The sequence below is a fragment of the Carica papaya genome, chromosome 1 (assembly GCF_054855325.1).
Source record: "Carica papaya isolate Zhongbai chromosome 1, ASM5485532v1, whole genome shotgun sequence".
In the NCBI taxonomy this organism is placed as follows: domain Eukaryota; kingdom Viridiplantae; phylum Streptophyta; class Magnoliopsida; order Brassicales; family Caricaceae; genus Carica; species Carica papaya.
The window spans coordinates 7020449-7163174 of record NC_142309.1 but is presented as its reverse complement, the minus strand read 5'-3'; the positions used below and the strand labels follow the sequence as shown (position 1 = coordinate 7163174).

Genomic DNA, 142726 nt, shown 5'->3' with positions numbered 1-142726 from the left:
TTAAATATATAAATATATATAGATACAATAAAATCGATATAATTAAATAAATTATATACATGTATATATAATTAAAAATATAAATACATGAATTTAATTAAATATATAAATGCATGTTATATATAATATATATAATTAAAAATATAAATATATATATATATGTATACAATAAAATTGAACAAGAGAAGCCAGAGATGAAGATGGTTTGCGGTGCGCGGCTCTGGGTCGGGTTTAGAAGAAAAAGAAGAATAAACCCTAAATATGTTAAAGAAGAAGAATGATAAAATGAAAAAAATTTAAACCGTATAATGAAAAAAATAATTAAACCGTCATAAAATTAAAGGTATAATAAAAATAAATAATCAAACCATCATAGTGGTTTGCAAAAATGAAAAAAATCATAGTTTTGATAACCAAGACTCAACCACCAAAAACCTATACCATGTGTTTGAAAATACAAACAAACACAAAAAAATCATGAAAAAATTATATTATCATTATTGAACCATCATCCAAACAAAACCTAAGAATTTCTAGATTTATTTTGTTGATGGATAAGTATTGGTTATGATAATTTTTTTTTATGATAGATTTGTATATATAAAAAAAAGTTGAAAAAATTATTTTTTATAATCTCTAATCATTATTATTTTTGATAACTATTGATGAAAAAAGTATGTGAAAATATTTTACGAAAAGGGTTATAATTGTTCTTTCGTTCTATGAGAAAACTACTCTAATATGATGATCCTAACTCAGATGATTTCAGTAAGTTTCAACATATTAAATTAGGACAGTGTTAGTGAAGAGATTATTAATTTGAGTAGCATAATTAGGAGTAGAGATATTCATGGCTTCTCCAGTTCAACTTTAAGTACCCAATCTCCGTAGCACTGAAAGGAAGCCAGAGTAAGATGCTACCAACAGCAATAGGTACTTTTGTTTACATCAATATCAAAATTTTAACACCTATATGTGCTAAGTTTATATATGTTTCAAAGAATATATTTACCATTGACCTTCTCTAATAGATTTGAACTTAAAATTTGTATCTCTCTCTCTCTTTAGTTTCTTCTAATTTAAGGTTAAATGAGAGCTTTTATATGCATATTCTATTTATAACTGTAAAATATTTTTACGTGTTCAATTTTCTACAAACACTTTAAGCTTATGTCTTTCTTTCGCCCATATAATCTCAAAACAAATAACTTATAATCTTTTTAGAAAATCTCATTAATTAATAAGTATGCTTAATTAATAAGTAACTAGGTCTTTAGCAACTTTCAATAAGCTTTAATATTGCAGGTAGGTAGGGAAGCTTTCTTACTTGTTGAGAAATTTTTTTCTTTCATGTGGGAGAGCTCCCCGAGTGGTAGTATTACTGAGTTTTGGTACCGAGTTACTGATAAAGTTTTTGTTTTTTCAATCATGGGTATGACATGAAAATGAATTTGGTCCAGTTGTTACTGGTTTCATCCTGTTAAATAAGAGGAGAACAGGGGAAATACTTCCTAATATAAAGCAGTTGCAGGAGGTATGGGAGGTGCGAGCGCTTCTGCTGCTCAGTCTCACACTCCAAATAGTATTGATCATTCTGGGAAACCGTAGGAAATACAAACAGGGATCTTTTATTATGATTGTTGTTTGGTTTACATATTTAGTGGCAGATTCTATTGCCACTTTTGCTCTTGGAGTAGTGTCACAAAACATTGGAGATATGATTAAAGATGTCAACCATGTCAAGTCCAAAGTTGAGGTTACATCATTCTGGGCACCTTTTCTTTTGTTGCACTTGGGTGGTCCTGATACCATCACTGCTTATTCCTTAGAAGACAATGAGTTGTGGCTCAGACGCTTGCTTGATCTTGTTGTCCAAACAGGAACAGCACTTTATGTCTTCTTCATGGTTTGGACAACGGGCTCTCACCTTACCCTTGTCACCGCACTTGTGATTTTGGCAGCAGCAGTCAAGTATGGTGAGAGGATTTGGGTTCTCAGGAAAGCTAGCAATGAGAAACTCAAGGAATTTGTGCCTCCTCGACACCTTGATGAAGAATTTACAGAGAAGTTCACAACTGGGTTTTATAAAGCTAAAGAAAAATTAGGATTTAACAATGATGTGGAAGGACCTGAACAAATAACCATTTCAAAAGAAAATGAATTATTCCTGGCCTTTGAGGTTTTTAAGACAAGCATGCGTCTTGTTACAGAGGGTGTACACAGCATGTGTGATCAGGCTATAAATGGAGGCTTGTTTTTGCACATTCCATTTGAAAATACATTCAGGGTGATTGAAATTGAGCTTGGTTTCATGTATGATATTCTTTACACCAAGGCAATTTTGCTTCGTTCTCCCTGGGGTATTTTCCTGCGTATTCTCAGCTTCTCACTCATGTGCATTTCCTTAGTATTGTTCTCTGTCTTTCGTCACCATAATTACTCTAAGATTGATCTTTCCATCACTTATATCCTTCTCGCTGCTGCAATTTTTCTGGAAATATATGCTGCAGTGCTGCAAGTTTGCTCAGACCAGGCAATCACTTGGTTGATTAAACATAGCCGAAGTTCATCAGCTAGAGTCATAAGCTCCTTTTTACTTTCCACAACTCCTGAATGCAGATGGTCAAATGCAATGCCTCAGTACAATCTATTAAGTTTTCTCCTAAGAGAAAAACCAATTAAGTTCCAAAGAATCATGAAGCTTTTAAGGGTTGAAAATATGCTTGAAAATTCCAAGTATACCATTGAGAAACCTGTTACTGATGATTTCAAGAAGTGGATCTTCCAACATTTGAGAGACATGTATTATGATCAAACAAAAAGATCCATTAGTCTGAGCAGTAGTAGAGGATCATTTGCTCTGAAAAAGCTCCTTCCTGATGCAATAGTAAGATGGAGTACTACTGATTTACTTTTTGAGCAAAGTGTTATCAGCTGGCACATTGCTACAGAATTCTCCTATGCTTTGGATCGCAGTTTCTTTACCAACCCTGCATCGAATAACATCCCTGAAGATATTCTTCATAGATGGAAAGTTGGCAAGCGTATATCAAGATACATGATGTATCTCCTTAGAGTGAAGCCACAAATGTTTCCTGCATCTACTTCCATCAACTTGCAAGAAACATGTGATATTGCCTCACAGTTTCTTGAAAAGTACTTCAACGCCCAGAAGGGAGAAATTGACCCAACCAAGAGAGGAAAGAGAAGACAGTTCAGCAAACAGTTGTTAACAGAAGAACTGGGGTTTACTCACACACCAAAATCTCTGTTAAACCATTCCGTTCTACTCACACAACAATTAAGAGGCTCAAGTATGAAATATATCGAAAGAAGTAGGAATTCAGGTGAAGAGGTTGCCCATGAACAGGTGATGACCATCTTCTTTTTTCATTTTGCCTTTTCTAAGTTAAGCCAAAGTGGTTTTAGTAACCAGTACTTCTCAAACTTGGATTTTGCAGTTTACCAATGCAACTAAATTGACGGATGGAGAGGTAATTAATTTTATGTTTAGCATTCTGTTAAGTGGTATCTCTGTTTACTTGCATTAAGGTTGTATTTGACAGTTTGCAGAGTCTTTGCTGGTGAAGTGGGAAACAATTTGCCAAGTATGGGCGGAAATACTAGCATACGCGGCAATCAATTGCAGAGGAACCCAGCACTTGCAGCAACTGACTAAAGGTGGAGAACTTCTCACACATGTCTGGCTTCTTCTAGGACATTATCATTTCATTGAGACTTTCATTGCCCCAGAACCTCCCCAACCCCGTTTTTACAATGATGAGAATGACCCAAATGGTATATATTATTAAGTGAAAACTGCATATATATATATATATATATATGTACTTCACTTAATAAATGATTACTCATATCCTCTCATATATACACTACTTTTAGTTGGGGATTTTCAGCTGGAGAAATGAATATTGGACTATCGAAGGTTGTGGGAGCTATATGGTTAACCATTTAATCTGAATAATTTACTAAGTTGTTCTCTTTCAGTTGTCCCTCTTTAACATTTCTTCTTATGCTTGGGCGGATGAATCGGAGTTCTAATAATTTGATCGGCAGTACTAGATGTATTCATCAGTTCATTAGTATGCTCAAAGCAAAAAGTTCGTAAGTTAAAATTTCGAGATCTAACAAAGATAATGGGAAATGGGCAGGCATGAACAAAGTGATATAAGCTTGTTAGTTTCCCGCTCGAGCCTAATTTATTTAGTTCAAAGCTAAGGCTTTAGTAGCTTATCTCGAATTCAAAATTGAAATGGATGAACAATTTATTTAGTTCAGTGCCATATGTGCATCGCAAAGCACCTCATTGTTTTAGGATCAAGCTCCTCGTGCTAAACTAGAAGTAATGTTGCATATAAGAAAACAAATCTCTTAACACGATCATCATGCATAAATAACTCCATGCAATAATATTCTAATTAGCTTCTAATATGACAAGCAGTAAAAACTCCATGCATATGAGATCGAATTAGTACAGTGAATTTTTTCTACTAATGAGCATTTACACATGTCTAATGAGATCAAACGCTCACCATCAATAATATAAACTAAACTAGCCTTCGCAAATTAAATAGTGCCAATTCACATTGTTTCCTATGACTAGAGATACTAATTAGCTTTGTCCTAGGTTAGTATATCATATTATTTTGATTTTATCACGTCACACTGTCAAAATATAATATTTATCATTTTTAAATAATTTGTGACAAGAAACTTAACATTATCATGACATATTTAATAAAAATATTTTTGTAATAGATTATTGCAATAGCAATTCATCATCATTTGCTTGTGAAACATATTATTAGTCGTGTTGAATTTGGAGAAAAAATATAATTTTTATTCTTACCTTTTAGATTATTATACCTGATTATTTATAAAATACTTATTTTGCAAATAGAAAAATTTATATTTTAATAAACTTTTAATTATATTAAATTACTTAATTAAATAATAAAATAATTTAAATAATAAAATAGAAAAATATCTTATTTCATACCCACCCAAGTTAGTGCGAGGATATCTTTTATACCCAACTTGTAAACTAAGTTGCAAACTAGAATTAGATATGTTAGGTAGCAGCACGCTCGGCTCGGCCCAAAAAGGCTTAAGTTTGACTCTAAACAACTCAGATTTGACTCAAAAAAGACTCGAACTTGGCTAAAAAAGGCTTGAACACGGCTAAAAAAGGCTCGAACTTAGCTCAAAAAATAGCTTGAACTCAGCTCAACTCAAGTCCCATCTTTGCTCAAGCAGGCCTGTGTCAAGTAGAGATTGCGCCTAGAAAAGCTTCCTGTCGAGTGGCTCTGCATGCGGCAAAGAAGAAGCTGGTTGCTCGGCACTTTGCACAGCTCTTCGTGTGGCTCTGCGCACGGCGGAAGAAGAAGCTGGGTTTATTGGTTTTTTTTGCACGTCTCTGCACTTAATTGAAGAAGAATAGACCTGGGGTTAACGCATCTCTATGCGCAACTGGAGAAGAGCTTACTTGAGGCGAATGCGGCTCTGCGCGAGGCTAAAGAAGATGGCTCTCCCTCTCTTCTTATTTAAGTCTTTGTACTCAACCTATTTTGTTATTTTAGGATTTTGAAAAAAACTCTAAAATAGTCTTACTTTGGCTCTAATACCATGTTGAATTTGGCGAAAAAATATAATTTTTATTCTTACTCTTTAAGTTGTTACACTTGGGTATTTATAGAATACCTATTCTATTAATAAAGAAATTTCTATTCTAACAAATTTCTTATTACATTAAATTACCTAATTAAATAATAAAGTAATTTAAATAATAAAATAGAAAGATATCTTATTCAACAAGTAGCAATTAATAAACCAAAGTCATCCCCATCTGGCCACTATGATTTTTTTCCACAGCTCCCCCCCCTCCTCCTTTAGATAGCACCAAAGTCATTTCCCTTGAAGAGCAACATTCGTCTCAAGAAGAGACCTAATACCTAAACCACCCTAATTAATCGATTTCTTGATATCATCCCATTTAACTAGATGGTATCTCCTTTTATCTTTTTCATCACCCCATAGAAATCGGCATTAATTGACTTCAATTCTCCTTACCACCTTTAGATAGCGCCAAAGTCATTTCTCTTGAAGAGCAACATTCATCTCAACAAAAGACCTAATACCTAAACCACCCTAATTAATCGATTTCTTGATATCATCCCATTTAACTAGATAGTATCTCCTTTTGTCTTCCTCATCACCCCATAGAAATCAGCATTAATTGACTTCAATTCTCCTTACCACCTTAACCGGAATAGTTAAAGTGGAGTGATAGTAGATGGCAAGGTTGGCGAGTGTGCTCTTGATAAGTGTGAGTCTCTCACATTTAGATAAAAATTTCGTTTTCCATCTTGCAAGTCTTCTCTCAAATGTGTCAATAACTGGTTCCCAAATGTTAGAATCTTTGTATTTAACTCCCAAATAGGTGCACAAATATAAAATAAGTAACTTGACAGCTTTGCGTCCTATAATATTGGCAAGGTAGTTCTCATCACTTATATCTCAGATCCTCACCAATTTTGACTTGCTTAGATTATTTATTTATTTCTTGAAATAAAAGAGAGAAATTTTATTCATAAAAGTATCAAGGGGATACCACCCGTATACAAAATAGTTACATATCTATCAAGTGGTCCATATCTAATCTAATGTCTTCCCAATCATGCACATCGTGACCTAACAAAATAGACCCAAAAGTATGAAACCATTTATCTCTAATGTGTACAATATTAGTTTCAATGCCCTCAAACGCCCTCGCATTTCTTTCCTTCCACACAACCCAAAAAATGGTAAGTGGTATAAGGAATGCCTATTTTTTTTTACAATATTCTGCCCAAGCCCAAAGTTCCCCCACTTACATTACCAGCTCTAACCCAAAACAAACCCAGCAGCCCAAAAACCATTGCCAAAATGCTGTTAATTACTGGACAGCCAACAATAAATGATAACAAGATTCCTCATCAGCTTTACAAAAGTACCATCTATTCACCATAATGTTTCATTTCCTTTTTAACATGTCAATAGTTAAAATGCTATCTCTCGCCGCCTCCCAAGTAAAAAATGCCACTCTAGGGGGCACCTTAGCTTTCCAAATTAGCTTGAGAGGTGCAGTCACGTTCTGATCACCAACTCTTTTGCACAAACTGTAAAAAAATGACTTAAACCGAAAAACCCCTATTAATATCCAGCTTCCAAATTCTCTCATCATTTTTTCCAGTCAGTTTAATTTTGTCTAAACAGAGCAGAAGGTTGTTGTATTCCGCAATCTCCCAATCATGCAGATTCCTCAAAACTTTTAACACACCATGTTTTATCAACATCCCCTCCACCAAAAACCATCTCCACCCTTGCCTCCTTATCACTTGCAATTGCAAAAAGTACCCTTGCTAATCTACCAATTTATTACCTCTCTATATTAACCATTCCGGCAATTTTTGCTATAAAACTTGAAAAGATCTAGTGTAGATCTTTATGGGGTGATGAGGAGAGAGAGAAAACATCATCTTGTTAGATGGGAGGAGGTTAAGAAAAGTGTGGGGGAAGGGGGTTTGGGATTAAGATCCATTATAGATATGAACAATCCTCTTCATGGGAAGTGGTTATGGAGATTCATCACTCAGAAGGACAGGTTGTGGAGAAGGGTGATTGAGGCGAGATGGGGGGATTGGGAGAAGGAGAGGGGTAGGAGGGAAAGGTTCAAACCACATGGTAAGAGTCTGGACACCATCTGGAAACAAAGGATAATACACCTCAAATGAAGCAAAACCTGAATACACGGTTCACAGAAAATCAGTGCATCATTCGCAAAAAATAGGTGCGACACCTTCACCCTTGAAACCCCACTCCCCACCTCAACACCATTCAATACTCTCAACTCCCCCGCCCTAACCATCATTTTACTAAAAGCTTCCATAACTATAATAAAAAGTAAAAGGCGATAAAGGGTCCCCCTGTCGAAGCCCTCTTGATGCCTTAAAGAATTTTGAAGGCCCACCGTTAACCAAAACAGCAAAAGTGGATTCAACTCATAACCCATTTTCTCCATTTGCTCCCAAACCCCAATCTACTCAACATGTAATTCACAAACCCCCAATTAACATGGTCTTAACCTCTTCCATATCAATTTTATAAATAACACCTTCTTTTTTCTGACCAACTAACTCATCAACAATCTCATTAGCAATCATCACAGCATCTAAGAATTGCCTGCCCTCCACAAAAGCATTCTGATTTTCCCCAATGACCTCCCCAAGCACCTTAGACATCTTTCTTGTTAACACTTTAGATATGAGCTTATAAATGCTACCAATAAGACTAATAGATATGAAATCTTTAATGTTTTTAGCACCAACCACCTTAGGGATAATAACCAAAAATGTTGAATTGATTGAATGAACAAAAGAATCCGTTCTGTGGAAATCATTAAAAATAGTCACCACCTCCTTCTTTATCACCTCCCAAAACACTTAATAAAACTTCAAATTAAAACCATCAGGTCCCGATGCTTTCTCCCCATTACACTCCTCAAGACAACCCCTGATCTCCCCTTCAGTGAAAGGAACCTCCAACCCCATTCTACTCTCTTCCCTTAACTGCTTAAAGTCTAACCCCTCAAGACTTGGTCTAACATCCTCCTCCTCAGTGAACAGCTTCTGGAAATAGGATTTAGCTCCCTCCCTCGTAGCTTTGCTTCCCTTAATTGACACACCATTCATGATAAGTTCCTCCACATAATTATTTTTTCTTCTGAAGTTAGCTAAACTATGAAAATATTTTGCATTCCTATCTCCTTCCTTCAGCCACTTCTCTCTAGTTTTCTGTCTCCATGAAATCTCTTTCATGTTCATAAAGGTTGCAATTTCACCCTTAATAGCCTCCCTCGTAGCCCGATCCTCTTCGTCTAACCCCTCCACAGCATCTTTACTATCTAACTCCGTTAACTCCTTAAAATTATCACTAACTCTCCTTTCTATCTTCCCTTCCTCCTCGCTGGCCCATTTTTTGATTTCCTCCTTCAAAACTTTTACTTTTGCAGCAAAGATGAAACTCCCCGTACCCCTCACACTATTTTGCCCCCACACCCTACCAACCATGCTCCTAAAATCCTCCACCTTCAACCATTTATTCTCAAGCCTAAAAGGACATGGTCCCCAAATAATGCCATCAGGGATAAGGCATATTGGGAAGTGGTCCAAAGTAGGCCTGCACAAAACCTTCTGCCTTAATCCTGCAAGCTGTAACAATAAACTGTTAGATATTAAAAAACAGTCAATTCTTGACCGAGAAGGTATCTCCCTAGAGTTTGACCGCGTCCACTTCCCACCTTCAAGTGGCAAATCCACCAAATCAAGTTTCTTGATCATATCTCTGAACTCTTCAATCTCTCTAAGACTCGTACTTGCCCCCGTTCTTTCCCTCATGTGCAAAATCATATTGAAGTCCCCCCAACCACCCATCTCTCCCCCCATCTTTTACAGCATAATAATTCATCCCATAACTTCTCTTTTCCTTTCTGTTCCCTCTACAATAAATCCCAAAGAGAACTCACTCTTCGCCACTACCACAATTTTTCAATAACAACGACAGAGAAACTCGGCCCACCACGTACCCTTTACAATTGTATTTTTCATTATCCCACATCACCAGAATTCCCCCGGCCACCCCAACCGCAGGCAAAAACTTCCAGTCCACCTTCTTGGCACCCCACAGACTACTGATTACCCCACTGTTAATCTCAGCCATTTTAGTTTCTTGCAAACAGACAATCCCCGGCTCCCATCTACTTTAACACCCCTTAATAATTTCTCTCGTTTTCCTGTCATTTACCTCCCTCACATTCCATGATATTGGTTTTCCAATCATAGGTTAAACTTAATAGACTGACTCCCCTCCCCCCTTCTGCATTTTTTTTCTTCCTCCTTAAGTGACCACTCCAGTCGTTTCAACTCTCTGCTTCCCCCCTCCCCTATTTTCTTTCCCTTCTTCTTTTCACTTTTTCTCTCCCCCTTTGCTATCATATGTCTATTTTCAATTTCCTACAACAAACTAAGCACCCTGTGTTCAAACCCATCAAAAGAAATGCCAAATCATTTACTCACCTTCATGAAGTTTTTTTTTACCCAGGTAGAATACTGCTCCTTTAATTTCTCCTCTACTTCCTCGACCAAACATAGTGGGATTTCAAATCGGATGGAGTTACATCCAACACATCATCATCCTCAAACCCTAAAACGTTCTTCACACCATCATGCGAAACATTCATCAGAGAGATAGATAGCGCTTTGACTAGACGAGTGAACCCATCCACATCACCCGCCTCTCTCGTGTTGAAACTCTCCTAAGAGATAACAGAATCTACATACGTACCTTCGTCCATATCAGCTTCGACATCATCCAACAGGAAGAGTTCCTCTAATTGTATGAATTTTTCTAGAAGACTCTTTTTTTGAATATTATTCAAAAAAGTTTCGGATTTTTTTATTGATGATATCGATATTGATGTTAGTGACGATATTGATGCTAGTAACGATATTGATGATAGTGACGATATCGATCGTGAACTTGATACGGAGCTGGAGCTTCTAACTATGATGAATGCGCTAACTATGGATACCCCCCCCCCCCTAGAAACGTATAAGAGGTTTTCTCCTCATACGGCTCGAGAAAAAAAAAATGACTAGAAATTATGTCTATGTATAAAATTAGAATGTCTACTAGCCACCCTCTCCTTACTCAACTTAAAACTTTCATCACTAGCCACCCTCTCCTTACTCAACTTAAAACTTTCATCACACCGTTCTGCCCCCTTCTCCTTTTCCTTTGTTAAAAATTTGGGCTTGTCGGGTTGAGTCGATTTGGGTTGCCAGAATTTCCGAAACCGCTTCCTTTGACTGGGCCCCGATTGATCAATCCACTTTTCTTTTTCAGCCCATGAAAATTTCTTCCTTTCAATCTTTTTCAACCCATTATAAGTGGGTCGAATAGATGGGTCAGCCTGAAACCGTGCGGTTCGCCCCGAAAACACTACTTGCCCTACCCGATTACCATTCATCTCCTGCTTACTCATCACCTCCGCAAAGGTGCCCTCTTCCTTTCTAGTCGAACTCCCCACTCCGCCGTACAATCTGGACATCTTATCACCCATTTTATCGAAGCCCCTATACACACATCAAGCCCAAGTTTCCTTCCTCACTTCCCTTTCAGCCAAATCGGAGGAATCAACTCGATATTTGCCACCACATGGACTGCTTCCATGAACTGCCACCAGCCATCTGCCTTATCACCCTCCGGAAGAATGATTCTATTTAAATACCTTCTCGACTCCTCCTTATCTTCCGAGAACATAAAAAATTTACCACGCTTGTTACCTCCTAGAGACATCCGAAGCGTCCTTCAGCTGCTTCGGCGGCGTCTCTCCCATATAACTTCATTTTTCTTCCACCTGAATTCCCTAGGGCTCTGAAGCAACCACTCTAGATCTTCCTTATAGAAAAACAATGATTTACGATAACCCCTACCATTCTCATACACTCTCACCCCGCTCTCTTCACTTACCATGTCGAAAGATTTATTTTCCACCACTAGAAAACTTCTTAGTCCCACTGGCATTTCGGCTAGCGAAGCCGTCACCGAAAACCAATCACGAAAACTATTACTGACTTAGGGTCTGAAAAGAGAGAGAGAAGAGAGAGAAGAGAACTTTGGAGTCTTTTAGAAACACAGTAGAACTATTACTGACTTAAACCATACACCACTTAGAAACACAGTAGAACTATTACTGACTTAAACCATATACCACTTAGAAACACAGTAGAATGCATCTCAGATGCAAGAGATTTCTCACTTCTGGCTGATAAAAATCAAACTATTGTCAGCAAAGAAAAAATGTGATACTTGTACAGTGTTCACAGCCTTCCCCACTGTTACACCTTTCAGCAAATGCATGTCAATAGCCTTAACAATTAGGGCATTCAGCGCCTCCATAACTATTAGAAATAGTAACGGTGATAGGGGATCACCCTGGTGCAACCCACGGGAAGTAGTAAAAAGGTTGGACGGTCCCCCATTAACTAAGACAGGAAAAGAGGTGCTGGTGAGATAACTGGGCATCCATATCATCCATTTTTTACCAAAACCTATTCTGTTCATCATGTATTCAAGAAAATCCCAACTAACGTGGTCATATGTCTTCTCTATGTATAGCTTGCATAAAATTCCTTTTTTTTTAACCTGAAATCAACTCATTCGCCAATTTATTCGCAGTCATAACAGCATCCAAAATTTTTCTATCCCCACAAAAGCATGTTGACACTCCCCAATAATCTCTCTTAACACTCTGGATAGGCTATTAGTTACGACCTTTGCAATTAGCTTATAAATGCAACCCACCAAACTAATGGGTGTAAAATCTTTAATTCCCGATACTCATCTCTTCTTAACAATCAAAACAAGAAAGGTAATATTTAGGGACTTCAAAAATTTTCCAGAATCATACAACTCCCTAAACAGTCCCATAACATCATTCTTGATAGTATGCCAAAAGTATTGCAATAACTTCATATTAAAACCATCTGATCCCAGAGCCTTGTCCCCATTACACATATTTAAGCTGTCCAACACCTCATTATAGTGAATTCCTCTTCGAGGATCTGCTTACTTGCTGTGGACAAGGTTTAAAACTGTATCTCATCTAACCTAGGTCTTCTTCCCCATTCCTCTGACTATAAACCAGAAAAATACTCTTTGGCTGCCTCCCTCATATCATTATTTCCTTAAACTCTCCTCTCTCCTATCCATAGCTCTTCCAAGAAATTATATTTTCTTCTATGGCTCGTCAAAGCAGGGAAATATTTGGTGTTGCGGTTTTTTTCTTTCAGCAATTTCTCCCTAAATTTCTGTCTCCACAATACCTCCTCCCTGCCATCAGATTCGCTAGCTTATCTTTTAAGTCGTCCCCCGTTGTCCTCTCCCCATCATCAAGCCCAACATTACCTTCTCTACTGGCCAATTTGCTGTCATGATACAAATGATAAAAAAGAAAATAACAAAATAGATAAATTAGTCTTTTACATATATCAATTAGTTAGGGTTAGGGTTAAGGTTTTGAATGTATTTTCACAGCAGCCGCCACTGCTTCAAGAATGGTCATTGATTCCGGCCATGATAATCGCTGCTTTAATTGCTTATAGTTTATAAAAAACTCAATGTTTATGTTGTAATCATTAAGGAAATAAATAAAATAACTATCTCATATTTTCTTCTCTGTTTCTCCTCTCCTTCCTTCTTCTTTTCTTTTTATGTCTTCATACCAGACCTATGCCAAAGGTGTCTGACATTCACCAAGATCATTGAGCAGGCTATTAAGTTCCTCCCCTTCTCTTTCCTTTTCCTCCTTGGCCCATTTTTTGATCGCTTCTTTAAGAGCTTTCATTTTGCAGACAATTCTGAAACTTGCTTTACCCTAAACAAATATCCCCTTCTGATTGTCTTCGACCAAGACCCTAAACTTCTCCACCCCCAGCTGCTGTTATCCAGCCTAAATGGGATAGGGCCCCATTGGATACCATCGGATATCAGGCATAGTGGGAAGTGATCTGATAATGGTCGTTGAAGAATTTTCTGATATATACGTGTAAGCTGCAGCATAAGTAAATATGAGATAAAAAAACTAGTCAATTCTGAATCAAGAGGGATTGTCCCTTTGATTGGACTAAGTCGAGAAAGTGTTGCTATTTCTCTCCTCCCTTCTCATAACCATGTTGAAGTCCCCTCCCACTATCCAGTTTTCACTCCAATTCTGTTTAACATCCTCCAGCTCCTTCCACAACTTTTCCTTTTCTTCCTTATTCCCTTGGCAATACACCCTAGAGGAGATTCATTATGCCCCGCCCCTACAATTCTAAAACAGACATGATATAGTGATCTCCCCCTTCATCACACCCATACATTTGACTCTCATTTCCCTTCACATGATAATGATTCCACCAGCCAAACCCCTATCTGGAATAGCATACCATCCCACATCTGCTTCCCTCCATAGGCTTTTAATGACCTCATCGGTATATTCATCCATCTTAGTTTCTTGGAAACAGACAATCTTCGGTTTCCATCTAGCAAGACATCCTCGAAGAATCATACATTTTCCCCAATCATTTAGCCCTCTAACATTCCAAGATATTATTTTTCCAAATAATAAAGCAATAGTTTTGCTCCCCCTTCCTTCGTCCCCCATTTCCTCCTACTGTCATAATTTATTGTCGATTTCAATCTTTTAACTTCTCTTACAATATCTACACTCTATTTTTTTTCCTATATGTTTCTTCCCTCTTCTTCTTTCTTTTAACCATAAATTCTTCTTTCAGTTTCAGAGAAGAAAGAAAATACCTATTCTTCCATGCCTTCCAGGAAAATTCCCATCATCCAACTGAACCTTTGGATATTTTCTAGTACTCAGAGTGAGTGATGCGGAACCCCAAGACTCTTAGTTGAACCTTAGAACTCTTCAATCGGTTTAGAACAGAATTTAGATCACAAGTAAAAATGAATTAAATTTGTTCAATCACCCAAATGATAGACGTTAGATAGAACCCAAGAAAAATAAATGATATTTCTTGAACCCAATCCAAACAAGCACCAAGAACAATTGAAATAGGAAATCAAAATTGAAATACAAGTTATAACAATTGTATTACAAATCAACACCTTGTGTATAAAGTGAAAAGAAAGCCAAAATGCTCTCAACTCAATTTTGAAATATTTGATTACAACTCTTAATGTCCACAAAGAAGAGTTTCTTTGGTATTTATAATCAAAGAAATCAATGATAAGTTACAACACAATAACTACGCTAATTATATGATAATTACAATTGTAACTCCAACAATAAGTAGGCTAATTATATGCATGTAATTGTTATGTAACTCATTGTAACTCCAATCTTCTTAAGCAACACTACTAATTGTTTGTAGCACCATATAGTTATGGGCTCATTCTTGTAATAACACTATGACAAGACTTAAGCCCAAAATGAGTTACACTTGACTATATAGACTTAATTAACTCAAATTAAAATAAAATAATCCAAAATACTTAAAATAACTCAACTAATCCAGTCCATACACAAGGCTTATTCACCAATTACCAATAAGATTCAAACAAGCCCAAATTATCTCAAATCACTTAAACCCTATTAAAGTTACGAATTTGAGCTATTCAAAAATCTCATATTTGAACTTTCCACAATTGGCCAGCCCATCATCCATATGTTTTTTAGTGAAAACTTGGAGCAACTCTTTAACCTTCTTTACATTTAATCTTGTTATTGGTCCGCTGAAACTTTTCAGGATTGGAACTTTATTTGTGTTTACGTCATTTAAAATTTATTCCAAGTCACCTTTTGATGCTCTTTGAGTATCTTGAGTGTTTTTAGACTTATTTGCATCAGTGAGCTACCAACTCCATTCTCCTCAGCCAGATCAATGCCATCCAGAGTTAATGACAAAATCTCCTCAATTTCTAAGTTTGGTACCATATTGATCGTCTGGCTTGTATCCTCCACCAAAACCATAGCCAACCCAACTTCCCTATTTTCACTTTCATCATGCTGTCAAGTTCTGCTAACTCATCTCGTTCACCTTCTGAAACATAAGAAATATCATCAATCTACCTGTTTTGTGTGGGTTCTTCTGAAGTGCCTCTTTGCTGATTCCTTCTCATCCGAGCTTCTCCCCTTGGCCTCCTCCTTCTCGACCAGGGAGTCTCTGGCCTCGACTTGTTGCGGGACGAACCCTAGGTTTTTCTGACCTGAGGATTCCTTGCGTGTGTGTATACAACCCAAAGGTCGCCACCCCATTTTATTAACAGGCGGGGTATAGACAAGTTCGAGCTTTTTTTATTTGGGCTCCATGAGCCATTTCTCTTTCTCCTCCTGCATAAATTTTCTTTTATTTTTAGGATCTAATCCAGTGTCCCAGACTGACTCATCCCTTCTCCTTCCATTTGGTTCTCAAATATGAAATCATTGGCCTACCCATAAGTTGTAGGCCTAGTTTTTACATAGCCCTTTCGAGTTAATCTACCCCGAACTTCGACCCAATCCCAAATTGGATTCCGGCTGCCGACCCGCTTCACATCCTTTGCTTCTTCATCATGAGATTTTAGTGTCGCCGCGTAAGACTAAGTGACGGCCACCACCACTAAGACATGGATAGGCACCTTGCAATGCGGTAGCTGAATATAGCCTTCCACGGTGCAGACTGCCCATGAACATTTGCAGTTTCAACATTCTTCTTCGGCTTAACACTCGACTCAGGATTAACCACTAGACGTTCTGCCAAATTGAAAGTTGCGTTCATGAAAAGCCACCATCCCCTTCCCTTCTAGCCTTCCAGAATAAATATTTTCTTCGCATTTCTTCCCCATACCACTGAAAATACTAGATAAAGACCTCTTTGTTGCTTTTGAAGGAGATCCGAAATTTGTGATTCCGACTAACGAAGTGTTTTGCCCATTGGATATTTCCATTCTGCCAATAAAATTCCTCCAGTGCCATTAACAACCAATCAACCTTTGCCTTTCCAAGGAAGATTGTCGTCTTGAAACCCTCCATTTTCACAAAATCTCAGTCTATCCGACTTCCTCCTCTCAAATATCAAATTGAATGATTTATTATCTATGACTAGAAATCTCTATCCATTTTGATTCGTGTTACCCTTCAGTGTGGTCGGCCTATGGGTTGTTGAAGCATGAAGACTCTAATGAGAGAAATTCTAGAGAGAGAAAAAGGGAGAGAAACTTCTTCCTTGATGAATTTTTAAAATTCTTTGATCTTGGTTTCCTTTTTGCCATTTGAGAAAGATATGGAGTGAAAAATGAAACTTTCCTTGAGAAAAAAATATCTCTTGAGTGGGAAAAAATCTCTCATGAGTGGGGAGAGATTTCTCATGGGTTTTTAACTTTTTTAAGGGCCACTTCCTTTCTTGACTTGGTTGGTTGTTTGAATAGTTCAAGCTATCTGCGCTCACATCACTTACCATACTTGGATCAACAAATATAAAAGTATTTAAACTCTAAAAAAACTAGAATCATCATGAATAACCCCTGAAATCCCTCCACAAAAAAAAAAAAAGAAACAGCGACAGGGAGAACCCTCTTACTATGATACACCTTATTTAACCATAATTCCCTTTAAATATCTCTCTTGGATTTGGGCCATGTACCCCCAATGGTCACCGACTAATGACACGCAATCTACTAACTCTCTGCCTCAATAGATTGTCAACACGTGTCTTTTTCTACTCCAGATTACAGCACCTGTTGCCAGTTGTTTTTCGCTTATAAACTAGCACTAGTCTTCTTTTATGAGCTCATTCAAGTTTCCTGCTTTCAGTGCCATTTTCCTCTCTGTGAGCTTGCTTCCTCACAGTGGAATTCTCTATACTTACTTTATCTTACGAGTTCATGTTAAGGAATATCACCTTATGATTATCCGGCAACACTCAAGGATGAATATTTCTTCCGAACATTCCAATCTCATTTGTATTATAACTAACTTGTAGCATAACTCTTTATTACACTTAAACTCTTCATACTCATAACTCTATATTATGCTTAAACTCTTTGTACCATCTATTCTATGGTGGTAAGTTCTTTAAGATGTACAAAATAGTAACTTATATGAGATTTAATAGAATTATTGAACACAATTCTTGGAAGAGATCTAAAAGAGTTTGATTATACCTCTAAGTTTCAAGAGACTAGATTGGCCTGATGATACAATTCTGGCTTAGGTCAGTTGAAGAAAAGTACTCTGTAGCCAATTGTAAACCTTTTTCTATTAAGTTTATTTGTAGAAATTAGACATAAATGCTAATAAATTTGAGATTGATGCTCAACTACATGCCCACAATTTTGCAGTCTTGATAGGCCATAAAATTACCTTTGAGTGATGTTGAATCCTTAAAAGATATGGTTGTAACTAGAATGAAATGAGGCAAGGTCGAGATATTACTTGCAACAAATGGCACAATTCACTACCAAGAAGCAAGATTTGACTCCTCTTAATCGATATGCATAATCATAAAAAAAGTCCTTACTCCGACCTACAAAAGACAGAAAAGAGACTAGAAAAGATCAGAGGTAAGGAAAGGGAAATAATTTGTTTATCAGATAAAGAACAATTTAGAAAATTTACATTCTATTTTGTAGAGGTTGTATGTCTAGATAATCAAATAATTGTATCTTTGTGGTATTAGTTTTCCTAATAATGTTTTCACTATAAAATGTATATTTTTGTAATAGTGACAAATTTAAGTAATATTTTTTCAATTTCCTGAATAAAAATTTTTAATAGAAAAAGAAGTACAATTTTGTCAGTAACTACACATAGTGACAATTATATTAATATATAAGGGGACATTTTCACAAGTCTTCGAACTAAATACTTATGAGTTTGTTGTAAGCACAAATTCGGTTCAATTGGATAAAATGAGCTGTAAAAGAACTCAAATTTAGTTTGAAGTTTGCTTAGATGGAGCTCATACTGAGTTTTAACTTTTTGACATCCAAAGAGGACAATGGTAAACAATTACCAGTTCAACAGATATGGAGAGTAAATGCACCACCGAAGATCGCTTTTTTTTGCTTGGAGAGCGTGCCAGGAATGTATTCTCACCATTGACAAGTTGATGAAAAGGGACCACATTATGGCAAACGGGTGTTATCTTTGCATGAATGCTACGGAATCGTGCAACCATCTTCTTCTTTGGTGTCCGGTCATTTATAGTTTATGGCCTATGGTTTATAATCTATTGGGTATAAATTGGGTGATTGGGGGTTCGGTGAAACATGAATTGTGGGTATGGGGTGGGATTAAAAGTAGTACTAAATTGTTAAAATTATTCTTTTGTCTATTTTTTAGGTTGTATGGAAAGAGAGGTACAATAGAGCTTTCAATAGGTGTGTGAGGGATATTGGTAGAATTAGAGATAGATGGTGATGTGAGCATAGATCATCTTAGGCCACTTAGAAGAGACATCATCATGCCAAGTGGGCCCACAACAAGGAGTTAGACAAAGATTACAACAAATTTTTCAACTCTTCATCTAAGTTTGGATTGATGAGGAAAATGAGTTTCGATATACTAAAAAAGCCCAAAGAAATAAGCTACCAAACCAATTAACCCAAGGGCATAATGGTCTTATCAACTTGTTTCAAGCATATGATGGAAATGGATGAGAAAAAAAAGTAATTGACCAAGAAAATAGGGAAGACCATATCTATCCTAATTAGGAATTTAAATTTAAATTTTAATTAATTTCTTATGTAATTGCACCTAATTAGGAATTTTAATTTTAATTTTAATTAATTTTTTATGTAATTGTACCTAATTAGGGAATTAAACATTAATTTTAATTAATTTCTTATATAATTGTAATTTTAATTAAGAGATTTTTATTATCTTTTTATTCATATGGTTTATCCTCTAAATAAGTCATTAAATTTTCATTATAAGCATTCAAAATTAAAATCAATAATATTGTGAGTCTTATTCAAGAGAGATGTCTTCATCCTTCTTGTTGAGTAAGAAGAAAATCTACTTATCAAGATAATTGCTTGTGAAGTTTTTCTATTTTTCTTTTTATTCTCCGTTCCTATCATTCTTGATAGAGAGTTAAGTAGGGAGGGTTTTCATATGATCAAATTCCTTTGGTGCCTTAAATGAAATTGTATGAATTCCTGATCACGTTGGTTAATCTTGAATTCCGCATCATTTGGTATTAGAGGTTTGACTCCATCTAAACCTACTATCTTTTACTTTTGTACTTTTAAATTCTTGCACCGTTTATTTATTTATTTATTTATTCATCTATTCAAAAAAAAGATTATCTCATATATCGATCCAAATAAGATATAACGTCAATTGATGCTTTATTGGTTTGATAAAATCGTTTTTGAGTACCGTTTTTTTTAATCTACTTTTCTTATAATTTTGCTTCCTGTGCAAAAAAAAAAGAAAAGAAAAGAAAAGGAAAAAAAAAAAAGAAAGAAAAAAGAAAAGAAGAGAGAAAAGTAAGGAAATAAAGGAAAGAAATTCCATCGGAAAAAAACTTAGCTTTTTAGTACTCAACCATCCTTTTTTGAAACGGTATAAGAACCACCTCTTCACAAGGCAAAAAAACCTTTTTATTGTATTTTTTTTTTTACAACCATGTTCATTCATACTTACCTAATTCATTAAAGACTACATTTTTTTATAAAATGCAATGTACATAGAGAATAAATTGGTAGGAATATTTTTTGGATTTCTCCTTGGGGCAATAACGAATCTCTACATCTTTGATAAACCGTCAATTTGTTTCTATTCTCAGTATCTTTTATTGTTCTAAGCTTTAGTTCCCTGATACATCTAAACATCTAAATTGCATCTTATAGTTTAGTATAATTGATAACACACTACCTCTTCCTCTGTGTGTTACACTCTTACTTCTAGTATTTGTGTGTTATTTATTTTATAGAATTTCTTGCGGTATCTTAAAACAATACTTGAGAATACTTTGATTCAAGAGAATCTATATGACACTCAACTTGAGAGTAAGAGATAGAAAGGTAAAAGATAAGAGTGTGTGAGAATATCAGAGGGTAAAAACCAAGTGAGTAAAACACAAGAGAACCAGTGAGGAATCTTTATTTATGATTACTAACTTCTTATGTGGGGAACTTTTTTCTAAAGATGTCAAGCGAGCACTAAAGCCCCGCTAACATAAAACTCTTTCTTGAGGCTATGCAAGCAGAATTGACATGACTCAGTAAAAAAATAGATAATCTAAATGGTGGCTGAAGTGAGGCAAGGCATGGGACCCCAAACACCAGATGGCCTAGGACTCAAAACCATGATGATGAGGCCGGGTCCTGTAATGATGAGGAGGAAGATAGGGTGAAGATGAGAGAAGAAAGAATGAATAGTAATATCAGCTCCATCAACATGAGAACACTACCTTTCAAGGGTAGGAATGATGCTGAAACATACTTGGAGTGAGAGAGGAAGGTAGAACTAGTTTTGATTGTCATAACTACCATGAAGAAAAGAAGATCAAACTAGAAGCAGTAGAGTTCACTGACTATGTCTTAGTGTGGTGGGATCAACTACTCCTCGCTAAACGATGTAATAGAGAGCAACCAATATCCTCTTGGAGAGAGATGAAAGCAATCATGTGAAAAAAGTTCGTACTCTCTTACTAGTATAGAGAAATGCATCAAAAGTTAAAGCGTTTAATGCAAGGGTCCATGTCCGTTGAGGACTACCACAAGGAGATGGAGATAGCTATGATCAGTGTCAATATCAAAGAAAATCCCGAAGCAACCATAACGAGATTCCTCAGAGGTCTCAACAGAGACATCGCCAACATGGTGGAAGTACAACACTATGTGGAGGTGGAGGACATGGTCCACATGGCCATAAAGATTAAAAGACAACTTCAGAGTGAAGGTAAGGGAACATTCTATACCACTCCTACCTTTAACTCAAGATGGCTGAAGAAAGAGGAAAGGAAGAGAGTTGAGCCAAAGAAGGAGAATGCAGCCACACTCGACTATAAAGGTAAAACACCTATCTCATCTCATAAACATAGCACTATCAAATGTTTTAGGTGTTTAGGATCCGAGTACATTACTTTCCAATACCCGAATCAGAGAGTTATGCTGTTAAGAGACAATGGCAAGATCGATAGTGACTCTGAAAGCAATAGCATATCATCACTAGAAGATGAGGATGAGGAGAATGAGCATGCGGCTCAGGGAGTCTTTGGTTATAAGGAGAACCCTCAACATCCAAATAAATGAGGAAGATGATCAGAGAGAGAACATATTCCATATACGGTGTCTTCTGGGTGAAAAAGTATGCAGTATGATCATCGATAGAGATAGTTGCACCAACGTAACCATCACAACACTTGTTGAGAAGTTGGGATTAGCTTGTACCAAGCACCCCAACCCATACCGGCTACAGTGGCTGAATGCGTGTGGAGACATCCAAGTAAACAAGTAGGTAATGATAACTTTCACCATAATAAGGTATCATGATCAAGTTCTTTGTGATGTCGTACCTATACATGCTGTCACATCTTATTAGGGCGACCATGGTAATACGACCAGCGAGTTACTCATGAAGGTTTTAAGGACCACTGCGCTTTTAGCTTCAACGGGCGAAATCATACTCTCATTCCGTTGACACCTAATGAGGTGACACTTAATGAGGTATGTGAAGACCAGCTGAAAACCAAAAAGTCAATGGAATGAATAACATAACAAAAAGAAAAAGAAAAAGAAACAAAAGAGACCCAAAAAAAAGAGGGCCCAATAAGTGAACAAATAGAGGCCCTAAAGAAAATAGAAGGCCCACTGAGTAACAAAGAGGACAGAAAAAAAAGGCCACTAAGAGAGCAAAAGACTCAAAAGAAAAAAGAATGTCCAATGACGGAAGAGAGACGAGAAAAAAGAGTGTCTACTTGGGAGGGAAAGAGAGTTGAGGAGAGCGTATTGTGAGAAACAAAATCTAGTTGTACTTCAATATAAGGAGGCCTATTTGAGTTTAACTGACTTTAACCCCTCTTTACCTAGTGTTCTATTGTCTATTTTGCAGGAATTTGAGGACGTATTCTAGAGGAGATACCAGATGGATTACCACCGATACGAGAGATTGAGCACCGGATCGACTTCGCCCCCGAATCATCGATTCCCAACCGACCCGCCTATCGAAGCAATCTCGAGAAAACAAAGGAGCTTCAGAGACAGGTAGAGGAGTTGTTGGAGAAGGAATATATTTGTGAAAGTCTGAATCCTTGTGCAGTGCCAGTCCTATTGGTACCCAAGAAGGATGGGTCTTCAAGGATGTGTGTGAATTGTCAGGCCGTGAATAAAATCACAGTTAATTATAGACATCCCATTCTCTGACTTGATGATATGCTCGACGAGTTAAGCAGTGCAAGCGTCTTCACCAAGATCGACTTGAAGAGTGGCTACCATCAGATCCGTATGAATCCCGGAGATGAGTGGAAGATTGCCTTCAAAACGAAATACGGTTTGTATGAATGGTTGGTTATGCCCTTTGGGTTGACTAATGCTCCTACCACCTTCATGCGTTTAATGAATCATATTTTACGGCCATATCTTAGTAAATTTGTAATTGTTTACTTTGATGACATTTTAATATATAGCAAATTATTAGAAAATTATATTGAGTATATTAAAAGTGTCCTAGAGATACTACGAAAAGAAAAGTTGTATGTTAACCTTAAAAAGTGTACCTGTTGTAATAAAAAACTAATCTTTTTAGACTTTATTGTTAGCATACAAGGTATTGAAGCAGATGACGAGAAAGTAAAAACCATTAGAGATTGACCTACGCCTAAGACTGCAAGCGAGGTGAGGAGTTTCCATGGACTAACCAATTTCTACCGACGGCTTGTAAGGGATTTCAGTTCTATAGTTGCACCTTTAAATGAACTTGTTAAGAATGATATAAAATTTGTATACACTGACAAACATGAAAATGTTTTTACCTTACTTAAAGAAAAGTTGTGTGCTACATCTATTCTAGTATTGCCAAATTTTAATAACATTTGAATTTGAAGGTAATGCTTCAGGTATCAGTGTAGGAGCAGTACTACTACAGGAAGGGCGCCCCATTACCTATTTTAGTGAAAAGCTCAATGGTGCATCCCTTAATTATTCCACCTATGACAAAGAACTGTATGCACTAGTGCGTCTATTCTAGTATTACCAAATTTTAATAACATTTGAATTTGAATGTAATATTTCAGGTATCGGTGTAGGAGCAGTACTGTTACAGGAAGGGCGCCCCATTACCTATTTTAGTGAAAAGTTCAATGGCGCATCCCTTAATTATTCAACTTATGACAAAGAACTGTATGCACTAGTGAGAGCACTAGAGGTATGGCAGCATTATCTCTTGTCCAAGGAGTTCGTGATCCACACAGATCATGAATCATTAAAACATCTAAAGGGACATGGTAAGCTCAACCGCCGACATGGTAAGTGAGTAGAATTCATTGAAATATTTCCTTATGTTATCAAGTACAAGAAAGGTAAGAACAATATTGTAGCGGATGCATTGTCACGGAAGTATGTATTACTTACAACTCTTAGTTTTAAATTGTTAGACTTTAAGTATATTAAGGAATTATATCCCAATGATAGTGACTTTGCTAATGTTTATGCAGCATGTGAAAAATGTGTCTTCTATAAGTTCTATCGGCACAATGAGTTTATGTTTAAAGATGAAAAATTGTACGTACTTGTATACTCTTAGTGGGAACTGTTAGTACGTGATTCACATAGAGGGGGACTCATGGGATATTTTAGGGTAGCTAAAACTTTAAATATCCTACAGAAACACTTTTACTGATCTAACATGCGCAAGGACGTAGAGCGAGTGTGTGAAAAGTGTATTGCATGTAGGCAGACCAAGTCTAGGTCTTTACCGCACGGACTGTACACTTCGTTACCCATTTCATCAGCAACCATGGATGGATGTATCTATGGATTTTGTGTTAGGATTACCTCGGACTAAACGAGGAAGTGATAGTATATTCGTTGTAGTAGACAGATTCAATAAAATGACACATTTTATACCATGTCATAGAACAGATGATGCACCAAGTATAGCCAATCTGTTTTTTAGTGATGTCGTGCGGCTACATGGTGTCCCTAGGGCCATAGTTAGTAATAGGGATGTCAAGTTCCTAAGTCACTTTTGGAGAGTCTTGTACAACAAATTAGGAACTAAACTGTTATTTTCCACTGCCTGTCACCTCCAGACAGATGGACAGACAGAAGTAGTTAATAGGACTCTAAGAGCCCTATTAAAGGTGGTAGTGAAAAAAAATTTAAAAACATGGGAAGAGTGTTTACCTTTAGTGGAGTTTACTTATAACAAGACTATTCACTCTTCCACCGGTATATCTCATTTTAAGATTGTAAATGAGTTTAACCCATTAACCCCACTTGATTTAACTCCTTTACCTTTATAGGAACTTGTTAATCTGGATGGACAATAAAGAGCAGAGTTAATCGAAACTATACACAAAAAATATGAGAACACTTGGAGAAAAAGAACGAATCATATGCCCGTAAAGACAATAAAAGGAGAAAACAAGTCACATTTCAACCTAAAGAATATGTATAAATCCATATGAGGAAAGAAAGATTTCCTAAAAAAAGAAAGTCAAAACTGGACCCCAGAGGAGGTAACCCATTCTAAATCTTGAAGCGCATCAATGACAATACCTACAAGATAGACCTCCCAAGTAAGTATGGCATTTCCACCACCTTTAATGTTGCTAACATTTCCTTTTTCGATGTAGATCCAGATTCGAGGATGAATCCTCATGAAGATGAAGGAGATGATGTGAGCATGGATCATTTTGAGCCACTTGGAAGAGATATCATCATGTTAAGTGGGCCCATAACAAGGAGCCAGACCCAAGGACTACAACAAGTTTTCCAACTCGTCATCCAAGCTTGGATTAATGAGGAAAATGGGTTTTGATATACTAAAAAAGCCCAAGGAAACGATATACTAAAAAAGCCCAAGGAAATAAGTTATCCAACTAATTAACCCAAAGGCATAATGGTCTTATCAACTTGCTTCAAGCACATGATGGAAATGAGTAAGAAAATGAAGCAATCGGCCAAGAAAAGGAAAAAGACCATATCTATCCTAGTTAAGAATTTAGATTTAATTTTAATTAATTTCCTATGTAATTGCACCTAATTAAGAATTTAAACTTTAATTTTAATTAATTTCCTATATAATTGCAACTTAGGGATTTAGACTTTAATTTTAATTAATTTCCTATATAATTGCAATTTTAATTAGGAAATTTTTATTACCTTTTTATTCACATGGCTTACCCTATAAATAAGCCATCAAGTTTTCATTATAATTATTCAATATTAAAATTAATAATATTGTGAGTTTTATTCAAGAGATGTGGCTTCATACTTCCTATTGAGTAAGAAATAGATCTACTTATCAAGGTTTCTTGTGGTGTTTTTCCATTCTTCTTTTAATTCTTTGTTTTCCAGTGATCTTACTTCCTATCATTCTTGATAGAGGGTTAAATAGGGAGAGTTTTCATAAGATCAAATTCCTTTAGTGCCTTGAATGAAATTGTGTGAGTTTCTGATCACGTTAATTGATCTTGAGTTCTGCATAAAATTGTTTCATACTTTTGGGATTCTGATTCTGGGTCATGACATGTACAAGTGGGATGATTTTGAGAGGGTTATTGATACTTTAACCAATTTGTAAATTCTTTGTATAGGGGCGACACCCCCTTGGTGTCATATACGTAATATACATGTATTTTTATCTCAAAAAAAAAAATACTGAGTTTTGACCAAGTGGGACCTAGCTATTATTGAGATTAGGGGACAAACGTCGGATTTTTTAACTCTTGGAAAGCATACCCACAGAAATTTCCCTAATTCTCTTCTGCCATAAACGTCTTAACTAAACAAGTTTCTTCTTTCTTGAGCTTGCTATGAAATGCCACATCATCAGAATAAGAAACTCAAATAGAAAACTGATATATAAGTACCACAGCAACATTGGATTGGAAGTGTTGACCAGTTCGTCTATTTACTAGCAAACTTCATCTTGCTCACTGTGTAATGTCTTATTCAGAGGTTGAGTATGAAATCTTTTTATGAATTCTGGAGACAAAATGTTTTATATTGCACCAGAATCTGGAAGAAGAAGAAAAAGAATTAAATCAAACTTGGAGCAAGACAGGAAGTAAGAGAGAGAAAAGGGGAAGACAAAGAAAGAGAGTCACCATCACTTTTATTTCTTAAAAAAATAGTATTGAAGTACAATCATTAAAGTAAAAAATAGGCAAAGAATAGGTTGAAGTAAGGGTAGAGAGTACTTACCAACAACTAGATTTTGACATGATCTGAAAGGAATAAACTGCACAGACTTGTCACCTACAAATACAGATTTTATGTAAGAAGGAAAATGAATTACATTTTATTGTATATTTAGAACCAGAAAAATAATTTCTATCACCAGTAATCAGAACAAGAACATGAACCCTCATGGAAGCAATGAAAACGATTGCGGTCTCTAACAACAATTTTCCGGCTGTATATCTTCGAGATAATCTTTATGGCAGAATGACAATCTTGGCATATACGTAAATTCTTGAATATGTAAAGAGGCGTTCCAGGCTTTGTGCTTATGAGGCCTAAACAGACTGCCAATTTCTCACTGTGTGAGAACAAAGCCTGTTCCTTCTCCTCTACCCCCTCAGTGTTATCCCTCTCAATACCAGAGAATACATGGAGTGTAGTATTGGGAACATAACCAGCCGACCTCAACCTCCGAATCACATCATCTAACTTGAGATATATCTCCTGCATTCTCGGGTGTGACCTATCTCCAGCACTGAACTGATGAGCTTGGCCCCCAACATGAATAGAACTCATCCCTGGAACCTTTCTAATTCCCCTGTTCTTAAGAATCTGTCTGAGCAAATTAGCGTTGTCTTGTTTTCCAGCCATTGCATAGATATTAGAAAGCAGAATATGATACTCTGTATTAAAGGGCTCCATTTCAACTAGCTGCCGTAGAAGCCTTTCTCCCAACTGCAGTTTCCCATGGACACTGCAGGAACCCAAAAGAGAGCCTAGAAGAACCTTGTTTGGAGGCATAGGCATGTGCTTTATTAAGATTTCAGCGTCTTCTAAGCGACCAGCCCTGCCCAGAAGATCTACCATGCAGGTATAGTGTTCAACCTTTGGTTTTAAACCATATACAGATTCAAGATTCTTGAAATACTCCCAACCCTTTTCTACCAGACCTGAGTGACTGCAAGCACTTAAGACAGCTATAAAAGTTAGATCATCAGGGTTTACTTCTTTGATCATTTTTGGAAAAATATCCAACACAAGTGTGCCTTTTCCATGCATTGCTAACCCACTAAGCATAGCGTTCCATGTCACCAAATTCCTTTGTGGCATATGCTGAAAAACTTTATATGCACTACTTATCCGCCCAGACTTTGCATACATGTCTACCAAAGCCGTTCCCACCATGATATTCATCCAGTTCCCCATTAACTTTAAAGCATAAACATGAACCCATCGACCCATGATCACATCCCCTGACTGCGCACAAGCTAATAAAATTGAACAAAGAGTAACAAAATTGGAAGAGCCCCATAAACTCAACATATCACCAAGAAGTGCAAAACCCTGACACGTAAACCCATTTCTCACATATCCCACAATCATAATAGTCCAAGACACCTCATTCCTCTCCGGCATCTCATCAAATACTCTTCTTCCACTCTCCGCACCTTCCCATTTCACGGTGTTATCTAAAAGAACAGTCCATGACACAACACTCCTTTGGTCCATTTCCTCAAACAAGCATCTAACCTCCCCCACCAACCCACACTTCCCGTACATATCCATGACCACATTCCCTACCTTCACACTTTCCAGCAAGGCCGTCTTCACTGCGCAGCCATGCCCTTGAATCCCCATTCCTACATCCTCCAAGTGCGCACAAACACCAAATAAACAAACCATCACAACATCATCTATATTCACTCCTCCTCTCCGCATTTCAACAAACAAATGCAGTGCATTTCGTGGAAAAGTATGGCGGGCATAAGAGAACATGAGAGCAGTCCAATCCACATAATCCTTGTAGAAAGAGGGAATTTTGTCGAACAGTTGGCGAGCAGAGAAGGTGTCGCCACAAGCAGCATAAAACTGAAGAAGAGTATTGTTGAGGAAGGAGGTGGGAATGTTGGCAAGGCCTGTGGTAAGGATAATGGCATGGATTTTCCTCCCAGTAGGTAGAGACGAACGCCGAGTGCATTGACGAATAAGGGAACGGAGGTGACTGGTTAAGCATTTCATAAGAGGCTAGCAAGACAGATGGGTGATTCTTGATCGACTAGCTAATTCTAGTTATGGGTGATTTCTCCCGTGGCTGAATTTTCTGGGTGGTGGCAAGAAGAGAACATTTCCAGCAGAAGACTACCGGTTTTTGGCGGCTAACGGCTCAGTTACTACAAAAGTAAAACGCACCGTCTTGTGCGTAAGGACGTCTCCATACAGCATTTTTGTAGTGAATTTTTCGTTGATGTTGCTTTGAATAAAATTTTTAATTCAGTTTCTTTTTTTTTTTTTAATATCATTAAATTAATGTTATTTTTCAAAAACAAATTATTTTCTTTTCTTCTTTTAAAATTAAGATAGGTTATTAGATGGTGTTATTATAAGTTTGAACATACAATATTATTAGTTGTGATAATTAGTATTTTAATCACTAAATAATAATATTTAAAATTTATTTCTTTTTAAATATTAATGTCTATCAATAAAAATTAACAATGTTATAAATTCAAATTTATTATAATGTTCTTTATGAATTAATCTTGTAGTCCGTGAAATATAACTACACTAATTTAATCAAAGTATAATGCTTCCTTTTAGAACGAAATTATAAAAACCGAACAATTCAAATTTCGACCAAATTAGATCAATTCTAAAAATAAACTTCAGAATGCACGTAATCAATCCAGTTATTTATCTTTTTTCTTCGTTGATGACTTCCATGAAATATCTTAAATTTCATAATTTATTTCAAATATCAAAATTCATTTATAAATAAATTAATTGTTAAATTCATCTACAAATATAATGTAAATTTTATTACTTACTAGTTCCAAATAAGCATGACAGACAAAAGAAAGAAGACCACATCAAGAACAGTTCTTGATTCCACCCCATGGGATTAAATGAACCAGAAGAACCAAAGTTAAAGATGCACGAGCGCATTTACGCTACCACCTAAAGCATATATCTCACAGCAAGAACCACAAATGACATAAAAAGATAAAAATAAAAAAGGAAGGCGTGTTACTCCCACATGCAAAAACCAAATAACAGACAGCATAATGTGTTTGCTTATTTCAAAAGTTTGAAGTACAAAACCAGTAAGATAGCCACTACGAGGACTGCAATTATAGAGCCGATAATCCATTTGTTCTTGCTCATCCTCCTTGACATGCCAGTCAAAATTTTCTTGCTCTTCCCGATGTTATCATCCACTCCATGGAGCTGCAAAAGAAGACAATGAGTTATGCTTGTTAAAAGTAACTCTTCACACTCTCAACATTATTGGCTTGCGACAACTAGTAGAAGTGGCATAACTACCATCTATTGCTTGGAAACGGGTCTCACATATACAACCAAATACAAACTCGAAAATGTAACATATATTGCATGGGAAGTATAGAAAGAAGAAATCCGTTACTGGGAAACAGGCATCACATACACAGCCAAATACAAACATGACAATGTAAATATCTATTGCAAGGGAACCAGACAAAAATAAAAAGAGAAGTTATCAATTCCGCAAACGAAGTTTGCATGGTTTGATATAGGAGGAACACGAGAAAGTAAATGTGAGTAATCAAATAATTAGAAATCAAAAACCACCCACATTAGAGAACTTATACCGTGTTGTGAGCATGTAAAAGAGACTGTCTCTGAGAATGCAAGTCCTGAAGAATTGAAACACCAAGTTCTTCTGTTTCTAGCATGGTTCTTCTACCTTCTTTGATTCTGCCACTGGTCTGATTCAATCGCTCTGTAGACATCAATAATCTTGATTTTTGATCGGCTGATGCCTATTACATTTGCATAAATCAAGTAAGTTAAAAATTCATGTACATGAAGGAATATGGACAATATATGAATAGAATTTATAGTGCACAAGATGGTTTACTAGTCAATGAAATGGTTCTTTATACAGAGAATAAATACTCGAACTGCCATTTCCCAAAGATGAAAAACAAAATTTTAAAGCAATTAAAAAGCACCTGAGTTATCATGACATTTTTTATTTTTGAACCACAGATATAACAGAGATGAGAGTTCGAACATACCGTCATTGCATCAGCCATTCCAGATTCGAGTAGCTCATCTCGAGCAGCTGCATTTAAATTTCCAGATGAAATTCTTTTAACTTCATTTTTCAGATTGTTCAGATCAGATTTATACTCTCTTAACTTAGTAAGAAGCACCGCTTTAACATGAGGCTGCAAACTTCTCACCTCGAGATCCATTTTCCGAATCTGGAAAAAAGATAACCACATCAAGGACCAAATTCGGAAAGAGCTAAGAAGTGATCACCAATAAGTTACATACCAAAGCTTCAGCATCTTCGACTCCAGCTTTTACTTCAGAAAGTTTTTGCTTCTTTTGCTCTGCAAATTATAAGCCACGGTAAAATTAAAATGAAGAGACAAACAATAACACAAACTCAACAAAAAAGAAAACATTCTGGTTGCTGATATAAAGGAACTGATCCAGATAAAACTAAATAGAAAAGTGAAAGAGAAGACAATGGTGGATCTGAAATAAAGGAACTGTTTGGCATGTATGGATCTGAATTAGTATAACAATAAATTAATAATATCGCCATTTACCTCATATAGTTAGTATGAGGCAACATAGGCAAGAGATTGTCTCCATAGCCAAGAGGTTTCAGGTTGTAGAAAGGATTTCAACTTCGAACTTGTAGGAAGAGCAGTTGAAAGAATCAAGGTCTGCGAGAATGGATAAGGGTTCTGTGTGCGGATAATACAAGCTCCTGGGTCAGAAGCTTAGTAGTTGCTCGCCACACCCTGTGAGTTTCTCTGGGCATCAAAGCTGGAGGCTGTTTTTTTGGCATTGACGGAGAGAAGGACGGCAGGAGACGAGTGGTTATTCCAGAATGTCCTCAAGCTAGAGGATGGTAGAAAACACTTGTTTACATTGAAACATCACGAGGAAGCCGATTAAACCTCTGGAGATGGGGATTGTGAGGCAAAAGCTCAAACTTTTGGCCATTCCCAAGCTTGAACTGGTTCATTCTCAGACACACACAATCAGCTTTACCTACTACCCTAGCTGTAGCACACAGTTCTTTGTGTTGATGGTGAGTGCAAAGAAGAAATCGTATGCTGGGATAGCAAGAAGGTAGAAGTGAAGAAAGGTGGAAAGACCAGTGGGGCTCCAAGGGCAGAGAGGTGAGTAAAGAAGACAGGATCCATTCAACTTTCAGGTCAGACAAAATTTACATTTAAACTCGACCAACCGAGCCCAGATTTTTAAACCCATTCACTTGGGAGGTCCACAGTACCTGCCTGCAAGCCCACGGGCTAGGGGATGCAAGCCCACGGGCTATCGGATAGCTCATTGAAGGATGAGTTTTGGATTACTAGTACTTGAGAGTGCATCCGTCCTTGCACGATGGAAAAAGTGGAGGTTGTACAAAATGTAGCAGTGGAGGAAGAGGGGTGTAGCAGAGAGGGGCAGAGGAAGGAGCTTTTGTGTGAAAGGAAGGGGGTTTGGAATGAAGTGTTGATGATGGCACATGTGGCAAAAATCAGTCCCTTGTCATTAGCTATCTGCTCGAATACAGTGGAACTGGTTTCGCTGGGTCAGCATTTGAGGAAAAGAAGCAAGAGTGGGCTATGGCAGTGTTGGGAGACAAGGAAGGACGTTTTAATGAGGGAGGAGAAAATGAGGAACAGATACTCACAAAATATTGAGAACATCAGGAAGTTGCTGGGAGTGAGTTTCCAAAATTTCGAAGATCAGGCTTTCAGGTTGTGTCAGGCAATTCTAAGGATTAAGGGAGAGAGGACAACCATGAAAATCCAGAAGTTAGCAGTTAAAAGGAAGAATGAGGTGGTTAGGGAAAAGAGCTAAAAAGATTAAAATGCTTTGTCAACTACTACAAGCCAAATAAGGGGGAGAAGGGAAAGAAAAGAGTTTCTTCGATTGTTTTACCGTGTCATACAAAATCATCTCCTGGAATGCAAGGGGATTGGATAGTGCTAGTAAGAAAATGATTGTTAAAGGTTCTACATCTAAATTGAAGCCATATGTTAACTGCTTCCAATAAACCAAGCTTGATTCATGTTCTGATCAATTGGTGCCATAGTTTATGGAATACTACGGAGGTGAGGTGGAGGGACTTGCCCACAATTATGGACAATGTTCAGGAGTGTTCAATCTCGCGCATCTTCCATTGTAAGGCTATTGGATAGGTCTCGATGTTCACCAGGGTCTATGGCCCGGGAGAGGGGCGGGAGAGGGAGAAGTCACAGGGTGATTTGGAGGATTGCAGGAGTAGATGGGATTTTACTTAGGCGACTGGTGGTGATTTTAATATGGTCCAGTTTCAGTATTGGGAGATCATAGGGGAACTACTCCAGAACCTGTGCTGATGAATTGAATGAGTGTTGAACTAAGTTAATCTTATGAACTCACCCTTTAATGGAAACAAATGGACTTGGTCAAAATTCTAGGGTGAATCCTTCTTTCTCGTGCATTTGTTGAGGGAAGACAAATTCTTAATGCTGCCCTGATTGCTACTGAGGTGGTTGACGATGTTATGAGGAAGGACGGGTGATATGAAAAAAGTAGATGATCATGTCTAATGGAGCTTTTTATTTTACATGCTTGATAGGCTGGTTTCGGGGTCAAGTGGAGTTTGTGGTTAAAAACTTGAATCATCTCTACTTCTTTTGATGTTTGGGTTAATGGCAATTGTTTTGGTTTCTTTAAGCCTTCAAGGGGGCTGAGACAGGAGGATCCCCTATCTTCATTGCTGATTCATAATGGTTATGGAAGTTTGGAGCAAATTACTGCTTAAGGTGAGGGAGCTTCATTTGTTTAGTGAGTTGCAAGTGGGGAATTTCGGAGCTAAAGTAGAAGTGACTCACTTGTTCTTTTGCAGATGATACCCTCTCATTCTGTCAGCCAAAGCCCTAGGATCTATTAAATATAAAATATTTGCTTCTTTGTTTCCAAGCAATCTCAGGTTTAAAAATCAATTTGGAAAAATCAAAATTGGTTTAGCTGGGTAGCTATGGAAATGGTGAGCACTTTATGTCTACTTTAGGCTGTAAACTAGTCAACCTTCCAATCAAGTATTTGGGCCTTCCTTAAGTTCGACGAACTCAGTCCTGGGATCTTGTGATTAATAGATTTGAATCACATCTAGCAGGGCTTGCTGTCTAAGGGTGGCAAATCACTCATCAAGAGGTCTATAGCAATATCCCTATCTATTTTATGGCTCTGACCATTATATCAGTTAGTGTAGCTAAGAGACTCGAAAGGATTTAATACAGATTTTTGTCGGCAGACACTGAGAACAAGAGGAGGAATCATCTTAAGGCTTGGAATTTGGCGAAGCAGGCACCGCAGAGGAACGGGTTGGGCATGAGGCCCTTGATTGAGTTCAATAAAGCTCTCCAAGGAAAGTGGTTCAGGAGATTCATGAGGGAGCAGAACAGCGTTGGAGAAATGTGATAGGAGCTAAAGTTGGTATTTCTGACCTTAGACGGTTTGCTATGTCTCCTTATGCCTCACAGGGTTGATATGTGGAAAATTGTTATGGTGGGGAAGGTGCATCAAATGCATGATTGGCAGTTGGAGAGTTTCGTGTGTCTTCAAAATGCTTTATCTCAGATTACGGTTTCCAGGGACCTGGATTCATGGTTTGATGTCTATTGTCAAAGGGCCCTTTCTCAATTAGCTCTTATTATTAGTACCTATTCAAGAATGAAGATCAACCCATCAAGCTCCCTTCTAATCGGGTATGGATAGTGATGGCCACTCACAGGGTGGGCTTTTTGCTTGCAAAGTGATTTGGGAGTGATTTTGACCATGGATAGGCTAATCAAAAGGGGCATGGTCTTGGTCAATGGTTTTTTTCTGTGCAAGAATGATGCAGAGACTTGCAACCATATTATCATGTGGTGCCCATACGCTCGCCTTTAGTATAGCCTATTGGATGTGAGTTGGGTCGTGACTGTAGTATTAAGGGGAGTTGTGGGCATGGAGAGGACTTCAGAGTAACAAGAAGACTGCCAGGCTTATCCCTCATTTAGATCATCTGAAAGGAAAGGAACAAAAGAGCTTTTGAGATGGTAGAGTTTAATTTTGATAAATTTAAAGAAACATGGTTCCATGTCTCGAGTTTTTTTATTAGAGGCCGACCTCTACACTATAATAAGGATCTTAGGGACCTTATTGATATTTTGCAGTGCAATGTGAAAATATAGCATTTTTTTCTTATAAAAAATCATTTCTTTTTTAAATGAAGCATTTAATCAGCAAAATTATCATAACTTTTCTCAATTTCTTAGTTGTGTGATGCAATCAAATTTAAGATATGATGCTTAGGAACCCACCTTAGTTTGATGCTTAAGTGATCCTAGGTGTAACTTCTAGTTAATTTGCTGTCAATCATCCTAATTCCATGGAGTAATATCAAAGAATCCTTGAATTTATCCCAAATGCTAAGTGGGCAAATTAACTGCAGTATGTCTTATATCACAGATACTTGATTCTCAAGATGTGAATTTATATTTCCAGATTCAAATTCATTAAAAGCTCATGTTAGCACATTCATATAACTAAAATCCCACTGTCTGCATCCCTGGATGTGAAGTAGATCCTTACCCACTCTGATATATAATCCCTTCTCTTCTACAAAATCATGTTTAGATGGAAAACTAAAAGCTTGGTTTTACCTAGAAAAATGACAAAAAGCAAGAGAGGAAAAGCAACAACTGTATGGAACTTAGTGCACTGTCTTTAATTTGACTCAAAATATTCCATGGATCTTCATCTCAAAATCATATAAAAATTTGAAGTTTAATCTTCCTTCAGTTTATCAGTTTCAGCAAAAGCAAACTATCCATATATAACCCAACTCTTATCCCCTGCAGACACCATTGAGTTTGTCAAATTCTGGCTTCATGATTTACGTACAGTACAAGATTGGTATAGTATTTTGGAACCTAATGCTTTGTTCTTAAGTTGCTCACTTATATTTTCAGCTTTGTATTCCTAACCTCATGTTATATCTAAAAAAAATTAGAGTCTGAACTTGCAAAGTAAAACCCACATTATCTCCCTGAATCCCTGCATGTGAAGTAAATCCCAAACCGTTCCGAACTAAAGCTTTTTCTTATACAAAGGCACATCCCAATGAAAACTTAAGCTTGAATTACCTAGGAAAATAATAAATGCAAGAAAGAAAAGCAACAATTTTGTGGTACCGCACACATCTTTAATTTGGCTAAGAATATTCCATATATCTTGAGCTCAAAATCATATAAGATTTAGATCTTCCTCTTTATCGGTATCAAAAAATGCAACTACCCACATCCCCTTTTTCCTTTATAGTAGAATCTTAGAAGGCATGGTAGAGGATGTTCCGATAAAAATAAAAAACAATTAAAACAACTTTCATACACACACAAAAAGAATCATAAAGGCACTAGCTTTTCAGTTGCACAAGAAGTTATCAACCTCAATTCAAAATATTAGATACTATTTCCCATGCGCATACACTTTTATTTGGTCTTAGATTCAGCTAACGAAAAAAGATGGAATTCAGAATAATAATTTATGTTCTTCTAAAGCATGGTAATTAAGTACAGCAGTAAATAGCTCAATCAGAAAACTTAGCACGAGATAGAGGTAAAGAAATAGTTTTTTCTTTGGAAAAAAAAGGTTGAGACCGTAAAAACGAGTTTTTTGGAAGTAAACTTCAAGTAAAAGTTTTAGCCCCAGGGGATGATGGCCGGGGGGAGAGGGAAGGGAGGGGACCGGACGGTAGGGGACAGGGAACTGAAAAACCTAAGGAGATCTTTATTGAAAATCAAACTTATTAACTGTAACATTCACATCTATTATCTCACCTCCACCAAGAGCACCAGCTGAGGTACACTTCCTCGAAAGATTAGCGGAGAGCTCGCAGTACTGGCGCTCGTACCCTTCGAATACTTCACTCATCTTTCCCCCAAAAAGGCAATCTGAGTCAAGAATTCTGATCAACCAATCATGAAGTAATATGAACTTAGACTCATATCAACAGGATTTACGCAAGGTCAATATGTTAACGATTCTACCACTTAGATGCAAACTAAATTTGATTTGCGAGCAAGAAAAAAGAAAACTTAATAATCTCCGATCACGAAAGAAGATCAAACTTCTACACAACCTCTTCATTAAACAATATAAAGGTATCAGCCATTTCTCTTGATGTGGTCAAATCATATTTAAAATTCCACAATTTGATAGAAATTGAAATTGTTAGAAAAAACGAGATCAGCCACGAATCAGGGAAAAGCAAAGGAAAGAAAACCTGACAAGATTAGAGAGTTCTCCGAGCTAAGCAGTGATCGCCGGAGTAGCTGCCGGAGACAGGTTGAGCACGTTCTCGAGCGTGTCCGCTTTCCTCCTCTCTCTCTTTCGAACGGACGGATTAAACGACAACGCTTTTGTGGTCGTTCGCGAGGGGAGTTGTGGGGTTATGATAAAAACATCCCTAGAGGTACAGTTAAATGTCTTCTGGTAATTGACAGCTGTAAGAGTTCCGTGCACTGACTGGTGAGATTAGGCTTTGCTCATATGTGGAAGCGGGGAATATCCGCTCCCCTGCGTTTTCCTGTTATTTTAATTCCCAAGAATACTTTAGGAAAAAAAGAAGGCTAAATTTATTTTTAAAATAGACCAAAGCTAATTAATTTATCATTAACATTGAGGCTTTTACTTAAAAAATTTTAGTATAGCAACTTCCATTAAAGAGACTGCTGACACTATGTAAATCTCTTGAAGAAAAATTAATGGGAAAATTTACCTATAATTTAAGTGCTGGTAATGCTATAATTTATTGGTAGTAAGCTAAAAGTAAATGGCCGAATTATCATTCAACATGTACTTGAAATTAAAAATAAAACACTAGTTTTAGTCTTTTTTTTTCAACGAGGATAGAAACCATTTCAGACCTTTTAGAAGAAAACTAAAAAGGAAAAAACAGAGATATTTTGAACCTTAGAGTGTCCTTAATGAAATATTAGTGGATACAGAAGTAACCCACTAAAAATATATGTATAATATATATTTTTTACTAAATATAATTATATATAACATTTTTAAAAAAATAATTTAGTTCTTTGCAGCTTTGAATTTTTAAAATTGAAAACTGAACCAATTAAGCCTAGATTTTTTACCCCAAAACCATTTAAACAAAAAAAAAAAAAACAACTTAAACAGATTTAATTTTGCACACCCTGATTTAACTACTTAATTCAGTCCTCTCAGTTCTTTTGTTCTTTTTAATTTAAACCGAACTTTGTAGACCACAAGAGTTCATCGAAAATAACTTCAGAGATTTGTAAATCAAAAAGCTAATGATAATTAATCTTCCTGATAGCTTGGTTAAGACCAAGTTGGCGCAGATTACATCATGAAATTTGATTACATACATAAACAAATACATCATCCAAAAAAACATCCCTAGCTTCTTTCTAGTTTTGCATAGGGCCTCCTAACATATCTTCTTTCATGAAAGTACCTTGTAAAGCATAAATTTCATAGCTCATGCAGCATATAATGACATTTTCACTTGGACTATCCATGTGAAGCTTCAAATATCTCAGCTGAACTGCGACACTGTATTATGACAACTGTATGACATCGAGTGTACAAAGAAAAAATGGGGGAATATGAAAGATTTCTCACAGAAATTAACAAGCCATTACAAAATTTGAGGAAGAAATCTCTTGTTTTCGACTGTAAGGTAAATGGGACTCTCTGATGTATCATAATTATTCTTCAACTGTATCACTCCTCGTAGAGGGCAAAAATTCAGCAGCACTTGTGCTGAAACAATAGTCCTGAAGTTTACTTCTCTTCTGTACAGTTTCTGGCTTTTCCCTTTCAGCTGCAGATATCAACATCAAGACTATTGAGGCCATTTATACTTCCCAACATACACTGTATTTAGTCATTTTCAATCTGTATACCATCTTTATGCTGTAGTCTCTCTTGACGGAACAAGCACTGTCCCATCAGATAGAGGAATTCCCACTGTTCTTACATCCTTCACCTGCATTTGCTCCAGTTCATCTGGGGGGAACACTTCTGATTCCAAAGATGGGCATATATTCTTCACATGCAACCATGTCAATTGCCAGAAACTGTCACCACCAATGTCATCCCTTGGCATGAGGATACCAGTTGTCTTCATTACCAGCAGGGTGTTTTTGAGAAGCTCAGGGATTAATTCATGAATTTTTTCACTACGCTTCCCTCTGAATTTTACCTTCATGTACTTCTCCATACGATTAAGAACCCCTAGCCACAGTTTGCAGAAGGATGGTTGCAGTGAGAGATCTTGCAATGATTGTAGGAAAGTCTTTGACATGAGTTTCGTAGCCAAAACAAGTGTTCCTTCCATTTTCCTATAATCCTTTGGGAAGTTCCCTTGGGCAATTTCTAATAAATCATCCAGCAATGTAAAGATAACCATATCAAAGCACTGGAACCACAAGGAATTTGGAATATGAATCCCATCTACTACTGCCAGAGACCGTTGTAACATTAAAATAGCATGGTTCCTCACCTCTTCTCTCTGGTCCAAGCAGAGCTTCCTCAGTCCTTGCACCAGCCTCAACCACATCTCACCTATACTTTGATTCACTTTCACAGCAGCCTCATCTACCACAGAACTCTTGGTCTCATGTGACCATCTCACAAGGCAAACAACAGAACCTGCCATCATGTCTATGGCTGAAATAGACCGACCAACTTCCCCAACCCGAGACTCTGCAAACTGTCTTGCTGCATCTAGACACAGAATATAATTAGAAGGAAGGAGGTATGCCCCCTCAGACATTATAAATACTAATGTTTCAAATCCTGCTTCAGATGCTTCTGGATGTCGTGCTGTGATAGATAGTAAAGAAATGATTGTGCGCCAGCCTACGTGGGATCTGATATGTGCTGCATTTGCTTTTACAAGGCGCATAACTTCCTGTGTTATAGGTTCACAGTATGCATCAGCAACTCGAGCATCAAGTTTCAATATCAGCTGCAGTGACTTGAGGAGCTCATCTATCAGGTTCTCCTTATAAGGAAGCAACCGCTGGCATATTCTCAGAAGACCAAACACAGCCCTTTCCACCAGTGTGCAGGGCATTAGAATTGACTGAACAATATTCGACATATGCTCATGAACACCTTGCCAAATAAGCATAATCCTATCCCGGTTATTCAATGTAATTGCAATCAGCAACTCCAGGCAGAAGACACAATTGTCTTCCTCTTCCATTGTACTGCTTCCTTTACGAAGTCGTCCTGCAGCCAGTGTCAGGGCCCTCACAAGCTGCAGTAAAGACTCAGCTCGAAGAAACTTACTCTCCGTAAATATAGCATCAACGTGGCAGTTCTGTATCATCTCACGAAAGCGCTGATGTGCAGCTATCTGTTCCTCACTAGGCTGCAACTTCGTCTCCTCCATATCAAAAGATAAGAGCTGGCTAAACCGACCAATTATGCCAGATGATTTCCGAGGAATGGCTGTAGATGGTACATTTGATGATTTTAAGGGATTTGTTGAAGGCTTCCTTTGCTCCTGCTCATATGAGGGTTCTACATCTTCGGCTGCATCACTAGCCATTCTTGTAGGTAGAAAGCCAAGCTTATGCAAGCTTAAGACACAATCTAATACATTTTTCCAGCCAGAGTGGATATAATCACCATATTTATTTGCTATCGTGAAAACTGCTGTGGTTGCCATACTGGCTTTTGTATCCTCTTCAAAAGCAAGAATAGCTTCTTCAACAGACAAAGGAGTCAAGAGTGTCGTGAAATTACAGAGAGACACAACCAAATCATCTAATACATTACCAAAATGGTAGCACGCTGAAATTTTGGCAATGGCCAACAATCCACCAACACATGTTCGTAAAACATCTTCTTGCTCCACTTGATCGAAAACAACTGATATAGCAGCTATAGTTGGGCCTGACAAGATGGCAAACATATCATGGTCGAGAAATGCTCTAGAATCACAGACAATATAAGGAGTGGTTTCTTTCAATTTGTGCAGTATATTAATCCATCTGCCTGACGTCATAACTGGAAACCCAGCACCTTGATCTGGAATCATCTGGATTTCATTGTCACAGATTGAATGGTAAAGCTCTGACAGGAACTGACGAGGAAGATCCTTTCCTCCATTGATGTGCCGATTATTGCGGATGAAATCTTCTTCAGTCATCTTCTTCTTAACCTGCACATTGTGTTGATCCGTATTAAGCAAAATAAGTGAGTATGACAACAAAAGAGCAGCATCTTTGTTGAATAATATTTGTGGTGACTGCTCATAATATCTTTCAGCAAATGCCTCAAGCACTCTCTGTATCTTCTGTGATTCGCCTGGCAATCTGAATGTACCCAGGAAGAGACGCAATGCAGCATCTAAATTCATGTCACAGAAGTCAAATGTCTTGGCAAATTCGTGAAGCACCAAAATGCAAAATTCATCATGATTTCCCAAGAAATCTCCAATGAGATTCTTATCTAACCCCGATGTGTACCTAAAGAAGGAGGCTACACTTTGTGGATCAAGTTTATCAGGCAGCAAATGCATGCCTTGCAGAAATTCCAAACCTTTTTTAGGATCTCTGTTAAAGTGATCAGCTCCAACCATCAACCTCCTCTTGATGTATTTTGTCTTACGGACATATGGAACCCAATAGTTCGGGTCACTGTAATTTTCACATCTCAATGTCCAAAATGCTTCATATCTTTCATTATCTACTACAGCCTCCTTTGAAGCAGGCAATTCATTGCCTATCCTTTCAGCTATTCCCTGAATCATGGATATCAGACCATCCAGAGCAAGAATTTGCATTGCGGACAAAGGACCATTCAAAGGGAATGCACTTTTTGATATCAGGTTAGCCAAGTCTTCAAACACATTACTGCAGGTTATATCACAATCAAAATTTGCATACATTTCAGCCACAAATGTTTGCTGTCTGCAGAGGTCAACCATAGCCTCCAAAGCGACCTCCTGTTGCTGGTATGAATATCCATGCTTGCTTTGAGCAATTTTTAGAAGCACACATGAAAAGAAAGCTTCAAGTTGTACTTTGAGCTCAGTACGCAAATGATGATAAAGATTGTGAACAATGCTATATACTGTAGAAAGAATCAATGGGCTCATTGACAGACCAAACTGCATCAGGTTACGAAACAATTCATCCTGAATCAAACCCAATAACTTAGGATGTTTACTAAAAGAAGGTCCACCCAATTCAACAGCTGAATTAATTAAACCAAGAGCAAAAAGTGGAACATCTTCATCATATGCTATCGGATTTGATCTAGGACCAATTCCAACGTGGTCAATAAAATTTAAAAGGGAACACAAGAAATGAAATATCTCCACCATGCACGGGACCCCAAAAGGTTCCATCATCACCTTTTCAGTCTTTTCAGTAGCCTCTGTTTCATCACTGACACAGATGTTGTTTGTATCCATTTTGTTCTCTGGTTTCACACTACCAGAAAGAGCACTTGATGCATATCCGACGGATGGTTGTACATCAAGTTCAATGCTAACATTGCCATTTTCTAGCTGTTTATCCACCTGCACAAGAAAATATCGTCTCTGTAAATTGCACAAAAAAGAATACAGCCAGGCTAAATAATAATATTTGAAATGAGGAAGAGCATCTCACATGCACTTGCACTGGACATAGTAGTTAAACCTTTCAAATGACGCCTCACATTCAAATAAAGATATATACTATTTTACACTAAGAATCCTCAAAAACTCCAAAGACATTTTTCTCCACTTTTAGGGAACACAAAGTTTGTAGAATTAAATATTGAAACAGAACCAGCCCTATTTCTCCAAAGCCAGTTGATAGCCTTTTTTCAGGTGGTAAAATCTCTGGTACATTGTAAAATTGCTGGATTCAAACCCACCCTTAATGTTATATCCCCCTGTATCCTTTCATCAGAAAGCGAGAGAGAGAGAGAGAGAGAGAGAGAGGTGCACAGTAACCATTTGGATACGAAAATAAATACAAAAACTGAGGCAAGTCTTTAGTACTCGAAAAATCAGTTTATGCTCTGATGGGTTTTCAAATTAGCATTACAACTTTCTAGTGTCTCTGTGTCTGCAAATATTATTTTTGGACAAGTGGTAGGAAGGAATCCATGGTGGTGGAAACATCTTATAACATAAAGGTTGAGGAAATTAAAAACCAGAAACTGTCCGGAACAATTACCATGTCACCAACATATGAACTGCTGCCATTAGTCAATGAGTATTCTGAAATGTTGATATCAGGCAGAAGAGAAAAAATACACCTAACCAATTCATGCATTGTGTGGCGTGCTATTCTCTGCAACAATTCACCTTTCGAGCTTGCCTGATGAACTATACGAAAGCATGTATTTACAATGGTGCACACATGCTGATTACTCAACTTAGCTGCTGCCCTGCTTTTCATGCAAGCTAAAAGAACCTGAAGTATCTTCATCAGCACCACTTCTTCAGATGCTGGATCAGTTACCTCAAACCGGCAGCTCGTCACTGCATCAACTATTAACTGCATAGCATCTCCCACATTCACAGTATCAAGGGTAAGCACATCAAGTGTCAAGATTTTGTTAACAGATGATAAGGCAACACCAGTTATTGGTGCACCAGTTTCATCAGACTGAATGACATCTAAAAATGGCTGGAGATAAACAGCAGGGTCAATATTGTGCCACTGGTTTTGCCAAGAGAAGATATGCTTCCGTAATTCTTTCAAGGAATGTATGAGAGAGTGCTCTAATTGATCGTCATCTGGCATATAGTGGACTCCCCACCGTACATTTCTTCTCATTACAGCCAAAACAGCACCTATTTCAGAATTAACCATACATGCCAAAGCACCTCTAGAAGATTTAGTGGGACAGCCCTTGAATTCTCCACAGAATGGATCATTTCCAGTATGTGGATTCAGATGCACCATGCTTAGCCCCGTTCCTTCTCACAACTTCAAATTATGCTTAGACCATGCAGCCAGCAACTAAATAAGCAAGATGCTGCAATGGGGGTGGGTAAAAGTATATCATGCTTCGTGATTAACAAATGTATTAGAAAACAAATTCACATGAAATTTAAAGTTGAATTATAAAAAAGAGGTCATGAAGCATAATAAAAAGGCAGCTTTAGACTTCAACAAATTCATTGACAAGCCTATAACATACAACATAAACATGCCATACCAATAAACCTTCCTCTTTGTAGGAAAAGATATGGTTAATTTACCTACTCATGAATTTAAGAACAAGAACCTAGATATCACATTTAGTATTTCTTAGACATTACATCTAGAAAGTCTTAAGCATCACACTTAAGGTCTTGATCTAATCACATAACCAAAAAAATAAATATCTCTCAAAATATTGTATTGGATAACTGAACTTAGTCTCTCAAAAGTGAGATTACAAAAATATTTATAATGTTTACTGAGTAAACTTTCTTAAATAGGTTTAAATTAAGTAATCTTAATACTAATAGTATTAAGAGATAATATTATTAATACAAATAGAAAAATTAAATACTAAAAAGATAATATCTTAAAGTTACTGAAACTATAACAATAAACTCCTAATAAAAAAAATTTAAAAGAAAAAAGTATATATATATATATATATTGAAAAAGCACCAAAAAGATGCAACCCATATACAAAAGAATTTACAAGTCTAATAAACCATCATTAAAGTCTCCAAAACTGTCGCTGAAATAAAGTGGTTGACCCTTCATCAAAAAAATCAGGACTTGGAACCACGAATCTCTAAATCTATCAAAATTATAAACTATACCTTCACAAGCCTTATTTCTCTCTTCTCAAAATAACTCAAATGGTAACCAAAACGATAAGCTTAACTGACTACTTATTACTTTGTGTTTTTCCATTCCCATAGCTCCTTCCTCATTGTGCCTGCTATTGCCCAGCTCAACCCCAAGAAACCATAAGCAAAAGACCATAGATTGTGAGCAAATGGGCACCAAAGGAGAATGTAATTGCACAACTCAACTTTTTTTTTCTGCCAGTAGCATCCATTACCAAAGTATTGTCCCCCTTTATCAACTTACCATAGTGAGAATGCATCACCAAACTACTTTCCATACAAAAAAAGCAACCCTTGGGGTGGAACTTCACCTTCCACACCAGCTTCCAAGGGGACACCTTCCCTTCTGGTTAACAAAGGTAATATAATTTGACTGAGAAGCTGCCCCATCAAATTTAGCCTCTAGGTAGGTTCATCCTTGATCCCCTCAAAAATTACCACCTGGAAAAGAGAATTAAGAAGTTTTAGATAGTCATCAACCTCCCAATCATTCAAATTTCTGGTTAAATTAAACATCCAAGTGCCATTTCCTAGGTACGATTCTTTCACTGAATATCCTTGTTCTGAGCTGTACCAGTTTTCTTTAGAAGAATTTAGAGCTATATGATTAATTGATGGAAACAACAAACAAAGAGCCCCCCTTCACCAATCATCCCTCCATAAACTCACCCTTCCCCCTGACCCAACTCTGCATCAGTTCTCAAGAATTCTCCCTTGCTAATATTAAATTTCTTCCACAACTGTAAACCATATGGCCCCTGGTGTTTCTGACACACCAAACAAGCTTCTCCAACCCAAATTTAGCCGCAGTCACCTTCCTCCATAAACTCTCTCTTTCCATAATGAAACTCCCAAATCATTGTCCTTGAAGAGCCATATTGAACTCAACAAGGGACCTCAATCCCAAACTAAGCCTCCTGAGGTGAATATTTCACCTATCCCATGGCACAAGATGATACCTCCTTTTATCTTCTAAGTCTCCACACAGAAATCTACATTGAATTGCCTCCAATGTTTTGCTACACTTACAAGGAGGATGACCAAATACAATATATGGGGGATATTAGCCATTAAGCTTTTTATGAGAGCAAGTCTTCCAGCCCTATAAAGTAAACCTCTCTTCTAACTTACCAAAGGGACTCAAATCTACTCACCACTTGATCCCACGATGAAGTATCTTTAAATTTAGCACCAAACATCATAATATTCTTATATTTAATAAAATTGTAGTTTTAATCTATTTAAGACAATTTAAACTTAATTCATTCTGCACCATTCTCCTGCAATTGGAGAGAATTTGTCCACGAGTTGTGAAGTGGTGGAATTATGTAAAACATTGATCTTCAAGCTTCTTCATGAAACTTAGAAAAATTCGTACATGGTCATTCTCTTTAATGCCAAAACTAATAGAAACACACAATTGTTGTAAGATTGCAAAATCTTGGTGGGAGGATGAAATCAAAATATTAACAAATTTGCACTTCAATTTCATCCTTGAATACACCAGATCTAATTATTGGCTTAGGTTCCTCCTTACACTGAACTTTGGCATAACTCTCTTAAGGTAGTAAAAGGTCTGGAATAACCTCAAAGTTTTTACTCCTAGAAAGATGTGACAGTTCTTATTTCTCAGCTTCAATGAGCTCATACCTTTATAGTTCTCATTGACTATAGGCACTTTTGGATATCTGTATTTATTTTACTCCTGTAATCATAAGTACTAAAACTATTATTCCAAGTACAAAATGGTAAGAATTGGCACTCTCGTTGTGGAATATGTTGATCATATAACTAAGGTCGACCTAAAAGAATGTGTTTGAATATTATAGGGACAATGTCACACAAGATTGAACAGGTACTATGAAGAATAGATAAAAACCTTGTTGAGTTACCAAAATCCTTTATTGTCTGTCCAACCTAATCTATATGGTTGCAGATGTGGCTGGGTAGAAAGATTGAGTTGTTCAATGATAGAGATTAAAACAAGAATCTTGGAACAATCTCCATGAATGACAGACTTCTTACATTTATTAACACAGCAGGCTAGGATTTAAAATATTGGAGAACGCTTCAAATCTTCCTTCACTTTTACTGCCTTGTTGTGCATAGCTACAGCCAAGAAAAACTTGTCAAATTTATTATCTTTGTGTGATTACTTGTCCTATTCCTTAATATTCCACATATTTAAAAATTTTCCATACAGTAGACATAGAATTTGATGGGTCTAAAACTGGACTAGATGAACCGGTATAGTCAACTCAATCTAAAAAAGTTAACACTAAGGTAATTTGACAAAGTTCACTCATGCGTCATGTGTGCTGGCCTCGCATGCAAGTTCTTGGTCACCAAATGGCATTGGGTTTCCAGCAGTAGGCTTGCTTGAGATAGGTGGTTGCAGATTGGGTATCAAATGAGACATGGTTGCAGAAAAGTCCTGGAACAAGAAAGGTATAAGTAGGACGAAAGTGCATAGCATGTTTTCTGGTAGAATTTCACAGTGAGACCTTGAGGTTTCACCAATTGGGAGTATCTGATACTGATGGTGGCAGCAATGTCAATCACCATACACTGGTTGTAGATGATTGCAGCTGGTGGCTGATTTGTTGGTTTTAGGGTTTGAACTTCTTTTTTATTTTATTTTTTTTTTGGTCCAACGGGCTTGGCTGTTTGGGGTGTGAGATTCTAAAATTCTGGGTGTAAACCTTTACCTTTGATACAGATAAAAGACAAATTATGGCTGATTTGACTACTCAAGAAATTGGTGATAAAAACCTATATATCACACCTAGATTTTATCATATATCTTCTATAAAAAATGAATTTCTTAGATATCAAATCTAAAAAATCCTAAATATCATTCTTAATGGTTTTATTGCATCACACAACTAGAAAATTGAAGGAAAGACTCCCAAGATCTTTATTGAATAACTGAATTTTGTCCTAAAAGTTAGATTATAACATATTCATACTATTTCCTAAATAACCTTTCACAAATAAGATTAAACTAAGTAATAGTAGACTCCTAAATAGTACAATAGTTTTACATTTAATAGAATTATATCTAATCCAATTTGATAATTTAAACTTAAGTCATGCTACATCGCTACTGCAAAGGTCCAGACAAAATTCTTCATAGCAAAGCCCATAAAATGCAGGACTTATTTGAACCTCTGAACCTACATCAACAAATTATTTACAGAGTAAAAATCTTAAGCACTGGCTATACATATGTAAACTTTCTTTTATCCCACTTAGAGTTCTTTGCATTATATTAAAACAATCAGCAAAAGGGATTCTGACCCAGTTGATGGGAGAAAGTTGCAAAAGCTTTCTGCCTTCGTATCAGAAGCTTCCTGGAATCTAACTATAATGGAAACAAAGGTAATTTTTAACTTCAGAGGGGCACCTAAGAGAATGCTCTGCAACTAAACGCCTGCTTTAACAATCAAGATTATGGTCTAACACCATGTACTGAAAAGCATATGGACTATGTATAACTAACTGAACTTACTCTGAACAAGATGATTCAATGATAGATCTAAATCTGAAAATGGCTTCTGCTATAATCTTTGTTTTAATTCAAAGAACTACAAATTGCACATGGAAGAAACATAAGCATCTTGCATCTATTCTCAACTCGAATTTAATTAAATACTGAAGTAAACAGACAAAGTAAAACAGTTTGGTAACTTGATCGTTACTTTAACGACATCTAGCAGCTAGGTAATTACAATCTACCGATTTTCAGTCATTCGAACGAACATTAAGTCAACAACATAATGATTCATCCCTGATATTCTCAAAATTCATTAACTATACATATAGATGGTCCGGATATAAATGCATAAAGTTCTGGCTACGTCCAAAGCAGAAACTCCGTAGCCAAAAAAAGGCATATGCAGTGAAGTTAACATCTAAACGAAAGCGAAGCAGAAAATCAATGAAAAAAAGAGCAAAGGAGAAGTTAACATGGAATTATCTCAGATTTACGGTTAGGCAGTATATTTTACAGAAAGCGAGAAAGAGAGAGAGAGAGAGAGAGAGAGAGAGAGAGAGAGAGAGAAATCGGGCAGGTACGTATTGCATTACCGCGAATGCAGAGAGAGAGCACCTGAAAATGGTGAATCGACAATGAAGGAAAGGAGCCGCCATTGAATATAATGAAGATCAAAGAGAGGGGAGCTACCTTGTCCCCATATTGATCGAGAGCAGCGTCTTGGAACTGCAATTTAGAAGTAAGAAAAGGATTTGTTGAGATGGAGATGGGCAATTTGAAGATCTTTTTTCTCCCCTCCGCTTTGATCTCTCAATCAACTTCCATCTATCACCAAACCAACCCTAAATAATTCAGACGAAAGGAGGCGTTGCTTATCCTTCAATGGACCAATAGATCGAGAAGAGAATTGTCGAATGCTTGATCAACGAGGATCTGAGAAGTGAAAATTAAAAAAAATCTTTCTTTGATGTCCTGTTGATTATAAATCAGTTCAATAATTTGAATTACTGTACTATGAAATTGTATATAACATATTAATTTAACAAGTCTTTGTTTTACATTACTGTAAAGATATCAAAGCAATAATTTTGACAGCAAAAGTGTAATTTTTCTTTTTAAAAAAGAGAAATATTAGAAAAAGCTTTACTTTCCCTTCAATAAATTCATAAAAAAATTATTTACAGCAATGCGACTATGTGAGCAAGTAGTAAATCTAAATAGAATTTTAAAAATTAATAAGAATATAATATAAGTAAAGAGACTAATTTCATGCTATAAGGGATAAAGTTGTAATTATCGTAAATACAAGGACAAAATGTAAATACTCATAGTTTAGGGTTAAACTTATAAATAGTCAAAGTTGTGTTCCTCCTATAAATATTGTTGTAAATTCTTCATTAATACAGTTCTCATTTTTCCAAATACAAAGCTCGAGTTTCTGTATCTCTCTCACTTTCTGGTTTACCAAACATAAATCTTTCTTCCAAATTTTCATTGTTTAATGTGTATTTTTCACTAAACACACTTTGAAACTCTCCACAAAACTGATATGGTATCAGAGCACTCTGATCATTCCAATTAACTAGTAAAAAATGAGCATTCGGGAAGCCCTTATTTTTCGTCTTTGCTGATTTCGTTGTAATCTAAGATTCCATGGAAGATTCAACAAGTTAAGACTTGTTAAGGACGAAGGAGACGACCTCAAACTCGTATTATCTACATTTAAAAGAGAATCCCTCTCTTCAACTTACTTCTGTGTTGCTGACAGGTAATAACTTCCATATTTGGTCTTGTTCAATATATATGACTTTAACTATGAAAAACAAGTTATGTTTTGTAGATGGATCTGTTCCAGTACTTGAAAAGAATAATCATTTGCATCGTCCATGGGTACGATGTAATACCTTAGTTGTGTCCTGAATAACGAGGTTGTTATCGCCCTCTATAACACAAAGCGTAATCTGGATAGATTATGCTAAGGATTTGTAGAAGGATTTATATGATCGCTTCATGCGAAGCAATATAATGTGTCTCCTCTCTCCAAGATGAGATATCGTCATTAAAGCAGGAAGCACAATTTGTCAAGAGTACTTCACTCATATAAAAATATTGTGGTAGGAGCTCTCGAATTTGAGGCCAGTTCCAATGTATAACTGTGAGATTAAATGTGCTTGTGATGTCTCCAGCATTAGTAGGCAATATGTAGAAGAAGATAGAATAATACGTTTTTAAAAAGACTAAATGAATCTTTTAGTGTGGTGATGTCTCAGATTTTGATTATTGAGCCTCTACCAACTCTGAAAGAAATCTTTGCACTTGTCTTGCAACATAAACGAAATTTAGCTGAAAATAGTTTAATGCAAATTGAATTAAATATATTTTATAAACATAAATTTGTCTTTAGTTAACAATACCAGGGACTATTATTTCAAATAGTAGGATTGGTAAGAAAACCTATGTAGCTGGGAATAAAAAACGATCAACTTGTACTTATTGTGGATTTACTGGTCATACAGTGGATAAGTGTTACACGAAACATGATTATCCACCAGGATACAAGCCAAAGTCTAGAAATGTGGTCAATGTCAATAAAGCTATCTCTCAAAATACTAAAAAGGCCCCTGAAACAACTGAATCTCATATGAGATTCAACTCTTAGTGCAATATCTCGTAAAATATGCCTCCCTCTTTTAGCAATACAACAAACTTCTTAAACAATACCAAAACCTTAATGCCTTGATTTAGCTACACCATGTAACAGCCCAAACATTAATGTCGGTGGGTATGAACGTTAGCACAATATTTTTAACTATTGGAACATATAAATATTAAATATGCAGCGGAACTACACTTCAATATATATCCCTTGTGATAAAATAATTATGTGTTTATAATAATTGAGACATCTAAATTAATTTAAATATTAAAATAAAAACTAATAAAGTTTTTTTCGTCATCTTCTATTAATCTTGGACTTGTTTTTCATCTTCTCTTACCTAGATGGAGGTGAATTGGGGTGACCTTCACGAGCTCAGTAAGAAAGAAAATTCTATAATGGAGACTTATATACATACATTCACATAATATATAAAATATAATAATATTTATAATTAAGAAAATTTCAAACAAAACATCCAAATCAAAATACACAACAAAACAAATCATATCACGAAGCATATTATAATCTCAGTCTTCTGATCCAATTCTTGTTATTATTTTAAATCATACTTACACTCGAAATATTATAATACACTCGAAATATCACATCTAAGATTTCATCGCGTGATGTTGTTTATATCGTCATCAAGGATATTCAAAAAGGATCCCCTCATCACATAGATAGGATACACAATCTTATATTGGTCACAGAAGTTATGTTTGCTAGCTAACCCGCTCACAAATACCTATCTACATCTAGACTAGATTTCAAACACTATTTATGTGCAGGTTCACGATACCTGCTGAATTTCAGCCACACACTCACCCATCTCCTTCTTGATTCAAATTAAAGGAGTAGGTATTCAGAATCCTTACACTCTACACTCTTTCTAAATCTCTCTCATTTCTAACTCACTTATTTCATACTTAAGATCTTAATTTTTATGCATAGTTAAACATAGACACATATACAAAATACACGATATCATCACGCACATAAGGGTCATACATTTCAAATCACTTTCTGAATTATCTTGTACCAGATCATACAGCAAGCACAAGATACTCAAATTCCTCGCACAACTGTACTCACACAATAAGTACAGTGCATTGTACATCTGCACCAAATCACACAGCAAGTGTAGTATACCCAAATTTAACACATATACACATTGGTTATACATTTCACATGCATAATATATGTACACACATTAATACACACACATATACTCTAATTTAGACATGTATCATCACTATATATCTCACACTGAATATGTTTTTATATTTTCATACACGCAATCTCTATCGATATATACACATATTCACTCTTAAACACGTAAACACAATCACAACACACCATACTTAACTATTCATGTATTTGTTCTTATCAGTTCTGTTCTCATCAATTCATATCTATACAAAACATACACATATACAATTTATACGTATTTATATTCACACACATCATTTATAATTTATAAGCACAATGTTATATTTTTGTACGAAATATACATAATTCTTACCTATGGTGTGATCGAGAAAACTTTGGGAATCCCTTCTAATTCGATCTACAGTCCTTTCATAAATTTGAATATCATTTGGATAATTTTTTTCGTTAATAATAGAAAACACATATATTAAATTATTAATAACTTTAGAAATTATATTACACGAAATAAAGAACAAATTTTACCTTTAGACACGCGGTCTTGGTCGCCAACGTCACCGCGCGCCACCACACGCATGTCACCAAAAATGCCACGTATTTATGATCGAATCAGCACGCGTTGTCCCATGTGGCACACCAACATCATATTGGTCGCCACACTTCCATTTTTTCTTCCTTCATTTTTTTTTCCTTCTTTTTTTTCTTTTTTCTTTTCTTTTTTTTCTTTTTTTTCCTTTTTCCTTTTTTTTGTTTCTTCTTCTTCCTCCTTTCTCGCAACTCCTCTTCTTTGTTTTTTTTCTTCTTCTTCCTCCTTTCTTGAAACTCATCTTCTTTTTTTTTCTTTCTTCTTTCTTTTTCCTTTCTTCTTTCTTCTTCTTTCTTTTTCTCATCTCTCTTTCTCTCTCAACCCGACCATTATTCTTCTTTCTCTTCTTCTCTTTCTTCTTCGTACATCACTGCGTCGCACAACTCCTCTCCTCATGTCGATGTCGTTCCACCCTTTCTCTCCTCTCACAATTACGCCTCTCTCTCTCTCTCTCTCCTTATTCTCTTTTTTTTTACTATTTTCTCACATGTATATACATATATATATATATATTTGCCGCTACTGTTGAAATCTGTTCCTACCTATACTCATATGAAAATATTTGGCTGTTTGTGTTTTACTTCCAATCTTTCTCCTAGTATATCAAAATTTGAGAGCAAGACCCTCAAATGTGTATTCCTTGGATATCCTTCACACATAAAAGGGTACAAAATATTTGATTTACAATCTCAAAAACTCTTTGTCTCTCGTGATGTTGACTTTGTTGAAACCCAATTTCCTTTCATGTCCACATCAAAAAAATCTTTAAACACACTTATGCTGCCTCATATGTAACATATTGTAGTGATGAGAATTGGTCTGTTGAACTCTAAGATGTTGCAGTACATGAAGAGTCTCCACTGCCAACCAATTCTCGTAATATCTCTCATTCTTCAACTACTATTGATTCTGATAATACATTACTTGATATCTCTATATCTAATAATGAACTTGTTCATGTACCTCAAAAATCTACAAGACTTAGAAAATAATCATCTCATCTAAATGAGTATTATTTATATGGCTTTAAATCCCCAATCAATTCTAATGTATCGACCCCTCACTACATTTCTTGTTTTGGGTCATACAATAACATTGATAAAACCCATCAATCCTTTATACTTGCTGCCTCCCTAGAAATAGAACACAGAACATATAACTAGACCATTACTTCACCATGTTGGAGAAAGGTAATGGAGGTTGAGATAGATATATTAGAGAAAAAGCATACATGAGATTTAATTCCATTACCTGCAAATAAAAAACCCATTTATTATAAATGAGTCTATAAAATCAAGAGAATGACTGATGGTACTATAGAAAGATATAAAGTCAGGTTAGTGGCTAAAGGTTACACTCAACAATCAGGTGTGGATTATCTTAATACTTTTTCTCCAGGTGCTAAGTTGACCACAATATCAACTCTACTTTTTGTTATTGCAATTCAAGGTTGGTTTCTTCATCAACTTGATATTAATAATGCATTCTTGCATGAGGAAGTATATATGATACTACCACCTGAATTCTAGTCTAATTACTAGAATCAAGTGTGTAAGTTGAAGAAAAGTTTATTTGGTTTGAAGCAAGCTAGCAGGCAATGGAATTTTAAGTTAACAGAAGCTTTAAGGGCCACAAGTTTGTTCAAGTTCATTCAAATTCTTCTCTATTTATTAAGCATATAGATTATACCTTTGTTATTTTTGTAGTGCATGTTGATGATGTTATTTTATTAAGCAACAATATATATCATATTGAACATGTAAAAAAATTTATGCACGACTATTTTTGTATTAAGGACCTTGGTGAGCTTAATTTTTTTATAGGCCTTGAGGTTGCCAGATCATCTGAAGAAATTAATCTCTATTAGAGGAAGTATACTCTGGATCTTCTACAAGACACAAGTCTTTTAGGGTATAAACTTGCCTCTACACCCACGGCTTCATGCATAAAACTAGTTAAATCAGATGACTCTCTTAATGTGGATATTATTTCCTATAAAAAATTAATTAGTAAACTGCTTTATCTTACCAACACTAAACTTGACATCACCTTCTCTATTCAGCAGTTGTCTCAATTCCTTTATGCTCCAACTCAAAGTAGTTTAAAGGTTACTCATAAAGTATTATAATATTTGAAGAGAACACCCAGTTAGGTCTATTTTATCCAGCCAAGAATTCTTTATAGCTTAAAACCTTTAGTGATTCTGATTTAGTCTTTCATGTAGATTCAAAAAAAAATGAAGAAAAGAAGGAAGGGAAAAGAAAAGAGCCCAGCTTGTGCGTGGCCACAACCCATATGGGTTTCAAGCTAGGCCGACCTACCCAGTACCCGACCCGCTTAACTTAGCTAGAAGTTAATCGGTCAACAGTTGACTAGTCGACGGTCAACAGTTAAGCTGACTGGTAGACGGTCAATAGTTGACCGATCGACGATCAATCCTTTGACTAAAAAAAGAATCAATTTTTTTAGAGTATTTTTTGGTCATTTCTATGATTGATTTTTTTTCTTAATTTAGTTTAAATTTGTAATCAGTTTTGAATGTAAATATGATATCTGTATATACATGCTGAAATAAATCAATTTACACAACATATCACCAAAGTGACCTATCTTGTAGATAATTTATTTATTTCATAATGTAAATGGTTGCATGGGTGTAATTTATGTGAATGATTGTATTCTTATTTGTGGTAATAAATACGTGATAGTTATTCAGTGTAACGTATGAACTTTAAATCAGTCCAAATGAAGATTTATTATTTGATGTGTTTTTACTATTTGTATTTAATTACTGTTATAGGGTACCGCTTACAAATTAATATTCTGTCTAAAGATAAAGTATTAATGGAGTATTCGGTATCTTGAGATGAGATATACTTTTATTTAAAATTTGTTATTAAAGTTTATGGTTTAATTTTTTTATATGAGTATCAATTAATTAATTAATTTGTTTTTATATGTTCTCTGTTCACTTCCTATACTGCTAGAAGTATCACCGGAAATGTGAATTTCATCCCAATGCTAAATAACACAAACTTCAAGTAATGGAAGAATAGTGTTCGACTTATGCTTGGAGTTATAGATCTGGATTGAGTTTTACGAGTTGATCAACCCAATCAAATTACTCTTGATAGTACTCTTGAGAAAAAGGAGGAGTTTGAAAGATGGGATTAGTCAAACCATGTGAGTATGTTGGTTATGGAACATGTTATTCTAGAGGTTTTTCGAGGTACTACATTTGATGAGATCACAACAGTTAGAAATTTCTTTTATTCTCTAGAACAATATTTCGTTAGAAGTGATAAGGTCGAGGCATATACACTTATGCCAACTCTTGTTTTCATGAGGTATAAAGTAAATGAAAACATCAGAGAGCACATAATGGAGATGTCACATGTACATGTGAAGCTCAAGACACTTAACGTGGAATTGTTACAAGAAGTACTTGTGTCCTTTTTTTTTATTTCTCGTCCACCATAATTCAATAATTTCAAAGTGACATACAATTGTCAAAAAGAATTCTTGAATCTAAATGAGCTCATTTTACACTATGGTCATGATGAGAAAATGCTCAAGTCTGAGAGGACAGAGAATACTCATTTGACAATGATCTCAATTGATAAAAATAACAAGAAAAATAAAACAAAAAAATATGTTATGGTTCTAGTACAACAGAAAAAGCAACAGAAGGTTTAGATCGAAAATGTTTGTTTCTTCTGTAAAGTTCTGAGACACCAGAAGAAGCAATGCACTAACTATCATGTGTGGCGCGCAAAAAAATGTATGTTTCTTAATTTTGTTTGCTATGAAATTAATTTAACTTCTGTACTTACACACACCTAGTGGATAGATTCTGGTGCTACAACTCACGTCAATGCGTCTATGCAATGTTACCTTAATTACTGCAAGCCAAGTGATAGTACTAGATTCATTTATATGGGCGATGACAAACCAGTGGAGGTAGAAGCAATTAACACATTTAGATTGTTATTAAGGACTGACTTTTATTGGGATTTAGAAGAGACTTTTATTGTACTGTCATTTAGATGGAATCTGATTTCTGTTTCTATATTGGATAAATTTAACTATTCATGTTCATTTGAAAATAGAAAATTATGTCTTTTTTTAATTCACATATGGTTAGTTCTGGTTTTTTATCAGCGCATGATAATCTTTATTTTATTAATACAATTACTTCTTATAATGAATCCTTACATGTTGGTATAAGAGGTGTAAAGAAAAAATTAACAAAGGAGAATTTCGCTTCATTATGGTACGAGAAATTAGGTCACATCTCCTGAAGGAGAATTGAGATACTTGTGTCAGATGGAATTCTAGATCCCTTTAATTTTAAAAATTCTGACATATATGTCCATTGTATTGAAGGAAAATAGACAAACATTAAGAGATTCAGTGTCAACAAGGCTATCGACGTATTAGAACTCATTCATATAGATATTTATGGATCGTTCCTTACGGCTTCTTGGAATGGTCAACAATATTTCATAATATTCATAGAGGATTATTCAAGATATGACAACTTATATCTCATTCATAAGAAATCTCAATCCTTGAATGTGTTCGAGAGTTTTAAAGTAGAAATTGAGAACCAACTCAATAAAAAGATTAAGGCTATTAGATTTGACCGTGATGAGGAATACTATGGTAGACTAATGCGGTATCATCCCATAATACACCATGCCAAATTCTCATAGAATGAATGGTATTGCTAAAAGGCAAAACATAACACTTAAGAATATGGTGAGTAGTATGACTAGTCATTTTACCTTACTTAAATCACTATATGGAGAAATATTAAAGACCGCAACATATTTACTCAACAGAGTTCTAACTAAAGTAACTACAAAGACTCCTTATGAGCTTTAGATAGGAAAAAAACCTAATTTAAGACATTTGCACATTTGGAGATATCAAGCTGAGGTTAGACCTTATAAGCCACAAAAAATAAACTAAACTCCAAAATTTTTATTTGTTATTTTATTTGTTATTCTGAACGATTCAAGGGTTACAAGTTTTATGATCCCACTATTAAGATAGTTTTTTAGACGAAAAATATTCAATTCTTTGAGGATGTTGAGTTTGCAGGGAGAGAAAGAGTTTGAGACCTTGTCTTTGAAGAGGAATTGGTCGATATTCCTATTCTTTCAGTTGTTTTTGACAATGATCATAATTAGGTTATTATACCTAGCATTATTCAAGAAACAAATTCAAATCAAGACAATGTCATAGTATCTCTCGTTTCTATTCAAAAAATTATTCTTAAAGTACAAACTTCACACCCTTAAGAACCTATACCATTAAGGAGATCCACTAGAGAGATGAGAAGTGCAATTCCATATGATTATATTGTATTTCTCTAAAAACATAAGTTTGATATTGGTATGGTATAAGATGATTCTATCAACTTCCTCAAGCCATAGAAAGTTCTAACTCTCAAAAGTGAATTGATTCCATGAATGAAAAGATGAAGTCCATGAAGGACAGTGACGTTTGGGATCTTGTTCCATTACCTGAAGATGCAAAACCCATTAATTGCAAATAGATATTTAAAACCAAGAGGGATTCAAAAGGTAATATGGAGAGGTATAAGGCTCGTTTTATCGTTACTGTCTTTACACATAAAGAATGCATTAATTATAAAGAGACTTTCTCTCTAGTTCTATCAAAAGACTCTTTTAGGACTATAATGACTTTAATGACATGTTTAATCTTGATTTACATAAGACGAATATTAAGAAAACATTTCTCAATGGTGACATTGATGAGATAATTTATATAATTCAATCAGAAAACTTTTTATCCGAAGATGTAAAGCAAATGGTTTGCAAACTAAAGAAATCTATCTATAGACTTAAGTAGGCTTCATGTCAATGGTATTACAAATTTCATCAAGTTGTCACCTTGTTTGATTTTGAGATGAATTTAGTAAAAGATTGTGTATACCACAAATTCAGTGGGAGTAAGTATATATTTTTTATTTTATATATTAATGACATATTGCTTGCCAATAGTGATATAGACTTATTACACAAAACTGAGAGATTTTTGACAAAGGAATTTGAGATTAAGGATCTTGGAGACGTCGTTTTGTATTAGGGATTCAAATACGCTAGAATCATTTTCAGGATATTCTTGGATTATCACAAAATAGCTACATCAAAAAAGTTCTAGAAAAAGTTAGCATGCAGGATTGTAAACTAAGTGACTCCTTTGTGTTTAAAGGAGACAAGTACTTTAAGTCAATGCCTCAAGAATGACCTCGAGACTACGAAGATGTAAAATATTTCTTATGTTTCAGCTGTAGGGAGTATTATGTATGCACAGGTTTGTACGTGTCTGGACATTGCGTACATTATTGGAATGTCAGGTAAATATTTAAGCAATCCAGGTATGGATCATTAGGAAGTAGTTAAATGTGTCATGTGGTATCTACAGAGAACAAAATGTTATATGCTTATATACAGGAGGTCATATATGTGATAGCCCGAACTCCCGTCCAGAGTCTTGACTGTTTGCACATCATATCATGATAAAATAATTTATAGGAATACTTCACACAGTAAATTTTAAAATAATAAAAAGTACATTCCTTGCATATTTAGCTCAAAATATCTAATATCCTTGAAATATGTCTAAACTCTAAAATAAATATTCATAAAAAGAAATGTTTAACATTAAGTACTATTCGAATTAAGATAAAATTGAACAATTTCCTAGCAAGTCCTTCACTATTCAGGATCGGGGTTCTGGGTATCCTGATTTGGAAGAGATGAATAATAAATAAGGTGAGCTTAATATGCTCAGTAAGCATGTAAATAACCAACAAATAATAAGATAATTTGTCCCACTTGATAGAAAATATAAAACTGCCGACAGAGATAGTTCAAAACATATTTCTCTTTAATTTAGAAAACACGTGACATTTACATCATAATTCATTAACCGAACCTTATAAATTAGTTTATTTATTAAAAATCCAAAATCAATCATCTCAGTATCATGACTGAGGGCATAAATACTTCAATAAATAGTATAATTCAGTATTCAGTATCACGATTTAGTTAATAAATAGTTCAATAGATACTAATTCAGTGTTTCAGTATCATAGACGTTATACATGACTTCCTATTCATTTCTATCGGTTTATATCCCATTAAAATAGTTTCACCGTGCGATGTTATTTCTACTAGTATCAACGAGAGCAGTAAGGATCTCCTTTACCACGTGAACACGTTACAGTTCAGTTCACAGTTTATTGTTTATAGTACACAGTATTCAATTCATAGTTCTCATCATTTCGCCACGTCTGGCTAAAGTTGTATCTATGGGTAGGGTTCACCACAGTCACATGCTAAAAGGCTACACATACACTCACCCTTCGGTGATACCGGTTAAATGGATTTTTAAATCTTTTATTGTCTATCTATTTATTTTATCTCACTAATAAATTTTCTAATTTTTATTATTTAATATATTTTATCTCTATCACATTTAGACTGTAACCATACATTACCCTAGACTCTTCTATATATTCTTAGTAGATTCCCAATTATATAGTAACTAGTATATACATGAATTCAATTACCCAAAATATAGCAAAATAATTCATCAGCAATTTTAGTAGTGAACATAAACAAGAACACGACAATCAATAATAAAATTCCATCAGAATCAGGTGCCTAATCACCAATTATTAACGTCACAGTTTTAATATCTTAGAAAGATTACACTACATTTGTAAGCACTTACGCATTTACTTGATTTTCATCTACATCTCATTCGTGAAATTATCTCTGATGTACAAGATTAATTTGTTACAATGATATCCGTATCGAGTTACTAATGAGCTAGTTATCCCCTAATTTCAAACACCTTGTCTGGATTTATTCCTAATTTTAAACTGAATATGTAGCTTATTATATAAAAATTAAACAAGATTAATAAACTCTATATCTAAAACAGTAAACCAACAAAGTTTTTTTTAACTCACCTACCCGAATCGGGTTCCTCGAACTCACCGCATGCAACTACTAAAATTTTGTGTGCTTCTATACACGCAGCCACTAGACTGCCACACGTCACCACCGCCCACCGCCGGTTTGCCATTGCTTACGCCAAACATCGTTCCAGATCAACCGAAATTCATCGCAGAGTGTCACGCGCCTTCAGATCTAGTACAAAACTAGTGGAATTACGCTAGAGGGAGCCGCAGAATAACCAAACGCACCCGAAATCACTGCACAAATTGCCCTTCTCTCCCGCGCACTGCCATGCGTAACACCACCCCTTCTTCCTTTTTTTTCCTCTTCTCTTTCCTCCCCTCCTCTCTCGACTGTCAACTAACAGTGGTCACAACCCTTCTCCCTCTGTTTCTCTTTCTCTCTCTCTCTCTCTCTCTCTCTCTCTATTCCCCTGAACGGATCGCCTCCCTTCGTTTTTATAAAGAGAGACAGGAGGAATCGTGCACGATTCTTCTTTCATGTCACGCAGGTCTCCTATCCTCATTTCCCGACTGGTGGTAGAGGCGTGTACGCCTATGCCTCTTCACCTTCCCTGACCAGAGGTGAATGCCTCTGGTTTTTTTTTTCTTTCCTAAAATGGTGTCGTTTTCGGGGGCTCCCAAAACGATGTTATTTTGGGTCTGTTACAAGATCAGTGTGAGATCATTGGTTATTCTAATTCTGATTTTGCTGGATGTCAAGATTACATAAAATCTACATTATGCTATATTTACTTACTTGTTGGGGGAGCTATTTCTTAAAAGAGTGCTAAGTAAACATTTATAGCCTCTTCTACTATGGCAGTAGAGTTTGTACCTTGTTATGAAACATCCAATCATGGAATATAGCTGCGAAATATTATCACTGGGTTGCGTATTATTGATGACATAGAAAGAATTTAAAGTTATTTTGTGACAATAAGTTTGCAGTTATATATTTCAACAACAACAGGAGCTCAACAAAGTCAAATCATATAGATATCAAGTTCCTCGTTGTTAAAAAAAGAGTTCAGAGTAAATAGTACTGATAGAACACATTGGAACAAATTCCATGATTGCAGATCCGCTCACTAAGAGATTATCACCTAAGGTTTTTCATGAGCACCCTACTCATATGAGTGTTGTATCCTTCGATGATGTATACGTTCAGTGTGCCTATGATAGGATGGTCCATATCGATTTTCCCTTTAGGTGTGATCGAACGGTCCTTACCGCTCCATGTGTCCCTGAACGGATGACCTAAATCGAAGCTAAGAAGGTATTTAAACCTCACTACTTGAATCCCTAAAACCCTAGCCACCGAGACCACCGAAGAAGAAGAAGTCAACGGATAGGAAGCCAACTACCGTTGCCGCCACACAAGAGGCAAAATTGACGTTGAAAGATGAGGTTTTTCTTCCCATTTGCTTACTTTTTTTATTTTAAACCACCCTAAACCCTTATTGGTGCTGAAAAACCAAAGGAGAAGCTAGAAACGGAGGGCAGAGCTCGGCCGAGCTGCCGCACCCAAAACTGAAAAAGCCCTCTAGTGAACCCAAATCCTATTCTCGTTCTTTTTTATTTTTCAACCATTGGTTATTTAACATATTTTTGGTGTAAGACACTGAAGGAGAACTACAACTATGAGGGAGAAGCGGTGGAGCCATCGTACTAGAAACCTCAAACCGTCGGTAATTTTTAGTTTTTCTCATTTTTCCACCAAAAGAGACAACCTGATCTTGAATTTTTCTGGTTTTTGCCCAGGACAGGCTGAAACCGGCCTGATCGAGAGGAGGAATTGTCGTAGGCATCGAAGCATGGTGACGTTGTCGTGCCAGAACCCTAAATAGGCCCCTGGAAGAATTTTGACCCTTTTTGGCTATTTTTTATGTATTTCCATAATATTTGACGTATGTTTTAGTTTTTATAGAAAAACCCAAGACATCCTAGAATTAGGAACCGCTGAAAAGTGCAGTGAAAAAGGCAGTGTTTCAGATACTGACTTGGGGTAAGAATCCTTCATCATTTGTTTCATTACAGTTATATTAAAGTTAAATAAATAATGAATAAAAAATTATAGTTATCGAAGATCCCTTGATTAATTAAATATAGGTCACTGATGGAGCTAGTAACCGATCAGTGTATAATTTTTCCTATCTTATCTATGTTGTTATTTTGCTTTAATTGCTTACTGTTATCTCGTGTACTTTAATTTTTTGATTTTAATTGCTTTTCTTATTTATTTAGTTACTTAACCGTTTTCATCCTTATTCGACAATGCAGTTTGAAACAAATGTCTTAATTAGGTTTTCTTAAAATCGTTAGATCTTAATTTATATCATTTATTAAATGATCGTTCTATTTTTTTGTGATTATGAAATGAGATTGTTGTACATATTTGGTGGCTAGATGGTAATGGAAGCTTGTATGTGTATGCAATATTGTGAAAATTAAAGAGGCTTACTAGGTGTCCTGAGAAAGGGTGGACGGACTTGGTATATAGGGTAAACTCTACCGTGGATATTACCTTTAGTCGAATGGGACTGAAAAATCTCATACCGAAAGAGGTTAGGAATTGTTTTGATTACTTTCATATGGGACAAGGTATTGAGATGATTGTATGTTTGGTGCCCATAACCGGACTAGATATGGGGACGGTTAGTTGATTAATAAAATGGATAATTGGTCACGTATAGTGAGAACCTCTATAGACCCCCAGTGGCACTGGTAAGTAAGCAAAAAGATAAAGTTTGATTAATGTTGGTCTTTTAGAATGTATGATGTGTACTGTTATTCTGGTCATTTCTTTCATAAATGGTATCTGGGAACTTAAAGGTGAGTAAGGAATAAATATTTTCAAGTTAAATGAATTTACTTAAATAAAAACATAAGCTCCATTAGTTGTTTTACGGTTTCTACAAACTTTTAACTTTTTTATATCGATAGTAAATTATTGATATTTTTAATGAGATAGTGTAGCTCACACTCTTATTATTAACCATTTCATCTTAGGACGATTAAGATTCGGATCCTGAACAATAAGAAAATTTGTAAAAATGTTACCTCTCATTTTTTTCAGTTTTGCAGCAAGGTTGATCACTTAGGTTTTCAGTTTACACTTTTCTTTCTTTTATATTTTCAATTGGCATTCCCGTAGTCCTATTGGATATTTTAATTAAACTGTGCAAGGAATGTAATCTTAAATTCTAAACTGCTTTCGTAAATTAATAAATTACAGTATTATTTTATTACCTGTATTTTGAGCTTTTACACCAACTCTTCGAGAAATCTTTTTATCCATAGCATTTCTTTACCTACTTCAGTCAAAGCTAAATGTTCTGCCTCAGTTATAGATAAGGCAACACATTTTTTTAATTTAGACTGTCATGATATAGCCCCCCCTATGAAAGTAAATACATACCTTGAAGTAGACTTCCTGCTATTAAGGTCACCTGCCATATCTGCATATACAAATCCCTCTAGAATTGATTTTGAACCTCCAAAATATAAATATATATTAGAAGTACATCTCAAATATCTAAAAATCCATTTTACTACTTTCCAATGACTCTTACCAGGATTAGAAAGAAACATGGTTACCAAACCAACAACATGAGCAATATCTAGTCGAGGGCAAACCAAAGCATACATCAAACTCCCAACTACAGAGGAATAAGGAACAATTGACATTTCTTCTTTTTCTTTTTGAGTAGTAAGACATAATTTCTTACTAAATGTGAAGTATTAGCAAGCAGTGTACTAACTTGCTTAGCATTATTTATATGAAATATGTTTAGAACTTGTTCAACACACTTTTTTGTGATAATAATAACTTTTTAGCATTCTTGTCATGAGTAATCTCCATACCCAAAATTTGACAACTTTCTTCTTCACTAAATCCCATAGTCTGTACCCAAAATCTATATCTCTATAATCCAGAAAAATACATTAAAATGTCATATCATCAAGCTTTTGTATCTGCTCCTTAGGTACATGCATAAATGTCTTGCAGCCAAATACCTTCAAATGAGAATAATAAACGTCTTTTCCAGACTATACTCTACGAGGAATATCAAAATCTAAAGGATTTGAGGGAGATCGATTCATCTAATAGCAGACAGTGTAGAGTGCTTCACCCCAAAATAGTTTTGGTAAATTAATCATTTTCAACATGCGTCTAACCTTTTCAAGGAGGGTTCTATTTGTTCTTTTAGCTACACCATTATGCTGAGGAGTACCAGACACTGTCTTCTTATGTCTAATTTCATATTGTATGTAGTAATTCTCAAACTCCTTTGAAGTGTCTTCACCACCATTGTCACTACGAAGACACTTAAAAAAATTTTCTTTCTCTTTTTCCACCATGACATGAAATTGCTTAAAATACTGAAGAACATGGTCTTTTGTTTTTAACGCAAACACTCAAACCTTTCGTGAAGCATCATCAAAAAAAGTAAAAAAATATATGCTACTTTCTATGGTTTCCACGTCAATAAGACCATATACATCAGAGTAAACTAATTCAAGAATATTTTTTTTCTTTTCAGATGAGCTAGTAAAATAAATTCTATATTATTTACCATACACACAATAATTACAAGAGTTTATACTCATACCTTTTGCAAAGGGAATAAGGGACTTCTTTGTCAAAATATGTAACCCCTTCTCACTCATGTGAGCCAGTTTCTTATGTCACAAATCCGGTGAAACATCATCTTCAGCTACATTCAATGCACCTCTAATAGTATTCATCTGAGTCTTGTAAAGTGTATGACACAATTTGCTTCTAGCAACCACAATTGAACCTTTAATAAGTTTTCATTTTCTACCACCAAATAAATTGTAATAGCCATATAAGTCAAGAGCATTAGTAAAAATCAAAATAAGACGTAAATCTAGTACATGCTGCATGTTCTTCAGAGTCAACATACAACCAAAATCTATCCGCATATAAATATCACCAATACCCACAATGTTTGCATTACTAGTATTACCCATCTTCGCTCTGCCAAAATCTCCCGTTTTGTACATAGTAAATACATCACATTTGAGTATAACATGATAGGATGCTGCAGAATCAACAACCCATACATTATCAAAATTTCTGACGTGGTTATGATCCTCAACAAAAGAAAGTACAACCAGTTCTTCACTATCATCAGCTATAAGTGCAGTAGTATTTTGATTATCTGTCTTTTTCTTATTTTTCTCACTATACTATTTTTTTTTCCAAATCTTACAATTTCTTTTCATATGTCTCTCTTTGTCGCAATGATAACAATTGAACTTTTCTTTCGCATATGATTTACCTCTAGATTTATAGCATTCCTTAGGATCTCTACTTTTACTTATATCCCTACTCTCTGTTGTAGTAATAAATATCTATGAAGTCTCAATACCCATATTTTTTTTCTTAATATCTTCATTGTAAAGACTATCTATTATCACAGGAAAAGATAAAATACCGTATGGAGTAGAATTGTTAAGAGACACTATTAAGGTTTTGTAATTGTCTGCAATTCATTATCTACAACCATTTTCATTGTGTTTAATTCATTTACCAACTCTTAAAATTTACTTAAGTGTTCTGCAAGTGATTGTCCATCTCTCAGCTTCAGATTGACAAGCTTTCTAATAATAAAAGTCTTACTCCGAGCATTTTTTCTCTCATACATATTTTTTAGGTTGTTCCACAAAACTTGTGCTTTCACTTCTTTATTTATATAATAGTAGACATTATTATCCACTGACAGTTGGATAGTTTCTACAGTCTTTTTATGCAGTTTCTCCCAATCATTATCTGATTTTTTTTATTAGCTTAGTAGTTATTAACTTAATGAAAACATATAATTCTCTACAATAAAGAAGATCCTCTATCTTTGACTTTCAAATTGAATAATTTGAATAAAATAAATACCAACAAATTCCTCCATCCTAATTCACATAATTAATCTCAGACCACAAATCAATCAACAAACCGATCAATTTGTCTTTGATACCACTTGTTAGGTTCCGAACAGAGATAAAATTAATTGTGTAAACTAAGTTAATCTCATATTAAATAGCAGGAACTAATAACCATAACTCTAAGCTAAATTGATGTACAACTGAGTAAAAAATAATAAGTAAATAATAATTATAAAATTAAATAGATGCAAAATTTTATATGAAAAACTCTTCAATGTTAAGGAAAAAACTACGCTCCGAATCAAATCCACTATTAACAAAAATAAGTACAAGATAATTCAGCAAGAATTAAATTTAAAAAATAATAATAATTTTTCTTTATGCATAACTTAAGGGAAAGGTAAACAAAAATCAAATTAAACTTTCCTTAAAAAAACGAAATAGTTGACCTCACTGATGAGAGAATGACCCCTTCCTTCTTTTCTTTTCTCTTGGCTGCCACTCTACCATACGTATATGTATATATATATATATATACCCTTTCCTATTTTTCTTCTTCTTCATTTTCTCTCTTTTTTCTTCTTTCTCTCTTTCTTTTCCACACAGCCTCTCTCTTTCTCTGAACATTTTTTTTTTTATGCAACATACATATATATAAGGAAACTAACAACCCTAATTTTTTTTAAAATTTTTTTATTTTAAATTACTAATTTATTTATTTTTTGGACTAAATACATAACCAAAAGAAAATTCTTTTTTTTTTTATCTCTACACATAAAATAAAACTCACACTTTGAATTTAATATATTAATGTACAAAATTCGTTTAACTGTACCAGATTATTTTAAAAATATTTAATTAAATTTAATAACTTTTATACATAGTAAATCTAAGTATAAATCTGCAAGGTTGATTAAAATCCAATAACATAATCATTCCAATTAAAGCCGGATAGTTATAAAATTTATTCAAAATTAATACTTAATTAATTAAGAAAAAATATAAATTATATCAAAATATCAACAAGTTGATCAAAATTTAATTGAAATCTTTATAATCTTAAACGTATTGTTCTAATTTTATATGATTTTAATTTTTTTTTTTTTGGAGAAAATTTTGATCATATTTTTGTTAAACTAAGTATTCTTACAAATAAATCTGTAAATTTCATATTCTTATGTGAATAGATGTGCAAGTTTTCTAGCATTTATATACATTTATTAGTCCTTTCGCTCATCAGTAAAAATTTATTTTCGTACATAATTTATTATTTAATACATGCATGTACTACTTAATAGCATAAATAATTAACGTAGCCCAATGACGCGGGTTGTCATCATTATCTAGCTTTATAACTAAAACTAGTTTTTCAACACGTGCTTCACGAGTGTCATTTGATGTGTATTTAAAGACATACTTGTACGTTTGTATATTTTATGTAACTTTTTCATCTCAATTCTATCGAATTTCTCATATTGAAATCATAACTAAAATATATAAAGTACTGTATTGACTGTAATAAATGTTTGAAAGCTCTAAAAATGTTTCAAGTACCTTATGTACATGGGTTTGATATTACTTTAAGATGCATCAATTGATTAGCCAATAGACAAATTCTGTAGAGAACTTAGAAGGTGGTGTTGTATTGTGGAATGAAATATGTATCATGTTTTAAATAATCTATTAAATTATTCATAAGTACCTTATGTATATGGGTTTAAGATGCATCAATTGTGTATTTTATAATTTCAATATTTCGAATAAATTAATTTTTTAAGAATATTAATTTATTAAAAAAAAAAATACGAGTTTACTCAATATATATCTAACTTTCTTTTAACTTAATTTATTAATTATATTTATTTTTATAATCTATGATTATTTACTTATTTGTATAATTTACACATATATTCTTTTATCTTATTTGAATATTTTTTAGTTCCAAACTTTTTGTTGGGAAAAAGAAACAGAAGGTTTAGGAATAATTTATTTTACTTCCAAATCCATCTGCTAAAATTTATGATTTAAAACAAATTTATTTATAAATGTGAAAAATAAAAAATATTATTAAGAGAGAGTTTAACCAAGTTAAAAAATCTAAAAAAAAATTATGAAACATGAGATTACCACATATGCCAACAAATAGCAAACATTTTAATCACACATATATAGCCACTCAAATGAAATATATATATATAGACATGTGAAAAAAGTTGAGAAAAACACAAATGGGTGGATATATATATATATATATATATATATATACCGTGACTATAATAATATTAGTTAATTATATGAATTAACAGGAGAAATTCATTGAATCCAAGTGGAGTAGTTATAAATTCTGTGTGATAAATAAACAGAAGAAAGTTAAAATTAAAAGGGTGGATTCGGTGGATTTCACTTTCTCCATCGAGCACTAATTGATCACACTTCCATGTTTGCTAATTATATCAAATGAATTTAGTGAAGCTTAAGTCTCAACCTTCTTTTTTATTTTTCTTCTTGTTTTTTTTTTTTTTTTGTTTTTTGCTTGTTTAATTGACCAGCCAACTTTGCAGCCAGCCAGCCACCTTCATCTTCTTGAACGTTTCCCTCTTTCTCTCACCCTCTAAACTCAAGTGTAACTTTCCTCTATCTCTGCTCTTGACCAGCCACCTTCATTTTCTTGCACATCTTCTCTCTTTCTCTCACCCTAACTCAGGTATAACTTTTCTCTTGCTTTAGTTATCAAAATTAATTTGTCTGTAAAACCAAGTGTGATCTGCATTCATGATGTTCGTGTAAGGAGAATCTGATTTAGAGGAGATAAATTATGCGTGTGTGTCTATATGGATATATTCATGAATTCTTTACTGCATGCAGTTTGCTCAATGTGCAAGGTACTGGTTTTACGAAATTAAATTGCATTATCTTAATTTCATATAAAATTGTGTAGAAGCTCATTTTTATGGTATTATAAAGAATCTTAACGTTCTCATAATTAACGTAGTATTATAACGAAAATCAAGTTGTATTATTTTAATTTCATTTATAAATAAATAAAATATAGAGATTCTAATCTTATGGGTCACTTTAATATCCAACTTAGTGAGAGTCGTAGAAAAATATAAGAAAGAAAAAGTGTGTTCAAGAGTAAGTAAGAAATTCTAGAAAGACTTTCCTTTAACTTGATTTCGTCTATTTATAAAGGCTTGGTAATTTTTGGTCTTATGTCAAGTTTCTTTTTATTGATTCTTTTTGTTTTATTTAATCTTTGTTTATGGTTTGTGTGGTAGTCTAAGGGTTTGGATTTTATCATTATTATTATTATTTTTTTGGTTATGTGTAGTAGCATGTGCTTCCTGGTTCTTTATCTTTAAAATGCCAAACTATGTAAATCTCTTTTTTGTTTATTGTTGATTATTTTATAAAATATTATCATTTACATGATATTTTTAACGAATTGTTAGTAAATAGTTGACCTTACATTTTTTTTTCTCTCTTTTTGTATTTTATTTTTAGGTTTCCTCCTTATGAGTTAATCTCTAAGTTAAACTTTTTTTTCATCTCTATGAATTATCTTCGTGAGAGGTCTTATATGAGCTTCTTATTATTATTATTTTAATTATTTTTGTATTCAGTGGAGAACCACCAACTAGATCTTTGTGAACAGTTCTAAAGATTTAAAGGAATACACCATATATTTTTAAATTATTTTAGATATTCATGAAAAAAGATTATGCTTAATATCAAAGTATCTATTATTTTTTATAAAGCACATCACCAAAGAGAATTTACAAACATTTTCTATCATGATATCTAATGAAAGCTTTCTACTAGTGAAAATGAAACCTTACTAGTGCATAGGTGGGTTTCTTTATATTCATCAAGGCCATAGTTCTTTTGTTCATATGTTTCTCTTTTCATTTTTAGTAGTTCACCACCACATTTCATTTATATTAGTCTTGTTGAACGAGGTTCTTGATCTTAGTATTTAGATTCCACCTTAATCAATGATTTGTCTAGGCATACTACAAAAGTAGCAACATTTGAGTTATATTTCCTTATTACTATTGGAATTTGGAGATGGTGACTATTTGATTGTCTTTTCCTTACAAATATCTGTAAGAATTTAAGATAGACACGCGCTTAGCATTGTGAATTTCATTAGTTGTAGAAGGTTTTTTCTATTGTATATTGATCAATTATCCTTTTAGTTTTTGGTGTTTCTTTGAGACCTAGTGTCCCTTCCTTGGTTAATACGTAGTTGATACCAGAAACCATAAGGATAATTCTTAAGGAGCTTTGTTTCTAACTTCTTTAGGTAGGTCTCTATACTTGTGGTATATTACCATATGTTGGATTGACTTTCTCTATCTATTTTATGAGGTTAATACATCATTCCTTTCGGATTTATTATAAAAAAGTTATTTCTTACCTTTATTAGAATATATTGGTATCCTACCTAGCTTGTCAACAATGGCCATATATATATATATATTTTTTGGATAAACTTCCACGGTTTGATATTCTAAAACTTTAAAGTGGACCTATTGAGTAAAATTTATAAGTTTGATTCAAAGATTTGATCGTCATTAATGAAGTAAGATCATGTGCAATTAAGTAGTCAAATTTGTAATTCTGATTGAAAGATATGATGAAACTAATTATCCTTTATGAAAATTATTTTTTCAGTAAGAGAAATAATATATACATATGTTTGCTTGATTTTAATTAAGATAGCAAGAAGATTAATACTAATTTATATTTTACGTAACTTGTAGTATTAGGTGACCCACTCCTTCTGGTTACTGTTGAGCACTTGAGAAGAGCTAAGGGATCTTGAGGGAGGTTGCTGTGAGGGGATGATTCTTTCAGCATTTATTACTTCTGTTGCAGTCAACCTTGGCCTTACTTTATTATTTCTCACTCTATTTTCTATATTGAGAAAACAACCAGCTTTTATCACAGTCTATGCTCCACATTTTGTTCATGAAGAAATATTGCAGCGACATGAACGATTTAACTTGAAGAGATTATTACCTTCTTTTACTTGGGTGAAAAGGGCATGGGATGTCTCTGAAGAACAACTTTTGTCAATCGCCGGTTTGGATGCTGTTGTTTTCTTACGTATTTTTCCCCTCAGGTAATTTAGATCATTTGATATTCCTGTTAATTCAATAATTCTTATTATTTTGTTTTATGGTAGAACATTTACAGGATAGAAGTTATAATATATACTACGAGAAAAAAAATATGTCGATCACAAGTTTCTTAATTATTGGAAAGAAAGAAATGGGTACCCGTTTTGTAATATTTTTATTTATTCCAAATGAAGGAATCATAATAAATATCAAAAGAAGAAAAAATTCAGTTAGAGAAAAATTAGAGTATTACATTCTTCCACCATTCCCACTTCTTAAATAATCATTATTTCTCAAAAACTCGTTCTGTACTCTTAGTAATTTACTCTCACAAGAGAATCTAAGGCAAAAGACTCACCAAAAATAATTATTGTACTTTTAAATACTTCAACTATTAAATAAAGAGAGTCAACATTGATTATATTAAAAGTAAAATCAAACGATTAATTGTCATTGTTCAAAATTCAAAAATTAAGTTCGAAGTTGTACATGATAGAAAGGTATAAGACATTTAACATGTGATATAGACTAGCTACTTGTGTGACGACCCGTGAACTTGAAAGGAAATAAATTATAAATTGAATGCAGAAATGAAATAAATAGTTAGAGTTTACACTTTTTACACAATAATTCAGATTACCCAATAGAGTTATGGGAATGACCATTTTAAATGAAATAACGAAAATTAAAGAAATAAATTGAAAATAAACAATTGGGCATCCTATTCGTAATCCTCTTGTGAATCGAGATCTGAATCTTGGTCCTATTGATCTGAAATGGTTAATGAAAGAGTAAGTTACACTAGCCTAACAAGAATATTACGCTACTCATCGATACAGAAATGAAGGTTGGTAAAAATCCTGAAAATAACTAATAAAACTCTTAATTTAAGTAAATTCGTTTATCATAAATAAAATCGTTTACCGCATACTTACTGTAGCGAGATTTTCAAAACTAATCTATAAAGTCAGTAAAATAAACAATATCATAATCTCATATGCAATCAGTCGGCAACAATAACTTTCTCTTTTATCAGTCTACTGGTATCCATGGGGGTCCATAGGGATGTCCCCACTATGCGTGAACTTTCTTTTTTTTAACATTTTCAATTAACGGACTGTCCCCATACCCCGTCTGGTATGAGCGCTAAAATATCATCCCTTAATATCCCGTCTAGCATGAGGGTGAAACGGGCCGTTTCCATACCCCGTCCGGTATGAGCGTCAGAATACTAATTCTTGATATCTCGTCCGGTATGAGGCAACGTTCACGGTAGGATTCTCTATGTACCCGGTCCGTCTACCATCTCCCAAGATATCCAGTAAAGCTACCGTTCATCCATTTACTTAATTAAATAATTTTTTATTTACCTTTAATTTTTAGTTTCTCAATTTAACTGTAATTACATAAAACAAGCAATACATGCATCAATGAAACACAATAGCATCATCATACTAATTTCAGTGTATTATCATACATTCGAAACTGTCAAATCAACCAATCAACTAAACACGACAAACAGTAATAAATAGCTAGTTCTAGGTCCATTAGTGACTTGTAATTAATTATGAATATTTTCTAAACTACACAAAATACCATATTATTATTAATTAAACTTCAATTCCATAACAGAGAATAAGATGATGGATTCTTACTCAAATTGGTGTCAAACTGCTAAACTTTTGGCTGTGCCAATTGGCGGTCTCCGTATTCCTTTAATTTTCCTTCGGGGATTAAAACACGCTCCAAGTACTAAGAAATATTCTAAAAAATCTAAAATTAGTGTTAGAAACCCTTTTTGGCCAATTTCGAAATTTCGGCACGGTAGCTTCGCCGCTCGCGGCAGTGGTTTACCTCGGTTGGCCCTTTATGACCGGTTTCGACTAGTTTTGTACCCATCCCTGTGAGAAAACACGGTAAGGGATCTCAGTTGGCTGAAAAAAGTCGAAAAATCGAAGCTTACCGATGACAGAGTTTTCTGGTGCGGTGGCTCCGCCAGTTGACCTTCGCTGTTGGGTGTTTTGCTTTGGTCAATCTGTATAGAAAGGAATGGTGATTACAATGGTGGAAAGATTACATGAAATGGGAATCGAAAAGGGTCTCATCAGAGACGATTTTTGCTTTTTCTCGTAGCAGCATCGTTGGGCTTTGTCTGCAGTTTTTTGCTCATCCATCAGTTCTTTTGCTCCGATTTGACTATGGGGGTATTCAAAATTGAATTTTGAGCGAATGAAATTTTTTTTACCTCTTTTGGTGGTTGGAAGTGGCTTCGACGCGGCGACAAACAGTAGTCGACTCCCTTCCCGGCTACTAGGTCTTCTTCTCCGACGGGAGGGTCTGACGGTTAGGGTTAGGATTTGGTGTGAAGAGGGTTATTTATATCCATCTTCTTTTAATTTGGGTTGTCTATCGCATTTGATTTGTACCGTTCATTGCGATTTGAGTTGGACTGTCTGATTGCGTTTAAATAGAAAGTGGATCTGCACCGTTCATCGTAATTTGATCTGGGTCATCCGATCGCATTTTAAAAGAGCTTAGATTCGGACTGTCCGTGCGTGCGAGAACAAATCCAGATCGTTCGATCGCGGGCACGCAGATCGCCAGCGTAGCCTCCCGCGTGGCACCACGTCAGCGTGCCTTGTCACGCGACGCGCTCCGGTACGTCGGGGCTGCTGACTGGGCGTCCTACATGATACAATTTTCTTAAATTATATTTTGACTCTTTGTTTTTTATTTTTCTTTCAAAAACACCTTTAAAACCCAAATTTTCACCCATTTTCTCCAAAATTATTTTTAATTTCATCATCCACCTATTTTTTTTCATTTTTACATTAAATAACAAATTCAAAAATTAAAAAATTATATTTATATATTAATTTTAATATAATTAAAATTAATTAAGGATATTACAACTTGAGTGTATTTTGCATCCATATGATACTTTCCTTTAATTACCTCAATTGCTACTCAAAGTAATGTCTTGAAGAAATAATATACAATCTGTCATATTCTCGTATTTTCTTACCATACATTGAATGAAAATTCTAATTTGTTATGAAGTTTCAGACTCTTGAGAACTAATTCAGTAATTCATTTAATTAGGTAACCTAATAACTTATACGAATTACTCTATGCTACTTGGAATTAGACTCGAAAGTGAAAGAAGATATATATGGTGGAATAACCATCAAAAAAATACAAAAAATATGTCATTCAAATATTTCTTTAAAATAGGAAATATATATAATTTGTGAACAAAAATTTGTAGAGTTTGGACGAAAATAATTAGATTATTATTATTTTTTAATTTTTAATAATTTAATATTATTTTAAAAAATAATATATATTATATTTACATGCTAAATGGATCTAACATAACATCTATACATAAATCTTTTAAACAAAAAAGTCGATCACGTGGTTAGGTTAGGAATCACGTGACATTAATATAAACGATGTTCAATGAAAGTGACGAGGAATTTCCATTTGAAATAAAAGAAATATTGCTTGGACCAATCAAATAAGATGAAATATTACAAAAGAGAATTAAATATTTATTAAGCTACAAAATTCATGACGATCTAGTGAATCTATTTCTTTTATCTATAATGAAATTTGCGTGTAAAATTTAATTTTAATATTTTTCGTAAAAAAAAAAAAAAATCTTTTAATGGTATTTTTCTGATCTTATTTTATCAACCTATAATTTGCAGTATACGGGTATTTTCCTTTGCTAGTATAATCGGGATCCTCATTATGCTTCCGGTGAATTATTTGGGAAATCAGTTGGGGGAAGATACCAATTTTTCAAACAAGTCATTGGACCTATTTAGTATTTCAAATGTTAATAATGGCTCCAACAGGTAACATTTACTAGCTTTATTGATGAAAATGATTGACAATAAACAATTATTGCTGTCAATTTTCAAGCTTGTGGGTATGACAATACTTTTGAGCATGCATTATATAGTTTATGGGAAAGGTACTGATTACCATTTTTGATCTTTTTCAAGCTTATGGATCCACTTTTGTGCTGCATATATTTTCACTGGAGTTGTCTGCTATCTACTTTATTATGTAAGTAATGTGTCACTCAAGATTGCCTAGTTGATTTTACAGTATTTAAAGGGTGGGAGCCTTTTAAGTTTGGATATAATTACAACAAGGTTTTCTTGTCATTTGAAAACGTAAAAACAACTTGGTCTTACTCCAACTTCTTAGCAAATGTCAAGAATTTTGAAAGCATCCTATGTCTCCATCATATGACTATAAAAGATCAAGCTATTTTTCATGGAAGCAAAAAAGAAAATTGGCTTAGTATTTTAATTCAAATGACATAGAAGAAGAGACAAAGAGGAGTTTAAAGAAATAGGATTCACAAAATTCTATTGTGTAAAAATAGGTTTTTTAAAAAAATAGTGTGCATAAATTCTGTTTTGAGAAATTCTCTAGTGGTAAGATGTATTATTTTCTAAAAGTAATCAATGCAGTTGTAATTATACCTAAATATCAAGAATATTTTATGTAATCTACCCAATTCTAAAGGATATTGAAGTTTTAGCTTGATGATGAGTGTATACTTTTGCAGGAGTATAATCATATTTCATTGAAAAGAATTGCTTGGTTCTCTTCATCAAAACCTCGACCAGATCAATTCACAATACTAGTTCGTGGTATCCCTAAAATTCCAGGAAGAAGCTACAGTGAAACTGTAGAGAGCTTTTTCATGGAGAATCATTCTTCCACTTATCTTTCGCATACTATAGTTCATCGAACTAACAAGCTTCAAAATCTCATTGTAAGTACTCATGGAAGTTTTTAGCGGTTCTGTTATATTATTTAACATTTTTTTTTTTACTCATGATATGTAGCCAGGTTGGCTCTCAAGGAAAGAGAATCTTTTCCTATCTCCACATTCTCCTAAAGGTCCATACACTTTAGCAGGGCCTTTATGGATAGCTCAAAATTGATAGTTTAATCATTGAAGATGACTGGTGAAGATGCTCATAAATTTCTTATTGTCATGTTTATTGTGTTTGTGGGTCTTTTGAGTTTTTGTAGCTAGTTTTCTCTTTTATGTCTATTGTTTTTTGAATAAAGAGGAGAGAAGAAAGTGAATCTTTTTATTTCATATGCATATTATAAATTCAGAAGCTACTATAGTAACCAAGGTATATGTCTTTTCTTACACACTTCATTTAATTTCTTTTATATTTTTTTTCTCACTTGTGTTACACACTTCTCATAGATTAGACTCAGAATCTAACTTTTTGTATACTAATTCATTATATTTTTCATCCACACAACTCTTTTTTTATTTTCTTGTACTCAAGGAGTATGCTTATGCTTTACAAATTAATACTATATTCAATAACTAAGCAAAGCATGGAAGCAAAAATGTCAATTTTCAGATAAGTTGTAATGAAATGATGTTAAAACTTAGTATCTTAGTTCTGAAAGCAAGTCTTTAGAATTTAAACTAGCATTTGATGTTTATGTTATCATTTACAGAAAGATGGAACAAAGCTGTATCAAGAGATTGTTAGCTTAAAATCAAGAGATTCTTCTCAGCAAACTAAACGAGAGGGCTTCTTGGGGCTTACTGGTAGAAAAGTCAATCTCATAGAAGTTTATGAAAAGAAGCTAGAAGATTTAGAAGACAGTATGCGGATGCAACGATCTTTAATAGTAGGAAAGGTGAGTTTCAATTGTAAGCACTTGATTGATGGCAAGAATTTTGGTTCTGACATAAATTTTCTACTCTTGATTTGTGAAATTTATTAGGAAGTTTCAGCTGCATTTGTGTCATTCAAGTCTAGATATGGAGCTGCAATAGCCTTACACATCCAACAAGGGCTGAATCCGACAGAATGGGTCACGGAAAGTGCTCCTGAACCTCGTGATGTTCATTGGACTTTTTTTTCTACGTCAGTGATAAGAAGATGGATATCTCGATCGGTGGTGATTCTTGCGTATATATCACTAACGATTTTGTTCCTTATTCCAGTTGTAGTAGTGCAAGGTCTTGCTAATCTCAACCATTTGCAGACCTGGTTCCCATTTCTGAAAGACATATTGAGACTGTAAATCCATGAAAATTTTCTCCATTTATGTGACTAACACATTATGTTTTTGATTTATGATGTTACTAATGTAGAAATCTTGAACTGCAGAACATTCATTAATCAAGTGATTGCGGGATATCTTCCAGGTCTCATTCTTGTATTATTCTTGCTACTGGTGCCACCTACTATGCTGTTATTTTCTTCCGCGGAAGGATACATTTCGCGAAGTCAGATTGAAAGAAGTGCCTGTAACAAACTACTGTTCTTTATTGTATGGAACATTTTACTTGCCAACATTTTATCAGGGTCAGCTCTTTATCAAGCCAATCTCTTCCTTGAGCCTAAAAGCATTCCCAAGGTTTTAGCCGAGGCTGCTCCAGCACAAGTGAGATTACATCTCCCTTGTGATGTTTCATTTCAGAACATTAAAAGAGCTGGATATGATTTATGTGCTTATTCATTTCTATGTGTAGGCATCTTTCTTCATTGCATACGTTGTGTCATTTGGGTGGACTAGTCTCTCCTCGGAACTTTTTCGTCCGTTTCCTCTTCTTGTTTGCTGTGTAAAAATGCTATTTTCCAAAGTAGACATTGACACATTTGCAGCCCCATCGCCTCCTTATCACGTAGAGATTTCTTGGGTTGTCTTCTATGGAATTCTTGGCGTGGTGTACTTCTTCATGGCTCCACTAATTATACCATTTCTCTTGTTTTACTATTGTCTCGCATATATTGTCTATCGCCACCAGGTACATATGTAGAATGAATTTATTTTGTGTTTATACAGCTTATTCCAAACATTAGGGATTAGTCAAGTAAATAGTGAATTATGCTTATCTTCAACACTTCTTTATACAGTTTTGTTAATATTTGTTTTTGTATACATGCAGGTAATGAATGTATATGAAGCCAAGTATGAAACTGGTGGAAGTTTTTGGCCTATTGTGCACAATTCAACCATTTTCTCTTTGATATTGATGCAAGTTATTGCAATTGGGATATTTCGCATCAAAAATCTTTCTTTAGCATCCACTTTAATCATTCCTCTTCCATTACTTACACTACTCTTCCATTGTTATTGCGTAAAACGCTTCTTGCCTCTGTTCAAATCATTTCCTGCGGAGGTACAACTTCACTACTCCATCTTATAAAAGAATAATCTGACTTGAATTTATAATCTTTAACTCTCTATTAGTTGATAATGTAAGTTTAAGTCTGGTAAATTATTCTTATGTTTTGAACCAATAAAGTTGCATATACATATTTATATACATATTTATGTGTTTAAAATTAAGCTTTATAGATAACTTGTCATTCCGCCAATTATTTGACAGTCGTTATTCTTTTAATTCCTTTTTCCCCAGCTCATCCTGCATTTATTTGATTATTAACAGTTTTACAACACTGATATGAGAATCATAATAATTAATGTCTTGCAGTGTTTGGTTAAGAAAGACAAAGAAGACCAGAATGATCCTAGCATGGATGAGTTCTTCAATAACCTAGCCACGGCCTATGAAGATCCTGCTCTGTCGCCAGTTGATTATTCAAGAAATACAGACAGGCAAAGAGCTCCACTTCTTCAAGTTCCAAGTTCATAAATTTTCTTTCCTCGTTGCTGTAAAAGAAGTATTAGGTGAAGTTTGAGATAAATTTTCTTCCCAGAAACTCCCAAGTGATTGCGAAACAAAATGCATAATGACTTGTGCCAAATGTTTAAAGAATTAAAAGCTTCAAGTTTCATGATATGAAATGAGCACTGGGTTAGTGTCAATTATTAATTTCAATAAACACTATGCTGAAATTATTTATGGGTATTTCAAATTTTCATTGCTTCAATGTTTTTTAATTAAAAAAAAAAAAAATTGTACTGAAATACTCTTATTCTATTATCATTGAATGAATGACTGGGGAGAGAATGTGCGGAACAAGTGCTACAAATCAATGGATAATTATTTGGATCCAAAATTTGGATAAATATTGTATAATTAAAAGAAATTTTAGAAAAAAAAAAAAAAGATATTAAATAAGAAAGAAGATTGGATAAGAGGAAAAATATATATTTAATTTCCTTTCTTATTCCTTTCAAAATAAAATTATAAAAAAATAAAATAAAACTAAATAAAATTGAAAGTCTGATGGTTTGTATGCATAAATAAAAGCATTAATGTTATAATAGAAAATTCTGTGTAGAAAATGGAGAAATCATATATAGAAAGTATTAGTGTGAAAAAAAATTTCAGTTAGGAAAAACTAATGGATATATTTAATTTTTAGTAGGAAATGAACAATAAATTAATCCATAAATTATCGTTAAATTTTAGTAACAAAATCAATGAATGTGAAACTAAAATTAGAAATAAATGTTTATAATTTTATACTTAATTACCAATATTAATTTCACATTCAATCTCTCTATCTGAATAACTATTGTTTTGGTTACAAATATCTATTTATATTAATTACAAATATATTCTAATCTTCATGTTTCTATATTAAGATTAAAATTAAGATTAATTGCCATCCATTATCCCCTCTAATCGTGGAATATTAACGTATCAAGTGCAAAAATAATAAATTAAATTCCGAAACTTACAACATTGAAATTAACCATTCCAATCATGGGAAAGAATCAATCAATCAATTCCCATTGATTAAGCTACTAAAACAAAAACTTAAGCACACAAAGACCTATAAATAATGATGCTTGGTTGGTCTCCAAATCATAAGTCGGAGAAAAAGATAAACCTAGTGTAGTCGGCATAAATAAGAATCAAGAAGAAAAAAACTATGACAGGAATCGGGATGAAAAGTCTTCTAGTGATTAGTTTGATGGTATTTGTAGCTTTCGTGCAAGCTCAAGATACTCCCCCGGAAATTCCAAGTGACTGTGAGACAAAGTGCATAATGACTTGTGCCAAGTTTGCCTTCTTTTTCAAGCCATGCTTTTCACTTTGTAAGCTCAAATGTAAGATCATTCCAATGGAGAAAACCCTAAATTGCGTTCATTCATGCGCTCAGTCTATGCCAGAAGTTTTCCATACTGGTAAATATCTTCTCACTTTTCTTTTTTTCTAATATTTTCCTAAGTGATTAACTTATATTTATATGTATATATACATATATACAATGCTTTGTTTATTTTTGTGATGACGACAGATAGGGAGAATGAAGAGAGATATTTGAACTTCTGCCATGACAAATGCTTGAAGAACGAATAGTTACTAGAATCTTTTGCTGTATGTGTTAGGAGATGAAATGAGAATAATGCAAGGATTTGGAATGCTTGATGTACACTACTAAATGACTTCAATAAACAATCTAATGATATTGCTAATGAGTTATTTAATTAAAATTTTCCAATTTTTTTTTTTTTTAACTTTTTCTTGTTAATCTTTTATAAAATTATTTTAGTTTTGTCTATATTTTATTTTTAATATAATTTAAAAATGACAATAAATAAAAATTAACTTTAATAATAATTATTAGGTTATTACTATTAAGCAATGTAGATTATGATAATATGCATTAAACATATATTCATAAGTATACAATAATTACTTTTTAATTTTTTTAAAATTTATACTCTTAAATATATGATCATCAATTTTTGAAAGGATAACATATAAAGAAAAATTTTTAGTACAATGCAGTGACGTAATTATTACGTTTATTAATAAAAAATTGTATATAAATTAATGTAAATCATTAATAAAGCAACCACGTGATTATACGCCACATAATTAGTACAAAATAATTTGTGATTAAAATAAAAGATTCCCTCGTCATTACGCAAACATTAACAAGGTGACTCAGTTCAAAACTACTGGGCCCACTTCGACGCTTGCCAAGACCAGCAAGGGGCAAAATCGGCAATTCATAAATAAATCAGTTTAGTTGAGTAAAGCGGAAGCTCGCACTGGAGCCTGAAGAAGGTTCGTTCCTTTGTTTCCCTGCTTAACCAACTAGCAAGCCACTACTGCTAAATCAACCTCCAGAATCTCTCTCTCTTCTCTCAGTTACGTTCTCTCTTTCTCTTAATCAAAAATTATTTGTAAATGTAATTTTGCATTTACATTTTTGTACTTATTATAGTTTACGCATTCTTCTTGTTTGCTAAAATTCCTGAGACTTATTTTTGAAAATTTAAAGTGCTTTTTGTGGACATGTTTCTTTACCTCAGTTTTTTTTGGCCTGCAGTAGTTTAATATGTATCTTATATATATATATATCATGTAAGATGTTTCGTTCTGGTTTGATGATCACCTGAGGATTCCTTTTGAAGCTTATAATTAGCGTATCATTGTTTATGTGAAGTTTCTGGTTTTGTTTTAGGTTGGTGATAAGGAAGGTGGTTTTTGGCTTGATTTTCCACTGAAGAGAAGAAGCGTTCGTTATAATTTACTTGACATAAATAGAAATGATTTTTAAAAGATTTTTTTTTCGTGGTTTCTCTTTTTCTTTTAAAATTCCTTCAAATAAAGTAGAAGGAATTAAAATCTGATGAAAGGTTGAACTTCGTTTCAACGCCCTTTGCTTAGTAAAAATTGAACATTATTAATAAGGATAGGTGACTGTTATTAAATCCGTGGAGTTTAAATGAACTGCGCTAGACTTGTTAGAAATGGGGCCAATGGTGGAACCATCCTTATTAATTTAGTGAAGAATCAGCAATTTTAAGCAGTAGAATTTCAAATTTTGATTGAAAGAAAGGTTGAACTAGGAATTAGCTGAAATCATGAAGATCATTACATAACAAGTTTTGTTCACAAGTGGAATAACTAGGCTCTCTTTTTCTTTAGTTCTGGTTGTTTAGTTAAGGCAGTGTGAGGACTTCAAATATATATGTATATATACATATATATTTGAATATGTATGTGTATCATGCAATGCTGTTCTTCAGTAGTTTATACTTTCTGCAATTTTTAATCTTAGGTGATTGGTTCCTTTGGATGCTGTTGAGCTTTTGAGGGAATGCAGTAAAGCTGTTGGGTATAAGGACTTCCATATATCTTCAACTTCTTGGGAAGGAATGATTCTTTCGGCACTTTTAACTTCTGTTGGAATCAATCTCGGCCTTTGTTTTTTGTTTTTCACTTTATATTCTATATTGAGGAAACAGCCAGGTAATATCACAGTCTACGCTCCGCGCTTGGTTCATGAAGGAATATCTCAACAGCAAGAGCAATTTAACTTGGAGAGGTTATTACCTTCTCCTGGCTGGGTGAGAAGGCAATGGAATCTCTCCGAAGACGAACTCTTGTCAGTCCTGGGTTTGGATGCTGTTGTCTTCCTGCGTATTTTTCTATTCAGGTAAGTCAGATCTTTTGGTGTTCCAAACAGTTTAATGCTGCTATATTTGTTATTTGATGGTAAGACAGCTGCATCCCAATGAGGATGAGGAGGAAATAGAAAATTGGCATGCAAAAGTCAGAATATTAAGATCAGAGAATACTGACATTGACTAAACTCTGAACAATAAGATTTTAGCCAATTATCAGCTTCTTAGTTACTGCAAAGATGCATAATTTAGGGGGAAAAAACTGTAAAATGTTGGATGCTAAAAAATAAGATAAATCAGTATAGTTACAGGCTAAACTGGATTTATGATGAAATAGTTTAATGGGAATCTCTTTCCTTAAAAGGAAAAAATTATTGGGAATCTGCTGTGTCTCGTGTCAAGAAATTAAGTTGTTTAGGGGAAATTGAAATGCTTGGCACTTAAACTTTTACACTTCTTGTGTGCTTGATGATGTAATACATATTCCTTTAAAGCACCTTGGCCTTTATGACTCAATAGTTGAGCGTCATTCTTGTAAACTAAAAGTCTGTAGTTCAATCATGATATAGAGGTCTTTTTGTTGAGTATGTGTTTTTACTTTGAAGAAAAAAACATATTCTTTTGAAAGCAATCAATGCAATGTAGAATATAAGCAGCGAAATTTATGAATGCAAAACTAGAAGAATAGGGGAGAAACATAAAAAGAAGAAGATAGAAACCAGGACAGATCAAATGAGAAATGCTGGAAGCACGGGAGTATGGAGATATTACAGAATAGAGGAAATGAAGGAAGAATAGAAAAGTACACGAGGGAAGCGACAGAAAGAAGACCGAAACCCAAGAAAATAATTCAAATATCAGTCTTATCTGTTCACTAGTTTGGTAGCCTAAGTAAAGATACTAGTTACAGCCAAATAAGGATAACATCAAACTAATAAAGAACTTATAAAAAGGTTTCTATATCATTAACAACAAAAATCAAATAATTTAACTAATATTACCTAGATAGTCTAAAGAAATTAACAAGACTAATAGCAAAAAGTCGACTTCCACCTCCTCTTTCACCTATAAATAAATAGTTTATTTTTTGCTTGTTCTTTTGCCTAATTCATGGTTTTAGCTCATGTTAGTAAAGATTATTGTACAGTTTAGACTTGTGCAATCAGAAGTGAAAATATCATGCAATTAGGCTCGTGCTAAAGGAGCAAGAGTATCATGTGGGATACTCTTGTATCACAAGAAGTATAGTTTTTGTCTTGTTGCTCATTAGCTATATGTATAGATTAGAGCATCTACATACTTTACACTTTTTATATAAAAAAAATGCATAGGTCAGAGTATCGTGCAGCTTATGTATGTGCAATAAGGAACTTGAGATATAATGCAATTTAGGGTCCTGCGACGATAAGCAAGAATACTATATAGTTTGGGCTCATATAATGAGGAGCATGAATTTTCTTTTGTTGCCATTCACATTTTAACTCGTGTGGGCAAGGACTAATGAGGAATACTCGTGATCTTATTTGTACTTGTGCTTTGGGCATTGTGAATGATGGGGCAAATTCTTATATCTTTGACATCAACAATCTTGTATGCAATGTTTGGGTTGATTTCTTAAATTCCATAAGGGTGTGATGTGGATAAGACCTTGAAATAGCAATTCTCTTTTCTTCTTTATTCAAATTTTAGCATCAAAATCATTTGTAGTTATTGCAATAATCTACAAAAAATATGAACGGTCATATGTTAATGATGACAATTTAAGAGATTTTGAGCAGGATAAATTGCCTATCTTCCATGGAAGAGAATTTTCATTATATATACAAATATACAAGTTAATTTTTAATATCTAAATTAGCTAAACAAAACTGTCCTAATTAAAGTTATTAAAGATATACAAGTCATAAAATTATATATATAATTTGCTGGCTAATTAATTAGATAATTTGCTATCATAATTGTGTAAAATCTGTAGATTAATTGCATAGAATCTGTTGCTATATATGCTGATTAATTGTATATAACCTGCTGCCATAATTGTTACAAATCTGTTGATTAAGTACATAATATTTGTTGATTAATTGCATAAAATTTGCTGGCTAATTAATTGTTAGTTAATTTCTTTGACATCCCCCATCAAATTAATGCTGTTAAATTTATAAGTATCAATTTGTTAACAAGAAAGTTATGGCGTTAATGTGTCATAGATTTAGTGAAGAGATCTGCAATATTTAGAGTGGTGTGATATGTGGCAGGGTAATAACTTGATGATCATATGCCTCCCGAATGGAATGACGATCAACTTTTTATGTGTTTTTCCTTTCGTGGTAGACAGGGTTGATGATAATTTGAATTGCACTAGTACTGTTAGTGTGTAGTGGAGTAAGTTGAATTTATGATAAACGAACCTCTGTAAGGAGACCACACAATCAAATGATTTCGAAACATGTAGCAGACATGGCTTAGTATTCTGTCTCAGTGGAAAACTTGAATACAGAGTCTTGTTTTTTACATTTCCAAGAGATAAGGGCATCACCAAGAAACGTACACTATCCAGTAGTAGATTTCCTAGTGTCTGGACACCCTGCCTAATCAGCATCACTATAGACTTGTAGTTGAAGAGAAGAACTAGTAGAAAAGAATAACCTACGACTAGGAGTGCCATGAATGTACTTGATGATTTGATGGACTGCTGATAGGTGAAGATGTCGAGGAGCTTGCATGAACTTACTGTTGATGTGGACAACATAAGAAATGTTTGGTGGGGTGATGGTTAGATAGATGAGACTACCAACTAGCTAATATAAAGTAGGATCTTCGAAAAGTTCTCTTCATCACGTCAATATTTAACATTAATTTTCATGAGTGTCAACAGATGTAGTGCTCGTGAGATCATCTAATTTAACCAGATGCTGAATATACTTTTGTTGATTCAAAAAAATACATTGAGATTGATGATGCACCTCTAACCCCAAGAAGTAGGTGAGCTGCTCAAGGTCTTTCATTTGAAAAGAAGAGTGCAACAAATTTTGAATTTTCAAAAATTCTCTCTTTATCAGAGGCAGTAATAACTATGTCATCCACATAAAAAAAAAGTACAACTAATCTTTACATGTCATTTAAAGAAAAAGTGAAGAGGACTTTAAGTAAATGAAAAACCAAGAAGAGTGGATCTGAACTTTTCAAACCATACCCGCAGTGCCTGCTTCAAACCATATAAAAAAACGTTTTAATTTACAAACAGCATTAGATGAGAGAGTAGGCATACCATGCGGAAGTTTTATGTAAATTTCTTCCTTTAGATCATTATGTAAGAACGCGTTCTTAACATCCATCTGATGTAAAGACCACGATTGAGATGCAGCAAGGGTTAGTATGGTGTGCACGGTTGTCATCTTGGCTACTGGTACAAAGGTCTCATCATAGTCTAAACCATACTCTTGTTTGTTGCCAAGAACCACCAATCAAGCCTCGGTCTATGAATCCATCAAATCGAAATTTTATGGAAAACACAAACTTACTTCTGAGGAGTTTCACAGATGGGGGACATGAAATAACATCCCAAGTTTGGTTTTCTTCTAGTGCTAGAAATTCTGCTTCAATAGCTTGCCACCAATACTCATTCTCCATTACCTGTTTATATGGGAAGGGAATAAGAATAGATGACAAGGTGGCTGTTAAGGAGAAAGGTAAAACCATACTTATTTAGTGGTCTATGAACACGAGTACTGCGTCTAAGAAGAGTAGGTGCGGTTGTTGGAACAGAATCAACCGTTAAGGAATTCGTTGAAAGGGGCCCGTTAGGTGTAGAAGCCTGATGTGATGTTTTGAACATGCATCGCTAATACACCAAGAGAGGTTTAAAAGGTACCAAATTTGCAGAAGAGTTAGTAAACCATGACAAAATAAAAAATGAAGGAGAATATGATCATGGTGAGTAGCAAAAAAATGCTGATTTTAAAAAAATATCACATTTTTAGATATCCGAATATGATACAAATTAGGATCATAATAAAGAAAACCTTTCTGGTGTATTGAATATCCTAAAAATGTACATTGAACTGATTGAGCTATAAGTTTTGTGCGTTCATGTGCAGTAAGATGTACAAAGCACACACAACCAAAAGTACAAAGGTTAGAATAATTTGGATTGCGACCAAATAATTTGGAGAGGCATGGTTCAATGAGGGAGATGGCAATTTGTTGATGAGGTGCATAATAGTGGAGAGAGTTTCACACCAAAACCGAGAGGGTACAAAAGACCCTAGTAGAAAGGTGCGAATAATATAAAAAAGATGACGATTCTTTCTCTCTGCCACCCTATTTTGTTGTAGGGTTGAAAGACAAGATTGTTGAGAAATTATTTCATTAGTTTGTAGGAACTCCTGAAAAGAATGAGACATGTACTCACCCCTATTGGCAGAGCGAAAGATTTTGATTTTAGTAGAAAATTAGGTTTGAATATGTACATGAAAAAACTTGAAAACAGAAAATAGTTCGTCTCCACAATAAACAAAATAGATTTATGTGAAAAGACTATAGTCATAAATAAAAGTGATAAAGTATTTGTAACTAGCATGAGAAGTAACTGGTGTCATACTCCACACATCATTATGTATCAAATCAAAAGACTGAACTACATTTGGTGTGTGAGTGGGAAATAATAAAGTTTTACTTTTGCCAAACTTACAAGAATTGCAATCAAATTGAACAACACTAAGAAATGTTGAGTTTTTGTTCCTAAGCAAACTAGAATTTAGTAAAACATGTAGTACATTCGAGTTTTGATAATCAAAATGAGTAGAATTACAAGTGATATTGGGCAGGGAGAAACATGGAGATAAAGAAAATGGGAGGGGAAAAAGATGCCCTACTTTAGACCCCCTTGCAATCGTCTTTCCCGATTGTTAATACTGCACAATACAACTAGATTTAGGAAATTCCACTTTATAGTTATTATCAACCAATTGACTGATATAAATAAGATTACTGGTAAGATTAGGAGAGACAAAAACATTTGTTAGAGAAGAAGAAATGTTTCTAGTGACTGTGATAGATAAAAACTTTCCATCAGTTGTATAAATCTTGAGGTTTTCAAAGTATTTCTTTATATTAGTAAGAAAATTTGGATTGTTGGTCATATAATTAGAACTGCAGAATCAAAGTACCAAGGAGATGATGTTGAGAAAGATTTACTTGGGAGTTTTAGGATAGAGAATTCAGAGATGATCATTTGTTGAATTATTTCAGTAGTTACAAGTAGAATAGGAGTAGTAGGAGCACTAAGTACTATGTTCACAGAATTACCAGTACTAGAAGAACCAACAGACGCTGTATATACTGTTTCAGATTTGTTAAGAGATTGGATAAGATATTCCTTAATGATGTGGTCGTCCTTTTTACAGTAGTTGTAGAATTTTTTTCAATAGTTTGAAGCATAATGCCCAAACCCCTTGCAACAAAAACACTGAATTGTGCTTAAGTGTCTACCTTTTGACTTACCTTGTGCTGCATAAACCACAACAACATAGGTAGATCTTTATTGTTTCATAGTGGTTTGAGTGAGAATTCGTTGTTACTCACAAAACAAATCATTGAAGCATACATCCAATGAAGGGACAAGTTCCTGGTTCATAAGATTATATCTGGTACCTTTAAATTCATATCTAAATTTCATAAGAAGTTGATTCCTTTTAGTAGTTTCATGAACAAATTGAATAGAGATAAGACATTCAAGAGATAAGATAATATATACTATATCAGTATATTCAGTATAAAGATTTATAAAAATAGAATAAAAATCAAAGATAGAAAGATTGCCATGTTGAAAAGTAGCTAATTCATGTTCAAGCTCAAATCTTCGAACAATGTTGTACTGGCTATAGAGTTTCTTTAAATAAGTCCTCATCTCAGCTGCAGTTTTGAAGGGTTAGAGGTTTAAGATGATATTCGAGTCAACAAATCTTAGAATTCATACCATGATTTGAGCATCCTTGACCTCCCACTTGGCATGCTCATCCTTTTCTTTATCGTTGTATGGGGCAGGTTTGCTGCCATCAATATGGCCCCATAAATATTTTCCTTTGACAAAAATTTTGAAGTGAAATGCCCAGAATGAATAGTTTTTGTTATTAAAACGAATCAAGATGGACTCATACTTATCTGTGGACATGATGTCGAGAGAACTTGATCAAGAACAAATAAGAATAAAGGACTATACTAAGAATAAGAATAAGATTGAGACTTGAAATAAGAAATTTTTTTTAAGAATTTAGAATCTATACTCTGATGCCATGACGATTTAAGAGATTTTGAGAAGAAATTTTTTTGTCTATCCTCCATGGAAGAGAATTCTCATTATATATACAAATATACAAGCTAATTTTCATTCTCTAAATTAACTAAACAAATCTGTCATAATTAAAGTTATTAAAGTTATACAAGTTATAAAATTATACATAAAATCTGCTGGCTAATTAATTGCTTAATTTACTGCCATAACTGTCTGAAATTTACTGATTAATTGCATAAAATCTGCTGGCTAATTAGTTGTCAGTTAATTCCTTTGATAGATGAGTTTGTAAGACTCTGTAACTGAGAAATTAGAATATCAGCAGCTGCAAAATGTTAAAAAAAATTTGTTTATAGAAATTTTTGATACTTTAAAAGGGATTGCACACAAAATTGGAGGATAAGGTAGTTTGTTGAGGGTGTGGGTTGCTATGTGTAGAGCTTCAACCCAAAAAAGGAGGAGGAGAAGGTTGAATAAGCATTATCTGGACCATAGATATTTTAAAAGATGCATCCTTTTAGCCTTGCTGTTTTATTGGAGAGTGTAAGGCTAGAAAAATTTCATATGTAGACCTTATTTTGAAGCAATAGAGTATTCTGATTGTTTGAAAATCATCTGCCACTGTCCCACTAAAAATTCTTAATTTTGGTTCCAAGTTGAGTTAAAGTGAACTGATGGAAGTTAATGAACGTTGTCTAAACCTAAAATTTTCTTTTTAATGGAAACACCCAAACATAGTGAGTAATTCATCAAATAAAGTAGATAATAATAAGAGCTCAAAATAAACAGGAGATATCCAAATGTTGTTGTCTATTATTTCAAAGTTTACATTCTCACTTGACTTAGAACATTACTGCCTAACATTTCACATTTTCTAAGTTACAATCATGAAATTACAATTCATTTGAGATGGACCTTATTGAAAGTGCATGCTTCATCCTCTCTACCTTTGCATAAATATTTATTATATTATCTTCTTGGTTTTGCTCATAAATTATATACTTCATCTATAGTGAATACCATTTACGCTCTCACATTTTCAACTATGGTTTTGATCTTTAGCCATTTATGCTGCTTTTTCTTTTTCTGCTTGGTATTCAACTTTAATAATCAAAAACGAAATTCACATGTGAAGTTATTTTGACTTTTGATGGATTTTTTCTTTCTTGATCTTCTTGTTAATTCTTGATCTCATTTTATTTATCTGTTATTTTCAGCTTGCGGGTGTTTAGTTTTGCTAGTATAATTGGAGTCCTTGTTCTACTTCCAGTGAATTATTTGGGAAACCAGTTGAATGTTGATTTTGCTGATTTGCCAAATAAGTCGTTGGACTCATTTAGTATTTCAAATGTCAACAATGGCTCAAACAGGTAATTACTTACTACCAGTTGAATAAATGCGAATATCGGTATAGCTAATATCTGAATGTGCTGAAGTAGCTGCAATTAAAAATATGGTTTGACTTTTACTCATCTTCTCCTTTCAAAAATTTGTAAATTGATAGGATAATTATTGCTTAAAAACCACTCATAAAATTGAGAGGAATTTTATACAAATCAAATACTTTTATTTCAAAAAAAAAAAATTAAGAGAAATTTTCCCTCCCAGTTACTCTCTCAATTATTCTCTCTTATGTTCCCTCTCTCTATCTCTCTCTTATGTATTATGGGTTTCTTGAGTCAAATATTACTTTAACTTTCCTAAAATCTACGAGTATTTAAAACTTGTACTACATTATGCAAAGTCATTAAGGTTCTATTTGATTTTATTTCCATTCACTTTGTTTCTCATTCTTTCACTTATTACTACAGTAATATTGAAAAATAAAACCACATTCATAATTTATATCTGCAACACCTCTATGCCACCTTGAACTCCTTGGAATTTATAATTTTTACCTTTTCTACCTATTCCAAATCAGTATAATAATTAATTAAGATTGTAATTGATTAGGAGGTGACTAGAATAGCCCATAACTGCATAATGCCACTTAGTAGAAAGTTCTCTTGTGATAACCCAATCTCATACTAAAAAATATATGTGATTGTCACCCTTCATATAAGTGCTCAAGTTACATAGTAAATATAACTTAAACTTGATCTTTCGAGAGCTAGTGATTTGCATTCAACAAGTTGTCTACATCATAATTTATATATGCAACACCTCCATGCCATCTTGAACTCTTTGAAGATTTATAATTTTTATATTTCTATCTATTCCAGATCACTATAATAATTAATTAAGATTGTAAAAGTGACTAGAATAGCCCATAACTGCATAATGCCACGTAGTAGAAAGTTCTCTTGTGATAACCCAATCTCATACTGAAAAATATATGTGATTGTCACCCTTCATATAAGTGCTCAAGTTACATAGTAAATATAACTTAAATTTGATCTTTCGAGAGTTACTGATTTGCATTCAACAAGTTATCTACATCATAATTTATATGTGCAACACTTCCATACCATCTTGAATTCCTTAGAGATTTATAATTTTTATGTTTTCTACCTATTCCAGATCACTATAATAATTAATTAAGATTGTAAAAGTGACTAAAATAGTCCATAATTACATAATTTCATTTAGTAGAAAGTTCTCTTGTGATAACCCAATCTCACTGAAAAATATATGTGCCTGTCACCCTCCATATAAGTGCTCAAGTCACATAGTAAATATAATTAAGTTTGATCTTTCAAGAGTTAGTGATTTGCATTTAACAAGTTGTCAACTCAGTGGTTTCTTTGGCTCGAATGTTATAAACGGTATCAGAGCACAAGCTAACTAGGTAACTTTGGACTTGTACGGTTTTGTATCTAGTGCAACTTTGGATTGTGATTTGTACATATAATATGTGGCCTTAATGAAAACATTAAGAATTTCGATTATAGAGATTATAAGGTCCTAATTGATACTCCCTACATCGAAAAGACATATAATTGTTGTTTCCATATAAATGCTCAAGTTACATACTACTAATAATCTGACTTGATCTTTAGAGGGTTAGTGGCATGGGGCCAAAAAGTTGTTGGGCTAGTGGATCTTAGATCCAAGGTATTATATCTATATATGCCTCTCCTCTTGGAAACCACCTTGATCTAGTATTCCTGAGGGCTTATAAAATGTCAAAAAATTGGGATGAACCTTTATTTCTAAGGTCTCGCCTTTTGTTTTTAAGGAACACCTCTATATTAATTTAATCATTTCTTTCGTTAAAATGCTTTTATTTGTTCAATCGTTGTATCTTTAAACTTTCTAATGCATTTTTTTCTTCTATTTGTCCAATATTGAAACTTATTTCTGCAGTTTCAAACATACTTCTGCTTATTCATTCTAAACGAGTTATTACTAGGCTCTCCAAGTTGATGCAAAACTTCTGAGCATGTGTTATGTTAAATTACTGAGTACTGATTCTTGGCCCTTCTCAAGGTTATGGATTCACTTTTGTGCTGCATATGTTTTCACTGGGGTTGTTTGCTATCTACTTTATAATGTAAGTAATATTTTTTCTAACTTAGCCTACTTATATCATAAAAATTTAAGGATTAAGTACAGTTGGATATCTTGTAATTTGAGAATTTTCAGACTCAATTTGTGCAATTTGCTTGTAGCAGTTTTAGTATTTATAGTTTGACCATTAGCAAAGTAACATAAAACTGTTAGTTTGAACACATACACGGTGTGGATTTAAAAAATTTGACATGTGGATGGTTTATATTAGACTTTTCAAAATTAGAAAAAAAAATCTAGAAGTTGTATTAGTTTTAGTAACAAGAACTTCCCCATAACTTCTCCAGTATGAATTCTTTTAAATTTTTTAGTATTTTTAGTATTTCTAGCTTTATATTAGCTATAATTTTCTAAATCTTCTTAAATTTTAGAAATTGTAGGAAGTGTAATCTGAGCCATTCCTTTGGGAAAATTTTAGATACCATTCACATGTCCAAATTAACAGTATTATATTGTCTAGCTAATGGTCAAACCATAAGTATTGAAACTGCTTAAAATAACTCACATATATTGAATCTTAAAAACACCAAATTAGATGTTATTAATCTGTAATTTGCACAAAATTTAAATGACATAAAAATTGATGCCTACTGAATTTTTCAAAATCTGCTTTTACAGGAATATAATTATATTTCATCAAAAAGAATCACTTGCTTCTATTCATCAAACTCTCAGCCACAGCAATTTACAGTATTAGTCCGTGGAATCCCTTACATACCTGGGAGCAGCTTCAGCGAAACGGTGGAAAACTTTTTCACTGAATTTCATTCTTCTACTTATCTTTCGCACACAGTAGTTCGTCGGAGTAGCAGACTTCAAGATCTCATTGTAAGCATTCAGTGGGAAGTCTCAGCTTTTTCTGTAACAGCTTGTAATATTCTAACTAATAAAAATATGTCATTTCTTATTGGTTTAAGCATTTGAAATAACTGATAATTTGACTTGAGTTATTTTACAACTATAATATTTATAGGATCATTGTTACAAAAGAAGGAAAACTAACTGAATAGGATTTATATGGTAAAGGACTAAATGAAAAGTAAAAAGCTCCATGCAAAATACTATTGTATACTCTGACACTCTCCTTAAGTTAGAGCATGGATATCATATGCACTAACTTTTATGAATGAATTTAACACTGGTTCTCCTTGAGGAAATCGGGTTAAAGGTCTAACATTGAGTGCATGTCATAGCTTACCAAGACTTCAGAAAGATTAATAGTGAAGCAATAGTGAAGCAAAAGATCAAACTTATTTGGAGATTGGATATAAGCTATTGTGTGCTTGAAGGCTGAATACTATAAAAGATTTAAACAAGCTTTGATACCATATACAACAAGTAAGTTGAGTTACAAGTTATCTCCAAAGCTTTAAGTTTTGGATCATACTGTCAACCATCTCTAGTATTTCACATAACCTGTCATATCATACTATTGTACTCCTTAAATATCACAGATGTCCTCCTGGAATTTTTGTTCAAGTTTTATTTAGTAAGCAATCCTTTTTTCTTAACTAAGCTTTAACGTCATCCTATTTGACTAAGTTTGTTTCTTAAGCATTCAATACCGCGAAGTCTGAACTTCTCAAAAGTTAAAACTACAGTGGTTTTTGTCGTCAAATTTTTAAAAGTTTTTACGTTTATGGATCTGACTAGTCCCCATAGAATTAGAAAAAAAAATTATCACAGTTGTGGCATCAAAAACGTGATTTTAGTTTTAAAACAGTAAGTTTAAAGAATTTAATTTCGTTTTGTTATCAAGTGTTTGATGTATATGTTTCCTTGTCAGAATGAAGCAGAAAAGCTGTACGAAAAGCTTGCTCGCTTAAAGTCAATTAATTTTTCTCAGCAAAGTAAACATGAAGGCTTCTTTGGACTTTTTGGGAGAAGAGTGAACCTTGTAGAAGTTTATGAAAAAAAGCTGGAAAATTTAGAAGACAACATGCGGATGCAGCGGTCTTTATTGGCAGGAGAGGTGAATCTAATATCTGTCAACTATAAGCATTCTACTTTGAAAAATTATATCTTGTGAAAGATTTTTCAACATTTTAATATAGGCATGTCCTTCGCTACTCAATGTAGATGTAAAGATAGATGAAGAGAGTCCAAGAAATTTGAACACCAATCAGCCACTTATGTTTATGAATATCATTACTTAATGGTAGACTCACCAAAGTGAGATTTGGGATGTTGATTTAGATGCGGTCTAAGTTGGGGTTGCAACCTGGGTCAGCCAACCCAAACTGTTGGCAGGTCAAGGATGGCTTCTAGGGTTGTGATAATGTAGATTTAAAAATTTTGACTTGGTTTAGATGTGGGTATGTATACGAAATAGGTATATCATTTTTAATTTATGGTTGCAATTTGAAAGAAGTTATAGCACAGTGTAATATTTAGATGTCTTGACTTTTTTATTATCTTAATTTTATGCCTAAAAACTTTTTATTTATTATATCATGCGATTGTTATTGTGCTATTCACTCTAGCATTTAAAGTAGAATGTGACTCTACAAACGCAACCCAAGTCCCATCTTAGCCCAAAATATTTTCCATAAGGTGTGTAGTTGATACTGAGGTTTAACCTCAATTTGGATCTGCACAAGGTGGAGGCATTTATCTTGCAGTTGTGCTTGGATCGATCTCTAAACAATGCAAGATATCCTGGAGAACAACTTCTAATCTGATCTTCAGTATGTCTACAAGATTTTACCATTCCAAGCTCATAACTGCATGCTTGCACTTGGCAGCCGGATATGTGATACCTAATTCCAGGTGAAAGACACTTTGATATAAGAAAAGTAGCTCCTGACTAACTTGTATTAGGGATAGTTAAGAGATAGAGAAACTTTATGTGAACCAAAGAATAGAGATAGATTAGAGGAATTGGAGATCAAGAGGAAGAAATATATGGGGGATAAGACTGAACATTATAGGATAAGCAAAACAATAACAAGAAGAATAAATACGGAGATAATAGTTGATAAAACCCTAGCACAAGAATTCTTAATTTATCATCGTCTATTTTTTGTTGTTGATAGCTACTAGTATTTATTTAGGCATTAATTATGTCTAGTAAGGAAAGTATTAACATAATTAAAGAGGACATCAAAAGCTACTATAGCTTAGAAAATCTTTTTCAATAGACTAAGTTTTAATATCTAAAAATCTACCTAAATAAGTTAAATAAATAAAAGATGCTAAATAATGATATAGTTGTGTACATCCCTTTTAATACTAACATTATTCTGATTTAAGCTTCTCTTGTTCTTTATCATTCTACTTTATTTGATGAAAACTTGAAATGGAATTTTGAAATCATTAAGCATCAACAATGGCGAGGTCAGAATAAGCACTTCAAAAGCTTGCAACTTTGAACACTTGTATCTCGATAAGAAAATAAGAATTTAATAATCTAAATTGTAGATTCTAGAGGAAAATGAGGCAAAACAAAGTTACTGAATAGGAAGTTGTCAACATGATCAAAAAGAACAATTTACCAAGAGCTCATATTTCTTCTATTGTTGGTGGATGTGGTTCAAGAAAAACTTAAAGGTTTGACTCTTCAAAGTAAGAAGAAGCCTTGGTTGAAATTTTTCGGTTCATTTTTATATTCTTCTTGAATATCTTGTTAGGAACATAAGAGATAAAAGAGGGGTAAGAGAGAGAGAATAGAGAGAACAAAGGGAATGAGGTGGAATAAAGGTAGACGGATAGGAAATTCTTCTAGGATTTTCTCATATTCATTCTGGCATTGGTTACAGAATGTAAAAGCAAATGGTACAATAGCTGGCAGCATATATAACAACTTGTACGCCAGCAGTTCTACGGCTAAGTAATGCAAAAAAGCTGTAAAAGATGCAGAATGGTAAAAGAACTGAAAGGAAATGCAAGCAGCTTAACAGACTCTAATTTAAATTCATCTTCTCGCCAAGTCCTAGCAACTCCTTCTGCTTCAAATTAACCTTTTCCTCAACGTTTAAATGAGGAAATTAACTTTTTAAGATTACCATGTCTTCCTGTGTAGTGTCTTCGTCTCCCAGATTTAGCCATTTGACTAGGACCTCCTCCCCTTTCCTTTCCTTGCGGTGGACAACTCACTTCTGTTAGATTGATTCAGTTTCCACTAAAATTGGTCATAATTGTTCATCCTAGCGAGTTAATCACTGAGGACTTTGGAATCCCCAGGTATTTGTTCAACATTGAAACATGGAACATGGGGTGGATTCTGGAGTTAACTGGCAAACTCAACCAGTAGACCACGCACGTTACCTTCTCTTCTGACCCAAAAGGTCCATAGTGTTTTGGCACCAATTTTAGCCATCTTTCTATTGCTACAGAAGACTGCCTATAAGGTTACAGCTTGAGCAAGAACATTTCACCTATTGAAAAGGATTTTTCTGATCTCTTGGCATTAGCATACAGTTCCATTCTATTTTGAGCTTCAAGAAGGTTCTCCCTCAACATTCTGTTCATTTGCTCCCTTTCTTTTAGCCAGTCCTCCAAACCGAGGTGGTTGTCCAAACTCTTGGCTCTATTAAGAGAGATAGTGGAACCCATACGATGTTGTGAATAGTGGCATTTCTTGGCTGGAGTAGTAAGTGCTATTGTACCACCACTCTGTGAGGTTGATCCATTTACTCCATAACTTAGAACTCCAAAAAGCCATACATCTAAGGTAACTTTCTATGTACTGGTTCCTTTCAGGCTGTCCATCAGATTGGGGGAGTGGAGAAATTGTGCTCATACTTAGCTTGGTTCTTGTCATCTTCATCAATTCAGTCCAAAAATTTCTTAACCTAAAGCTTGGGAATTAGACCTTAACTCGGTTCGACTTGGATCTGGACCGGAATCGCGACAGAGATGAACTGAAGATCGTTTATATGGCCATTGTGGTGACTTGTAACTGTGGGGATGAAGGGAGAAGCGACTGCTGGTGTCTGGCCACAAAGGGAGATGGTGTCTGGTCACTAGTAGTTCACAGTCGCAAGTCTAATAATCTTGTGATGAAGGCAATCAAGAAGACTGTGCGGCAGCTGTGGGCAAACTGGGAAGTCATTCGCGTCTGGTCACAATGAAGGTGACAGAGAGAGCTGTGCGAGGCGGTTTGTGCTTGTGGACAAGTGCTGGAGGCACAGCTGGACAGAGAGAAGCACGGCGGGAGTCACAACTTGTGGCTGGTGGCTAGCGGTTATAGGGAGCAGCAGCTGGTTCTGGCCTAACCAGGAGGTGCACCTAGGCTGGGTGGCAGCTGCAAGGAGCAACAACTGCTTCTAGGGCTGACTATGAAGGCTGCCTAGTGGTGGTGGCCAGCTATGAAGGCTGCCATTTTTTAAGGTTTTTTTTTTCAGCAATGAAGGCCGAATAGAGTTTGTAAAAAAATTTAGGGATTTCTTAACTTAAAACTCTGCTATTATGTTAAGAATGATTTTTTAATTGATGTGTTCTATTGAATCTTACAGTTCTATATATACAGGTTTTCTAGTATGGAAGAGGAAATAAACAATTAATTACAAAGGATGTAATTTTACTCTTTAATTTGATTTGCTTCATTTTTAATATCTTGATTTGCTTTATCTTTAACACTCTGATTTACTTTCTTTTTGACACTATGATTGACTTCATTTTTAACAAATATCTCTATTCTACACTGAAAATCATGTGATTGTTGAACTTTATGTAAAAGCTCAAGTTATAAAATTCCAATAACTTGAGTTTGAACCTTCAAAAACCAGTGATTTACACCTAAAAAGTTGGGCCAATAATGCTTGTGCCTAGAGGCTTTACATGATGCATTAGAACCTTGACGAATTTGAGTGGAAAGGGCCGACAATAAAGAAACAAAAATGCACCATGAGTCCCATTTTCATTTGTTGGAGGGTTAAACAGTACTTGCAGCAACCAATTGCATAACACACATAAGTTGGAGAGTAAATGTGTTTGACACGTGAGTGAAAATTAATGGATGAACACATAAGTGAAAATTAATAGATGAATGGACCTTTTTTTTTTTATTTCATGCTGATTGCTGAAGGCTGGTCTAGAAAGATTTTTTAGGACCCATGACGATATCGTATATATTCTCTTTTGTTCCTAAAAAAAAAGATTGGAAATGTTATCCTTTCAATATTATATTTTTATTTTCTGTTTGAAACAAAATTTTCCCTGATGGACATACACTTCTGATTGTCAAATATTTTAGGAAGTTCCAGCTGCTTTTGTGTCATTCAATTCTAGGTATGGAGCTGCAATAGCCTTGCACATCCAACAAGGGGTCAATCCAACAGAGTGGATCACTGAGAGAGCACCTGAGCCTCGAGATATTCACTGGACTTTCTTTTCTACATCATTCATAAGAAGATGGATATCGAAGCTGGTGGTTGTCGTTGCATATATAGCTCTTACAATTCTATTCCTTATTCCAGTAGTAGTAGTGCAAGGTCTTGCTAATCTGAATCGCTTGGAGACTTGGTTCCCTTTTCTGAAAGACATATTGAGTCTGTACGTTCTTCTTCATTACTTTATTGAATCATAGCTGAATTGAAGCATGCAATGGATTATTTTCAACAATTGTTTATAGATGTATGTAAAATTTGCTTGTTAGCTTTTTATGCATTCCAATGCAACCATAAAGCTAGGTTTGGTTCAAGTATATTATTCCTATGCTACTCTTAGACCTTAATTGTGTCATTTGTAGAAATTTTGCTATAAATTTATATACTCTATTATTTAATGATAGGTTTGTATTCCTACTTGTAAAAGGAGTCATAGAAGTACTTAATTAAATATGAAATTAACTTAAAATTAGAATACTATCTGCATCCCAATTTTATTCTATTTGTATTGTATTAATATTCTTATTGAATAGAATTAACATTTGAATCAAACTCAAATTAATTATATAAGAATTCGAACTTAATTAGATAAATTCAAGTTATGGCTCCTTTTCCATTTTTTCATCATGTTATCTCGCCATTTTTTCTATTCTGTAGAAATAGGTAATTTTAAGGCATTTGAGTTGATCGTTAAATACTCATCCAACTTTAAGTACCTTCTTTATGTTTACCTATTTGGTAATACAATAAGTAGGGCGCTTATTCCTTCTAAAAAGAAAAGTGCCCTATTTGGTAATACAATAAGTAGGGTGCTTATTCCTTCTAAAAAGAATAGTGCAGTGCTTATTAAGTTCTAAAAGAAAACAAGAGGGTAACTCTAATCTTTCTATGTTGTTTTGAAATATTTCTCTCTTAATATCTCAGATATTTATTTACAAAATTATCTCTATCCAAACGGCTTATTTATCTCAGTTAAATACAGGTGGTTTGAAGTACTTATATGTACCACCTTGATGCTTTTCTCTATGTATATGATCTTTCTTTTCTCTTAGAATATAGAATGGCTGTATCATTTTCCAGTTCTTTTTTTTAATTTTAAATTTTAGAGAATGACTCACGAGAGTTTTTATTCTCTTTATTTTTTTCCCTTAAATTTGACATCATTATTGATGTCTGATTTCTGTCTCATTTCCTGCTAATCATGCGCAGACTTGAAAACTATAAAAGACTTTAGTATTTGTATGATATTGCCTTTATTTGTGCTCTTCCCCTCCACCTTTTGCTTTTGTTAGCACATCATCTTATTTTTGAATAGGCACTAATGTGTAACTTTTGCGCTGCAGTACCTTCATCAGTCAAGTGATTACAGGATATCTTCCTAGTCTCATTCTCCAATTGTTCCTGTCTGTTGTGCCGCCTATTATGGTACTGTTTTCCTCCATTGAAGGGTATATTTCCAACAGTCAGATAGAAAAAAGTGCATGTACCAAGCTGTTGTTCTTTACTATATGGAACATTTTTTTTGCAAATGTATTATCTGGATCAGCTCTGTATCTAGTCAATATCTTCCTTGAGCCTAAGAACATTCCCAAGGCACTAGCAGAGGCTGTTCCAGCTCAGGTGAGATACGTCTTCACAACTATTTTCAGTGGAGTATTTTAACGTTTTTTAATAGAAAAATACTTGTCTTAAGCATTTCTAGATTTTTTTGCAGCCTAATTCTTCTGTATATTGCCTTTTTTTTTTAATGGTTCTTTATCATTAATTCCTGTAGTCATGATTTCCAGACCCAAATTGACGCTCCACTATGTGGTGAACAGGAAATAATTTCAGCTTCCCATTGTAGATATGTGGATTTGCCTTGAGTTAGTCCCGTTCATGCAAAAAGTTTCTGTTTCAGGTTATGCACCAAATTTATGATGTAGCACACTGGGGAGAATTTAGTAACAATAGAAAAAAGAGAAAAAAAGATGCTTTCCACAATGTCTGGATTGCGATCAACAATCTTAGGGATTGAAAATGGAACCACAATGAGTTGTCATAACCTTAGCCACCAATTGTCAAGCCACTCAATTAATCAGATGATATCTGTATATTTTTATCCATAAGCTGTCTTCTTAACAATAGATTTTAGCACCCAACTATTTATTGGATTTCTAGATATGCCATTTTCTCTAGGATATTAAAGAGGACAACAACTAAACAGAAATCATAACTACATAAGTAGTAAGGCTACTGAAAATATCATATGTAGTAATATGACAAAATAATGTATACTAGATGATCCCCCAGCTGGAGATGTGATCACGGGGCTTAGTTTCCCCAAGGAGAACCATCTTGGTGTTAAGAAGAGATGGTGCTATGTTAACTGGATTTGGCAATTGGTGGGGGAGCTATTTAGCTGCCTCTGATTTCTGAATCTGAGTGGATGTTAAACAAGATTCAAAGAATAAAAAAACTGTTGAGACTCAGTTTTGAAGATCTAAAGAGCCAGGTTTTGATTTTCTTAGGTGTAGAATTTTAGAAAAATTATTTACTTTATTTTCTCATATATTTTATATGGTTATAGACAGGGAATATATACAGAATTTCTATATACAAATAAAAAAATTACTCTTATAATAGTGATTCTAATTGATTACATTATTATAAGAAAAATTACAAGAAGAATTATACAAAAAAAAATATCTCAACTAATTAAGTAATAAAATATTTTAATCAACACTCCCCCTCAAGTTGGTACAAAAATATCACACATACCCCGCTTGTAGATCAAGTTATGAAAAGAATTATTGTAAAATCTTTTAATGAAGATATCTGTCACCTAATCGTTAGAACGAACATGATATAAGTATAAGAAGCCATCAGCTATTTTTTCTTTTATGAAATGATGATCTGTCTCAATATGTTTTATGTGGTCATGTTGAACTGAATTATGAGAAAGGCTAATGACTGCTTTATTTTCACAAAACAATGATAGGCTTTATTTTTTAAACAGTTTTAATTCTTTCATTAGATTTTGCAAGCATAATAATTCACATACCCTTTGAACCATTACTCTATATTCTATTTCAGCACTGGAGTAGACAACTACACTACGCTTCTCACTTTTTCATTACCAAGTTACTTCCTACAAGTGTGCAGTAACAAGTAGTTGACCTTCTATCATTCGGAAATCCAGCCCAATCAGCAGGTGTAAATGATTTTATCTTAAGGTGGTCATTTCTAGAGAAAAACAGACATTTTTCTAGTGCAAATTTTAATTATCGCAATATGCAAAAGACAGCATGTAAATGAGTTTTGCAATGAACATACATGTACTGACTCATCAAGCTATATACTATATCGGATCTGATATTTGAGAGATAGATGAGTCTTCCAACCAATCTCTAATATCTTCCCAAGTCAACTGATATACCACTACCCACTTGTAGTTTGTGATTGTTTTCAATGGGAGATTATGTCGGGTTGTAACTCATCATACTAGTTTTCTCCAGTAAGTTTAGGATATTCTTTATTTGAGAAATAAAAATAGTTTTATTAGATTTGGTAACTTCAATTCTCAAGAAATACTGCAATTTTTTTAAATCCTTTATTTCAAACTCTTGAGAAAGAAGTTTTTTCAATTGGGGTATGTCATTTGAATCATCTTCAGTCACCACAATATCATCTATATAAATAATGAAAATAGTGATTATAATCCAAGTATTAGGAGTGGAAATAAGAGGAAGAGGAGCAATATCTGATTTTACCATATTTGATGCACTAATAGTTGATGAAGAGTTAAGTTGAGACAGAATACGTTTCGGGATTTGAATCTCTTCTCCCACAACTTCTAGTTGGTTGTCCATACAATTTCCAGTAAGTTTCCTTAGTATTTCTCGATTTGCCACAATAGTCACAATTTTGTTGAAATTTGCATTGATCAGATTGAGCAACTAATCAAGTTTTCTCAGCTGGTGTTATGTGAAGTATGACATTTCTTCAACTTTTTTCTTGATGGACATAAGAATAAATTTGTTTTAATGAGGAAGAGGATTCCTATTAATTACTTAAACCCGTATCTGATCATATTTGGTGTTAAGACTAATCAAGAAATCATAAATCTACTCCTCTATCAGTTTTTGAAATATGACTGCATCTCTAGAGCAATCTACTTGAAAATTTTAATAGTAATTTAACTCCTACCATAATTCACTGAGTTCAGAAAAATATTGAAAAATAATTAATTCTCTTTATTTTGTGATATGAATCTCATTTTGAAGTTTATAAATTTGAGCGTCATTACCCACTTGTGAATATGTAAGAGATATTGCATTCTATATTTTTGTTGCAGTATTGAGCAACAGATATATTCGAGTAATATGAAGTTTCATAGAATTAATGAGTCAAAACATTACTAAGGATTTTTCTGAGTTCCATCTATTATATTCCAAACTACTGACATATGATTTCTTCTATCACTAGTAATGTAACATTGCAATTCTCTAAATTTGATAAACAATAAATAATTATCTTGAGCAGACAAGATAATTAGTTTCATCAAAGTTTACGGGAATAATTTGTAATAACAGGTTGACCGAATTAAGAACAATCAAAATTTTTTTTGGTCATTTTAGAGTACTAGAAATAGGAAAAAAATAATACCCAATAGTTAATTTTACAAGAATATAACATACCTTATAACCAGCACTAACAAAGGTAAAAAACACTGCGAGACTGGAGATCACCAGAGGCAAGTGTCTCCGGCAAGGCAGAAGAACCAGAGCCTGTTCTAAGAGACACAAATTCGGAGCCGGAGATAGATGCTAGACGCGAGTCGTGGGAAGAGAAATCATGACCAGATCGGGTGGACCTGTTGGTGCGAGGCGCAACAAGATCGTGCGGCTGGGAGAACAAAGATCGCACACGGCCGCGTGAAGGAGACATGCTAGTGCAACGTGACCAGATCGCGTGGCGGAGGAAACCAAACGGAACAGAGAGGAAGCGTCGAATCTGTGAAGCCATTCCCGTGCGCGAAACTAGATGGGTTGTGTTTTCCCGTGCGCAGAAGCAGTTGGGTCATGCATGAAATTGGGTCAGAGAAGGTATTCCTGTGTGCGATACGAGATCAGAGAAGGATCGGGAGAAGCCGAGGCGGTAGCCGGAGAAGAGACAACACGATTTCGAGTTGGATTACAGACTTTCTAGCAACGCGTGTGGCTCATATGCTCGAAAATCGGTCACCAGAGTACAGCGGCAGGCCGACAGTGAGGTTATGACTCCGTTTGGGTGGGTGGCGAGAGTATTTTAAAGTTTGAAAGAAACCCTAAAATTAAAGCCCTAAAACACCTTTATTTTGCTCTGATACCATGTAAAATTTTGGAAAAAGTATTTACTTTATTTTCTTATATATTTTATGTTATTATAAACGGGTATATATACAGAATTCTTATATACAAATATGGAAATTACCTTTATAGTAGGTGGAAAAAAATTGATAGAGAAAGAAAAGTAAGAGAGAATTGTTTCTCTTATTTTCTGATTATGACATATTACATATATATAGAGAGAGAAAAAAAACATAAAATCAGACTAACAATAAATCCCATAAAATTTGTGATTTATTCAAATCTCATGAAATTTAGGATTTATTTTAAACTTTCATATTTAAAAAACAAATCCTAACTTTTCAAACTTATCTCTGCCGACACTACCCCTCAAGTTAGTGCAAATATGTCTATCATAACCAACTTGCTCACTTGATTTTCAAATGGTTGACTCAAAAGTCTTTTGGGTTAATATGTCTGCAATCTGCTGTTTAGTAGATACAAAATGAGTATATATCATCTCTTCTTCAATTTTTTCCTTTATAAAGTGTCTATCAACTTTAACATGTTTAGTTCGATCATGTAAGACTGATTATGTGCAATATTGATTCATACCTTATTGTCACAGTACAACTTCATAGGCAGACTTGTAGTTTTTTTAATTTATTTTAGAACCCGTTTCAGTCACAAGACTTCACATATACCTTGAGTCATTGATTTGAACTTTATCTCAATGTTGCTTCTTACTACAACACTTGTTTTTTACTCCTCTAAATAACCAAATTACCAAATTACCCTACATAAAAGTACAATAATCTGATATTGACCTCCTATCAAGAACCAAGCCAACCCAATCAGCATTTGTATATACTTCAATCTCTCTTTTTTTCATTTTTCTTGAACAAAAGTCTCTTTTCAGATGTACCTTTCAAATATTTCAAAATACGATACATTGCTTCTAAATGTTCTTCACAAGGAGAATGTATAAACTGACTCACCACACTCACAACAAAAGCAATATCAAGGCAAGTATGAGATAAGTAAATCAATTTCTCAACCAACCTTTAGTACCTCTCTTTATCCACAGGAACACCTTCTTTAATATCCTCGAGCTTGTTACTCGCTTCTAGTGGTATTTGTGTCAGTTTGCACCCACTTGTTTCAGTCTCCTTTAGAAGGTCCAGAGTATATTTTCGTTTTGACACCATTATTCCTTTCTTAGATTGAGCTACCTCTATTCCAAAAAAATATCTAAGTTGGTCCAAGTCTTAATTTCAAATTCTTTGGTTAGTTTCCACTTAAGTCTCATAATCTTGTCCAAATCATCCCCAATTAAAATTATGTCATCCATATAGACTATTAAGATAACAGTTTTGCATTATATAGATTTTCGTGTGAAGAGGGTGTGATATGATTTTCCTTGTGTATGACCTTAACTTTTAACAAACCTTGTGTATGATCTTGACTTTTAACAAACCTTGTGAACCTCTCAAACCAAGCTTTAGGTGATTGTTTGAGCCATAAAGAGCCTTCTATAGTTTATATACCTTGGTTCCAAAGCTCTCTGTGAACCCATATGGAGGTTCCATGTAAACTTCCTCCTCCAAGTTTCCATTTAAGAATACATTTTTTACATCAAGTTGACTTTAAGGCCAGTCAAGATTTATAGTCATGGATAAAAGTGCTCTCACCACGTTTAACTTTGTTACTGGACAGAAAGTCTCTAAGTAGTCTACTCCAAATATTTGGGTAAAACCTTTTACTATGAGACGAGCTTTGTACCTCTCTAAATATCCATCCGAGTGTACTTAACTGTGAATACCCACTTACAGCAAACAACTTTGATGCGGAACCCATGATCAATTACTGTGATAAAAAACTTCGCATATAACATTAGTATTTAGAATCATAAAACTCTTAACAAATCCTCTCTACTTGACCTACATTCAACACGTAAATGTCAACAAAGATAATTGGAATAGTTTGAATTGATTAAAAACGCCACAAGTATGAACTTGATAAATTAGAAATCAATTCGAAAGAAAATTAATAAAACATCACAAAGATTCACCTTGATAAGTTAAACTCAATTTTCATTTAATAAGGTTGAAGAAATCTAAATAGTTGAAAACTAAAACTTCATAATTTTATTATTCTCAAACTTTATTCTTTGTAATTGTGAATTGAAGACCTATTTATAAAGTAGATCATGTGCATTACAAGTAAATAAACTTCTTAACTTAATGGAAGAAATTATAAAAAAATTAAATATCGTCTTGAATGAGAAAATAATAAAACTTAAGAAGATTTTGACTATAATAGGGTAGATATGATATTTTTTTTTTAAATGAGAATATTTTGATTATTGTGGAAGAATTAGGGGAAATAAATATGGTTAATTAAAGTTAGTCATTAAAGGAGGAAAGAGGTCATCTATATCTTTCCTAAACCATAGGATTTAGTTATTTAATAAATGAAATTTAATTTTCTCTTCCATTAAAATATCATATGGTTTAAAAAGAAATCTTCCCTCTTGGTTGATTCTTCCTTTAAAGAAATTATTTTCTCTCTTCTTGCTCACATCATCCCCTCCATCTTCAAAAATGATTCATCTTCGAATCAGACATTTCTTATATTTGGGTTTCACCAATTCTACTTTTTTGGAGAAAATGTTATCGGTGAGGATGTTGCATAAGATCATTATGAAAATCTGCAGACAATAATTAGTAAATAAAATAACACTCGCTCACGTGTTTCACTTCTTGTGTTTCATTCGACCTCCTTCTTTCAAGTTGAATGTCCGAATTGAATTTTCGTGAATTAAGATAATCAAATTTTGTTTATGATACTTCAATAAAATCTTAGGGTAAAAAAGTGGTAAAACAATTTTGAAAATAACAATTCAAACACACTGATGAAAATAGTGCGTGTTTTATGTATGATACTAAGTAATTATGGTGCAACTAGCTACTTAGAGATGTAGTGAAACAAAAGTACAAGAAAACATGGAGTGCATGAAGGATAATATGGATATGATTTCATTTCCTCAAGTATTATTGCGTTCCATTCTGGAACATCTAGTGCATCTTGGACACTGTTAGTAATGATTACATTGGACATTTGTGAGATAAAGCCAAAATAGGAAGGAGAAATATTTTTATAGGATACAAAGTTTGATAAATGATACTTTGTGCAAGTCCTTATACCTTTCTTAAGAGCAATAAGGAGATCAAGTTGACTAGGAGAATAAGATTCTGGATTACTTGAAAAATTGTTATGAGGGATAGCTAAGTTATAATGAATTTTATAGTATGACCCCAAGTTAGAAGGTTGACAGCTAAGTTATAATGAATTTTCCTCTCGGCTTGATGTTCCTTTGAGTAGACAAGACATTTAAACTTTTTGGCATCTATCTCTGCTATTTTAGAATTCTGATTTTGAGATGGCAGTGTCTTTTGGTTATTATTGGACTCCATAATTTCACTATTAAATTAATTTATCTTCACATCATTTCTTTTAACATTTTGTTGTTGACTATTTCCATTAGAGTTGTATTCATGCACATTAGAATCTTGTTCATGTAGTTCGGTTTCATATACAAAATCAGAGATTGAATTCTTTAGAAAAAAACAACCTCCTTTTTAAAAGCATCCTTTAAAAAAATATCTTCATTTCTAAAAACATCATCTCCACTAAAGTTTTTTCCCCCTGAAGATAAGAACTGTTATAATAAGATTGTTCCTAAAAAAAAGTAACATCTGTTGACACAAAAGTTTTTAGAAATGGGATTAAAACATTTGTATCTTTTTTTATTTGTAGGATAGCCTACAAAAATATATTTACGTGCATTTGGATCTAGTTTGGACAGTTTTGGATCATGATTATAAACAAAACAACACTTACAAAGATTTTTAAAGGAACATCTAATTACAACCAAAATGGTAGGGAAATATTTTGAGAAAACCTAAAGTAGGGTTTGAAAATTCAAGATTTTTGTAGGTACCCTATTGCTTAAATATGTGGCTGTCAAAACAGTCTCGCCCCATAAAAATTTTCGTAGTTTAATTTAAAAACTTATAGCTCTTACTACTTTAAGGAGGGTTCTATTTTTTCGTTCAGCCACCACATTTTATTTGGGTGTATTGCTGCAGGAACTTTGATGTATCATCCCTTTTTCAACTAAAAAATTTTCCAACATAGTGTTAAAAAACTCTTTTTTATGATCGCTTCTAAAAATTTTAATCTGATTTTGAAATTGTGTTTGAACCATATTATAAAATCTTTTGAATACATTTTCAACATCAGATTTTTCTTTTAACAAGAATATCTAAGTAACCATAGTGTAATCATCAATAAATATGATAAACCAGCACTGCCCAGTAAGGTTACCACTTTAGAAGAACCTAAAATATCACTATGAATCATTGTGAAATGTGCAGACTTTTTATATGATTGTGTCTAAAAACCAGTACGATGATACTTTGTTAATTCACACGAATCACATTAAAAATCAGAAATATTTTTATTCATGAACAACTTTGGTAACAAATGTTTTAAATATTAAAAATTTGGATGTACTAACCTATAATGCCATAACATAATCTTATTGTCACTAGACATATAGATAGAATTAAAATATTTCTCCTTGTCTTGTCTTTTAAAAAACGATCTGTTGTTGAGAACATAGAGATCACCATCCTGTCTAACACTCCCAATTATCCTCCCCGATGTTAAATCTTGAAATTCACAATGAAAGAATCGAAAATTAATTTGACAATTATGATCGAAGGTTAATTTACTAACAAACAGCAAGTTATATAATAATTTTGGAATATGAAAAATATTTTTTAGAATTAATGAAGATGAAATAGACACTGTCCCTTTTCCACAACCGAGGCAAAGGAACCATCTTCAATTTTTACCTTTTGGTTCCCTCCACATGATGAGTATGGAGAGAAAAAATGCGAAAAACCTGTCATATAGTGGTAGTTCCCAAATCCAATATCTAAGAGCTGCTAGAGTTTAAACAAATAAAGGTTGCAAAAAAAATACTATATGACTATACTAAAGAACAAGAAGGACTAGAATGAGATTGGAATATTTTGTAAAGATGTTCTATCTGTTCCTTTATGAAAAATAATGATTTTGGAGAAAATTCTTACTCCAAATAAGAGCTGCCAGCTTGGAGAGCACGGCTGTCTTCCCCTGATTTAGTGTTGCTGCTTGGTTTCTTTTTTAAATTTGTTGGTTTTCCATGCAATTTTCAGCATGTTTCTCGAATATGTCAAAGTCTCTTGCAATGATCACACTATGGCCACTGTTTTTCCCCACGCATTTTAGTATCTGAACCTATACCACGAGCTACAAATGCTGATCCTTCACTAATTTTTCCAAACTCATTGCTACTTTTCAGCATCACCTTTCGCCGAGTTTCCTCCCATCGTACCTCTACAAAAACTTCCCTAATTGTTGTTAAAGATTTTCTTCTAAGTATGCGAGCTCTAATCTTATCTAATTCTTTATTTAAGCCAGATAGGAAAACAAACACACAACTTCTTTCAATTTTCTTTCTATATTGAGCATCATCATTAGTTTTCCCAATATTCATCTTTAAACATATTCAATTCTTGGCATATTGTCATCATATAATTATAATAGGTCATCACCTCACGATCACCTTGCTGCATTTTCCACATTCGAATATTCAACTCATAAAGTTAGAAATGATTATTTAGATCCGAAGAAGTCTCGCGAATTGCATCCCACACCTCTTTTGCTGTTGGCAGAAACATAAAAGGCTTTTCGATTCCTGGTTCCATGGAATTGATTAACTATGCAGTCACCATTGAATTTTGGGAGCGTTATTGTCGATATTTGGGATCACTTGAATCAGGTTTGGTGACCTCACCATTCAAATAACTTAATTTTCCTTTTCCATCAGTCGCCAGCCACACCGATTAAGACCACTCAAGGTGGTTCTTTTCATTCAATGTGTGAATAGTAATCTGAAATGAATTTTCAGTGAGGGAGACAGCTGAAAGTGTAGAGGAGATAACCGACAGTGACTGTCCTTATCGAAATGGTGTCACTTGTCTCTTCCGGAGGTGGTGTTCCAGAGGCAACTATGGTTGCTTTATAATTTATAATCGAGCCCTAGAGCTCTGATACCATGAAAAAAAAAAAATTGATAAAGAAAGAAAAATAAGATAAATTTGTTTCTCTTATTTTATAGTTATGACATATTACATATATATATATTAAGAAAAAAAAAACATAGAAGTAGGCTAACAATAAATCCCATAAAATCTGGGATTTATTCAAATCCCATGGAATCTAGGATTTATTTCAACCTTTTTGGAATTTATTCAAATCTCATAAAATTTTAGATTTATTTCAAATTTTCATATTATATAAACAAATTCTAACTTTCCAAACTTATCTTTACTGACAATAGGGATTCTAATTACGAGAATAAGTATACAGAAAAAAATATCTCAACTAAGTAAGTAATAAAATATTCTAGTCAACAGAAGGTTAGAAAAGTATAATTCTGCTAGATGTGTTTTGACAAGAAGGCAGTGACAAGGAAACAGAGAATGGAAGCAAGAAGCTGAAAAATGAGAAGACTGGATTCTCAATCAATAATGATAGCAAAGGAGAGAGTAGGAATCATTCATGTATTTACAAATACTTAGAACAGTTAACAGAGAATGAGAGAAGGATTTTCTGTATGTTATTTCATGTGAACCCTTCCAAATATATATACTAGTTACTTATATATGGAAAGCTATTATAAAACTAAAAAGAGAATGTTGCCGCCTTAATGAGAGAGATATTTATGATACAACAAAAAATATGAGAATCCTGGAGTTATAGAAAATATTCTAAAATTATAATAGTTATTACCCTCCCTCAAATGGTACATAGATGTCCCTCATGCCATCTTGCAAATCAATGCATAGAACTTTTTATTGCCAAGACCTTTGGTGAAAGTGTTAGCAAATTGATCTGCTGACTTGACATAGTAGAGGTTTAGATTACCGTTGTTCATGGTTTTCTTGATAAAATGTTTATCAATTTCGATCTGGTTAGTCATATTATACTGAACAGGGTCATGTGCACTATTGATTGCTGCTCTATTATTAAAGTATAGTGTTAGACTGTTTCAATATAACATCACGAATGCTTGTAATAATTTCTACAACCAAAGTAGTTGAGATACACCTTGTAGCGTTGCTCTGTCTTCTACTTCTGCAGTAGACCTTGTAAAAATAGACTTTTTTTCCTTCTCCAAGTAACCAAGTTAGCACCTAAAAAAGTGCAGTAACCCGATATAGATCTCTTACTATTAGGAATTCAATCCAATTTGCATAGGTGAAACCTTCTACTTTAATATGACCATAAATGGAGAAGATTAATCATTTTCCAGGAGCAAACTTCAAATATCTAATAATACAATAAACTGCCGATAGTGGTTCCCGAGTTTCATGCATGTATTTGCTCACCAAATGCTATTTGGCCCGGTATGTTATAAGTAGATCAAACTCCCAACTAGCCTCCGTTTCCTTCCAATTTCAACTGGCTTACCAGCATCACCACGCAGCCTGTGATTTGTTTCAATGGGAGAACTAGTCGATCTACAATCCAATATATTAGTGTCTTAGGGAAATCTTGATTATATTTGTGTTGGGAGATAAAAGTTCCACTTCCTATCTTACTACCTTGATACCAAGAGAAAGATGAAGTTTGCCCAAATCTTTCATCTCAAAATCAAGAGCTAGAGACTCCTTTAGTTTTGTCATTTCTTCATCATCTTTTCTTTCCATTACTATATTGTCTATATAGACTTTGAGTATAGTAATCTTACCATGATAATACTTGAAGAATAAAGCATGCTTGGTATCATTTAGGTGATTTCCAACAAAGTCATGCTTGAAGATTGCTTCAGCTTGTAGAGTACTTTCTTCGTCCTGTGCACTTCACCTTCACTCTTCTCGATATCAAATTCTGGGTGAATCTCCATATAGACTTCCTCTAAATCTCCATGTAGAATAACATTTTTATCATCAAGCAACTGTAAGTCTTTGTCATAATTAGTGGCACATGACAAGAGTATTCTTATAGTATTTGTTTTTGCAACTGGAGCAAACCTCTCCTAGTAATGAATGTTGTATGTTTGGGCAGGTCTATTTGCCACCAATCGGACTTTAAATCTGTCAACAGTTACGCCGGCTTTATGCTTTACAATAAACACAGAGTTTCATCAGCTTTAAACAGTTTGTTGTTCTTAATCTATAGCCACAATTATGCACAGGAGTAATTTACATAAGTATCATCTTCACTTAATCGTGATTATAAAAATTTCCTCTTATTCTTTTAATAGAAAAATACTCCTTCAGTTAGTAATCTGTTAACTAATTGTTAGTGCAAACAATTTCGTAATTATATCAAATTGCCATTGCACTGTTACCTTGTCATATAAATCTGAAATTCTGTCAACTGTCAAACATACGTAGGATTGAGAAAATACTAATATAGAAGCTATTTTATAGCAAAATAAAAGTAAAAGGGTCTTTTTCTAAGTATGCTTAAATTAAAAGGGTATTTTTGCAAATTAAGCTATACATAATTATCAGTTATTAGGTGCATGAAAAATATTTCTTTTCTTGATGCAGGATTATGATTTTGCATCTCTGTCCCTGTTACAACCCTCACGCACTTTCTTTCTTCTTCATTTGTCTGCACATAAGCTAAATAAGCTATCAATTTTCTTGCTTGAACCTCTGATATACTTTGGTCAACTCATCAATAAAAGTTTTTGTTGAAATAAAAAATACTATGATGTTCTTTTTCATTTCAAACAAGTGAATTTACGATTTCGACATGGTGCACAAACAACCAGATCAGAAAGGGGCATGTTTTCGGACTGTTGAATAAGATAACAAGAGATTTTTGCTAAGGTTATATTTTGAAACAAATAAACTTTATTTTTGAAATCCATTTGGAAATCCACATTTAACTTAACTTTGAGAACGAAAAATCATTCCCAAAATTTTAAAAATTGATCTCCTAGATAATTGTAAGTGGAATTGAAAGAATAAATTTTAAATTTTGCCAAAATAATTTTAAAAGAAATTTCACAGATGAAGTCCAATGTAGTTGATGTTTAAGAGTATGACAATATATTACTATTCCTATTAGCCTCAGTTTTTGGAATTGGTTACAATTGATTAGTTTATACAGTATCACAGTCAATGATTTGCATCCAGGCTAAGTCGCAATTTCTAGTAATTTAATTTTAGCACAAGATATAGTAAACTTATGTTTGATCTACAGTTTCAGCCTAATAAGTGCGCATTTGAAAAAGCATATAAGAGCATAAATAATAATCTGGACTCTTTTCTGTTAGGTTAAGGTTTTAGGATAATTTGTCACAATTTATTAGTTTACGTTATGTTTGTTGAGAACATGATTTGAGCTACAGAACAAACAATAGAGGCAAAAAATACAGTGTGCAATTAGGATATGCTTTTAAATAAAATGGTCATAGATTGGATGAGTGAACGACATGAGAAATAATTTATACAAAAGAAGTAAAGTGAGAAAAGTCTTAAACTGTTTGCTAGTAATAGTGTTTTTAAACTCAAATGATAATCTGTAGTAGTTGTATTTATGCGAGCAAGGATGTGATATATGCTTAATTTTTTGGTGCAGGCATCTTTCTTTATTGCGTACGTTGTGACATCTGGGTGGACTAGTCTATCATCAGAACTTTTTCGTTTGCTTCCTCTCCTTTACAGCTTTATACAAAAAATATTTTCAAAAATAGATATTGATGGATTTGGGATCCCATCAACTCCCTATCACAGTGAAATTTCCAGAATTCTCTTCTTTGGACTTCTTGGTGTGACATACTTTTTCCTTGCACCACTGATCCTGCCATTTGTCTTGATTTATTATTTCATGGGATACATCGTCTATCGCAACCAGGTTGGTAGAATGTATCATTTTTATAGTTATAAAATGTATTTCCGTAACTTCGTACTTTTAATGTTCAGTGTCCTATTAAAAGTAGATTCATTTGCCAAACCTTGTAATACGCAATTGTTAATAGGGCTATGGATCTTTTTGAACCAGGTTTCTTCAGGGTCTTATCAAAACTTTTGGAAAACAGTTTTGCAAAATATTGATCAAAGGAGAATGTTCATTCTCTAGATCTCATGGCTTATAGATATGTGGCTTCAAAAGAATGAAAGTGCTGCCTTTCAGTTTGGTTGATGACTTTTTTTCCCCCCATGGTCATTCCTTGTAGAAAATCCTGAATGACATTTGCATCTGCAACCACCCAACTTGAAGCACCATCATAGTTTTATGTTTGATTTTTACCTCTTAGCATCTACCACTGTATTTCCACAAATCAAAAGATGTCGCTTGTCTTTGGTAGAAAATAAGAAAATAGGTTGGTTTCTGATGCAGAACAAGCACACCTTGCATAACTACCCATATCTAGAATGGTCAAAACTGCAACAGTGTTGAACCAAATGAAGTGTCCTTCCATGAGGGGCAACAATCATCTGTAGTGAATAGTTTGTCACCGACCTCGAGCTGTAGTGAGGGATTCAAACTCTCAATTTCGAGAGGGCATTCCCAAAGCCTTCCCACTTCAGCTACTCTTTGTTGGTGAAAGATTTTCTGTTTTTTCATGGCTTAATAATCTTGAAATTGGAGGAAAGAACAAGCAAACTGATATCACTCTTTTTTGGAAGATTCCTGTATAACATAAAATGTAAATATGCAGATGTAAGAGGCCCCTGGATTTGTCTTCATTTCTTTTGAAAGTTTTGTATTCTATTCTGTGGTTTTCGCAAATGATTTTATTTTATTTCTACTCTGAAATTGTGCTTTAGGTTCTAACAATGCATTGCATAACCGTGTTCAATTGTCAAATATGTGATGAAGTTATTAAAATTTGTTGTTGGCAGCTATTGAATGTATATGCAGCTAAGTACGAGACCGGTGGAAGGTTTTGGCCTATTGTGCACAATTCAACTATCTTTTCCTTAATATTGATGCACATTATTGCAATAGGGATATTTGGCCTCAAAAAGCTTCCGCTGGCGTCCAGTTTAACCATTCCTCTTCCATTGCTCACATTACTGTTCAATCTGTATTGCCGAAAACGATTCTTGCCTGTATTCAATGCTTATCCTACTGAGGTACCTCCAAATGCCATTCGAGTAGTTATCTTTATATGTAATTGTTACAGTTTTTAGTTCTGGTTAGTGTTCCTTCTAAATTTTTTAACCATTCCTTTTATTTTAACTGGTTTGCTCTTGGCATATGGCTTTTCTTAGAACCTAAGATATTTGGATTTTGTATTATAGGGTTTTCTAGTTTCAAATGTTCTCTCTTTAATTTTATATGTCGTTAGATGGCCTGCAGTACATTACATTAATAACCTCTTAATAATACTTTGGATTTTCTATTATAGGGCTCTAAATAATAATTTGGATTTTCTATTATAGGGTTTTGTAGTTCAAGTGTTCTCTGTTTGATTTTATTTGTAGATGGCCTGAGGTAAATTACATTACTACCCTCTTAATGATTTAAAGGAAACGCATGGTTGTCTGAGTGTCTCTTATCTTAAATTTATGTAGTTGTCAAGTCAACTAGCCAGAAACTTTATAAATAACTGAAATCAAATAAGCATTCTATGTATAGTATTTTAGAGGATGTTTGGGGCTGAAAGAAATGTTAAGTATGAGGCATTTTAGGCAACTTAATTAGTAGATTATTGAAGTAAAGCAGGTGCTTAATTTTAAAAGTAAGCAATGGATGAAAATGCCTCTTGTAAAAGGTAAATACTTGCTGTTGTCTGGTAAAGAAATAAAATAAGCATAAGAGGGTAAATAGGTAAGCTAACATATTAAGAAAATTAACACCAACCAATATTTAAAAATACTTTGGAAAAGAATTACTTCCTTATTAAGTTGCTTTTAAGAATTTCTCAAAAAAAAAAAGGTTGCTTATAAGAACCTGATGCGGTTCCGAATCACTATTGTTTGGATCAGCTATAAGAATAAGTGAATTTCAGTCCGGGGTTATAAGATCTGCAAAATAGGGCTCAAAGCCAAAAAAGAAGAAAAAACTAGTAAGTTTCTTATTACAGGGCCAAATAGATAGACTTGAACAGAATGCTTAAAGAGCATGTTTATAAGCACTTAATAAGCAAACCCAACCACCGACAATTAGCATGTCAATAATATGATTAATATCTGAGGAAAAGAAGCTTGAAAAAATTCTGATGTGAAGCAATCACAGGCCTTCGTATTAATTTGGACAACTCTAAGATAGTTTCCTTTGTTCATGGGGTTGCAATGGATGATCATGCTGATTTGTTCTGGATGGTAGATTTAAGAACCTTAGCATTTAACATACGAATAGATTGTCTTTGTTAGAGCAAGAATTTTCCTCCTAAAAGGTGGAAGGCTTACTATAACTGAGAGTATCCTGTCTACCTTGTCTGTAGTATCTCTCTATTTATCATTCCTTGGATTATTACCAAAAGACTGGAATCTATGCAGTGGCATCTATTGTGGGGAGATTCAGGGGATCAAAGGCGCTTCAGCCTTGTGGCCGATTTGGTAAAGAGGCCTATTGCCATGGGTGTCGATTGCATTATATATCCATCCATTATGAATAAGGCTCTTTTGGTTAAGCGGCACTGGAAATTCATGCACAGCAGGACTTATTTTTGGATAAAGGTAATAGTTGCTAAGTATGGATCGGAAAAGAAGAAGTTGGAGGAAGTAGACGGAGTCATGAATAAGCAAGGATTGCAGTTCTTTTATAAATCTACTCCATTTTAGGCTTGGAAATGGCCAGGCACTGAGTTTCTTGGTAGATCTCTGGTGTTGAGAGGTTATTGATGCTTGCTAAGGATAAGGAATCATCAGTTGAAGATATCTGGATTAGTGACGGTGCTAGATCTTGATCTTTTATCTCAAGTGGTCCCAGAATCTTAATGATTAGAATTTGACAACATCCTCCCTCTTTTGGCTCTATCGCTGTCTTGCCTTCTTGAGCTTTGCGTAAGAGACTTTTCAGTTGGGCCTTTCTCTAAGAATGGTCTGTCCTCAGTGAAGTTCTCCCAAGTTGGGGTTTTCCCTTGATTTTCTTGGAGGTAGATTTGGAATAAAAGAAGTCTCTCTGCACATCCTTCTTGTCCACCCTCAGACAGCTGCTTGGGCTAAAATTTTCATTTTCGATAACTTACAAAAAAAAGATAGGATCATCCTCAATGACTTCCACAAGTGCTTACAAGATAGAGAGTGAGTTCCCCAACCATCTACTCATTTGGTGTCTGGAGGCTAGAGCCTAGAAGCTTATGGTATTCATCTCTCTATTCCTAATTAGTCTTGGGTGGCTGGTGGGTCAATTGCTGAAGAATTTTTGATGTTGGGCGGTCTTGATCATGCAAAGCCAGGAAGAAGCTATATAAACCCCGATAGCCATTATTTGGATGATTTGGAAATTAAAGAGAACAGTTTTTTTTTGGCATGTTTTCTCCTTTCAGTGATATTTTAGATCATTAGTTCCAGATTATGAGTATTTTGTTCAATAGTCATGCATTCGGTAGTAAAGTGCATTTAGATAAATGATTTCTTTTTTATATTTCTGTACATAGGCAGCACCTCCTTGGTGCCCTGTTTATAGATTCTCTTTTTCTCTAGAAGAAACACCATGTTCCTGGTATGTTTTTGTGAGTCATTATTATACACATCTTTTTGGTGAAGAGTAATGTTAGAACTACAATTATTATTATTAAAGAGTCAAAATATGATTACTTTTGACATAAACACATATATATTGAGGTTCTATTACTTTTAACGTATATTAATAGCTGCAATTATAGTTTTTGACAGAAATATTGTTCTACTACTCTTATATAGATCTGGATTTGTACCTCTTCTTTTCAAATTTCTTTTGGTTGTATTAAGTCGAAGAGGGTTATACTTATTTAAGATCTGACACTCTTTTCTGTCTTAGAAAATTCATATATGGTTGTGTTGCCACTGTATGGATCAATGGGAAGGATAGGAGGAACTTGAACCATCTAGCGTTTGCTTCTTTGCTTCACCATTTAGCATATCTGATATTTCCTTTCCCTCAGAGAGATACTCTGAATTTGCATTTCCATTCCATGAAAGTTATCTTTAAGATCTGCTGTGGTTTCCATTATTCAACTGTAGACCAGCCTCAATCAAGTATTTATCATTCTACACAACTTTGGAAACTCCAAAAAGTCGGCCCCAACTTTACTCCTGTGTGTATGAATCATTTGGCTTATGTGACCTTACCACTGTGCTTTTCTTTTTACTTTTCTCTTTAATTGTACACTGTTGTTCCCCTCTCCATCAATTAATTTAGTATGTATAATATATTTCACACCAAAAAAAAATCAACTGTATGCAACTTTAGAAATGATTCCAAGAAGTTTAACCCAACTTCGTTGCTGTATTTATGAGTCATTGGTTTGAATCTTGAGTAGTCGATTCTATCTAAAATCAGCAGAAACAATCTCACTTCACCACCTATGTATAGTATAGAATTTGAGGTCCTGAGTTCAAAATTTACTTTCATACAAAGTCCATACATAAATTTGTGACTTGTGCATTTGTTTGAGTTTATGTCCACATGTAAACTTAATATCCTTGAGTGAGACAGCCTGGTGTAGTATAATTTGATAAACTCTGGTTTTTTTTTTACCCCTTAAACATTTCAGATAATTAACCATCCTGCTCAATATTTTACAGTTATTAGGTTTTAGCTTTCCTTCCTATTTATCCTTGATTTCTTTGATTAATCGTAGTTGGCATCCCTCCAAATGTCCAAACACTGATCCAGGAATTGTCCGTTACTTGTTTTGCAGTGTTTGGTTAAGAAAGACAGGGAAGACCAGAATGATCCTACCATGGCTGAGTTCTTTAGTAAACTAGCCACAGCCTATCAAGATCCAGCTCTCTTGCCAGTTGATTATTCCAGAAGCATGGATAGGCAAAATTCTCCTCTTCTTCATGCTGTTGAAGTCTGAAACTGATCCTTCTGCTTGTGACATCCAAGTAATAGTATTAATAAATGCTTTGTTAAATTTGAATACCATCTTGTAAGCTAAGTTGTTAGTAAAGCGAAGAAACCCTAATGCTTATTCTGTGTTGTATCCGAGAAGATTTATCAACAATGGATTGTGTTGCTTGCATTGTTTCTTTTGTAAAGTAAATCATATGTGGATGCTAATGTATTGCATTTAACTACTATTATACTCTGTAATATTTTCTAAATTATTTTAAATTGTTAAAAGAAACACGTTTATAACAGTACAGCATTTAAGTTATTCAAATAAATAAATAAATTATTATTTAAGAAAAGTTATCATGATTCTCCTATATTATTAATACAAATATCTCATTAAATTGGAGTAATACAAAACAAATTTCTACATCCGTCAAGACCACCCAAAAAGGCTCTGCCGCCTCCAAAATTATGATTCAACCGGTCGACCCAGTTTTAAGCAAGCTCAGACACTCTCCACTGGAGGATGAAACTTGACAGAAGCAGTAAATGAATAAAATGGAGCGATGCAAATAACTCAGATGCCAAAGAAGAAAATAATAAATAACCTCATTAAGAATCAATAATGAGACTGAAAAGAAGAAAATAAGAATCTATTCTATTTTGTCTGTGCTTGCTTAAATTTCACTTCTATATGAGTTCCATATATCATCATCCTTATCATCATCAGTTTCTTCATACTTTAAATCAACATCAATATCTCCGTTATCTGCTTCCCCACCTTCAACTGGAACATCCTCCGGTTTAAATTTTGCTACTCCCTCCTGCAAACACAATAATATAACATGAATGAGCAAGAGTTACAAGACATTCAATGCGGAATGCTCTATTTTGCTCTGTACTAATCGCATGACCATAAAAGAGATCATCATTTCATGTTTGAATTACATGCTTTACAGTTAAGCCACTCCTAAGCATCCAGAGCAAACTGTTGTTACAGGTTTTGCTTAAACAATGGCACAGAGACATTCAATCCCTAAAAGTTACCATACTATGAGAAGTAACAAAGGTTTAAGCATGGAGTGACAGATAACGGGAAAGTCGGTGGAAAGAAAAAAGCATACAGTAGTAGTTTCAGGAGTCAAGTCTTCCTCATCATGCATTACACCAGCTGACTCATCTTCATTAGATTCCTCTTTAGCCTGGCCATCAACTTTTTTCAGCATCTCGATCACCCTTTCAAAATGAGAATGATCTACAGGAGAAGTTCTTATTATTACATCATTTGCAGTCAATACTTAGTGAAGCTTCTGATTATTAAAAAGCTTAAATTTGTCTCAAATAGAGAGAGAGAGAGAGAGAGAGCAGATTTTCACCTTTGGCACGATTTGCCAGTGCCTCAGAGAGTCTCAGTGGGTGTTGACGTTCTTCCTTCTTATATTTCAACTTGATTTGGTGACGTGACTTTTCAGGAAAAAGTTGTTGTATCATTGAAAGATCACTCCCAAACTGCTGAACAGCCTAAAACACATTAGGGAAATATTAGCTGAAAATATTTTAGAACTTGAGGAAGACTGGAAAAAGCATTAAGCAAAAAAGTGAAGTCTTAATAAATACAATCAATGAAATACAGAAAACTCTCAAAGCAGGTTTTAACTATCAAATTTGCATCTGATATCAGAAGGCCAAGAAGTTCATCCAGTTTCAGATGACAACACCTAACAAAAAAGCAAGAAAGCTCCTTAAGAGTATGACTACTCATCCATTACAACTTCTCAAAACTTTGCATCATCTATACACTAGAAGAACTCGCAAGAGTTAATGCATCCAGTCAGAACCAAGTCTGCTTTATGTATCGCTGGTAAAAACTCTCTCCTGAATCTTGTAGCTACAATAACCGCACCATACCATACATGAGAGGGCAATATTCATCCACTAATGTTTGGCGAATTATTCTGATATTCTAAAAATAATCATCAACAACATCTCAGCTTGGCCAGAACATTTAGGTTGAGTAATATCATAAAGAAAACACAAAACAAGCGCTAAACCTCCCAATGGACCTGGAAGGCTCGTTATGAATCAAAGTCACAGGAAATAAAAGACAAGTCACACTCCTTCCTACAACCTATAAATATTTTTGTGAAATGGAAAAAGCATGACAATCTGCAAGTCAATACTTTTTCTAATAGAAAGAGACTCTGAGAGAGAGAGAGAGAGAGAGACTGTACAAAATTACCAGCGCACCTCATAAAACAACTCTGTCTCCTGCTTTGACCATCTTGATCTGGGCTCTTTCTTCATAAATGACTGGTAATTTAACAGGAAGGAACTTGACTGAAACTTATAATTTGCTCGATTATCAGTAGATTCTGAAGTAAAAATCTCCTCTGTTTGAGAATCTTCTTCTCGGGAAGCGAATTCAGTACTGAGCAACATAAAAAGAAGTAAAAACAATGGTCCACATGATTTGAAAATTGACTAACAGAATCACCACATTTGTAATTATGATGCATAACACCATCAAGAAAAATTAAATTGTCTGAGTTGGTCTATGATTCGAAATAGAGAATTCGCCTCCCACCAGGTATCTAAATCTAGAAAGGCAATTTTGTTGAAACAAGCATGCTCATCATGAACACCATCCTTTTCCGTTGTAACATATATGAAACTAAAAATAAGGGCAGGCAAGTTTGTGGCCTGGAAGCAGATGTTCTTCGGATAAAATTCCTGTGTACATCTGTTATTCAAAGGAAAAGATAACCAACCTCAAATCTTTTTTGTTAAGTTAGAAAATTTTTCGTCATATTTTATTTTTTTCAACATTCTCCATTAACGCTAATAATAAACTGCAGTCATATAAACGTAAAATAATTAAATCCAGTGGCAAGTGATTAATGTTATGGGCTAACAAATGCAAGCAAACCAAGTACATGATGTATATCAATCAGATATTGTGATCCAAATGGCCCTATTTAGGGGCAAAAAGTACAATACATCAATCATCTCTCTTTATTTTACGTTCTGTTGCTTTTTACGCCGTTTTATGTTAAGTATGTCTATAATTTTGTTTTGCATTTTTATTGATCTAGTCAGCAGTTATGTAGTCTGATTAAGTGCTTAAATTTTTATTGTTTGAAAACTTGTGTTATCCAGGAAACAGATATCCTAAGATAAGCAGTTACTCGCCTCTCCCTGTACGGCCTCTATCAAGGAATAAAAATAAGCAGATGAAGTTTGGAAGTTTCTCCTATAATTTTGTTTTGCATTTATATTGATCTAGTCAGCAGTTATGTAGTTAATTAAGTGCTTGAATTTTTCTTGTTTAAAAACTTTTTGTTATCCAGGACGCAGAATCCTAACACAAGTGGTTAGTCACCTCTCCCAGTAAGGCCTCTATCAAGGAATAAAAATAAGCAGATAAATTTTGGAAAGTTTCTTGAGTACGTAAACGTTTTGAGTGCAGTCCACTCTCTCTTAATGAGCCTAAATCATTTTAGAAGCTTGGGGCAGAAAAGAAGTTGTACGCTACCGAGATTATTGAGAGAAGATTCTGTGAATGTTCCTAATTAGTGATTTCAATCTATAATTTTCTTTTTTAACCAACATAAACGTGTATAACTATGTAAAATGTATATCAATAATACACACTAAAAAAACTCATTCTTCACTCTTATTTGTCTCTATTTTCTTGATCCAGACCATGAATTACATTGTACCAGGGCTTGTGTCCATGACTGCTGCTTGAAAGCATGATATTCTGCTCTCTTCTTCCTGGAATAACAAGTGATAATCAGTGTTATGCCCACCTGCATTTTTTAAAGTCGGATTCCGAAGGCTTTGTGCAACAGGAAGAAGAGAGCATGAATGGCTATGTGCACCAATTGTTTGTCAGAGGATGAAAAGCACATAGTGCACTAGTTACAAGTCTTGCTGCAGCTGAGGAACACAATGATCGCGACCTAAAGAAGAGACGTGACTGCAGAATAGAAGCTCAATGTGAAGTGGTGTCGATAAGTGCAGCTCTTTGTATGTACCTGAACCACAGCTTGTGCATCGTCATCTTCAATGAGAGAGGCAGTGTGAAAAAGCAGGTGTGCTGCCCTTTGCATCCAAGGGGAAAAATATGACATTGTTTTGTTTTTGCTGAAGTTCACTTAGAAGAGAGAGGTAAATTTGTCCGTTTGGATTAACTTTAAGAAAAATGGCAAAAGATATAGATGTTGGTAGGGTTAACCTGTTGAGTGAAAATCATTCTTCACAAATTACTCCTATAAAACTTAATGAAACCAACAATTTTTCTTGGTCAAGATCTTACCTTTTGTTCATCCAAGCCTCTGGATGTAAGGATAAAAAAACGGGAGACAAACCTAAACCAACCAATGGTGATCCTATGCTCAATCAGAAGGAATCTGAAAACTCTCTTATTATGTCTTAACTAATTAATTCAATGCAACCATAGATTCTCCATGGGTACCTGCTGCTTACTAGAGCCCATAATTTGGAGTCTAGCCTCCAAATGTATTCTTAAATTAGTAATGATGAGCAGATTTACGGAGTGAAAAATAAGGTCTATGTGACTAGATAGGAGAAATGGCCATTCCTTAATACATAGCAGAATTGAGTGGATTACGGTAGGAAGTAGACTCCTATGAAGACTTTCAAGTAGCTTATCTAGATGATGCCTCAAAGTTTCAGAAGTTAACTATAGAGTATAACCCAAGCCGAGTTTAAGTTCTTGGTAAGGAATGGCTTATTCTTATGTTTGGCAGGAAGAAAGCTGTAAGAGTGTAATGTCTCAAACTGATGGGTTAGTTGTTGGGAGACTTTAAGTTCTTGGTAAGGAATGGCTTATTCTTATGTTTGGCAGGAAGAAAGCTGTAAGAGTGTAATGTCTCAAACTGATGGGTTAGTTGTTGGTGTCTCCCGTGAACAGCCTAAAAATGGTAACCGAGTAAATTGAGACACACAAGAGAGTTCTTGGAAGCTTCATGGCCAACTAACCCAAGGTTGTCGAGGTAGGGGAAATGGTAAGGCAAGACCACAAGCAAATTTTTATGACTATAGAAACACCAATAACTGGTGAAGCATCAAATGTTAGAAATTCTTCCAAGGAAGAGATACAAATCACATTTTTTGTCTAAGTTTAATTCTCATACAGCCACTACTGCAACTTCCAACTTTGTTAAATCAGGTATTGCCTTTCTTGCTTAACTCAAAATAATTGAGTGGATTATGGTAGGAAGTAGACTCCTATGAAGACTTCCAAGTAGCTTATCCAGATGATGCCTCAAAGTTTCAGAAGTTAACTATGGAGTATGACCCAAGCCGAGTTTAAGTTCTTGGTAAGGAATGGCTTATTCTTGTGTTCAGCAGGAAGAAAGTTGTAGGAGTGTAATATCTCAAACTGATGAGTTAGTTGTTGGTGTCTCCAGTGAACAGCCTAAAAATAGTAACCAAGTAAATCAAGACACATGAGAGTTCTTGGAAGCTTAATGGCCAACTAACCCAAGGTTGTGGAGGTAGGGAAAATGGTACAGCAAGACCACAACCAAATTTTTATGACTATAGAAACACCATAACTGGTGAAGCATCAAATGTTAGAAATTCTTCTAATGAAGAGATACAAATAAAATTTTTGGCAAAGTTTAATTCTCAAATAGCCACTATTGCAACTTCCAACTTTGTTAAATCAGGTATTGCGTTTCTCGCTTATCTCAAAAATAATTCGTAGTTATAGATTCAGGAACTTCAACCCATATGACAGGCTCTTCAAAATTATTTGAAACCTATACTTCGTGCTCAAGTAATGATAAAGTCCACAGTGCAGACAAATCACTATCCTACATCACCAGTACGAGTTCCATTACTTGCACTCCTTGCATTACACTTTCATCCATCCTTAATGTTCCTGACTTTCCTGATAGCCTTCTGTCTACTAGTGTAATTACAGTTTACCTTAACTGTAAAGCTCAGTGTTATCCTTCTTGTTGCGGTTTTTAGGAACTGAAAACAGAAAAAGCAATGAGCTACCAGTGACTACAAGACGCCTCTATGTATTGGTGGAAAGTAACTTCTCACTGGTTTCTCAACACAACCAAGCCATGATAAATGCCCCTGGGTCTGACAACCAACAAGCGATCCAACTTCTTCGGCAATTAGGTCATCCCTCTTTTTTTCTGAAAAACTTTATCCTAGCATGTTTAGACCTTGTAAATCTGAGCCATTGATTTGTGATGCCTATAAATTTAAAAAGCACGGCTTAATGAAAATTTAATAAACCTTGGAGATTCTTCACAAATCATTCTTCCTTGGAAATGACTGCAAACTTCCTGGTTGCCCTGACATCAATGAGGAATTTATTAAGGAAACCTGGGTACCCTGGGTCTCATTATAGCTTTCACCTCTACATTTGGGATGATGCCTTCAGATGTTTTTTTGAGGCTATTAATTCTAGGTGGATTTTATTCCCCATCAGCCCATCTTTTGTGTTTGAGGACAAGCACATTTCCGAGGGAGATAAATGTTATGTACTAAAACTACTTACAAGGCCTAAAAGGCTTTTCTGTGAGGGAATAAAGATATCAAGAGAAGGTTCACACACATTTTTCTAATACTTTACTCTTGGAGATCATCTAGTTCTCTCTAAACAAGTCCAGATCACTTTAGTGAACATAGTGCCAAAAGAAAGTTGCAGAAATTACAGTCTGCAAATCCTCTTTCCAATTTCTCAAATCCAAACTATGATCAGATCCTAAATTAGGGACATTATCGATTAAGCATTAATTAATGCTATCAGATATGTGAAATGGGATTCTTCAGATCATCCTCCATAGCACTGACCAATGCTGTTAAAAAGCCACCTCAATGCCAATATAGACCTATTCATGAGCACTTACACAACAATTTATTAAAGAAATGGAAACAATGAAAATTGTTTTACAAGTTAAGCATGGAATGGATGAGTAGGGAAATTACAAAGAACATTTAGATTTTCTTTGAAATGATAACTTAAAATACAAAAGCCATGAAAAGATTTTAAATACGAAAAATCAAACCTTTTATTTGCTGAAGGAACTTGTGATGCTTTTGCCTCTTTTTTCTACGGTGAAAGGACAGATGCAAGTCAACAAAGATTTTTCACAATTTACAAATTAGAAAAGATAAGGAAAAAAAAAAGATATAAGCCATGCCAAAAGGCCAAAAAAAGAGCACATACCACCAATTGTTCCCTATGCTCGGCAAGGAGAATCATATCCTTAAAAGGCAAAAATCTCATTTCCTCCTCAGGTGTTTCAAGCAAAGTTTGGTCCACTAGCAAGAGAGATTGCATTAGAATAAATAATAATGTCTTATTAAACCCACAATACTTGATGCCAAAAAAAGTTGCAGGGACTAACATTTTCTCCTTCGACGAGTTGAACAAGAGAACTTCTTTGGGGGCTCTTGACTTGATTGATCTGGTGCTTCATTCACTTTTTCACGCTTTCGGACTGGTTTTTCCTTCTCAGTTGCAGGTTTCTTTGATTTTCTCCCACTTTTTTGTGATTTTCCTTCTACTGTGTATTCACTATTATTATCTTCATTTACATCAGAATTACCAGGACCTTCAGCTGGATCCTCAGGCTCATCAATCCATTCACGAGCACTTACCCGCTTCCTTAGCTGACTTGAAGTTTTGCCATCTTCAGGATGCTCAGTAGTCAAGGAAGATTTTCCAGACTTTTGCGAAAGGCCTGAGACTGCGGAAGCTTTTCTTTTCTTATTTTCTGAGCTCTGAGAATGCTCAATAAGAAACAAAAGATGTTGCAAGACAAATTAACATAACTAACAAAAGTGATTTGATTATGTTAACCAATTAATACAATAGAAAACTTTTACCAAAATATTACCAGTTCTTCAGATGTTTCAGGAACATTCTCTGAATGCAACAAATCCCCAAATACAGCACCGTCTGAGTGAGAAGTATCCTTTCTCAATTCTTCATTAGTTGGGAGTTCAGAGGTAGTAATATCTTGGTTAGTATGAGCATCAAAGCTCATGGATGTGTAATCAAGAATATCATCAGTTTGAAAAGCAGGAATTGAGCCTTCATCAATGCATTCCATTTCAGAAGGAACAGATTGAGAATTTGGTGGATGCATATTACATGTAACTGCATCAGCTTGAGGGATGTTAGCACCAGCTTTCTCTTCTCCAGTTTGTAGCTTAGACTTAAGCTTCGGTTTAGGTTGGAACTTTCCAGTACGTCGACCTATATCAACAAAATAAATGAAAATAAAAAAAATACTTCCAAATCCGATACAGAATAAAGAGAAAATAATTACACACCTGCTGCAGTGGGAATCTCAGACATAATATCTAAAGGTTCTAGGTCCACAAAAGCCCCAGCTTCCTGAAAGTAACCAAAATTTTTATTAAATTTATTCAAGTTAAATTATAACATAAAAATTTACCACGAATTGTAACAAGTATCGTTACCTCCATTTGCAAAATCGAATTGTCACTATGAAGATTTCCATCACTGGAATTTGTCCATATTATCGGGTCTTGAATCACAAGAGATGGTGCTTCTCCTTGATGAGCCGGTAACTCTCTACTAGAAAGAAAGTCTCCCGCATCAGTATTTACAGCACAGGACACTGGTAACCCGTTATCAGGTTGGGTACCAACATCAGCGTCTTGCAACTTGGTTTTATTACTCACTGCCAATAATTAATAGTAATAATTCAGCGTAGTGCTTAGATTCAAATGAGATTTCTCCAACAGGTCAGAAGAAAGTTCCACATCACCTGTCCCACTACTAGACTGCCTGAGGAAATCATCCAGACATTCCAAACCAGAAAATATATCTGCATTCTGAAAATAATAACTTGTCAAAACGTGAGATAAAGAATTAACAGAATCAAAGTAATATATGATTGTTTTACCTCTCCTGTGGATCTTCCGAAGCTAGAGTGTGGATCACCACAAGTATCTCCAGTACCTAAAGATCTAACGAACTGCATTTTATCAGAGATATTAGGGACTGAAGTAAAAGGCTCTTCTGTTACAACATTTGAATGGGACGAATGAACTTCTCCACTTGTTCCTTGCCTAAGCACAGGCTTGGCCCTAGGTCGAAACTTGCCACCAGCCCTAGCTGCCACATATTTAATAAAACTACTCAGCTCCTTTAAGAAAGAACAATATTTGGTCAACAATCAATGACCAGAATGCTAAATGAAAAAATAAATCCAGATCAAGCTCTAATGATCCACCTAAACCCAATACAGAGTTTAAACTTGTATTTGATCAAAGTATCACTTACCATTGGCTGCAGCAGGCTCTGAAAATATATCGTCTATATCCATGGAGTTTGGCTATACAGGCAGAGTTGTCTGGTCTGGTAGCAGTCTATGAGCAGCAAGTAAAAGCTAATCAGAAAAGAGAATGACAACTGTACTTGATCAAAGTATCACTTTCGGAACCACAAGCTGCTAACTCTTGGAAACTAGGGAAACAAAGAAAATATAAACATGAAGAGTTCCAATATTTTTCCAATTTCAATTAGCATTGCTTTATTCAATTAAACCAAAAATTGTCATGATTTACATTGAAAAACTAACTACAAAACACTACAATGGAAACTAAGTCTATAGGAATTCTTTCAAATTTTTGTATATCCTTTTGACATTTTGCAAAAAATAAGGCCAATCAGAACTACATCCCAACCCAGCTATATTATAATTTTGTTACAGACTCTGCTAGTTCATTACAACTCCACAAATACAAAATAAAATAGTTGATTCTTTTACCAAAAACCCAAAAGCTTCTCCTCAAGTGCAAAAGGTGTTTCTCATAAAGATCTTGAAAAACAAGAAGAAATCATGAAACAAAAATGGATGGTTAAAACTCTCCGTTTAATCATTACCCCTTGCCACAGCACGCTACTTAATCTTGTATTTGAGCACAAAAACAAATAAAATCAATTTTATGTGCACTTAGACATGCATGATAAAAAGGTCATGCTCTCACGGTAAGCTCCATTACTTTACCAATCAACCTATGTCCAATCAACAAGAAGGGCCCAATAAGGAGCAGACACATAAAAGTACACGAGATTTGAGATAATTTGAAGAACTTCAACATCCATGAACTCATTGTCTAGGTAATTGTGAGATACATGATAATGAAACCTTCAAATCCTAAAATACAGATTTGTATAACCAAAACCCAAGAGACAAACAAAAAACCTGTAGTTCTCTCATCATCTTATGTTGCTGTTCTCTCAGTATCCAAAAAAAAAAAGCAAAGTCCTGATTAGTGCCCATAAGAGCAAAATCACATGCACATACACTTACTGCTATAGCAACTTAATCTGCTCTGGAAAATGAAATTAAAGAAAAGAAATCGAGACAACGTTTATCTTGTTATAGCAGGATTAAGTACCAAACCATGCACAGGACTGAAGGAAAAAAGTGAATTTGGAAAATTGGTATAACATGCACCTAACTTGCAGCGTACTAAAGGGACAAAAATGCAGTTTAATATGTCTTACTTCACATTCATGGTTCAACCCAAAACCCATGAAAACAATTAAAAAGATGTCTTTAATGAAAAATAGATATTATTAGATAAAGACAGAGAAAGTACATTAAAGGAGAACTAGAGATCCACCAAAATAAAAAGAAGCTAAAAAGATAAAGGGAAAAAAAAATAATATAGAACAAAATATATATATATATATATATATATATATAGAACCCCAGTCTAATCTCTTTCCAGAGTAGATAAAGATATATCACTCTGAAACCATGTGCCTTATAGCCCAAAGTGAGACCAAAGAGATCATCTTATTCCATAGAAATATTGGAGGTTAAAAATGATCCTTAAAGAGTGTTGCATTTCTCTCCATAGTATTTACAAGAAAATTTGATAGATAAAAATAACAATGATAATGAAACAAGAAGAGAAACACGTGTACGAAAAATGTCACTTCCTCTTATGCCAAAGACACAAATGTGGGTCACAAAAGATATGCACAATTCATGAGACATTTAAGAATATGTATACAGATCAAATGGTCCATAAATAAAAACTAATAAGAGGAAAAAATCATGACCAGTATTATCAGTAATAAAGTGGGTTGATGTTGGTTGTCTCTACTTATCTGGATTGTTTCATGATTTGAACCTATCTGGAGGAAGGGTGAGAAAAGAAGCCATCTATGGAAGGGTGCTACCTTTGGAGGTTGTAGACGTTGTGACTGGAATGGAACAATACGATTTTTGAAGACTGTATATCCACAACCCAAGTTCTATGGGAGCACGTGACATTTCTGACCTCCTTATGCGCTAAGGCCAGCAGGCAATTTACTAATACATCTATTTATCTGTTACGTAAATACTGGGGGCCCCACATACATTGACTTTCGTTGGGTTCAGATGTAACTATGTTTCAGAGTTCTACTAGAAAGCTTTAGGAAAATACTCTATTCTCCAAAATTGTACTTAATAATATTTTTTGTACAATCCATAGACACATACACAGATATACATTATTTAAAAAAGAATTGTTTTTTAGAAATATTAAAAGAAATTGGTATTTCGCGATGCACAATTAATTTAGGACATCCATATACAAAGGGAAAATAATGAAAAGAGCAAACAAAAAGAGATGCATCCCCACATGCGTATATAAACACACGAACATATACAATTTGAAAACTATGAGCTATAGGGCACAAAAGAAAATTATTGACAGAACTCAACCAAATTAAACATGCGTAACTAAAAAATGAAAATATTTATTAACTATGTAAGTTTCATGACCAAGAGATTAAAGTATATAAATGTGGGTTGTGACTTTTTCTTTTACGAAAGGTAAATGTGTCTCATGACTAAGAGATGAGCAGATATAAATTTGTGAATGTACACACACATAGGAACCAAACAAAAAGCATTTAAACTTTAAAGTTGACTCGTGTATTGTATCATAAGCTTTAATAAATCAGTGACCACTGCACCATGCCTGTTAATCATCCTCAATCTCCAATAAAATATGCAAACCTTCATTATCCCATCAAAAAATCCAATCTAAGTAAGCCATTAAGAAAGGAAACAGATTACAGCAGCCATCCATATACAAGCAGTAGAATATAACAATCAAATACAGAAATTAATGCAGATTCCATTCTCATAATTTTCTTGTCAATATCATAAATTCATGCAAGAGAGCAGTATCAAAAACTCAAAACTCAATATGCTCAACACCATTGCCCTATCAACTGATACTCAAACATAATATCAAAACTCTAAACCTGATCAAAACCATCACAAATATCTAAGCCCACTTCAAAGCTAAACATCTCAAATCTAGCATGGACCTGAAACTAAACAATACAGCAAGTGTCATGAAATACAACGTTAACACAAGATTCCAAGTAAAAACAGATTACACACTTAAGCTAGAGTGATCTTATCAGTGTATGCACAAACCTACCTGAATAGAGTCCTTACATCCGAAAAATATTCAGTAGAACAATTATTGGGAGAAACTCATTTCAAACTTGATAGTTAACAAAATATTAGAATATGAATAGTAGATTGATCATTTCCATAAGCTTAAAAGCCTTTAGAAAAAATAATTATCCAATCAATTATTTTGCATTGTGTTAGGACAGAAATCTAAATTTCAAATCTTGACTGTTCTACTATTTCTATCAGTTAATTCTTAACACAAACTATGATGGGCCTGTGTTTGTTAAATGCTTGTAGCATGGAAGGTCATCACTCGGTGATGTATATTAGAACACAAATAATATATCCATCTTTTCCATCAGCTTAAGTTTTTATAAGCTACAGATATTTATATTTCAAACATCGTTGTTAGAGCTTTCTGTTAATCTGTTAATTAATTTCAACACAATCCTTTGTTGATCATTGTTGATTAACAGAAAATATATTGGGTCTTAATGCATGCCCTCGTCCACTTGAGCATGAAGGGATACAGTACAAGTAAAAGATAAAAATTGAGTAGCTTCATGTAAACTTAAAGCTTTCAAGAACACGGGTTAATCAATCAATTATTTCACACCATGCAGAATACAAGGGTTATCAGAGGGTAGGCACAATCTGTTATGAATAAGATGAAGAGAGAAAGAGAGAGAGGAACCAAAGTTCTTAATTAGATAAATGCATTCAGATTATGAAGAAGCGTTTAAAAAAAACTAAATGAATTAAACAAAATTAATTGCAAAAGAACACAATCGAGCTACCAATTCGTTTCACTTACCCAGAAAATAGCATTAACGAATACAATAAATCAATAAATAAATGTTTACACATATCGATTATATACCTACTCGATATGCCGGAAACAAAATAAGCCAAAAGAGTTACCCGCTGCTGCTTGTGGCAATGGTGATGGTAGCAAGACGTGCAGTTTCACCCGGTGGCTAAACGGGATTGATCGACGATTACTGAGGGACCTCAAGATGGATCTCCAGCGGCTCCTTGATGTGCGCGGAGAAAGAGGGGATAACTGCACAAAAGGGAGAAAGGGAAAGAAAGAAGAAGAGAGAGGAGATTGGTGCTCGGCGTTGAAAAGGAGAAGAAAAAGAAGAGGGAAAGTGGTGAAGGGGATGAAGAGAGGAGTGGAAAGTTTCCTCCTTTTTTGAATTAAAAAGAAATATAGAGGAGGAGAAAAAGTGGCGCGCTTGCTCTGCTGCACGCCCTGTAATGGTGGGACTGAAACTTTGGCTGTCTTTCGTCTTTCCGGGAACTCCACGATGCAGAATTTATTTTGATTTATATTTTTCCTCTTCACGTTCCTTTTTTGAATGCATTTATTATTTGGGTATATATATTCTATATTTTTAATGGGCTGAAAATTGGATTTTTTGGTGGGCCCAAATGGGTAGGAATTTAAATATAAAAACTCTTGGACTTTAATATTAATATTTAAATTAAAGAAAAATTAGATATATATTCTTAATATTTAAAAATAAATACAATTGAATTCAATATTTTATATTAAATATATATATATATATATAGCTAGGTTCTTCATTTATCTTGGCATTAATGATCACAAACATTAATAAAAATTGATAACTTGTCTTTTATTAATATAATAAATTATTACAATACCTTTAAAAATAAATTATTACAATAATACTTCTAATATATTTAGTTGTAATTAACGCACATTTATTAAAAGAAAATAACCTGAAATATCCAATATATTTTTCTCTTTGTACCAATATATTTTAGCTCCAAAGTTTTATTCAAAAGTATAGTCAATTAAAAATTATAACCGAGAAGTGTCTATTTTAACTATTTATTTTTTATAAATGAAAGTTTTTAAGAACTTATAGAAGTCAAACACCTTATACATTGTTGCAATGCATAACTATATAGATATATATATATACACTTTTTGTTGTGTTTTTAATTAAAATACATTATAAATCTATTAACAAATAAAAATATTACTCTGGTGATATTTACATATCCTACATCAATACAAGAACTATAGGTCACAAAAAAAAGTTTAACTACATAATCAGGAATTAAAACATTTGTGTAGGAGTAGTTTAAAATACTTAGTGATCATATCTACAATGAGTTAAGGGAGATATTCTATTAAAAATTTAAAGTGTGTACATAGTAGTAAAATTGGTCTTAGACTACCTTTGTATGTAAGAAGAGTCTTCCATTTCAACATGTATAGAAGTTTGCTCAACTTCACCAATCGTTGCCCGTTGGTTATCAATTTCTAAAATTGAACTTTTTGTTCTTGTTAATTGATATGCAACATGTACACAACAACAGTTGAGATATGCCACGGTCCAGGTGCCACTTATTGTTAAAGCTTGACATGCGATGCTAAAAATATGTAGATATCTTTCTGCTAGCCGGAGACAAGTAACTAAGAAAGCAATTGTTGAGACACAACCCGATATTAAAAATAAGCCAACAAATGGCTTTGGGCCTAAATTTGAAGCAATGCTGATAATTGTTGAAGATGTGCAATTGGAAGATGAAAGTATATCTTCTAGTTCCTTCATTTTTCCACTCTCAGTTACTTGTAGGATTGCTTGAGAAATGTCATATGCTAAAAGAGAACCTTTTGGAAATGCCTATCATAATTAAACAAACCAAATAAAGATTTATAAGAATGTTAAATAAAATTTCTAGTGAATATTGATATATGATACCAACCACTCTTTAACTGGATGATTGTATTTTTATGTCTAGCAAGGATTTGAGTTTAAAGTCTTAAATTGTTCATCTGGTGTGTCGTCTTTAAAATGTTATATTACCATCAATTGTGTTATAATTGATGCATAATTACTATCTAAAAATATTTATACACGATGAAAGGAAAATACTCACAAAACCAAAACCTCCAGTCTCATAGGATGGTCCTGCAATGGTGTAGCCGTCACAATTTCTAGCAAGAAAGACTTTTGCATGAGGAGTAACAAAGAAAGCCGCTTTAATTTGACCAGTCTCAAAAGCTCTAGGATATTCATCTATAGAATAAAACTTCTTGATATTGTGGGGCTTAAAGTCCAAAACTTTTTCCAAGTACTTCCAAATGAATGAATTCCCATTGCAACCAACTGGTGCATTTGTTCTTCGAAGTGTTTCTATGTCTAAAATAGAGGGTTGGAGGCGAGATACAGTTAACATAGACGAGAGACTAGCTGTGAATGCTGCTGTCACTACAAGAATCACAAACAACCATGGTGCTAGCACTAACCTAGCCCAATTGCTTTTTAGTGGTTCGCCTGCGCAAGTTGTAAATAATACTAGGGGTTATATTAAGTTATATAGATATAGTTAAGTAAAATGCAATAAATGTATAGCTAATTGAACTTACTTTGGGCAAAGATGAGAACTGTGACACAAAACCAAATCATGGTGCCAAATCCTTTTAAATCTGAATTCTTTTCATGTTCAATTAACCAAATAACAAAGCCTATAAACATGTGCATTACTATCATTAATAGCCACATTTTAGTAGTAAAAGTCTTGGAAAACATCCATGTCTCGATTGGGTTCTCTTTTTTCCCTACTACTACCATCACAACTCTTGATTCCATGTACGGCTGCGAAAACTCTACATGTTGATACCTATCTGAGATTATTGAGATGTCACCTATTGCTCCGTCTAATACCTGGTATGAGTGAAGTTAATTAATTAACGATCAAAATCTGAAGAAAAATGCATGAGATTAGAGTATGTGTACCTTTTGAGAGACTTGTTGGATAATGTCATCATATGAATCATTGGATGGAACAAAATCATAAGACAAGTGATAAGATAGACGATTGACAACTGCTTCAAACACTTGAATTGAAAACCCAGTGGCATGGGTTGACCTATTCTCGTTCTTGTCTTGGCTAACACTCACAAATTGATAAAAAGCACTCTTTGTTGGAATTCCTATCTTTAATCTTGTATCTCTGTCATTGCAACTCCAACCCTTTGGATCTATCATTTGTATGCCACCTGGCCAATAAATAGGACCCAATTTTTTTATAGAATTTTCATCGATATTCTTTGCCCCTTTTTCTTTGTGGAAACCAAATTCTGGTGACCAAAATGCTATTTTATTGTAGCTTTTTCCTACCACATTAATGATTTCAAATGTGGGGGATTGTGCTAACATGCCATTTTTAAATCTTATATTTCCACTCAGGCCCTCAAAATTAATAGATAGTAATTGTTTCAGACTATCATGTGATTTCTCCTTGGCTTTAGCTACCGCCCACATTGCATCATAAGCTCGTAATGCAAAAATACTAGGGTTTAAATACTCTTCCTTTGGATATTTTAACTCGTACTTTTTTCGAAACTTAGTCTTAAATTCTCTATAAGACCTAGTAGAGTCTATAAAGCTGGTTTTAAAGCCAAGTATGCCCTGCATGTTGTACAATATAGAGGACTCGATAGATTCAAGAAGACTTGTTACTTCATCTGTGATGATCCATACATAGTCTTTTTCTACCATTTGCATTTGTTTTGCCTTCTCAAAAAGCAAGATAGCAAACTCTAAAGAAGATCGTAGAATAATAAAAATCCTATTGCTCTTGCTTTTTAACTTCTTAAGCTCTCTTTCTATGGCAATATTTTTCGGGTCAGAGAGAGATAAAGGTGGGAAGGTTAAATGTGTGTCAATCTCTGAATCAACTTTACGAAGTGAATCCGAAAGGAGGATCAAGAGACCAGAATCAATAGAGAGACCATCTTGTTGTTGGTAGATTGTTGTCACCTTTCGCCACTTGAAGTTGCCAACAATGGCAGCTAAACATTGCATGTGAATAGATACATCATTGGAAAATTGGAGGAATAAAGGAGATGGATTTGGCATTAAGTGTGGGGTTGTGGGAAGTGAAGTTAAAGAGATGATCGGGATATCTTCAGTGGTACTATCTAAATTGTAGATTAGGGCTGCTTCTGGCATTGTTATGGTTCCGATGATGACTTGTACATGGTTTCTACCGATCAGTTGAATTGCTGTAGATAGCACATATATCACAATTAAGATATTTTAATTTTCAATTTTGTATTAATATAAAAATCATAACAAGTCATGTGTATATGTCTTAGCGTCTTTTTTATGTGTGTGTGTGTATTTATGTGTTTATATATGTGTAAACATGATGCTTGGAGGTGCTACATTTAATTCAAATTAAGTAATTTTCTATTTAGGATATTTAAGGTAGCTGCTGAACAAAGATTAAAATTATAAAATAAAATTTTAATTTTTTAAAATTAAAACTCGTAAAATTTTTATTTAAAGTATTTAAGTTAACTGCTGAACAAAATTTAGAATTATAAAATAAAATTTTAATTTTTTAAAATTAAAAGCCGTAAAATGCACAATTTTTTATTTAGAGTATTTAAAGTTAACTGTTGAACAGAATTTAAAATTATAAAATAAAATTTTAATTTTTTAAAATTAAAAACTGTAAAATTTTTATTTAAAGTATTTAAATTAACTGCTGAACAGAATTTAAAATTATAAAATAAAATTTTAATTTTTTAAAATTAAAAGCCGTAAAATACACAATTTTTTATTTAGGGTATTTGAAGTAGTCCAAATTACTAATGGCTGTTGACTTTTGTTTTCTGTTAACATATTTTGCTGTTTTTTTTAAGGCTGCTGCATATTTCATAAATTATGTGAATTACTTCTGTTAAGCCACAGTTTTTTCTTTAGCTATGAAAATGATGGTATTTTTTGAATTAATTTTTAATTTTTTTAATATCACGTAATATATATATATATATATATTTTAATCTTAAGTAAGAGTCGGAATATCTAATATTTACTTTTGCATATGTGAACTAGTATAACTTCATCTAAACTAGACATTTATTTTTTATTCATTTAATGATAAAAAGGGTATAAACTAATTAGTATCAACTATTAACTTACTATTAGAGCAAAAATATTCTCTGAGTCAGATTTTAATTACCAGCTGAAGCTGCACTAGCTGGAGTGCCAAGCGGATCAGCAAACTTGAGACGGAGGTAATCAGAAAGATTCGAGCGATAAAAAGCTTTTATTGCAATTTTCATGGCGATCTTCTGCTCCTTTCCGACTCGGGTGCCAGCATAACGAATAACCCCACCGACATTCTCAATGGTGTTGTTCTTGCTACACCACGAGCACCCGTCTAACTCGTCTCTTTGTTTTGCCTGATCAGCTTTTGGCTGCAGCGACAACAAGAAAAGCAACAAAAACCACCATCGCACACCAGACATTTGGTTTAGTTTCTGATTTAAATTAAGCTTGACAAAGTGAGAAACTAGATGAAATAATAAGACTATAAGTAGCTTATATATAGTTAATTAGTTATTATAAGTACATGGTGATTTTTGTCAAACAAAAAAAGAAAAATATTACTATAAAAAGTGTATGAAAGTTAGGAGGAAATTTCTCAAGGCAGTTCTTCTTGACGTGGATTTAAGATTACATAGTTTTTTTAGTTTCAGTTTCAGTCTTTGCTCTGATTTGAAAAATATATGGTATATGACTTGGTCCAAGTCGTACTGAAACTTACTTAAAATTTTTCCAAGTTAACCAAAAAAGAAATTAACACAAGCTTTGACTCGTACAATCTACTTTAAAAAGAAAATTATATACTGTGTAGTAGAAAATACAATAGAAAGTTGACATAGTTAGCAAAAAAATGAAAGAAAAATAACGAGTCTTTTTTGTTAATGCTTAATTTTATATTATAAAATGACAAAAAATATATATATATATATATTAACAGATAAGTACTACAGGTGGAAAATGTATTAATAAAACTATTGTCTAGAGAGTTATATATATCCATTTTATTTTATAAATATATATATATATATCAACTGCATGAATAGCCACTGGCCACATCCAAAATTACTCTAGGCGTTGCTTGTGCATGGAATATGTAATTTCTCATACATATATATATATATGTATATATTTTTTTATTCTTCGTTCCAAAATTCTTGCTAGATCCGTAGCATCTTCCCAAAAGTCAAACCATACCAAGTCAAATCATACCGTATGATTTACTATATATGTTAAATATATATTTGAATAGCTGCATGTTTCCTCCGAGCAGAAAGCCTTACAATATAATAATAATAATATATATATATATATATATATATATGATTGTAACAAATTCTAAGGAACGTCGGAGAAAAAACAAAAACAAAAAAAAAAAAAAAAGAGAAGTACTGATTATAGAAATTTGAATATATGAAATATTGACTGGAACGGAATATGCCTCTCTCTACTTACGAGTGATCTCCTCCACTTCCATATTCAAGTGCTGAATAAGATTTAGTCCATACAAAAACCAATTGGAAATAGTAATTGACTGTTTTTTTTTATATTACTGAAAGCTGTTTGGTCGGTTAATTTACTTTTGTTTATCACTTGACTTGTATGCATACATGTTTGCATAACATTAATTATATAATTTGAAGATTGTCTAAAGTCTAAACTTGCCAATGAAGTTTCACCATAAATTTCAGTCGTTGCCTACCAAAATGAATGCTGTATATTATCAAAATGATAGCTACTGATAAATAATAATAATAATAATAATAAATTTGAAAGAATATTTTTTTCTAAATACAAATAAATTAATCAATCGTTATTGCGTATTCAATCAATCTTTAATGGGTCTACTTATGATATTCCACTGTTTAATTTAATTATGAGTGTTTTGTGACCCCGAATGATTTATGATATTTTGAAGTGTTTTTATTTTTAATGAATTAAAAAAAATACGTTTGATGTTTAATATATTGTAACTATCTTAATTAAGATAATTTATTTTACATGAATATTTTTTTTTTGGTATAAAAACGTATATAATACGAGTACGGAAAATTTAAACTATTCAAGAAACAGACTAAGACAAAGAGATCACAACCTCAGATCCTTTTAAGCCTTGGAAGCCACAGTCTAGGTCTCATAGAACGTGGAAGACAAGGCAAGGCTCGTATAAAGAAGGAAACTCACGGCTTAATCCATTTAAGTAAAAGAAAAAATCCAAGTCAAGTTAAATTAAGTCCATATGGAGAAAGGTATATGATGGATCCACTCCAAGGTGTACTTGGAGTATATGGATAGAATATCACTATATCTTGGGCCAATAAACTTAAGAGAGATTGTGAAGTTTATGTTAAGGGATGGATTCACGAAGAAGAAGGCTTTGGACTGAAATTAGAAGGTCTCAAAAGGTGAAAACTGAGCTTGTTAAACCAAGAGGATAGGCGACCAATAACTTGTCTTACACCTTATGGAAAACGTGCACCGAAGTGTCCTATAATCCAAGAGAATCCAATCATATTTTTTTTGTAAGAGGTATATATTGAATATACTAAATAATTCAACTTCTTTCTACTTGTTTTTTTTTTTATCCAAGTCTAACGAACAACATTAATTTTTTTTTTAATATGGTTTCCCAAACTCGGTCTCATTCTCTGGATTATCTCTTTTCTTCTTATTCTTTTTTTTCTCTACTCTTAATGAGTCAGTTCTCTCATTCTTTGTTTCTTGAATTCTTCTCTTAAACCATGAGTCCAATTTCATTATTTTAGTTTTTGTCATCTCTTCTTTTCATTTTTGACCTTTTTATTTCCCATAGTTTCTAAAAAGGAAGTTTAATAAAATTATTCAAGTAAGTTAGTAGACAAAAGCTAAAAAGCCTAATAAAATTATACAAGGAGGCTAGTAGGCAAAATTCATGAAAATTAAAGAAGACAAACATTGGATAAACCAACATTAAGGATGTTTAGCTCAAGAAGAAACAAAGTAGGAATATAAGGGGTTTTGTTCATGCGAAGCAAAAGAAAGTGGAAGAGCAACAATTTAGAGAAATTTTATTTTTACTATTTAGAGAAATTTCGAGTATTCATAGAGCATATGAGAATACTTCGAGAAAAAAAAAAGAGAAATTACGATAAGAAAGGGTGGAGAAACTGATGATTAACAAAGAGAGTTGACAACGTGATTGTGAAGTTTTAGGTAACATAATAAATGACCTAAAGAAAGAAAACGATCAAATTCAATTTAAATTTGCTTAATCCTCGATCTATATAATGTTTCAATCTTTATTTACTGTATAATCCAGTTATGGACTAACGAATACTCATAATTGATTTAAATAAAAATTAAAATTAACAATCAATATAAGAATAAATAAGAAAATTAAAAAATAAAATCCAGAATTAATCTAAGAACACTCAAAGGAACTTTCTTACAATAACTACATTGGAAATGATATCTTTCTGTCTAGTTTATGTTATATCTTACCTATTAATTTTTTTTAATGTAAACATTTAAGGTTAATTTTGAAATAAATTCAAAATTTTGGGTCAATGCATTGTTTTAATTATATGTTTAAAATTTGCGGAAATATAACTTTACTGTTGTAATACCCGAAATTAATTTGTAAAATTCAAAATTTATGTACAAAATTTAATTTTTAATTTTATAAATTATTATTTAATGTAAAATTACAAAAAAAATAGGTGGATGATGAAATTGAAAATAATTTTGGGAGAAATTGGTGAAAATTTAGGTTCTGGGTGATATTTTTGAAAGAAAAATTAGAAATTGTGGGTCAAAACGTAATTTAACAAAATGTACTACGTAGGACGCCCAATTAGCAGCCCCGACGAACCAAAGCGCGCCGCGTGGTAAGGCACGTTGACGTCGTGCCACGCGGGAGGCCACGTTGGCGATCCGTGTGTCTGCGATCAGACAGTTCAGATTTGTTCCCGCGCGTATGAACGATCCGGATCCATTCTCTACTCAGACGCGATCGGACGGTCGATTAAATGCGATGAACGACCCAGATTAAAAGGAGACAAATATAAATACCTCTCTTCATATCAAACCCTAATCCTATCCGCCAGACCCCTCCTCCCCCGGCCAGAGAAGAAGAGCCAGTCGCCGGGAAAGGAGGCGACTACCGCCCGCTGCCGCGCCATAACCACTTCCGACTGCCAAAAGAGGTAAAAATCTTCTCATTCGCTCGAAATTTAATTTTGAACACCCCCATAACCAAATTATAGCAAAAGGACTGGTGGATGATCTAGAAACTACGGGTAAAGTCCGGCGGCACTGCCACGGGAAAAAGTAAAAATCGCCTCCGATGAGGTTATTCTCGATTTCTGTTTCGTGTAATTTTTCTATCATTGAAATCACCATTCTTTTTTCTACAGGTTGACCAAAACAAAACACTCAACCGCGAAGGTGAGTCGGCAGAGCTACTGCACCATAAAACTCTGCCGCAAGTAAGCTCCGGTTTTTCAACTTTTTTCAACAAATCGAGGCCCCTTAACGTATTTTCTCACAGGGATAGGTACAAAAGCAACCGAAATTAGCTGAAACTGGCCGAAAACGACCAACCTGAGAAAAACTGCTGCTGCGGGCCTGCGGTACCGTCGCCAGAACACGGCGGAGCCGCCGTGCCAGAATTCTAGAATTGGCCAAAAGGAGTTTCTAATACTGATTTTGAATTTTTTGGGATATTTCTAGATATTTGAAGTGTGTTTTAATCTCCGA

The 142726-nt window shown here is 34.0% G+C and overlaps 8 protein-coding genes across 36 annotated transcripts; 3 read left to right on the top strand and 5 right to left on the bottom strand.

Annotated features, from left to right (window-relative positions):
- Positions 1-889: 889 nt before the first annotated feature.
- LOC110820285 (uncharacterized) lies at positions 890-25875 on the top strand. 12 transcript variants are annotated; one of them, XM_088217276.1, is made up of 6 exons: positions 890-933; positions 1532-3370; positions 3462-3494; positions 3567-3681; positions 23661-23741; positions 23850-25406. In XM_088217276.1, the coding sequence occupies exons 2-6, from the start codon at positions 1634-1636 to the stop codon at positions 24086-24088; spliced, it is 2205 nt and encodes a 734-aa protein (XP_088073402.1). In that variant the 5' UTR covers positions 890-933; positions 1532-1633; the 3' UTR covers positions 24089-25406. The 12 variants fall into 12 exon arrangements, 8 of the variants coding, with proteins under 8 accessions (XP_088073402.1, XP_088073407.1, XP_088073391.1 ...); XM_088217281.1 differs by having other exon boundaries at positions 896-933; positions 1881-3370; XM_088217265.1 differs by having other exon boundaries at positions 896-933; positions 1461-3370; positions 23673-23741.
- Positions 16104-29187, bottom strand: LOC110820286 (Pentatricopeptide repeat (PPR) superfamily protein). 3 transcript variants are annotated; one of them, XR_015818257.1, is made up of 5 exons: positions 27122-29186; positions 26986-27039; positions 26652-26799; positions 17969-18131; positions 16105-17839 (listed from the first exon to the last, which is right to left on the bottom strand). XR_015818257.1 is itself a non-coding variant. In XM_088217324.1 (1 exon), exon 1 carries the CDS (start codon positions 28981-28983, stop codon positions 27118-27120), a length of 1866 nt encoding a protein of 621 aa, XP_088073450.1. In that variant the 5' UTR covers positions 28984-29187. The 3 variants fall into 3 exon arrangements, 1 of the variants encoding a protein (XP_088073450.1); XR_015818262.1 differs by lacking the exon at positions 26652-26799 and having other exon boundaries at positions 16104-17839; positions 27122-29187; XM_088217324.1 differs by lacking the exons at positions 16105-17839; positions 17969-18131; positions 26652-26799; positions 26986-27039 and having other exon boundaries at positions 27118-29187.
- A 566-nt stretch (positions 29188-29753) lies between these two features.
- VTI13 (vesicle transport V-snare 13) lies at positions 29754-37443 on the bottom strand. Of its 2 annotated transcripts, none has more exons than XM_022049538.2 (6): positions 37286-37443; positions 36840-36953; positions 31282-31340; positions 31020-31208; positions 30591-30761; positions 29754-30189 (listed from the first exon to the last, which is right to left on the bottom strand). In XM_022049538.2, exons 2-6 carry the CDS (start codon positions 36931-36933, stop codon positions 30037-30039), a joined length of 666 nt encoding a protein of 221 aa, XP_021905230.1. In that variant the 5' UTR covers positions 36934-36953; positions 37286-37443; the 3' UTR covers positions 29754-30036. The 2 variants fall into 2 exon arrangements, with proteins under 2 accessions (XP_021905230.1, XP_021905229.1); XM_022049537.2 differs by having other exon boundaries at positions 36840-36967; positions 37286-37431.
- A 1051-nt stretch (positions 37444-38494) lies between these two features.
- Positions 38495-49335, bottom strand: LOC110820219 (ARF guanine-nucleotide exchange factor GNOM-like). Of its 8 annotated transcripts, none has more exons than XM_088217223.1 (4): positions 48941-49335; positions 45096-45292; positions 43230-44037; positions 38495-42583 (listed from the first exon to the last, which is right to left on the bottom strand). In XM_088217223.1, exons 3-4 carry the CDS (start codon positions 43962-43964, stop codon positions 38954-38956), a joined length of 4365 nt encoding a protein of 1454 aa, XP_088073349.1. In that variant the 5' UTR covers positions 43965-44037; positions 45096-45292; positions 48941-49335; the 3' UTR covers positions 38495-38953. The 8 variants fall into 8 exon arrangements, with proteins under 8 accessions (XP_088073349.1, XP_088073354.1, XP_088073352.1 ...); XM_088217228.1 differs by having other exon boundaries at positions 45163-45292; XM_088217226.1 differs by having other exon boundaries at positions 48963-49335.
- A 19853-nt stretch (positions 49336-69188) lies between these two features.
- On the top strand, positions 69189-79673 carry LOC110824045 (hyperosmolality-gated Ca2+ permeable channel 2.3-like). 3 transcript variants are annotated; one of them, XM_022054559.2, is made up of 11 exons: positions 69189-69369; positions 71432-71793; positions 75505-75654; positions 75805-75868; positions 76380-76589; positions 77303-77488; positions 77576-77874; positions 77965-78241; positions 78330-78605; positions 78747-78980; positions 79296-79673. In XM_022054559.2, exons 2-11 carry the CDS (start codon positions 71513-71515, stop codon positions 79455-79457), a joined length of 2139 nt encoding a protein of 712 aa, XP_021910251.1. In that variant the 5' UTR covers positions 69189-69369; positions 71432-71512; the 3' UTR covers positions 79458-79673. The 3 variants fall into 3 exon arrangements, with proteins under 3 accessions (XP_021910251.1, XP_088073341.1, XP_088073336.1); XM_088217210.1 differs by lacking the exon at positions 69189-69369 and adding an exon at positions 69408-69547; XM_088217215.1 differs by lacking the exon at positions 71432-71793.
- A 2056-nt stretch (positions 79674-81729) lies between these two features.
- On the top strand, positions 81730-119894 carry LOC110824051 (hyperosmolality-gated Ca2+ permeable channel 2.3-like). Of its 3 annotated transcripts, XM_088217170.1 has the most exons (11): positions 81730-81874; positions 82792-83169; positions 90647-90799; positions 92859-92922; positions 93558-93767; positions 94726-94911; positions 99136-99434; positions 100612-100888; positions 114292-114567; positions 115560-115793; positions 119510-119894. In XM_088217170.1, exons 2-11 carry the CDS (start codon positions 82889-82891, stop codon positions 119669-119671), a joined length of 2142 nt encoding a protein of 713 aa, XP_088073296.1. In that variant the 5' UTR covers positions 81730-81874; positions 82792-82888; the 3' UTR covers positions 119672-119894. The 3 variants fall into 3 exon arrangements, with proteins under 3 accessions (XP_088073296.1, XP_088073300.1, XP_088073302.1); XM_088217174.1 differs by lacking the exon at positions 114292-114567; XM_088217176.1 differs by lacking the exons at positions 81730-81874; positions 82792-83169 and having other exon boundaries at positions 90661-90799; positions 92736-92922.
- A 74-nt stretch (positions 119895-119968) lies between these two features.
- Positions 119969-133473, bottom strand: LOC110820090 (Homeodomain-like superfamily protein). Of its 4 annotated transcripts, none has more exons than XM_088217183.1 (14): positions 132991-133470; positions 128960-129045; positions 128580-128791; positions 128442-128508; positions 128131-128354; positions 127981-128044; positions 127542-127903; positions 127050-127434; positions 126869-126963; positions 126708-126751; positions 121897-122077; positions 121026-121170; positions 120774-120904; positions 119969-120473 (listed from the first exon to the last, which is right to left on the bottom strand). In XM_088217183.1, exons 2-14 carry the CDS (start codon positions 129000-129002, stop codon positions 120327-120329), a joined length of 2100 nt encoding a protein of 699 aa, XP_088073309.1. In that variant the 5' UTR covers positions 129003-129045; positions 132991-133470; the 3' UTR covers positions 119969-120326. The 4 variants fall into 4 exon arrangements, 3 of the variants coding, with proteins under 3 accessions (XP_088073309.1, XP_088073306.1, XP_088073311.1); XM_088217180.1 differs by having other exon boundaries at positions 133032-133470; XM_088217185.1 differs by having other exon boundaries at positions 127050-127425; positions 133032-133470.
- Positions 133474-134131: 658 nt separating this feature from the next.
- LOC110820220 (glutamate receptor 2.7-like) lies at positions 134132-138450 on the bottom strand. The gene is made up of 5 exons (XM_088217164.1): positions 138126-138450; positions 135890-137160; positions 135520-135817; positions 135030-135427; positions 134132-134773 (listed from the first exon to the last, which is right to left on the bottom strand). The coding sequence occupies exons 1-5, from the start codon at positions 138412-138414 to the stop codon at positions 134321-134323; spliced, it is 2709 nt and encodes a 902-aa protein (XP_088073290.1). The 5' UTR covers positions 138415-138450; the 3' UTR covers positions 134132-134320.
- Between the last annotated feature and the right edge of the window lie 4276 nt (positions 138451-142726).

Bases quoted from the DNA above. Each gene is read 5' to 3' on its own strand.
- LOC110820285 (XM_088217262.1), top strand. The intron at 3,371-3,461 runs GTGATGACCATC...TGGATTTTGCAG, and splicing joins AAGAGGTTGCCCATGAACAG to TTTACCAATGCAACTAAATT. The intron at 23,742-23,849 runs GTGCATCCCTTA...GTAATATTTCAG, and splicing joins TTTTAGTGAAAAGCTCAATG to GTATCGGTGTAGGAGCAGTA.
- LOC110820286 (XM_088217324.1), bottom strand. From the start codon at position 28,983: ATGAAATGCTTAACCAGTCACCTCCGTTCCCTTATTCGTCAATGCACT.
- VTI13 (XM_022049538.2), bottom strand. From the start codon at position 36,933: ATGAGTGAAGTATTCGAAGGGTACGAGCGCCAGTACTGCGAGCTCTCC. The intron at 31,209-31,281 runs GTATGTAACTTA...TCTTTTTTCCAG, and splicing joins TCGAAGATGCTGAAGCTTTG to ATTCGGAAAATGGATCTCGA. The intron at 30,762-31,019 runs GTATGTTCGAAC...CAAATGTAATAG, and splicing joins GAATGGCTGATGCAATGACG to GCATCAGCCGATCAAAAATC.
- LOC110820219 (XM_088217223.1), bottom strand. From the start codon at position 43,964: ATGGTGCATCTGAATCCACATACTGGAAATGATCCATTCTGTGGAGAA. The intron at 42,584-43,229 runs GTAATTGTTCCG...TTTCTTGTGCAG, and splicing joins GTTCATATGTTGGTGACATG to GTGGATAAACAGCTAGAAAA.
- LOC110824045 (XM_022054559.2), top strand. From the start codon at position 71,513: ATGATTCTTTCAGCATTTATTACTTCTGTTGCAGTCAACCTTGGCCTT. The intron at 71,794-75,504 runs GTAATTTAGATC...TATAATTTGCAG, and splicing joins TTACGTATTTTTCCCCTCAG to TATACGGGTATTTTCCTTTG. The intron at 78,981-79,295 runs GTACAACTTCAC...AATGTCTTGCAG, and splicing joins TCAAATCATTTCCTGCGGAG to TGTTTGGTTAAGAAAGACAA.
- LOC110824051 (XM_088217170.1), top strand. From the start codon at position 82,889: ATGATTCTTTCGGCACTTTTAACTTCTGTTGGAATCAATCTCGGCCTT. The intron at 83,170-90,646 runs GTAAGTCAGATC...TGTTATTTTCAG, and splicing joins CTGCGTATTTTTCTATTCAG to CTTGCGGGTGTTTAGTTTTG. The intron at 92,923-93,557 runs GTAAGTAATATT...CTGCTTTTACAG, and splicing joins TTTGCTATCTACTTTATAAT to GAATATAATTATATTTCATC.
- LOC110820090 (XM_088217183.1), bottom strand. From the start codon at position 129,002: ATGGATATAGACGATATATTTTCAGAGCCTGCTGCAGCCAATG. The intron at 121,171-121,896 runs GTGCGCTGGTAA...AATGTGTTTTAG, and splicing joins AGACAGAGTTGTTTTATGAG to GCTGTTCAGCAGTTTGGGAG. The intron at 120,474-120,773 runs GTATGCTTTTTT...TTGTGTTTGCAG, and splicing joins TGACTCCTGAAACTACTACT to GAGGGAGTAGCAAAATTTAA.
- LOC110820220 (XM_088217164.1), bottom strand. From the start codon at position 138,414: ATGTCTGGTGTGCGATGGTGGTTTTTGTTGCTTTTCTTGTTGTCGCTG. The intron at 137,161-138,125 runs GTAATTAAAATC...TGCTATCTACAG, and splicing joins AGCTAGTGCAGCTTCAGCTG to CAATTCAACTGATCGGTAGA. The intron at 134,774-135,029 runs GTGAGTATTTTC...TAATTATGATAG, and splicing joins AGACTGGAGGTTTTGGTTTT to GCATTTCCAAAAGGTTCTCT.